General features: G+C 41.2%; 3 protein-coding genes and 1 long non-coding RNA gene across 4 annotated transcripts; 2 read left to right on the forward strand and 2 right to left on the reverse strand.

The window, feature by feature from the left end:
- Positions 1-17,066: 17,066 nt before the first annotated feature.
- trim44 (tripartite motif containing 44) lies at positions 17,067-30,992 on the forward strand. The gene is made up of 6 exons (XM_079859037.1): positions 17,067-17,553; positions 23,775-24,288; positions 25,010-25,087; positions 27,671-27,985; positions 29,488-29,507; positions 30,393-30,992. The coding sequence occupies exons 2-6, from the start codon at positions 23,827-23,829 to the stop codon at positions 30,472-30,474; spliced, it is 957 nt and encodes a 318-aa protein (XP_079715163.1). The 5' UTR covers positions 17,067-17,553; positions 23,775-23,826; the 3' UTR covers positions 30,475-30,992.
- A 6,265-nt stretch (positions 30,993-37,257) lies between these two features.
- Positions 37,258-79,250, forward strand: ldlrad3 (low density lipoprotein receptor class A domain containing 3). Its single transcript, XM_079859035.1, has 6 exons — positions 37,258-37,577; positions 53,165-53,311; positions 66,676-66,801; positions 67,265-67,399; positions 68,052-68,436; positions 74,895-79,250. Exons 1-6 carry the CDS (start codon positions 37,361-37,363, stop codon positions 75,046-75,048), a joined length of 1,164 nt encoding a protein of 387 aa, XP_079715161.1. The 5' UTR covers positions 37,258-37,360; the 3' UTR covers positions 75,049-79,250.
- Positions 79,251-93,317: 14,067 nt separating this feature from the next.
- LOC307151552 lies at positions 93,318-94,298 on the reverse strand. The gene is made up of 3 exons (XR_013819900.1): positions 94,230-94,298; positions 93,965-94,127; positions 93,318-93,380 (listed from the first exon to the last, which is right to left on the reverse strand). It is a non-coding gene; the product is annotated as an uncharacterized lncRNA (long non-coding RNA).
- An 18,358-nt stretch (positions 94,299-112,656) lies between these two features.
- Positions 112,657-135,172, reverse strand: LOC307151267 (scavenger receptor cysteine-rich domain-containing protein DMBT1-like; the record flags this gene model as incomplete). The annotated part of the gene is made up of 32 exons (XM_079859220.1): positions 112,657-113,340; positions 113,481-113,583; positions 114,662-114,824; positions 115,150-115,395; positions 116,194-116,354; positions 116,636-116,820; positions 116,928-117,047; positions 119,720-120,025; positions 120,172-120,219; positions 120,389-120,421; positions 121,727-122,032; positions 122,179-122,226; positions 122,396-122,428; positions 123,734-124,039; positions 124,186-124,233; positions 124,403-124,435; positions 125,743-126,048; positions 126,195-126,242; positions 126,412-126,444; positions 127,750-128,055; positions 128,202-128,249; positions 128,419-128,451; positions 129,759-130,064; positions 130,211-130,258; positions 130,428-130,460; positions 131,766-132,071; positions 132,218-132,265; positions 132,435-132,467; positions 133,775-134,080; positions 134,227-134,274; positions 134,444-134,476; positions 135,094-135,172. 32 exons carry the CDS (start codon positions 135,170-135,172, stop codon positions 113,324-113,326), a joined length of 4,170 nt encoding a protein of 1,389 aa, XP_079715346.1. The 3' UTR covers positions 112,657-113,323.
- Positions 135,173-144,179: the final 9,007 nt, after the last annotated feature.

The raw sequence follows: 144,179 nt of genomic DNA on the forward strand, positions 1-144,179 counted from the left end.
CTCCACAAACAGCAAGAGAAACAAACTGGGCTAACCCGCACCACGAAACATAACAAACTGCTCCAGCCAATAACCGACAGGAATGATTTAGGGGTGGAGTTTGGGGGGTTAGTGCGCAGATGAGGAGGAGGGAGGGTCAAGCTAGCCACCGTTTTGTTTGACAATATTTTAAACGTCAACAAGAAGTGACATCACCCAACATCACTTAGAGCACCTTTAAAGGAAAATGAACCGTTTGCAGTAATTGAATTTAAAGAAGCATCAGTATAGAAATCAGAACACCGAGAACCGCAAATAGAGGAAAAATGTTGATTAAAAGCTTGAGAAATGAGTGAAGGGTCAGAAATAATTTCATTATTAAATGTAATATTTGTAATCAATCTTTTTTTGGATTTATTCAAAAGATTGTTCAACTGATACCAAAACTGTTTAGGGTTATGAAAGTCCTGAGAAAAACGGTTTTTATAATAATTGGCTTTTGCTGTCACAGTTCTGTCACCCTTGTTCTGGGTTTTCTCTTGGTTAGTGACAGAGCTGTGACACTCCCGGTTTGTCATGTGTTTGTGTTAGTTTGGTCTGTTGTGAGCACATGGCTGTCATGTTATTCTTTGTGCCATGTGCTCTCCTGTCTATTGTCTAGCCCCTCCCATCTTATTATTCCGATTATTGGTTAATTTGTCCCACCTGTCCTTCTCGTTACCCTCCTTTGTTTGTTCCCCTATTTAGCCTCCCTGTGTTTGTAGTCCTGTGCTGGTTCGTTTGTCCAAGTTACTCGTTCCTGGAGTTTCCTGAGTTTTGTACCTAGTCTGCCTGTCACTATAAATTCCTCTGCATTTGTATCCTGGGGCCTGTACCATGAAGCCGGATTAGGTGGCTAGCCAGCTATGTTTCAGCTTAGTTTCCGCCAACCCTGGGTTTTAGGTACTATGAAAGTAGCTCGGCTTTAATCGGTGTTCGTTGCCATGGTATCTTACGCTGCACGGCTAACCTGCTCCGGGGGCAGGTTATGTTCTGGATTCAAGATCTCAGACTGAAGTTTGACCAATCAGCTGAGAGCAAAGAAACATATAGGTGACGTAACTTATTCCAAGTGTCTGTTGCAATGGCTTCACCTTTTCTTCCAAATCCGGTGGACATTTCAGCGCAAATTGTTTGACGAGCACTTCGTAGAGAAAGAGTTTATAGCCTGACAAAATCCCCTTGCCTTAACTGATAGTTACTTGTATGGAAGATACAGATTTTCCGCTGAAGGAAATTCTTATCTTTGCGAACTTCTTGAGCCGCACATAAAGAATTTAACACGTCGAATTCATGCACTTACTGTACCGCAAATTGTATTGCGTTGCGGTTTTTTTTTTTTTTTTTTTGCAAGTGGTAGTGCTACATTCTTGCACGGTGGGTGACGCACAGAAGCTAGGGGAAAACACGGTTTGTCAAACCATTCGCAAGGTGGTCCTCGCTCTGCAGGAGTGAAAAGTTTCATTAATAGTGCTCCCCGGACATTTATCGACCATGTCCATAAAAGAGGGCTTTTATAAAATTGCCAGTAAGATATATTGATAGGGTGACATCACATGAACACTTTTTTTAAGCAAATTTCACAAGTGTACTATACAATATAATACATGTTAAGAATTATTTTGAATCTTTTTTTTTTATTATTCTTCTGTTAATCTTATGATAGGATTCCCAAGTCATTGCAACATGTATGCAGTCTATTGCTCCAATCTCCACTGCTCTAGGGGAACATGAGGCAGATTATGTTAATAGGAAGTCCTATCACAGCCATAATGTTCAGGTAGAGATGATGTGAATATGTGAGATGATTATTTTCTGTGAGATGAATCTTTAAATTAATAGTAACATTAACAGATATAACAATGATTTAATAAACATTTCATCTGCAGACGACTTGTGGTCATGAACATATATGATCAAGTTTGGATGCCAAATGGCCTGGCTCCATGCAGTGCTTGTCTCAAATTTTCCGTTAGTATGTGTTGTGTCAGCACTTTGAGGAAAGCAAGTTAAATTTGGTACAGTAAAAAACACTGTTAATTTGAACTGAGATAGAAAAACCTACACAATAACCCCCTATCATGACCCTCAGACAGGGCCACAGCACCGCTTCAGTGTGGCCCTCAGTAAAACCAGAGTAAAGATAGAGATGACCTTTGGCATCCTAAAGGCACATTTCAACTGTGTTCGGCGCTTCAGAGTCACCAGAGCGGGCATCACAGATAGTGACTGCATGTGCCATTCTGCACAATATATTAGCCACCAGTAGAACGGAGCGAGAAACACTACAAAACTCCCCGATAAAACTGACCCGATCACACTTGACCACCCAGCTGGTGCAGATGTAGATGCAATCACCATACAATATTACACTTAATAAAAGCACATTGAAACTGCAGATATGTCTCATTGTTTATTGGTTTTGTGGGATGGGAGGGAGAAAGAGAGCAAGAGAATGTTGCATTAATAAATATTCATACTAAAGTGTTACTTGGTTAAATAAGTTATACTATATATATATATATATATATATATATATACAGTATATAACTATATACATACTGAGATCAGTTTTATCTAGCTGTTTGATTTTGTTTGGAGCCTCCTCAGCTCACAGTCAGCTCCTTTAGTGTGCAGTCTAGTTCAAGTCTCCTTTAGTGTGCAGTCTAGTTCAAGTCTCCTTTAGTGTGCAGTCTAGTTCGAGACTCCTTTAGTGGACAGTCTAGTTCAAGACTCCTTTAGTGTGCAGTCTAGTTCAAGACTCGTTTTGTACAGGGCCCTGACTGAGTCTGTTTCCACCTGAAACATAATTCCACCACAAACATGATCATTACAAGTTTTCTGGAGGCTCATCAAAATCACAAAAAGTTCCTTGACTTCCTACAAACACAGGACTGACTGTAATTTATGTCAAGGGTTTTAAATCCTTACACATTTCTTCTGAAGCCCATTGAGGTAGAGGCTTCAGTTTCTGGGGCAGTCCCTTTATGCCACACATTCAAATGTTTGCCACAATAAAAAGCCCAGTGCATTTACATCAGCAACTGTCTGAGAACACACAGACACAGTGTCTTCATCATTTCCTCCACCCTAATAAATAAAAATAGGCCAATGTAAAGCATAACTGTTGAAAAGCAGGTTATGTTTGGTAATTCTGTCTGCTGCATACTGACCTCTGTGTTGGAGACTGTGTGTATGTGTGCTGGCTTCAACAGGTACACTGTATTTCCCTCTACTGCAGAACATACAGTCAGCCATATTTACAACTTAAAAAAAGTAGTAATGTATTGCACACGTACCCAGTGTTACTTGCTTAGAGGAGCCAGCACCAAAGTCAGATTGTACAGCACCTGTAATCCCATCCATAATCGGCCGTCCCTTATTGCCTACTCAGAGCCAACTACTCTGCCAGTGTATTCTGGTTTTCTGAATTTAATTCTTTATTTCTGTTTTCTGCAAACAAGTGTTTGTGATAAAATGTTCACAAAAGTAATAAAAGGTTGTGGTAAATACTCACCACTTTGAATTATATTTTTATATTTGGTCTTTATCTGCTGCCAAGAACATTTGGAGTTGGGGTTGCATCTAAAAATCAATGAATATTAATTTTTCTTAGTACCGGTAGGCTACATGCACATTTTTATATATTATAAAAATAGGCTATAGGCTATATTACACGTATAGGCTACACATACATACATAATTTTACATAAATATAGAACGTATTTGTTTAACTTACACATTAACAATAAGCAATCTTTCTCCAACAGTCTTCTCTTGCTTTGGCCGCAGAAACCGTATTGTTTCGAGCTTGAAATACATATTTAAATTCATCGTAATTATGACGCGATTGGTTGTTCAGTGTCGACGTCACTCTTTTATGTGCACGCGCGTTACAATGGAGTAATCATAGCTTGAGGATCAAAGCCTGAGTTGACAGAGAAAGTTGATGAGCTGCATCATGGTACCAATAAAGCCTGATTGCATCGGTTTGGTTTTGTCAACTCAAAACTTATCCTGTAACCCCGAGTTTGTTCAACTACCTTCATGGTACAGGCCCCAGGTCTCACATTCATCCATTCCGTGACATTTGCATTCCTTGTTTCCAACTTACATAATTTCCTCAAATATCTATAGTTTTCCCAATCAGTGGGATCCCCTAGAGGACCGGTGTTTAGCCCATGCTTTATCCCTTTGCTTAAAAAGTTTAATAAGAATAGAACTGATCCAAGGTAAATGCCTGCCTTTGACTCTAACAGTTCTCATAGGGGCATGTTTATTTATTATATTTGTAACCTCAGAATGAAAAAAATTCAGGGCATCCTCAACAAAAGGAATTAACTGAAACCTATCCCCATTTATATCAATTAGATCTTGAATAAAATGATCAACGTTCAAATTTTTACACTGTCTCAGTCTTATGTAGCCTATTTAAGTGGAGAACTTGGAGTTTTAATTTTCCAGACACAATATATAATCGAGTGATCGCTTAAACAATCTGACAGTACACCTGATTTAGTTATCCTTTCAGGATTAGTAACAAGTATCCAATCCAACAAAGATGAAGAACGAGAATCAACTCTGGTAGGGTCATTAATTAACTGACTCAGATTTATACTACCAAATAGATTTCTATCATTAATAAAAAATAATCAATTCATTGTGTTTCTCAAGAGAATTAATAGTTGACAGAATACACATCATAGAATCAGACGGAGCAGAGGGTGGCCTATAAATATTACCAATAGTTAATTTTTTGTTAACATGAAAAGTAACTTTCACAAAAAGGCACTCAAAATTAACAGGATCAATGTTAGGAATAACACATTCAGAAACTAAGTTTACAGAAACATAGGTTGCCACCCCACCACCTCTAGAGGCTCTATCAGATCTATACAAAACATAATCGTCAATTTGAATCTCGTCATCGGAAATATTACTGTGTAACCAAGTTTCTGATAAAGTAATAATATTAGGTTATAAAGAAAGTCCCAGGCTCTAAAGAGATACATTTTTGAGACAAGACTCCTAATATTAATGTGAATAACCTTTAAACCTTTAACCGATTCAATTGCACCAATAAAAACAATAATTCAGCCAGTCAACTAATGAATTAAAGGAAAAAGGTAGGAGCAGAGAAAAGAATGCAACAAATTGAGCAAATACACAAACACTACACATATACACACATACACAAACACACCACATAAAAAAGAAAAAAAAGTATATTGAAAATCGAAAAAAATAAAGCAAACATGCCCGAGATTCAAACTGCAGCAAGAATATTATGAGAGAGGACCAAACATTTTTAAATTCGAATAAACAAAATATACATAATACATCATCACATCAAATTTAGTTCCATAGATTCACCTCTCTGTAGCGAATAATTAAACCAAATAAATAGTCTATTTTACAAAAAAAAAAAAAAAACAGAGCGGAGAGTATAGGCTACAATAATCATGGAGAGGGGACGGAGAGATCTCGAAAGAAAGTCTCTGCTTCTTCAGAGCAACAGAATATTTTAGGTTTTCCATGTACCATCACCCTCAACGTACAGGGATACAGCAAAGAGTATTTAATATCCGCAGCACGGAGTTTCTTCTTCACAGCATCAAACTGCCGACGCTTCTTGATCAGACCGGCACTGAAATCCGGATAAATGTGCACTCGAATACCTTTGTAAAAGAGTTATTTTTTCTCCCTGGCCAAACGTAAGATCTTTACTTTGTCCTGGAAATGCAGAAACTTGACCAGAATTGGGTTAATTGGTCTAAATGTTGGAGAGCGATGGGCCATCTCAATAACCGGTGCAGCAGAGAATTGATCTCTGCCGAGAAGAAGCGGAATCAGCTGATTCAAAAAGACGATCACATCACTGCCTTCACTCTTTTCGGGCACATTGATAAAACGAAGATTACATGACCGACTTCTGTTCTCAGCGTCATCAACTCTGTCCTTCAGGTAGGCATTCTCTTTTTCAAGAGTTTGCACGTGTTTCGACAGGTCTTCAAAGTTATCTTCGTTAGAGCTCACCCTGTGTTCGAGCTCCGAAATTTGTTCGCACAGTGAAGATAAAGATCCATGAATGCTAGTAAGGCTAGCTTGTATAGTCTCAGTTTTGGAATCAAGATGAGCAGTCATTTCAACTTTGATCAGCTGAATTGCGTCCCAAATTGTTTGTAGGGAAACCTCGGCCTGATCCATTGCTGAAAAAAGTTGCGATGGGAAAAATAAAAAATAAAGTAGCCGCAGACTTAAGGCCTAGTTAAAGATAAATGTAAAATGGTTGATGATGAGTTATACCAAGCCCTAAATTACAGAGCAGTCGAATCAAACAGCAGACGCTCAAGCTAACGCGGCCATCAAATTGTCATCTCTTGAATATGTTGTTAATTTCTTTATTTTATATCCAAACATTGGCTAACTGCTAACGGCTAACTGCTAACGGCTAACTGCTAACGGTTAACTGCTAACGGCTAACTGCTTTGTTTTCCTATTTTTCTTTTTGAATTTAACTCTCGTTTCATCCCTCAGGCCTAGGCCTATAAATAACAAAAAAAAAAAAAAAAAAAATTTTTTAAATGTATTATAATGAATTATTTAGGAAAATATATATTAAGATATTCAACCTTGTAGGTTCTTTTTTCCTGTGTAAAAAATCGTATTATGTATGCAAACCATAGATGCAAACCCATGCTATATATATATATATATATATATATATATACCTAGAATGGTTTTCCACTAGCGTTTGTATTGTCTGCACAAAGGGCAGCTGTGTGAAGATTCGGCTTTGGAGAAAACTGTTGATTTTATACTCGAAAAATGTAAGTATCATTACTATTAAAAATTAATATTACCCCAGAATGAATTGCATTGCTATCCCACCCCAAAACATACAATAATAACAACAACGATAAATGCTGACCAATACTTAATTATATTACTTTTTACTGAAAATTATATAATTCAATAAAACAAAATGTAATGTCATATGACATAGCTATGCATGAATACACTCTAGATGTGTATATAGATGACTACAGACGCTGAACCCCTCATCCTTCTGCCGTCTCAACACTGCGGTTCCCATTCTGCGGCTTTATTCTGATGAATCAGCGGACCGCCAGAGGTGAGCCGTTACTTCATGCTGGAGGTTGTTGCGGGATGAGTTGTGCTTCACAATCTGAGGCAATAAGGGCAGGTGGAGTGATGGAGGGACTCGTAAGGACAGGTGGAGTGATGGAGGGCAGGAGGAGTGATGGAGGGCAGGTGGAGTGATGGAGGGTCTCATCCATGGCACCATCTCCAGGATTCAGCTCTGGGCTCCTCATCCTCAGTGCTCACACCAGCCTGCTGACATTTCAGATCCTACAAAAATGCACAAACATAACACAAAAGCAGTAATTTTAACCGCACAATGTCATTTGATTTCAGTATTATTTAGAAGACAAAAACACTTTTTTTCTACAAATGCCGCCATCATCTTCCTTTTCAGGTCCTGCTCCACCACAAAAGATCTGCAGCAAATGCACAGAAATCAAGAATCAGAAAAGTGCTGTAATAGCTCTGTTTGAAATTACAATAGTTAAATAAACTACTGTCACAGTGTCTGGTTTGTGTTTCCCTGGATAACCACTAGAGGTCCTCTTCCCCCACGGTGTCATACTACATTTCCCATCATCCTGTTCTGTAACTCATTGATCATTGCACACAGCTGTTTCCCGTCACCTTGTTAGTTTCTGTCTATTTATACCCTGTCTGTTTCAGTGTTTGTTACGGAGTCCTTGTTTAATGTTGCTACACTTCAAAGGTCTGTTTTCTAGTCTGTTCTTGTTTTGTTTCTTGTTTGTTGGATTACTTATTTGGATTTGGACCCCTGACTGGATAACTACGATTTGGATTACTCTTAATTAATAAACATACTGCTATTGGATCTTCCTGTTTCCCGTGTGTGTTCCATGACAGAAGGACTCCGTCAAAATAGGATCCAGCGGTATGTTTCTCAATGTCTCTTCCCCAGCCACCGAGCGGGAGAGAAGACAGTTTTTTGAGGGGACCCGGTTAGTCAAGTTTTGCGGGACCCGTGGAGGCCGCAGTGGAGGAGGTGGTCGAGAGGAATCCCGACACCATTCTCCACTCTGGCCCCTCTTCGACCCTGGGCTGGTGATGTCCAGCCCAGAGCTCCATCCGCCACTGATTTCGCCCCGCCCAGAGCTCTGTTCGCCGCAGTTACCGTCCAGCCCAGAGCCTGCACATCGCCATCGGAGACGGGGGAGGAGGAAGACTTCCTGCCTCCTCAGTGAACCAGAGGCCATCCCGGTGGCCGTCCCCGTGCAGTCCGCTTTTGTCCTGGAGGCCGTGCCCATGCAGCCCGCTGTGGTTCCGGAGGTCTTCCCTGTACAGCCCACTGTCGTCCCGGAGGCCGTCTCCAAGCAGCTTGCTCTGCCTGCACCTCTCCAGCGCCTCGCCCTACCGGTTCCTCCGATGCAACCTACCGAGCCAGTGCTTCTTCACATCAAGTCTGCCGATCCAGAGACTGTTCAGGTCACGTCTGCTGTTCCAGAGACTGTTCACGTCACGTCTGCCGAGCCAGTGTCTTTGGACAAGATGGCCGCCACTGAGCCTGTGTCTCCGGACAAGATGGCCGCTGCCGAGCCGGAGTCTCCGGACAAGATGGCCTCCGCCGAGCCTGTGTCTCCAGACAAGATGGCCTCCGCCGAGCCTGTGTCTCCGGACAAGATGGCCACCGACGAGCCTGTGTCTGTTCCTGTTCCTGAGCCGGTGTCTTCCTGTTCCTGAGCCGGTGTCTGTTCCTGAGCAGGTGTCGTTTCCTGTTCCGTGGCCGCCCGAGGGGTCGTCTCTGCCCTGGCCGCCAGATGGACTGTCTGCTCCGCCCTGGCCGCCAGATGGACTGTCTGCTCCGCCCTGGCCGCCCAATGAACTGTCCGCTCCGCCCTGGCTGCCTGAGGGAAGGTCTCCGCCCTGGCCGCCAGATGGACTGTCTGCTCCGCCCTGGCCGCCCAATGAACTGTCCGCTCCGCCCTGGCTGCCTGAGGGAAGGTCTCCGCCCTGGCCGCCCGATGAACTGTCCGCTCCGCCCTGGTCGCCCGATGGACTATCTGCTTCGCCCTGGTCGCCGGCTAAACCGTCACCCCCTGTTTCCGTTCCCTTCCATGGACCTGGCCCCCCATCCCTCCCCCTGATCCTCCACCATTCCACCTCCCTCCTGGACTCTTGTGTTAGTTGTTTTTTGTACGTCTTGGAGCGTCTAGTAGCCGCTCCGTAGAGGGGGGGTTATGTCACAGTGTCTGGTTTGTGTTTCCCTGGATAACCACTAGAGGTCCTCTTCCACCACGGTGTCATACTACATTTCCCATCATCCTGTTCTGTAACTCATTGATCATTGCACACAGATGTTTCCCGTCACCTTGTTAGTTTGTCTATTTATACCCTGTCTGTTTCAGTGTTTGTTACGGAGTCCTTGTTTAATGTTGCTACACTTCAAAGGTCTGTTTTCTAGTCTGTTCTTGTTTTGTTTCTTGTTTGTTGGATTACTTATTTGGATTTGGACCCCTGACTGGATAACTACGATTTCGATTACCCTTAATTAATAAACATACTGCTATTGGATCTTTCTGTTTCCAGTGTTTGTTCCATGACAACTACAACTTAAGATTTAAATAGTTTTTGTTATTCAGTTCTGAAGTATACTCACTCATAGCCTTTGATGGCAGCATTCAGCTTCATGATCCACTCTCCACCGGATAACCACACACATGTTCATCTAACCCTGTAACATCCAGACCAGATTCACGTTACCAGATACATTTACATGTTAAGGTTGTTTTAACTTTTCATCCAACATAAATGTTCCTCAATTTATCAACAGTAATGGACAAATAAAAGAGATAACTTATGTTTAGTTGCTTTATAGATTTGTTCTACATAATAGCACACATCACTCAGATGTCTATTTCATGTTGTGATGTGCTCTTCTGCAATACTTACTGAATATTTTCCTGTCAGATGTAAATAGACATTTAAAATAAGTGTCTTTAAGATGTATATGGTTTATGTAAATCCACGTTAGAGACGTAACTTACGTGTATTACTGGAGCTCCCCTGTTAGCTAACGTTATACATAATAAAATGTGTTTTTACAGCAAAATCACAACTATACTATACTGTGTAACGTCTTTACACCTTCAACACTTCAACGGTTTACTCTACAGTAGTTCAACACATGCAATTTTAACACAAGGAACCGTGTTTACTCACATTTGAAAGCACCCGCGTCGCTGATCTCTGCGATGTTTGATTATGACGTATCCTCTCGCGTGGCCTCCTGGGGTAGAAGAGTATCCATCGGTTGAGCACTCGAAAATCTGGCCGGAAGCAGTAAGCCATCCGGGAACTTCTCGCCTACTCTTTCATGAATACTGATGTTTCGAACGTACTGCTTCCTTCACGTACTGTTTTCGCCTACTATATAGTAGGAAAGTAGGCATATTCAAACGCACTTAAGTCCGAATCTCGCGATAATTAGTACGTCATCCAGGTAATTCTCGCCTACTCTTTTGGATTCGTACATACTTTTTCGCTCGCCTACTCTTTTTCCCATACTAAATAGTAGGGAAGTATGCGGTTTCGAACGCAGCCTCAGTGATTCACGAGGCTTCATTTCCCAATCCCTACTACAAGGACCCCGGCTGCCATTCCAGGTTGCCTGTCCTTTAAATTCAGCCACCCTATCAGCAATCTGTAATGGGATTGGAAGTCGCTGCACAGGCCGATCGGTTTATGACATCAAAGTACTGGGAGCGCGAGTCAGAAGCATACAGAGCCGTCTGCCCTCTAATCGCTCTCAGGGTATTTTGATGTCATTCACTGATCGGTTTGTACAGCGCCGGTTCAAGTTGAACAAGCCTTTGGACTCTTTGTGTTTCGTCATCGTCTGCCTTCGTCACTCATCTTGCCCTCTGTCTCTTTGTGCTTCGATCTCATGCCACGTTATACTCTCTCATTGTAGCGATCACAAACCAGCCTGGATTATACAGATTGAACTGTTCAACTGAATTCTTCCTGTTCAAGTTCATCATCTAACTCTAGTTGGCCTCATCATCTGTGATTTGGATTTATTTATTATTTATTTATTTATTTTCATCTTCCAGGACCGTTGCGATTGTTTTCACTGTGGACTAAATAAACGATTTAATTGCACTCAGCGTTTGGGTTCTGTCTGTTACCGTGTGAGTGATTTTCTGTATTCAAAATTTATATAGCTGTGTGTTTAGTCACTTGGTCTTGAAATTATTGTCACTGCGTTATGTATGCTGTAGGCTGATCTGTCTTTAGAGATCTGTAACTATTAGACTTCTAAGTTCATTGGACTGTCCAAAATAATTCTGTATTTGGCTCCATTTTTGAATGCCTCATTTTGATAAATACTTATTTATTTTGAAGTTCTCACTAATATTTCATGTCTCTTTCTAGTTTGGATCATGGGGAACATTTCAGAATTCAGCAAGGACTGAGAAAATGTAGGACTTTTCTCTTTCACTTACACACACACACACACACACACACACACACACACACACACACACACACACACATGCACTGCTCTAAAACTATCAACTTCACACAACTTCTAATCTTCTTCTTGTGTTTCTTGTGTTCAGATGCCTGTGATCTTATACTGGATCCAAACACAGCACAAGTTAAACTCTCTCTGTGTGAGGAGAAGAGGAAGGTGACACACACCAAAGACCCAGAGTCATATCCCGATCATCCAGAGAGATTTGAGAACTATGAGCAGGTTCTGTGTGGGGAGAGTCTGACTGAACGCTGTTACTGGGAGGCTGAATGGAGCGGGAAGGGGGCTGGTATAGCTGTGGCATATAAAGGAATTAGCAGGAAAGGAGGGAATGACTGTTGGTTTGGATACAGTGACAAATCCTGGAGTCTGTACTGCACTGCAAATGGATTTACTGTCTGGCACAACAATATGAGCAATAACATTTCTTCCCCCTCACCGCCGTCTAACAGAGTAGGAGTGTATCTGGACTGGCCATCCGGCACTCTGTCCTTCTACAGCATCTCTGACACAAACACACTCACACACTTACACACATTCAACACCACATTCACTGAACCCCTCTATGCTGGATTTAGGGTTTATGATGCCTCCGTCTCTCTGTGTCAGATTTAACAACCTGCAGTTGGTCTGTGCGCTTTCATTTGACCAGGACTAAAAAGAAAAAGCGGCCCATCACACCATAACGCACTGGCTTATTATGCACAGAGCAATTTTTGCTCTGGTGGGTGAGGAGGGAGGCCCTGTACTCAATCCTGAGTGAGACAGGGAGCCAGTGGAGTGATTTAAGGATGGGGGTGATATGGTCATATCTGCGCACCCTAGCAGTGCTTTTCTGAATGTACTGCAGCTTCTGGAGGCTTTTGTGAGGGATCCTGATGAGGAGAACATTGCAGTAGTCCAGCTTGGAGAAGACAAAGGCGAGGGCAAGCTTTTCCACATCTGCAAGAGTGAGTATGGGACGGATGTTGGCGATGTTCCTGAGGTGTAAGAAGGAGGTCTTGGACAGATGTTTGATGTGAGCCTCAACGGTCAGACTAGAGTCCATTCTAACACCCAGGTTGGTGGCTGATGTTGAAAGTGGAATATCCTGTCCAGAGAAGGTAATGCTGGTAATGACAGATGTCCGGACCTGGTGTGGAGTGACAAGTAGGATGGCTTCAGTCTTGGAGCTTTTTAGCTGCAGACGTGTTGCTTCATCCACACCTTTATCTTCTCCGGGCAGGTGCTCAAAGTGGATGATGGCAGGGCAGCAAAGGGGGTTGATTTTACTCCTGAGGTAGAGTTAGAGTTTCATCTTTCTGATAATGTCCTCAACCTCTCGCTGTGAGATGTCAGAGAAAAAGCAGAGAGGGAAGTCCCAGGCTGTGGGTTGACAGTCTGGACAGGCAGGGTGGAGGAGCTGGATAGGAGGGAGCGGATGGTGTCTACTTTTTTTCCTGAAAAAATTAGAAAGTTGTTGCACCTCTCCTCTGTGGCTTCTGAATGACAGTTTGCGGTTTGAGGATGTGATTTATAGTAGAGAAAAGTTTCTTAAAGTTACCAGGGCTATTGTTGATAATACTGGAGTAGAACTGTGACCGTGCATCTCACAAGATGCACCTTTGGATGCTCTCTGTAGGCTTGCCTTTGAACAGTCAGTCCTAAGACCCAAAAATTGCCAAAATGTGCTACATTAGACCTATTATATGCATTTTATAATAAATCCAAAAGCAAAACATGCAAAAAGCACTATAAAAGGATGTGATAATGGCAAATGAGCTAATGAGTGGTCCTCTGCTGCCATCTACTGGCTATAGTGGCAATGTCATGCCATTTTCATGTTAAAGAGTTTGTTTTCCACCAGGTGACAGAAATCCTTGACTAAAGCATGGCACATTTCCTGTGTTATCTCCATGAATGAAAATGAGAAATGTAGATCTTCTTTAAAGTTAATTTCACTGCTCAAATGTAGTTTCCAAAAATATTTTAACCACATATTGCCAATCTAGACATTTAGAGTAATATAGGGTTTGTCTGTATTCTCAGTATAATTAATGAATATTAGCTGTTTTTTTAAAATGATTAGAAATTAATACAAAATTCAGGGACTGATTTGATGGGTTGTTTAGAACCTACTGTATTGTTAAGGCCTATCTTAGTATACAAACAATATATTAAATTAAGTTTTTTTTTTATCATGCCCGCATTAGACGCAAATAATGTAATCCTAGAATCGCCCCTGTCCCCTCCCTTCATCTCACAGGCCATCAGTAGCAAGTTTCCATCCAAAGTTGCAAATATAACTTGTGCACAAAATTTGAATATTGCATAAAACATTTTCAAATAAAGCATCGTTTTCATCCAGTGAGTCAAAGAGAATAAAATCGTCACTTCCTGATAAACTTGCGATAAATATCGCCACTATATATAATAGTTTTCGTATATTGTAAATTACTTGCATCTTAAAGCGCGCAGACGAAACACAATAAACGTGTTATCATGTAAGACAGTTCTTAGGTAATTATACTGAACCACTTTGTTGACAGACTTTGCTGAGGTGTTTCAGAACAAGCATTTGAGATGCGGTGCAACAAAATCAGTCCACTGGTTAGTCCAGTTGCACCGTCCCATAGCAATGTCACATGTCTTTTTTGATGTGCATCGTGGAATTTATTCAGTAAATGTGTTTCCATCATAGTTTGTACGCATGTTTTCTTATCGTATAAAAAATCAGACGAGTTTTTATGCACATTATTAGATTTTATGCGCATCTTGGCGTTTCCATCCAGCATTTTTTATGCGATATCCCAAAATGCACATAAAAATAAGAAATATTTGCTTAAATATACTGTATATATATTATATATAATTTGTATTATAAATAAATATAAATATTTTATATATAAATAACAATTTTTTCTTAAATATTTACATGCATGTGTGTGTATTTATATATACAGAATAATTATGCACAGTACACACACATATATTATGTGAACACAAACTTTTATTTTGGTGCGATTAATCGTGATTAATCATTTGACAGCCCTAGTATATATATATATATATATATATATATATATATATATATATATATATATATATACAGTGCTATGCATACGTTTAGACACCCATGCTAAAGTTGACTAAAAAGAGGAATAAAAAAATCATCTTTTGGAAATTTAACTTAATGCCTTAATTAAAAAAATTAGGAAAAATCCAACCTTTAAGGACACCAATTTTCTTTGTGAATGAATAATGTATCATAAATAAATACATGTTCTTCCTTAAAATACAGGGTGCATAAGTCAGGACACCCCTATGTTAAATTCCCATAGAGGCAGGAAGATCTTTATTTTTAAAGGCCAGTTACTTCATGGATCCAGGATAATATGCATCCTGATAAAGTTCCCTTGGCCTCTGGAATTAAAATAGCCGCACATCATCACATAGCCTTCACCATACCTAGAGATTGGCATGGAGTACTTTCCATAAGATCATCTCTCAATGCAAATCAAACTAGCTATTAGGCTAACTGAAATAAAACCATGCCAATCTCTAGGTATGGTGAAGGCTATGTGATGATGTGGGGCTATTTTAATTCCAGAGGCCAAGGGAACTTTATGAGGATGCATAGTATCCTGGATCCATGAAGTAACTGGCCTTTAAAAATAAAAATCTGCCTGCCTCTATGGGAATTTAACATAGGGGTGTCCAAACGTATGCACCCTGTATTTTAAAGGGGCTATATGGGATTTTCTGAAAAAATAAACTCGCGACTGACACCTGTGGCCAAAAACGGAACTGCTCTTCCTTTCTGCTCGCTCTCGTACGTGCACACTTCACAAGTCATCCGCTGCAAAGAAGTCAACATTATGTTTACAGAGGTAAGAACAGTCAAATACATATATTGTTTGAGAAACTAAGTTTGTTTGCTGACTAGCGGTGGTGGCAGAGTGATCCGAAACGTTTAACATGAACGGGCTTGACGTCACATCCGCAGACAGCACGCGAAAAATCCGACCCGACAGAAAATAGGAAAAATAGGATACAGGCTTATAGGTGCACCCACTGTGAGCTGACAAGGTGTCAGTATGCTCATCAGGAGATGTTTGAGTCATAAATGGTCAAATAAAAAGGCTATTGTTACGTTTATTTTGGGGAAAAAGTTGCATATAGCCCCTTTAAGGAAGAATATTTATTTATTTACGATACATTATTCATTCACAAAGAAAATTGGTGTCCTAAAAGGTTGGATTTTTCCTAATTTTTTAAAATTAAGGCATTAAGTTCAGTTTCCAAAAGATGATTTTTTATTCCTCTTTTTAGTCAACTTTAGCATGGGTGTCTAAACTTATGCATAGCACTATATATATATATATATATATATATATATATATACAGTACCAGTCAAAAGTTTGGAAACACTACTATTTTTAATGCTTTTGAAAGAAGTCTCTTATGCTCATCAAGCCTGCAGTTAAAAAAAAAAAAAAAACAAACAAAAAAAAACAGTAATATTATGAAATATTATTACAATTTAAAATAATGGTTCTCTTTTTTAATATACTTTAAAATGTAATTTATTTTTGTGATGCAAAGCTGAATATTCATCAGCAAGTGCTCCAGTCTTTGGTGTCTTATGATCCTTCAGAAATCATTCTAATATGATGATTTGATACTCAGTTATTATCAATGATGGAAACAGTTGTGCTGTTTAATATATTTTTTTGGAATACTTTTTTCAGGATTCATTGATGAGTAAAACGTTAACAGCATTTATTCATAAAAACAGCATTTATTCAAAATAAAAACATTTCTAACAATATAAATCGTTACCATCACCTTTTATCAATTTAGCGCATCCTTGTTGAATTAAAGTACTAATTTCTTTAAAAAAAAAATAGTTATTGTTTTGAACGGTAGTGTATATTGTTACAAAAGATTTCTATTCTAAATAAATACAGTTCTTTTTAACTTTTTATTCATCAAATAATCCTGAAAAAAGTATCTCAGGTTATAAAAAAATATTAAGCAGCACAACTGTTTCCAACATTGATCATAAATCAGCATATTAGAATGATTTCTGAAGGATCATAAGACACCAAAGACTGGAGTACTTGCTGATGAAAATTCAGCTTTGCATCACAAAAATAAATTACATTTTAAAGTATATTAAAAAAAGAGAACCATTATTTTAAATTGTAATAATATTTCATAATATTACTGTTTTTTTTGTTTGTTTTTGTTTTTAACTGCAGGCTTGATGAGCATAAGAGACTTCTTTCAAAAGCATTAAAAATAGTAGTGTTTCCAAACTTTTGACTGGTACTGTATATATATATATATATATATATATATATATATATAATTGACAATTTTGACTTCATGGTGCCTTGAAAGTAACGTTACAACATGAAGCACAAGTTGAAGCCACTGACGGCTCACACACAATGTTCTGCCTACTCCCAGCAGTCACACACACACACACAGAGAGAGAGAGAGAGAGAGAGAGAGAGAGAGAGAGAGAGAGAGAGAGAGAGAGAGAGAGAGAGCAACCATTTTGTAATTAAAACAACATTAATCCAACATTAAATCAACTACATAACAACAAATATTTAGAGAGACGAGTATCCTTCCGTGGTGTTTGTCCTCTTCTCCGTCTGCTGTTGCTGGTCTCTGTCTTTCAGCTTGTTTTGGAGAAACAGGAAGTAGTGAAAAAAACAAAAACAAAGCAAAACAAGGAAGTGCAGGCAGTGTGAGCAGCAGCAGAGGTCTGAGATCATCATGTGTTGGGTTACAGCTCTGTGAAAACAGGGCAGTCAGAAAGAATTTAAGTAAAATTAACAAAACAAAGGGGGAAAGAGAAAAAATCAGCATTAGCATCACAGCGGGTCATACGTCTGCAGCACAGAGACAAAGGAAACAGTGTCCACTTCAGAAAGACAGAGGTAAGACTGAGGATTCATGAAGAAAACACAAGACAATAGCTTTCCTTCTCATGCTGTGAGCTGGAGAGAAACCCGCTGAAGCTTCATGTTAGGAGCGGGAAGCTTTTGTGTAATCCTCTGTGTGAGGATCCGGAAGGCTGTTGAATGGCTCCTGAACTTCCTCATTGTGTGTTTCAGCAAGACTCTACTGTCCTCAGGTTGATATAGGGGAACAAGAAGTTGCTTTGGATAATAGCATCTGCTAAATGACTACAGCTAGGATCCTGAGACTTTATTACCTTGTCTAACAAAATACAAAGTGCTAACAGCTAGTGCGCTAAATAAAAGTAGTTTCTTTATAAAAAAAAAGTCTTGCTGACTACAAATGTTTGAGCAGGAGTGTATGCTACATGGCTAACCTGCGTTGTTGTTGTTTTTCTGAAGCCTGTCTGACAGGGTTAGTTCTGAGTTGACAAAACCAAACAGATCCAAGCAACTTACAATTTAACATTCTCTCAACATGTGCTATGAACTATCTCTGTTAACTCGAGGCTTGATCCTGAGGTTATGATTGCCTCAGAAACGTGTGCACATGAAGTGTGATGTTTACAGAGTGTGAATAAGAGATAGATTCACATCTCTGCAGAAGTCAGTGCAACTGAATTTAAAGAGTTTGTCATTTGTATCACTGAAAAAAAGGATTCGTTGAATTTACTAAATGTTTTTATGTAAGTGGTTCCACACAACTCATTTAAACAAATGCATTAAGTTGAACTAAAATTTAATAAGTTCAACTTAATGCATTTGTTTAAATGTAGCTAAAATCAATTGTGTGGAACCACTTACCATAATTTTTTTTAGTAAATTCAACTATCATTTTTTTCAGTGTATATATCCACAACGCAGATTTTGTAATTTTAAAGGCTTTTATGATAACATAATGTTACTTTATTATAACATGATATTGATAATATGTAAGCTTAATTTATATATTTTTATACAGTATATTAATTATAATTAATATAATGAATAATATACCATCATAATTAATTAAAAAGATTAGTAATTCATATTTTGATAATAAAAACGAATGACGATTTATTAAGGGTTTGTAGACAGATCTTAATTTGCTTTTGTTTTTTTGTCACACACCCAAAAGTACGTGCTAAGGTGACAAAAAAACTCCTTTTAATGATAATGGAGAAAACTAAGTAGATATGTTACAAAAGTGATTGAACTGTAAGGTTACAGTGTTAGGATTGTAATGAAAAGTGCAGAAAGCACTGAACTAAATCTGAAATACTGCCCACTAAAATCAGTCTGGTTCCTTTCAAGATTTTACAATGCAAAATATCTAATGACATAAAACCCAAACCGTTGACCGCTCCAGACACTACGGCCAGTCTTTTTTGAGTCACTGTTGTCATCAGCTAATTTTCATTTGCTTTCAGCTTTTCAGTTTTATCCCCTTTAAAGAGAAATGAAAGGTAAATGTTTGTTTTCCGAGACGGGACAATGACTGGATGGTCTTGTTTACAATAAACATATATTACTCTGTACTGTTCATAACTTTGTGAGCTCATGGAAACCTGCGAAAACCCCACTCATGAGTACAAGTGGAAAACCTCCATATCAAACAGATATTTTCATTTACCCCTAACTCTCTTTGCAGAACACAGTCCTTTCTCCCCGCATCTCCCCAACCATTCCCTCCTGCATAATCTGTTTTCTTCTTTGTCCTTTTCAGCACACAGACAATTTGGATTGCAAGCTTCTTGCAGACTATCATTTTTAATAACAATTCCAGTCTCACACATGCTTGATCTGGCTTTATTCCCGTATCAGTTCTCGCGTGTGTTTGGTTGTTAAAACGTAGGCCTAGTTCGCGGACCGGACAGAGTTGTCAGCGATTCTTCCTCTTGTAAAGTCATGTGGTGTGAAACCCCCCGTCACCAATCTATCGCTCAGTGTGAACACAACAGCGACTGAAAGTTACCCACTGAAAAGAACAGTGACCTGACGAGTTTGAAAATGGTGCAGTGTAAACTTGGCATTAATGGCAATCATTTAAATCAGGGGTCTTCAACCTTTTTCAGCCCAGGGACCCCTTAGCCAATAGTGAAATTTTTATCTAACCCCTCCAGATAAAAAACAAAAACAAATAAAAGATGTTATGTTTTAAGCCTGGCCTTACACTGACTAACATATTTGTCACATCTTTTAACCTATTTTGTAATCGGTTATTATGTTTATGTTTGATTAAATGTTTTTTTGTTCATTATAATTATTAGTATTGATGAGGTTTACATTTGGGTTTATTTAGTTTCAGGATGACACATAGGCCTACCTTAGTGAGAAGACTGGCCCTGATGGGTAGCACACAGCTTATCTATCATAGGGGAGATGGAGGTTGTCAGGCAGAGCATCATGTCATCCTCAGGCTGCAGTCTGGACCGGTATTTGCTCTTCGGGTAGGTAAGGGAGGAAAACCCACTTTCACAAAGATAGGTTGTTGCAAAAGGCAAAAGGCAAAAGGCTCAGCATTGCTTTTGCAGTGAGCTGAGGGAAGTATTTCTGGCAATAAATCCAGAACTGAATGAGAGGCCTGGACTCATACACATTCCTGTGTGAACTGTCTGTGGAAAGCTCTATCAGCTGATCTTCCTCAGAGGCTGTCCAGTTTGAGCTGTCATATGCCTTGTCTTTGAATGGAAACTGTATCCATGTCTTGTCCCTTCTCCAGGACTCAGCCTCAGAAAAGTACTTCTCAAATTGGCTTTCGAGTGCCTCCAAGTGTCCATTAATTGTGCATTTCACATCAGGCGAAAGCACTGCAGAATCAGCCAACTCCTCCACTGATGAAAGCATAGAAAAGTTGCCTTCCCTGATTCGCTCTCTCCATCTGGTTGTTTTCTTGATAAAGCTTTCCATCTTGTCATACAGCTGAATGGCATGTGTATTACGGCCCTGCATGGAACTGTTCAGTTTGTTCAACTCTGAGAAAATATCCACAAAATATGCCAGTTTAGTGAGCCAGACATTGTCATTAACCCTCTGGGGTCTGAGCTGTTTTCTGGGCCCTGGAGGTGTTCTGACATGCTATGACATTTGTGGTTATTTCTGTTACTTGTGACATTTTCATGGCTAAAGTCTGATTACACTGTATTCAGCACAAACTCTGCTACAATAATATATCAGCAGCATGTATGTAAAAGTTTGTAGTTTTGAGATAATGACATTTATGCGTGGTTTGTGAAAATACAAAAAAAAAAATTCTCACTGAAATAAGGTCATGAAACCCATACTGATTATTTCTTCACAAGACTTTTGAAAATTGTATGACGTAGCCTAGAATATTTGCTCTAAAACTATGTGAAAATCACCCTGACTGCTCATTCAGAGAAGACAATATATTGATTTAAAACTTTTACAACGTGTTTTGTGTGAGAAAGCTTTATGCGGAGGTCATTAATATGTATGGCTTTTCACACCTGAGAAAGACAAAGACCCTCCCCTAACGGCCCTATTAGGAGCTATCAGGCCCTGCCATTCTGAGCAACCTTGCACAAAGAATGAGGAGATTTAAAAAAGAATGGCTTTTAGATTGTTTGGATTTATTTACAACACAACATAATCCAAAGATACAAAACAAATGACAAAAAAGCACTTATTGAAAACAATGATCCAAAGACAGAGACCTTTCTGCCATTCCTAAAAACATTGTACATACCTTTCATTTCCAAGGTGTTTGATTTTCACTTTACCATGTTCATGTTCCAGAGACTCGTGTGAATATTGAAGTCAGCAGGACTCAGTGGCATCTGGGCCCTGAAAGAAAAAAAAAGTGAACATACAGTACTGATATTAAGAGAAAGGCCTGCATGATTTTTGGGAATAAATTTTAGATTTTTCTGGTTAAAATTGCTTTTTAACATTCACAGAATACACACACACACACACACACACACATACACAAATGTTTCCAACAATATATAATATAATGAACACCAGGTTTGTTGTGCCTTGTAGGCATAAGCTATGCGCAGTGCTGCATAAAATAATAACAATAACCTATAGCAGCCTATAAATCTTCCAAAAGATTTCAGTAACAACTAAGCTAGAGAAAAATATATTGATTATCATGTTACTTCAAATGTTTCCATTCGTTATGATGATATGAAATTAGATAATAGTAAAAACATGAAGCCGTTTGGTGCGTTTTGGCGATCGCGATCCAAAATATGATACATTCAAACGCGATCGCGCTCAAATATAAAACATTATGGTTACCATATACATATCTACGTTTGAGCAGATATCCACAAACAGAGTAACAGTAAATACGGGTCTAAATATTATAATATTCACCATATATCTAGTAACAGTTCAACTGCAATGTGAAATTTATGCAACAATAACAAACTAATATGTAAGAATTTCTTACCTTACATCTTTCTTGTCTTCAAATTGCGTTCTTCTGATGTAAATCCAATGTAAGCTCAGGCGCGTCTTTCAAACTCGACGAAAAGCAGAGACTTGTGAAGTGTTTTGGTGTTTTGTTTTTGAGGTAATGAGCACGTTCGCATTCCATGTGGAGATTTGCGTTTCAGTTTATAGACGTGCTCAAGAAAAAAAAAGTTCACAGCGACGGAGAGGCAGAACGCACACCCTGTTTATTTTCTTTATTTTACAAAAGCACAATGTTTTGATTTGATTGTAAGTGGACACATACAAAAGTAGAAATATCACAGATTCTTTTTTTATATTTCTTTTTTCTGTATGACCATAAATGACGGAGAAATTTAAGTTTATAGTGCTACAATGTGAAGAAAATCCAGCAAAATGCGCCGGCGCGTTTGCCGACCTCAGAGGGTTCAAATGTGCAGCCAGCTCCCGGCGGTTTTGACCAGCTAGAAACTCATGGATAGCTGTACGTAACTCAAACACACGTGCCAATACTGATCCACGAGAAATCCATCTGTCCTCGGCATGGTACAGGAGCGCATTGTGACCCTCTGCCGTAGCGTCGCAGAGCGCAGCAAAGAGGCACGTTTGCAAGGCACTCTTCTTAATCAAATTGACAGTCTTAACAACAGTGTCCTTAACGTCAGCAAAGTCAGCACTCATTTCTTTGGCAGCAAGAGACTCTCTGTGTAACATGCAGTGAATCCACGTAACTTTTGGGGCGACTTTTTTGATAAGCGCCATCAGTCCACTTTTCTGACCAGTCATAGTGCGCATAGTTTTTTTGGATTTTCTTCATTCCCAAACATGGTCTTGCACATATCAGTGGCTGCGAGCAATATCAAATCTTCCGCAATTTTATACGTTTTTTACATTTAGCGATGCGAAGTGCAACTTGATAGGGGGCTTTCAAAGCAAGCTCTCCTGAATTCCTCATCATTGTCTGTTGGCCTTGGAGAGACTGCAGACGAGCCTGGAAGTATTCCAGCGGTTTATCTTTCAGGTGGCCATGATTAGTCTCCAAGTGTCGTTGCAGCTTTGATGGCTTCATGCCTTCATTTGATAGTGTTGCTGCACAAATAACACACATCGGCAATTCAATTCCTTTGCTTTCCTTGAAGGTAAATCCAAACTTTAGGTAGGTTTCTGAATATTTTTGGGACTTCTCTCTCTTACGTTTACCCTCTCCCGCTGGAGCAGGTGGAGCCGGACACTCCCATCACCTGTGGCCTCGGACTTAGTAGTCGAGACTATTATTTTCTTTCCAGCTTTTTGTTTATTAGCGGCTAACATTAGTGTCTTCTTCTTGTAGGTCACCTGATGGAGTTTTTCGGTTCCTTGCCACTGTTGCCTTTGGCTTGCTTAGTTGGGGATATTTGGGGATATTTAATTTAATTAATCAATCAACAATACTATTGATCAGCATTACCAAACGTGGACGTTTTCCACTTGAAACAAACATTGATGTATATTTTAATTTAATACTGTGAAGCTGCTTTGATACAATCTGTATTGTGAAAAGCGCTATATAAATAAATTTGACTTGACTTGACTTGACTTTAATGGCGGTATCCTAATCGCCCCCTTGGTATGATGGTAATATTTTTTTTATTTTGCTTATTATTGCCTAATGCTTTAAGTATTATCAATATTTTTCTTCCCCACCAAAAAAAGCCATCAAAATTATTTTGATGACAATTTTAAATCAATTAATAATTTTGAGGGACCCCTGGTTGAAGATCCCTGATTTAAATGCAATTGTCCTTTGCCCATTTTAGGCTTCCACCCAGAAACTCCCTATCATCGTGTTAGCGTCTCCCACTGACGGTCATGGACGCCTCCGGAGGAATCAGGGGCTGTCTGAAGGAGGAGGACCTGCCGCAGATGGATGGCACATGTGATGCGTGTGAACCGGACGAGCCTCAGCCGGCGGTGTGGGTTTGCACTCGCTGTCGCTTCGCCTTCTGCAGCAGCCATGCGGACCAGCATTCCCTGAGCACGGGGCACCCGCTGCAGGCGTACTGCACCCCCGAGCCCGCGCCGGAGTGTGTGTGCCCGCCGGCCGACAGTGCAGCGCAGGGAGCCTCCGCACCGCATGAGCTTCAGAGCCACAGCGGAGCGGGGAAGAGAGAAACTGTGACCGTGGAGAGGCTGAAGTGTAAAGAACATGATCAGGAGGGTTCGCTCTACTGTAAGCAGGACCAGCGGGTCATCTGTGTGGTGTGTGCGGTGCAGGGCGATCACAGAGAACACGAGATCATCACGCTCAGAGAGGCCTACCTGTGGCAGAAGGTCAGTGAACACACACACACACACACACACACTATGGAGAACATTCCATAGGCGTAATGGTTTTTCTACTGTACAAATTGTATATTCTGTCCCCCTACACTAACCCTACACACACACACACACACACACACACACTTAACCCTACCCCTAAACCTACCCATTACAGAAAACTTTATGCATTTTTCCATTTTTTAATAAAACACTGTTTAGTATGTTTTTAAAGCCATTTGAAATACGAGGACTCAGGAAATGTCTTCATAAATCATGTTCACATTGTAGTACCAGTGTAATACCAGTGTAGTACCCATGTCATTATACAAATTTCTGTCGTCATAAATCACAAAAACAAACACACACACACTCACCACACACACTCATCACACACACTCAAGCACACACACACACACACACACACACACACACACACACACCACTTGTTATAATTCTGACATTTAGGACACATAGGGATAGATCACCAAATGTAAGTTCCAAAACTCTGGCTACGTTCAGACTGTCAGTCCAAATCTGACTTTTGTGCTTAAATTAATGTATTTATGCAAAACAAAATCAAAACAGAAGAAAATCCTCAAATTGAAGACTGGTTTGTTTATTGAAGAAGCCGAGCACAAGTGTGCAGGGAATGAGTCAGTGTTGAGAACAGACCAGCAGAGGGAGCAGTGGACAGCAGCGTCGACATGTTCATGGTGTGTTTGTGTTTCAGAGCCGAGAAGGCATCGACTTGCTGGAGCGCACGCAGGAAATATCAGACAGGATCAAGAACAAGTGGATAAGCCCAGACGTGAGTCACGCTCAGCACATCATTGCCTTAACCCTTTAACTGCCCCACCAAGAAAAAGGCATTTAAACAATTTTTGGTTTGCATTTCTTATCTACTTATGTCGCTAGTAACCACAATCAATGTCTTTTTTTTCAACACATCCCATAATTAAAAAAATATCGGCCTCTACCAAATGGTCGAGATGGCACTTAAAGGTAAAAGAAATTGTATACACATTTTTATATGAACTATGAAAATATGAACTATAATACTAATTTATTTAAAAACATAATCAAAATAAAATATGTTTATATATTGAATCTTCTTTATATATTGAAGTATACCATTAAATATTTCAGGTTTTTCACAGGAAATTATATGTTTTCTTGTTTTTTAACAATAAACAAAGATAACACACATAACTAAAAGTAACAAAACCAAAGACATTCTTTCTGCATTCAAAAAAATAAAAATAAAAATAGGAAAAGATAGTAATATAATGGCATTTTAGGCTTTTATGTTTCAAGAAACACGCCGTCAAGTGTGGTTGAGCAACAGGAATTTTGTTTTTCTTTGCCTATCATAATTTATGATCAAAACCTCTTCTAATCTTGACAAAACGCATATTGTCAGAAAGATCTGAGTCTCAAGGTTCCATATTTTGTGACAGAAGTGATATTTGGACAGAAATGTATTAATTTGTTACGGCAGAATGCATACAATTAAAATCAATGGAATGTATGTCGCCCGGTGGCTATTTTTGGTAATACGCCTGAACAAAATCTCATGGGAACTTACATTTTTGTGAGATCAACTTCAAATTTGGACCACAACTTGGTTAGATATATGGCTTTGATTTTATAGTAATTTTATAGTAAAAAATATTTTGTAAAATATGTATTTTATATAAAAGAAAAAAATATTAAGTACAGTATATTTGATTTACTGTAAATTTAAACTTCCATTTACTTTTTCATACTTTCATATTTTGAAGTGCTTTCACCTCAGCAATAATCTGCTGAGTGTTTTCTTTAAAACAAGACCAGACTTGGGTCTATCTTCTAAAGCATTCTTGAATTAGAACCAAGTTTTAATAGTGCATTTTAATGTCCATTCTCAAAAAGGGGGGTGACAGTTAACCATTTTGTGACAAATCAACCGTTTGGTTGAGCATGTTTTTGAAAAATTATTAAAAATATACTAAAGGTTTTTCATGGCACCAAGTAACATAATTTTGTAAAGTCTTTTTGTAAAGGCTCTTACAGTGTAATATGTCAAAAAGAAATATGCTTACCTTGCAAAATTTCACCAAAAACAGTTCACATGGCAGGAGTGATTTTTTTGTTTCTGAAATCCATGTTTCAGGAAGTGTTGTGACGAGTGCTGTTGATTGACACTGTGACATCTAGTGGATATTTTTGGCATAACATACCTCAACCAGATGGTAGAGAATCAGCTTGAGTTAAGTTAGGTACTCCTCTCAATAAAATATAGAGACACAAAATGTGCTCAACCATTTGGTCGAGCAGGCACTTCCACACATGCTGCACACAAGGTAATATTGAGCAAAAAAATATAGATGTGCCATGAAATACGACTTATGCATCTCTTTAGTCCAAATGAATTCCATCATTAAAAGAGCATTTCAGAGACTCTGACTGCCGTCGTGTGCAACCTCTAGGCGCCTAGTCTATGTTTGATGGACACCACGTCCAAAAGCCAGTGTTCTCCTCCTGCTCACAGGCACTGTATGTGAAATATAGATACAAGATAAGTGCTTATAATTACAATTATACAATTATAATTGCATTTAGTTGATAATAACTTAACCATGGTAAAACCCCAAAAATCAAGAAAAACTACATTGGACATGCAAATCATGAGGTCTTGCGCATCCAGTCATTTCGCTTCGGTTCTGAAACGCTCCTGGTGTGTGTTGGCACCGCCTGGAGGACAGATACGCCGCAGACGTGCGCAGTGCAAATAAGAGGTCAGTATGAATGGCGAAATAACATGTAGCCAATGTGCCAATAATAAAGTTGGGCTAATACGATCAAATCTGGATCAGGTAAAAACACTAGCTGCTGGATTTTCAACCAAACGATAGGACGGTTATAGTAATAGTCTTGAGGTCAATGTATGACCTAGCATTTCTGTATCAGGAACAGAAAGCATGTTTCATAACTGAAAAATATGGCAGGTGAATGCAATACAACCAACTGCAGCTACTGGAGGTAGAAGAAGGGAAAGCAAATGATATGGACAAGAGATATTTAGGAAAAGGCTTTACCTCTAAATCTCAGTACCTCGGCTGCTGTGTTTTAAACAAACTGCAATGTGTTTATGGAGACTACATCCAGCCAGAAGTAAATATAATTATCTAGTCTTGTGGTTATGAATGCATGAACAAGCTTGTCTGAATCTGGAACAGACAAGTTTCATAACTGAACAATATTCCTTGGGAGAAAGCATTATTTTTCAATCCTGTAGTTGTCTTTGCACTCCAAATAGTAATTAGACTTGTTACTACACCAAACTGAACACAGTTTACTCACATAAATCAATATACTGTGAAGCAAACCTCTCCTGCTTGGCTGCTCATAGATGGGTGTGGAAGAGCTGGAGCAGTTTGTGAACGATCAGTTTGACGAGCTGCACCGGCTGGTTCGGCTGGAGGAGTGGCGTGTCCTACACCTGGTGGATCTGAAGGAGGCTTTCCTCACAGCGCAGGCCGCCGAGAAGATCTCTGAGATCAGTGTCCACACGGAGAAGCTTCAGGAGGAAATGGACTCCATCACACAGCAGCTGAGCGACCTGGATCAGATGGAGCAGGACGGGGTCGCGCCGATGTCCCTCGCCCCGCTGTTGGCCAACGGACCGGCACCGGCACCTGAAGCTCTGCTGGAGCCCAGACCACTGGTCAGTCAAGCTTCTCACATCGCACATGATTTCAAAGACGCTTCACTGAAAGAAAAGAAACACAGTAATAATGCATGAAGAGGTTTGGGCTTGTTAACTAAGATAAGTACATTTATAATACTTTTACACATTTGGCATATGCTTTTATTCAAAGCAACTTACATTGCATTCAAGGTATGAGCTACAGGAACGCAAGAACAAATCACATTTCAGAATCGCAGCAGACATATTTAACACTCAGTGTATTGCAATGTTAAAGGACATTGATCAAACTGGGAAATCAATAATTTATTGTCTATAAGGTCCATCTCATATTGCTTGATGAGGTGGTCAAAGAGGTTTGCTTTGCTGTCTGACTGGTGGTTGTTTTAATCACTAAGTCCTTAAGATCGAGGACTAGGTGAAGGCATAGACGATTTCAGCTTTCTGTTTCTACCATCCATTCATTAGCCACGTTTCCACTACAGGAAATTTCCCCAGGAACTAGGCACTTTGGGCTGGTACTCGCTGTGTTTCGACCGCAGGAACCAGGGTCTAAATGAAGTTCTGGGTAAATATTTTCCCCTCAGAAAGTCCCTACTTGCGAGAACCAAAGTTCAGGAACTTTCAGGGGTGGGACTTGGGCACTGAACATGCTGATTGGTGGAGTTCATGCCGCATTTTGATTGGTTGACTCCACGCAGCATTTAATTTCAACCACCATTTTTAAAAATCTGTTGCGGTGCGTGCAGTCCTACATCACCGGACTAATTATCACAGTTCTTTAGACTGTGGTGGAAACACAGAAAGCAACAGGTCTTGGGGGAAAAAGTTCCTGGGACAAATTGTTCCTGGTAATCCCGGTGGAAACGCGGCTATCGACTGCTGTTGTTACTCACCTGTTCATCTACAGCTATCTGCAGTAAAGATCACAGCATTTGGGCTTCTACCATCCTTCTGCGCTTCCTGACAAATATTTAAGTCAGTGGCAGATTATCCTGCACAACTAGTTACACCTGAAACCTGGCATTGTGGGACTAAGAAATAATGTTGGCTCAAGTAGAGAGAGGGTAAACTTTGGTCCTGAAGATTCATTGGCCTGCAGAGTTTAATCAAACACATCTGCCTGTGTTTGTAAGTCAGTTTTAATAAAAGCATCTGCTGAATGGAGAAATGTAAGTATAGCAAGCAACCAACGGTAACAGTCTCTCCAGAAACCACTGGTTGAAATCAAGAAGCCCTTGGGAAAGCAAAGTTTTAGATAAGGGCTGACATGTTCTGTCACAGGATGGGCTTGACCTAAAGCTTCTGTATGGAGATATACTATATTATTACATACTTTGGAAACAGTCAACACGTCATCATGATTGCAGAACTGACACATATAAATATATATATTGATTATTGAAGCCAGGGAAAGGCAGCTCTACTAGTCTCACAGCCACTGACAGTCGGGATGTATGATATAGCAGAAGAACAGTGATTTCAAATGAATAACTTCTTTTCTTTGCTCTGTTTTTCAGATTCCTGATTTGAGACTAAGGTAAGGGGATTTGAAATGATCTGTTGTTTCAGTAACTGCCAGGTACTCTTATATATTACTATTTGAAATAATAAACTGGTCCTTGATGCTGATTGTAAATAGCCATTGTTTGTTGACAATATACCAATAGCTGAACATTATTGGGTTGCATACTAACTGATTGATGAAAGATATAGTGGATGTGGCCGGGGCCGGATGCAGGATTTTAGAAATACCGAGGTCCCAAATTTTAGTCTCTCAAATGATGTACTCAGAACTTCCCCTCCAGATCCTGGGGAACACCAGAGATACTTCCCATTCCAGAGAGGAGGATTTTGGCAGGGAGTCAGAACGGCTTGGCAACAGAGGAGACACAGGCAGTGTATAAGACTGCATACTGTTATCTCATCAGAGTGCACAGGATTGACAATCTGATAAGTCCCAGTTCTCCACATGAATCCATGACTTGTATACCGGCTTCTTGCGGGGATGTGGCACCCACACTCTCAGAAAATAAAGTACAATTTTTGTACCTTTAGGGGTACAATGGCTTGTCACTGGGGCTGTACCCTCAAGGGTATTGCACCTTAACCTTTAAAAGAAACGGTACATATATGTACCTTTTAATGCTTTTTGACCCTTAAAAAGGTACATGCCTTGAGGTCCAATAATAATCCCTATGGGGTACGTTAGTGTAGATTGTACCTTGGGGGACAGAAATGGACTCCTACTGTACCCCTATTTCTGATCAACATCTAGATTAAACTGTGCCCTGTGTCACTATTACTTCTCTATATTTAATTGGGATTTTGTGACCTCCAAGTTTTACATTTCTGTGCCGGTGTCTGTATTTTGTCAATGTTTGAATGTAAATGTATAATTCATGAGTCTTCCTTCCTCTTACAGAGCAGCCAATCAAAGGAGGGATGTGGAAGATCCTTCAGGAGATGAAGAGAGAGGAGATGCACATATTGGACATACACCCTAAAACTAATGGCCATTCCGTCGCCTTCTCTGGCTTTCTCCCGTCATACCAAACTTATCGGGATGAAAAACTATGACTATCGCTGAATGCAACTGTGCTGATCATATTTCTTTAGTTTTAACCGCTCATCTCAGAATTGTTTTGTCTTGAACCAATTTCTTTCTTTCTATCAAAGTTAATAAAACAAAATGGAAATGCTGGAAAGGCAGGAAGGAAGCGGAAACACTACATTCTACAAGACAGATTTGTATTTTGTCATTTGAATTTTTTTAAAGAAAAAAAAAAACTCTTTTGATAGAATGCTTTTAACCCTTTTTTTTAATAATTATTCAGATTTCACACTGGTTTGATAGTTTGATTCATGAAATACGGTCTCTGGCCTTCACATCATCACACTATACTTTGATTCTATTCGAGCTTAAACGTAGAGGATTATATATTTGGTCTAGCTGTTCATTGTTTGATGCATTGTTTCTAGTCCATTTGTTGGCTACCTTTTCTTTATCAGAATGAAATGTACATTTTCCTGGGTCACTGATTCCCAGTATACCAAATATATTACAACCCTGATCGTAACCTGCTGGAAACCCATTTCTTGTGTTTGGATATCAGTATGTTGGGTCTGGAATCGGCTTGTGTACATTTTCCTCACCAGTTTTAAATATATATTTTGCTTTTTTCAGTTCTCTTAGCATTTTTTTCTGAATTAGTAGATTTATCTTTGATAACTAAACAATGCTTTGCTTTGGGAAAACATGAGGTTATATATTTGATAATGGTCAGTTGGGGAAAGTTACTTTTATAAGTTATGAATTCCTGAATACTGCGTTACTTCCTAAAAGTTTTAGTTACTTTTTTCTTTTTCTTTTTTGTTGCTTTTTATGGAAAGTAATGCACTGTTACTTTTGCATTACATTTTCTCACCTTGGCTTGCTTGTTTTTTAATAAGAAAAAAAGTTGTATTTTTGGCAGCAAATGTAAAGGCCCGTTCACACCAAAGGGGAAATGAATAAGCCTCAGACTGAAGGAAACGCAAATTTACATTTACATTTATGCATTTGGCAGACGCTTTTATCCAAAGTGACTTACATTGCATTTCAAGGTACACATTTACATTCTTAGCAGTTCTTGCTTTCCCTGGGAATCGAAGTTTAACGCTCTTACTTTAGCAATAATATTAATAAAAACTTGTACTCAAATGTGATGTTTATCTAAAGTCATTTTTGCTTATTCGTATGGTTGATTTGGATCATCGAAGGTCAGAAGCAAAGACATTGGTTAATAAAGTGAAATTAAATACATAAAGTATTTAACACATCTCTGCACTTACGATTTGAAAAAGTAACTGAGATATTTTGTTGTAAATTAATTCAAAGTAATGTGTTACTTGAAAAGATGTAATTTGATTACGTAACGCCCATATGATCTTTGATATTAGGAGTAGAGTGACCTCTGTATCAATAAAATATCAATAAAATGTTTGGCTAACAAGTGATTTTAACTATTGCTCAATCATGGAGTCCATGAATGTGAGTTAAACTCGCAGGAAAAGCTGTGTGGAAAGATTCAGATCTCAGCATACACACATAATATGCTTTATTTCTGTCACTGTGTTGTAAAATAATAGGCTTTTATGATTTAACTTACTCTACCAACACTGATTCTGAACTCCTCTCATCATGTAAGCTGCTGATGATATTACTGATTTAAAAATCAAAGCTTCAATGCTTTTGAGGATTAAAATACCAAGTCATTTACTACCAGCTTGCTCCAGCGCAAAACCTCTTTTGGCGGTAAAAAAAAATACTGTCAGGATTTGTAAAGTGTAAAATTAGCATTGAAAAGGAATAATTAGCATTATTTTTACGCCTGATCTTATTGCAAATACTTTTGTAGGAGTTTCCCTGTCAGATGCAGTATTTATGGGAGGAGAGTATTTAAATACTTAATGCAAGGTGATTTACTAAGGTTTACGCTGGTCAATTTACTGGTGTGTACATATTTACCGCCCAAAAAAGCATGTCTTAAACCAGATGCTAATTTGCGCGGCTCTTGGTAGATTGCGTTGGTCATTATGGAAATGATCCGGCTGCGTCTGTGTTCTTTAAAGGAGAACTCGGCAACTCTAGCGAACTCTAGTCACTTCTTCGCTGATTTTTCCTTTTGTTGTCGCATGTTTTCCCCACGAGCTCCCCCTACAGCTGTGGGGGGGCGTATATTTCACAATACGGTCGTAAAAAAACTCACTTGCGGCGGCCTCCTCCCCCTCTCTACCGCTGCTCATGTGCGTTTGTTTTGATCGGAGCAAGCCAACTGTATCGTGTGGAGCTATGTCTACCGAGGTGGGTAATCTGGTAATACATCATACATGCGTGTGTGTTTTATGTCGAATTGCCGTAAAGCAATTCGTGTTTCGCGCTCGTTCTCGTTCTCGCTTCTCACGAGACTTCCAATTTCTATCTTACCGGGACGGTAGTCCCCAAGTTGCAAGGTTGGTTTTCCGCCTGGGAACGCTGGGGGGAGCGGGGAAAGTCACCAATATCACCAGAACAGGTTGTTTAACCATCCAAATGATTTCTAGACAGTTTTATTAAGTTAAAAAAGTTACCAAGTTCTCCTTTAATGTGTGTGTCGTCAGAAGATCACGTGCTGAACTTTACACTCCCATCAGCACTTTTATGTGATTGCGCTCTCATGCTAATTTGCCCTGTTTGTTAAAGGAGAACTCCGGTCAATTTTAACATTGAGCTCATTTTTTTGTAAATTTGGAGTGCTGTCAGTACAGAGAACAACGACAAAAATCGGTGTTGCCTACACCGTGTTATCCTCTTTTTAAAATTTGCACCCTGTTGACTTCAATGGGGCAAGTTTTAAACCTGCTTTTAGCCTCTTAACATCCTCGATGTGTCATTACAAGTGCACAGGTCATGTGAGTGATTCCTTCAGAGTGAACATGAGTGAATCTGACTGCAGTAGATGTGAAAGATATGAATAAAAATGAAGTTAATTCAGCCAGCGCTCATACCTGTATTTACATCCTGTTTTCGGTCAGAGTCCAAAGTAGTCGAGTGTCGAGTTCACGCGCATAGGTTTAGTTAACTATGATCATGCGCGTGAACTCGACAATCGACTACTGTGGACTCTGACCGAAAACAGGATGTAAATACAGGTATGAGCGCTGGCTGATTTATTATCATTTTTATTCATATCTTTCACATCTACTGCAGTCAGATTCACCCGTGTTCACTCTGAAGGAATCACTCACATTGGCTGGGCACTTGTAATGACACATCAAGGATGTTAAGAGGCTAAAAGCAGGTTTAAAACTTGTCCCATTGAAGTCAACAGGGTGCAAATTTTAAAAAGAGGATAACACGGTGTAGGCAACACAGATTTTTGTCGTTGTTCTCTGTATTGACAGCACTCCAAATTTACAAAAAAATGAGCTCAATGTTAAAATTGACCGGAGTTCTCCTTTAAGTCTGGTCTCAAGTCTGCCAGTGCCGGGCACTCAAAGCACTTTCTTTAAGTCCCCCTGCAGTCAATAATTTTACCTCTTTAAACTCAAAATCCAAATCAAAATAACATATTTAAACGTTTTTCCTGTGAAAAATGTTTCTTAATGCCTTAAAATAGCTTAAATGTTATACTGAACTCTTGCTTCATTCAGTACAGGTGGGACCAAAAATATACAAATTAGTCCCCGCCTCCACTCACTCACTCACAGCAGCTCGATTACCTGATCCACTCGATCAACCGTAGCAAACGCTGCACAATGGCAAGTGGAAATCCTGGAAATACTTTAATTCAGCCGTATATGTTTGAAGCAGAAACTGATTCAGAAGTAAATTATACAGGCTCATCTACAAGTCCATGTATCAGAATGGTAATGCGTTTTATGTATCGCTCTGTACCGTCGGACACATAACGATAATTAATATGATTAGTCTTTGGCTTGACTATGTTATCAAACAGCTAATAATGTGTTGCTAATGTTACACAATCTATATTCCCGTTCTCCATCTCAGAGTCAGACTAAAAATCAGCATTCAATATCACAGAAAATCAGTGAGAACTTTCAGTCCCCACTCGCGACAGGATTGGTCACATGTTTGTGACGGTAGGAAACAGGACGTCTCAAAAACGCATTTTTGATTCACTGCAGTTTTAAAGGAGAAAATACTCAGCAATGGTGTCGACTTATGAATCTACACATGGTTTGTCTGGAAAGGCTGCATAGACATTAAAACTTGATTTCTTTAAAAAATAAAAATAAAAGAACATATAAAATCCCTACCTGTGCAAAGCTCCAGAAGCCCTTCAGAAAATGAGAAGGGGAAGCAGGGGACATGCGAAAACATTGGAGGTACAGTGAGGAAAAGGACACCACACTTTCTGACATACAACCATAGGTTTTGCATGAAAACAGATTGTAGTGATTTGATGAGATGAGATAATTATGTAACTATCCCTATCAAATAAAAAAAATCAATGACAACAATTGTGCCTCATTTTGAATGAAAGTTTTAGATCTCAATTTTTGGTTTTATAGCAGTCCAATCTTCACGGAGGCGGGAGGAAAACCCTGGACAGGCTTCGATTCAGGGATGATCCAAACAATCAGATCCCGATCGCAACCACAGTGACAGGAGACACTTCACAGTGAGGTCTCGTTAGTCAACGTTACTTAACGCATTAGCTAACATGAATTAACAATGAGCTATATATTCTTCAAAGCATTTATTTATCTTGCAACGTTAGATGCTAAAAATCGAATTGATCTTTGTTTGTTCATGTTAACCTAAAAAACTTTGTATAGTTTATAATACAAGATTCTCGAGATTTCGAGGCCTATGATGAGCTTGAAAAAGTACTTTTTCAGAATATTAGAAAGGTTGAAACATTTTATATATAAAATTAAAAACAATAACATGTCATAGTGATTGATGCAACAATTCATAGGAAATCATGTTAATGCTAGCATAAAAAAAGTAATTTGTTTGTTATAGCGCAACCCTGTGGCCTATTTTTCTAAATTTATCTATCTAGCCTCATTTCAAGTATTTTTTTTTTAAATCATGTGACGTGCAGCTCTGCAGATGGATATTATTCAAGTCAAATCACATTTATTTCTATAGTCCATGCAATACAAACTGATCCAAAGCAGCTTCACAAGAAGCAGACAAGTGACATTATTCAGCTCATCAGGTCACAGTTGATTCAGATCAGTTCAATAACAGTGTGTTTGCATGCGTGCGTGTGTGTGTGTGTGTGTGTAATAAACTACTTCTATATTTGAATGTTTTAACTGTATGAATCTTACAGTGCAAGTGACAATTTAGAAATGTTTCAATTAATCATAACAATTTGTAAAAAAAATTTTAATAATGAAAAGCACACAAAAATATGACAAAGCCCTAAAACAGACAATTAACCGTCAGCCAAATTTCACAATCATGTCAGCCCTGTGTTCAGAAGACAATACCTGACCATGTCAGTGCAGTCAGATCAATAATCTTACTGTACATTAAGTGTCTTTAAAACCCCAACTAAACAAGCAACACAACCTCGCTCAGGAGACAGAATGGAGGAAAACCCCTGGGAGAATCCGGACTCAGTCGGATCAGTTCTCCTCTGGCCAACGGATGAACACTATTATGATTATTCAGGCAGCATTACAAGACTGTGGACTTTACATTTTTGAATAACCTCGGGATAATAATGAGACAGACTAATATTAGCATAGATGCCACTCCTCTTAACAAGGACATCGGATGTTATGGGAAGAGTTCCCGGTTCTGGTTGATTTAATTTATTTGGCCTAACAATCCTTTAACAGATTTGATATAATAGTGTGTTATGTGTGTGCCAGATTAAATATTAAATATAAATATTTTAATCTAGATTTAAACTGACAGAGTGTGTCTGCTTGATAATAAAATGTGATACATTTGTCATGTATGTTGGAAAAGCCTGGAAAGATTGATAAATTAATATAACTTGTGTTATTTGTCACGCACACTGACATACTATTGGTTTGTACCCTGGGTTGTCCCAATACAATGATAATTATGGATTTCCTAACCCTATCCGTAGAGGCACACCAAAAATATCTCCCCATATTTGATGTTTTGGAGTCTCTACTCATGATCCGATGATTTGAGTCATGTGTTCGATTAAAAAGAGTTTGAATCTTCCAAGAACATGGTTGGAAACACGGATATCTAGGTTAAAACAGTAGTCGACAGTATATTTCCATTAAACAAATGACATAACTTTATTTAAATACCGAGGTGCTTTTTTCTGGTGGCTGGAAAAAAAGTTTCATGCAATAAAAAAGACAAGAATGTTATACAGACAGCTATCATGTGAATAGGTGATCTAAAATAACCGCCCCACTTTATAGCCTATTAAGTGTCTTTAACTATGTAATTACATTTAAATTAATAATTTGCTACAATGCACTGGTTGTGTACATGCATGTTTTTGCATAGTACTTATATTTTAAAGATACCTGCATGAAATTATATCTGTAATTACATCTATAATGACACAGTTAACCCCTTAAACCCACACATACAGTAAACCTGTGCTAATATTACCTGTATCATCCTCAATATCAGTGTGTTTATAGTACAACATCAACACAATAAGTACATTTAACTTAATTATTTGTTTATGTAGGCTAAGTACCTAATATAAAGTGTGACCTTCTCTAGTACTTCGTTTATGGTCAAGTAATGTTATTTCAAAGAGAAAAGTCAGGAAAATACTGTAGATGTTTGCGAGTATGTGATGTCTGTAGATGTGAAGGAGTTTGTCCTTGTCGAGACCCCGCTCTCCTCGGCCATGTCTCCGTGTCTCCGCCTTTCTGCTGCTCCACTCCAGCATGTTTCTCCTCCTCCTCCTCCCTTCTTCCACAGTGATTCAGGACTGTCCCGACAACACGAGCACACACACGGACACACAGCACACACTGAAGGCTTTACGCGTTAGATCCAGCGAGCTGCTGCCCCGCTGCGGGCCGGTCCGTCGGGGAACGATGTGGGTTTGGTACTTTCTGCTCGGTTCGGGCTCGGGTTCGGGAACGGGCTCGGGATCAGTCGGTGAGTCGCGACGCCAGGCTTCATCCATTGTTTCTCTGATGTCCTCCTGTAGCGCCATTAGTCCAGCAGTTGCTGTAGTGTTTCAGCAGTGCTCAGGCATCGCAGCTGTTGCATTCTCTTACAAACGCACTTTATGTGGCAGCTTGTAACTTTTGAAGCATTAAGTAACGGGTTAGTGAAGCCGGCATCAATGTGCACGCGCTGCTCGCTCCCGGGGACTTGTTTTCCTTTTAAACGGTTCGTTATGTGAACCAGAGAGACTTTGTGATGTACGCAAGAGTTGATATGCGTAGAGTAATGAGCTCGTGCAGCTAAAACATTTATAATCAAAACAGTTTTAGTGTTTATTTGTTTGAAGCTCGTCAATAGGCTTTATGAATCTCTTCAGTGACAATCCTACCGTGTTCATCAACATCACACGGTCATGACGTTTCAGGAATAATGTTCAAAACAGCACTAATGAGATCGAGTGTGTCGAGCACATAATGGAGTGTGTGTCTCTGCTGAAGGTCACCTGAACACCATTGGCCAGATAAACAATAAGCTTTTCAAAGCTACTGACTGTTTAGACTAATCAAATAGACTAAAAGGAGTTGAAAAATGTTTTAGATTTTGATAACACAGCATTAGAGTTAAATATGTTGCAAACATCACCAGCTTCTTGTGCCTAAACTATCAAGCAACATGAATTATAATGGTTTTATTGGAGTGATAGTCGTTTAGTGGTCTGACAGATCCAGATCAGCTTTATGTTTGTATGTTTGTACGACTTTGTACTCTTTTCTTCTCAAAGTTGCTGTGTGTTCAGTTGGACAGCCGTATCATGAAAGAGATTTCTGAGATGAGCTTTCCAACCCGATCTCCTGGCACTGCGCATCTGTAGTTCCTGCTTTCATATGACAGTCTCTTTATATGCTAACATTACCTTTTACATGCATGATTTCTCAATTCACAACACATACACATTTTACATGTGTCTGATGTGCAGTATCCAGTTACATTTCATTAATCGATTAGCAGGAAGTGGCAGAACTTTTAAACCCCACTGAGACAACACAAATGAACCAAATGGATTTTAAATCAATAAAGTAAGAGGAATTATTATTATTATTTCATATTTATTTGTCAGGGACTGCATAAAAAACTATTATCTCACAAGAGAAGAGATGCTTTGCTACAGATTTACTTGCTAATTTCCTTCTGCAGTCCCTGGACAAGTAAATAATGCAAATAAAATTACAGAAATACATGAAAATACATGTACTCAGTGCCATATCTATGCATAGGCATGTGCTTATTACAATTACATTGAGGATTATATATATATATATATATATATATATATATAGGCCTGTCGCGATAATTAAATAACCGTCTGATCGCGATTATTTGATCTAACCGCGATTGTTTCAGACAACCGCGATTATTGCGCTCTTTTATAGACCTACGGCACAAGGGGGAGTCATGGACCAAAATAAATAGACAAGCACTAATTACGTTTTCTAGCAATATATTCAAAGTCATCTGAAGCCATTCCATAGCTTAATGTGAGGGACAGTAGTATATTTACATTGTTAAATTAAAGTTCACAAACTCGTCTGCAGCTGTCAATCATTCCGTTCAGCATTCAAACAGCGCGCGTCGTCCGGTTACGACAGGATACACGGTAAAACTTTCTCCAATGTGACATTGACGTTATAATGCTTGATCTGTAGATAAAGGGCTGTGGATTAGCATAAAATGACTTTATTTTGCTGGAGTTGCTGTTTCTAAATGACTCGCTCGCTACCGTGTGCCTACACAGCACAAGGACTATGAATTGGCATCAGACGCACAATAACTGGAGTTTAAAACTGTGAAGAAACAAATGATCAATAAACTGTTGGACTGATATACACTAGGATTTGTGCCCTCGACATTTCTTCGCTTTGTGCCGTGAACTTTTAAATGCGCACTGTGACTCCATGTTGCATTAAGCACATCATTCTGCACCCGCGATGCGCATACGCGCTTTGTTCCGCTCTGTTTTGAAGCGTATCATATTATCATGGTTTGTGCACATTTGTTTTTATTAACACTTAAATTACTGTGCAGATGTTTTCCAAAATTACTTTTTGCTGCTGATTTATACACTCACTAAGTTTAATAAACAAATTGTCATAGCTATTGAATATATTTATTTAATATTTAAAGGTGTTAACTGTAATCTTACACTGCAAAATGATAACTTACAAAGGATTAAATTCATCACAATTATTTAATGAATGAAGCACAAAGCCCTAAAACAGACAATTAATCAGCATAATCGCCAAAGCCCTAACACAGACAATTAATCGGCATAACCGCAATTATTTTTTAGACAATTAATCGTCAGCCAAATTTCATAATCGTGACAGGCCTACAGGCCCGGAGTGGGTAATCGGGAGAATCGGGAGAATTCCCGGTGGGCCGCTTCACTTTTGGGCCGGTCGAGGAATTATTTTTTTTTTTTTTTTTTTGTCACATTTCAATGTCACGTTAGTTACATGGGCTACACACGTTCCGCATTCTGACACCGCAGCGCGCAGCCTCTGCATGGGTTGTACCATGTGAGGGAGTTCTCCCTTCCCCTCCGATAGAGTTGGTTGGGTTAGTCAGTCTTTTCCAAAACGTTTTCTCAGGTAGGCTACCGCGGCACCACCGGCGCCTACCGAAAGCTGGGCCGGCCCTACCGTAACGGTACATGTCAGGGAGGATGGATGGGAGGAAGAGGCCAGGAGGTATGGAAGCTTTGTTTCCGCCACAGAATAAAACATTTTAAAAGATAAATGCGACTTTTTATCTCACAATTGCGAGTTTACATCTCGCAATTCTGACTTTATTTCTCAGAATTGCGATATATAAAGTCAAAATTGCGTGAAATAAAGTTGCAATTGTGTGTTATAAAGTCAGAATTGCGAGATATAAATTCAGAATTGTATGAAATAAAGTCGCAATTGCTTCTTATAAAGTCAGAATTGCAAGATATAAAGTCAGAACTGCGTGAAATATAGTAGCAATTGCTTATAAAATCAGAACTGCAAGATATATAGTCAGAATTGTGTGATATAAAGTCGCAATTGTGTGTTATAAAGTCAGAATTGCGAGATATAAAGTCAGAATTGTGTGAAATAAAGTCGCAATTGCTTCTTATAAAGTCAGAATTGCAAGATATAAAGTCAGAACTGCGTGAAATAAAGTAGCAATTGCTTATAAAATCAGAACTGCAAGATATAGAGTCAGAATTGTGATATAAAGTCGCGTTATAAAGTCAGAATTGCGAAATATAAAGTCAGAATTGTGTGAAATAAAGTCGCAATTGCTTCTTATAAAGTCTAAGTGAATTATTATTTAACCTTTACATTATTTGTTAACCCATGGTATTAATACAAACTACACAATAGTAAGAGCTGAACTGTTGCTTCATTTATCCAATTTAGAAAAAGTGCTAATTTGGAATTCCACCATGGAAAAAGTGGGCCGGTCTTGGGCCTGAAACTCCTGGGCTGAAAAGTGGCCCCACTCCGGCCCTGCAGGCCTATATATATATATATATAGTACTGTGCAAAAGTCGTAGGCATGTTTTTAAGGCAGTTATTTATATATTTTGCTATAGCGTGTCAGTCTAAATTTCAAATTACATTTCCAAACATTATTTTGCCATTAATTTATAATCCAGTGAGTTGTTTTGTATGCACAAGGACTCTGACAAACGCCTGTATGATCCACACAGAGATCTGATCTCACCATCATTGAGTCGGTCTGTGGTTACTTGAAGAAACAGAAAAAACTAAGACTAAACCCAGAAGAACTGCGGCAACGTCACCAAGACGCTTGAAGAAACCTTCCTTCAAAGCTACAGTACCGTGAAAAGTTTTACACACTTGCTTGATAATGCTTTCAAAAATAATGTCATAATTAGATTTTATTTATCAATTAACTTCTATTAGCTAAATCATATCAACACTTGGTGTGACCACCCTTTGTGTTTAAAACAGCCTTTAGCTACACTTGCACATAGTTTTTCAGGTAGCTTTGCAGGGAGGTTTCTTCAAGTGTCTTGGAAACATTGCCGCAGTTCTTCTGGATTTAGTCTCAGTTTTGAGATCACAGACAGACTCAAGAATGGTGAGATGAGATCTCTGTGTGGAGAATACCAACTTTTGTCATGTTGACTCCCTGGGTCATAGAAAAATCTCAGTGGATTATTACAGGCAAAATGAACGTTTCTAAATGTAAACTTACTTCTGACACACTACAGCAAAATATATAAATACCTGGCTTAAAATTTTTTTTTTTTTTTTGTGTGTGTGAAAATACTGACGTGCCTAAGACTTTTGCACAGTACTGTATATGTATCAATTATTATTATTATTATTTCAGTCTAATGCTAAAACTATCTAAATGAACGCAATTTTAAGTATTGGGCAGAAACCTTGTATTTCCATATTTCATAATTTTTTTCCCTAAATCATTCGTATTGTTAACCCTTTACATCTGTCTGTGGGTTTTGCAAATATTTAACCAACGAAACGTTTAAAAAGAGCTCCATTTGGTCATCCAATTAGCTATGTTTCCATCCACCTATTTTTATGCACACTTTGGGATATTGCATAAATAACTGCTGGATGGAAACGGCAAGATGCACATAAATTTAAAAAAAAATGTGCATAAAAAAAACACGCGCGCTTGTTTGAGTTGGAGAAACTACTACATCGCATAAACTACGATGGAAACACACTTGCTGAATAAATTCCTCGATGCACTTCAAAAAAGTCATGTGACTTTGGGACAGCATAACGGGATAATCTAATGCTATAATCCACACTCTTTAGAATGAGTTAATCTCTGCATCTTAAATAGTTAAACATTTTTAAATGAAGTAAAAACTCTTCTAATGAGTTCCACAGTACTACTTACCTTGTATGCACAGATGTTAGCCAATAGCAGTGGGCGTTTGCATTGAAGTGTGAAAGGAGACACAGCCTTTTAATCAGCACGTAAATCAGAGAGATAAAATCATGGTAGAAAATGGCATGCTCTAAAGTATGGTAGCTTTTACTGTAGAAATACTAGTAGCATTACAAGTGTGCACCTCAGGACACATGATCAAATGAAAACATGCAGTTCATGATCCCTTTAGGAAAGACAATTATTAATGATTATTATTGGACAGACTTAACAACTTTCCAATGGTAAGTTTTAAAAACCTTAGCTAATAAGTTAGTACATAGCTATTTACCACAGTGAAAGCTACTGGTTATGGGATAAACCTATGGGTTGTTTTAAATGTCATCAATGCAATCATTGTGATAATGTTGTGACAGGAAAAAACTTTTCTAGATGTAAAAACAAATAGGATCTATATGATTTATGAACTGTTAAACCACCCATGTTCTTTATAGATTGAAGTGCAAGGTTTTTTTATATTGGTAGAGCAAAAAAGATGATTTCTTGATTAATTGGCTAAACACAAATATGCCATGAGGGCTAAGAAAAAAGAGAACAAAAACTTAACCAAAGAGAGACTTTTTGGATTTATTAACTTAAGGCTAATAAATATCCAGGATTGATTGAGGACTTAGACTTTTAGGTGTTTTTGTTTTTGAGTATGAAAACGAGTTGTATTGGTGAATGTTTAATACCATAGGAAATGTTAGTCACATGACAGCTGTTAACTTATCGTGTGATTTAAAGCATATTATTTTCACCTGTGGTAAGTTTGTTGTGTTACCCTCTCCTGAGGAATGCCTGTGCTGAAATGCGTAGGATAATTCTTTCAAATTTTGTATGTAGTCATGAGACAAAGGCGCTTTAATGGAAAAGAGTCAAGTCAAGTCAAGTCAAGTTTATTTATATAGCGCTTTTCACAACATAGGTTGTATCAAAGCAGCTTCACAGTAATAAATTAAAACAATACATCAATGTTTGTTTCTAGTGGAACGTCCATGTTTGGTAATGCTGATCAATAGTATCGTTGATTGATTAGTTAAATTAAATATCCCCAAATATCCCCAGTGCCATGGTGAACCCAATGATGAACCCTCGACCATAGAGCACCTTTACTTCACATTTCCAATTTCAATAAATCTCTCTATCATGCACCGTCTTGTTGTTGACTCTGATGAGTTTATGCTCTGCTCCTGGGCTGCGTTCTCCGATAACGTTGTCTCTTAGCGCGCTACGAAGACTCAAAAGGTACACCTTAACTACAGGTATACCTTTCCTACGTGTGTTCTCCGAACTATACCTTAGGATGTTGCTTAAGGTAAACCTTCTTAAGTTCGACCTTAGCAGGCGCTGTCCATGGTGGAGGCGCTGAATACGTTGATATCGATGCCTCGATGATCGATTGTGCGCTCTTTCCTTCACAGCGGTATAGGTAAAGTATTGAGAAAACAATGTTCTTTATAAAGAAGCGTTTTAGAAATAGTACAAACTGCATTTATCGGGGCTCATTGAAATATGTACATGCAGAAATAAATATGAGTATGTGTTTATAATTTAGCAAGTGTGCAATCCCAAACCCTCACGGCCATAAGTGTGTTAATGTTCTCCACAACGTATGCTGATTATCCACCAGCCATGTAGTTGACATACACTAACTGGCTCCGCGGACAGCGCCGTCTTTGATTTAAAACAAGTACTCGCTGTCTCGCTGCCATAGCTATAAAGTTTGTGTAAACTCATCTTTCTTTATATAGACTCCTAAGCCTTTTCTGTCAAATGGTTCGCCAGCTGATGTGCCTTAGGATAGTAATTAAAAAAGCTAACAACCATTAGTGTATGGAAACTTTATTAATGAAAACACTTCCATACACTGGGTGTAGGCTATAACAACTTAAGTATTTTATGTGTCAAATTTTAAAGTAAAGTAAAAATGTAATTTTAATACTAAATCAGATTTTATATTAAATGTTCATATAAAATGTTCTATGTGTAATTAAACTGCGATGTAAAAAAGCTTTTTGCGTAGTGGTGGCCACTAGCGGTATGAACCGTCAGCAGCGATAAGGTATAGCTAAGAGCGCTCCAGACCAACCTTACGAACGTATGACTTACAGAAGGTATACTTAACTAAGAAGGTTTCGGAAACCACGTATTAACGATAAGGTACTTCTTAAGGTACAACTTAAGAACGACGTAGCGTTAAAGGGTAAGTTCGGTATTTTACACTTAAAGCCCTGTTTACAGATCGTTTCTGATGAAATAGAACGGTTATGATTAAAATTTGGACACATGCTGCTGTCCCGAGAATTTTAGGTTTATTTCGCTTCTCCCCCCCACCTACACAATGGCAGTCTATGTGCACTGGAACAATCCTTCCTAAAACGCATTAAACTTTCGTTTACAAAGAGATGAAACTCACCGAGTGGTCAGGGGTGTTCACTGATATGCTCACACAAAAATCGCTGCAAAATATGCTTTCCAACAGGTGTTTTACCATTCGTTGTAAAACTGTGGATCTATTTTTCCAAACGTCTCACACCCGAACATTCTTCCGTTGAGAGCTTGAATAATAGACACTCCAGCCCAGTTGGTGGCGATAATGCACCTTTGCCAATTGCAAGCAAACCGCTGGCATTTCATTGAATACACAGAAGAAGCAGAAGAAGAAGCGGCGGAGTAATACCGTACCGCACACAGCCCATCCAATTCAAGTCAATGGAGTTGGACAAAAACTACGATAAAACCTGTTGGAAAGCATCTTTTGCAGCGATTTTTGTGTGAGCATATCAGTGAACACCCCTGACCACTCGGTGAGTTTCACGTCTTTGTAAACGAAAGTTTAATGCATTTTAGGAAGGATTGTTCCAGTGCACATAGACTGCCATTGTGTAGGTGGGGGGGAGAAGCGAAATAAACCTAAAATTCTCGGGACAGCAGCATGTGTCCAAATTTTAATCTTAACCGTTCTATTTCATCAGAAACGATCTGTAAACAGGGCTTTAAGTGTAAAATACCGAACTTGTCCTTTAAGGTAGTTTCGGAGAACGCAGCCCTGTGCTTTAGGAGTATGCAGGTATTTACATGATGACATTGCAATATTATCTTATAGATATGTTATTTTATATAATAATTTAATGTGAATAATATATTACTTTATATAAATATTTTGTTATATTTATTATAATTTAGTTGTTTGCATATAAGCTTGTACAGCTTAGCATATCATTATTCCTTTTTATATTTTTAAACATACTAACAAATACAATATTTCACTTAAATTGCATTTCATATGAAGCTGCCAAATTACTGACCAATGAAGCCTGTGTCTAAAACACGGAAGCCTCTTCCACTTGTGAATCTGTAGTCCTGTTGTCGGTCTTGTCCATGATAGTGGGATGTTTGCAAACAGTGACCTTGCAGTGTTCGAGTGTCGTCGATGAAATGACCTGTCAAGGAGAGGTATGGCTCAGATGTTCTGCTGGACCATAAATCAGTTGTGGCAAAATGTGAAACCTTCCACGGTTAATTCGCCAGATTTTGGTGACATGAATCATACAATTTATGCAGAGCCGTTTGAAGTTCTGTCCACTCAGTGTTTCTTGGGTCTAAAGTATTCAAAAGATGCTTGAAACTCTCTCTCTCAACCTCTTGAACTGGAACCATGTCTTTTGCGATGTAATTGGTGACAGCTTTATGTCATAAGACACTTTTTTGCCTAAGTTTGCTGTGTTTTTGTGAGGTTACCCTGGATGTACAGGTGACTCCCGAAGTCATATTGTGCAATTCTCCGCAGTGATCGTAAGCTGCCTGATATGGAAGAGACTGAGTTAGCATTGCTTCTCACATCGCTGCATTACTGACATGGACTCGCTGAAGTTATACTCATGTGACTGACTCAAGAACAAGTCCAGATGAGATCTGCACTCCTAGGATATCAAGAGAAGATCAAGAATCCACGTCACAGCTGGCCATAATATACTTCTGATTTCGGCTCGCCTCATGCGATCATATTGGCAATGTGCGTTACTTATCTGTTGTCATTGGCAATTTGCTTGTTGCATCTTCGGAACACAAGATATTTTTTGATGAAATCTGAGAGCTGGCGAGAACTGAGAAGATGACGCTCACGATCATGTGATGGGAAAGTGTGAAAGGTAAGCCATTCATTTTGTGGCATTGGTAAGGCACTTTTACGCTTTCTCGTTGGTTTTCTCTACATCCAGGAAATGCTCACTTTAGAGCCATTTTAAACACTACATTGAGACCCATCTGTGTCATCATCTCAGTTCTCGCGCATGCGTCTCGTGAACTCACGTCAGAGGCACACACTGAAGAAAATGAATAGTTGAATAAAGTAGTTATTTTATTTAATTTTTCGCACAAAAAGTATTCTCGTCGCTTGATAAATTGAGCCACTGTAGTCACTTGAACTATTTTAACGATATTTTTACTAACTTTTCTGGACCGGCAGAATGAAATTGCCTAGAAGCCTATTAAGCAGTGAGCCAGCTCTCAGATTTCATAAAAAATATCTTAATTTGTGTTGCGAAGATGAACGAATGTCTTACGGGGGGGAACAACATGAGGGTGAGTAATTACTGACAGAATTTTCATTTTTGGGTGAACGAACCCTTTAACTTATCAGGTTGAGTCAGGTCACCTTTATTTATATAGCACATAAGGCACATATTCAAGCAGCTTCCAGTGATAGAAAGGAAATAACGTTCATGGTGCAAATGGAATAATTTCTGCTGTGTCGCAGCTTTAAAAAGACAGTAAATAGTCGCTATTCAGTTGAGTCAGTTCAGTGTTGATTCTGTTTGGGTATCAGACACGCTTGTTCCATCTAGTTGTTATTGGAAACATGCTTGTTCTAAAAGCTTTATTTGCTATTGGAAATAAGCTTGTTCTTAAGGCTATGTAGTTGTTATGGAAGGCAAATGTTATCAAATATACTTGTTACTTTAGGCCTCTAGTGGTATACTATTATATTTCATAATATACTAGTTCATACTAAAACCACTTTATTTGGGTACCAGCAATGCTTATCTTAAAGCTGTTGTTTAAAACTGTATGCTCTTTATGCTATCCGATTATGTTGCAACGTTCTGTGTTGAAGTTAGCAACATATTTGAGTGTTAAAGGTTATCTAGAGTACATGCTTGTGCTTAAATACACAGTAGGTACGTTTCACTGCAGAGGTATGTTATTCAACAGTAACAGCATCGTAGCTTGATGATCCCGTGAAGGAGTGTGGAATCATGGGAGTCGTCATCTTCACCTCCACAGCCAATGGAATCAGTACGACGGAAGCAGAAATCATGATCATTCATGATATCTGCAATACATTTATGTTGGTTCTGTTCTGTTTACCCTATCACTGCTCTCCCTGCTCTTATCTAAGCTAGGCTGCATGGATGCGCAGGGAGTTCCTGCCCAGAACAGAGCCATTCCGCCAATTCAATCCAATCCAAGTTCAAGAGAGCGAATCAGAGAGAGAGAGAGAATGCCTTGGCTTTTGCCACCATTCAAATTTAAACACTGCACCCTTTTTGGTACCATGGGATTACAACAACCCGAAATACTTAAATAGATCACTGAATAAGTAAATAATATTTTTGTATGACTGTGACGACCCATGTCTTTAGTGGGGTTTTCCCCAGTACTAGCTGGATTACATTGACGACACCTGCTGCTTACTTCCCTTTGGGCCTTTTTTTTTTGGTTTCTCACGATTCGGACATCCAGGAAATGCACACTTTTTAACCATTGTAAACACTACATCGAGACCCATCTGTGTCATCTTCTCAGTTCTCGCGCATGCGTCTCGTGAACTCACGTCAGAGGCACACACTGAAGAAAATGAATAGTTGAATAAAGTTCTTTTATTTTATTTTTCGCACAAAGAGTATTTGTCACAGTGTCTGGTTGTGTTTCCCTGGGTTGTCACTAGAGGTCCTCGTTCTCACGGTGTCTTTCACATTTGACTTCAATTCCCAGCATTCTGTCTGTCACTCATCAGTTCATTGCACTCAGCTGTTTCCCATCACCTTGTTAGATCTGTGTGTGTATATATACCCTGGCTGTTTCTGTGTTAGTTGTCGAGTCCTTGTTAGATGTCCTCACACTTCCTGCAGACTGATCTCATGAAATGGCGTATGTATGACACGCCAATTCGTATTTCCATTTTTGGCGTGTTATCAACACGCATAATCGCTTTTCAGCGTGTTTATCAACGCTGTTGACTTAACGTTACATTACTGTATATAAATATATATGACCTACCCCAACCGCGTCCCTAAACCTACCCATCACTCGGGTTAATACCATTTATGAGTGTTCCCCTACCATCCTAGGAAAAAAAATATTGCTCCCCAGATGTAGATATACATTTTCCTCCGTTTCGCTCGGACATTTAACGGCGTACACATACACGCGGAATCACTCGGACGTTTAACGGCGTACACATACACGCGCGTGGACATACACGCGGAAAGCTCAAAATGCGTATAAATAACACGCCACTTGACTTGAAAGTGGCGTGTATGTTTACGCAAAGTCATGATGTCATGTTGCTTCCTGGTTGGTTTCTTGCCTGTTCCGGTATTTTGTTATTCTTGTTGGATTGCTCACATGATATTTGACCCTTGCCTGGACTGGAGTACGCTTTACGGATTACCCCAAATAAATATATCTAACTGCACTTGGATCTGTTGTCTCTCCATTGTGTGTGTCGTGACAGAAGGACTCGACCACTAATAGATCCAGCAGTACGGGTACGATCCGGTCGGTATGTGGATCCCGCGTAGCGAGATTTTTCCTCCGGGAGAGGATGAAGGATCCTCGATTTCTTTGTTTGCATATTTTTCAATGTGTGCTAGAAGGAATGAGGAGACCATAGCCGCCAGGCTCGTACAGGAGACGGTAACTTCCCCAAAGATGGTAAGTTCGATGCCACCGACACGCCATCATGGACGGAGGAGGAGGAGGAGACACAGGCCGTCTGCCCAGCCAGAGACTGTTCACGTTCCATCTGCCCAGCCAGAGACGGTTCACGTCCAGTCTGCCCAGTCAGAGACTGCTCACGTCACGTCTGCCGAGCCAGAGACTGTTCACGTCCCGTCTGCCCAGCCAGAGACTGTTCACGTCCCGTCTGCCCAGCCAGAGACTGTTCACGTCCCGTCTGCCCAGTCAGAGACTGTTCAGGTCACATCTGCCCAGCCAGAGATGGTTCAAGCCACGTCTGCCCAGTCGGAGACAGATCGGGAGATGCCCATTCTCATGGCCGGGGGGGCACTGATCGGCTATTTAGGGCGTTTAGCTCGGATCCTGGAGACGCCCTTCAAACCTTCAGTGTCGTCTGTTCCAGAGCCGGAGCCAGTGTCGTCTGTTCCAGAGCCGGAGCCAGTGTCGTCTGTTCCAGAGCCGGAGCCAGTGTCTGTTCCTGAGCCGGTGGTGTCTGTTCCTGAGCCGGAGCCGGAGCCAGTGTCTGTTCCTGAGCCGGAGCCAGTGTCTGTGTCTGTTCCAGTTCCTGAGCCGGAGCCAGTGTCTGTTCCTGAGCCGGAGCCAGTGTCTGTTCCTGAGCCGGAGCCAGTGTCTGTTTCTGAGCCAGAGCCAGTGTCTGTTGCTGAGTCGGAGCCAGTGTCTGTTCCTGAGTCTGTGCCTGTGCTTGTGTCTGTTTCTGTTTCTGTTTCTGAGCCGGTGGTGTCTGTTCCTGAGCCGGAGCCGGAGACGTCTGTTCCTGAGCCCTCAGTGACCGCGACACTGGCCATTATGGCCACAGCCATGTGGTGTGTGTGGGCTACGCACACACTTGGACCGGTGGTGTCTGTTCCTGGGCCGGTGGTGTCTGTTCCTGAGCCGGTGATGCCAGTTCCCAAGCTGGTGGTGCCAGTTCCAGTGCCCGAGCCGGTGGTGCCAGTTCCAGTGCCTGAGCCGGTGGTGCCTGTTCCTGAGCCTGAGCCGGTGGTGTCTGTTTCTGAGCCGGTGGTGTCTGTTCCTGTTCCTGAGCCGGTGGTGTCTGCTCCTGTTCCTGAGCCGGTGGTGCCAGTTCCAGTGCCTGAGCCGGTGGTGCCAGTTCCAGTGCCTGAGCCGGTGGTGTCTGTTCCAGTGCCTGAGCCGGTGGTGTCTGTTCCAGTGCCTGAGCCGGTGGTGTCTGTTCCAGTGCCTGAGCCGGTGTCTGTTCCAGTGCCGTGGCCGCCCGAGGGGTCGTCTCCGCCGTGGCCGCCCGAGGGGTCGTCTCCACCCTGGCCGCCCGATGGACTGTCGTCTCCGCCGTGGCCGCCCGAGGGAGAGTCTCCGCCCTGGCCGCCCGAGGGAGAGTCTCCGCCCTGGCCGCCCGAGGGAGAGTCTCCGCCCTGGCCGCCCGAGGGAGAGTCTCCGCCCTGGCCGCCCGAGGGAGAGTCTCCGCCGTGGCCGCCCGAGGGACTGTCTGCGCCGCCCTGGCCGCCCGATGGACTGTCGTCGCCGCCCTGGCCGCCAGACGGACTGTCGTCTCCGCCCTGGCCGCCAGATGAACTGTCGTCTCCATCCTGGCCGCCAGTTAAGCCATCACCCCCTGTCCTTGTTCCTCGCCATGGACCTGGCCCACCATCCCTCCCCCTGATCCTCCACTGTTCCACCTCCCTCCTGAACTCTTGTGTTGTGTTGTAGTTACGTTATGGAGCGTCTGGTAGCCGCTCCGTAGGGAGGGGGTACTGTCACAGTGTCTGGTTGTGTTTCCCTGGGTTGTCACTAGAGGTCCTCGTTCTCACGGTGTCTTTCACATTTGACTTCAATTCCCAGCATTCTGTCTGTCACTCATCAGTTCATTGCACTCAGCTGTTTCCCATCACCTTGTTAGATCTGTGTGTATATATATACCCTGGCTGTTTCTGTGTTAGTTGTCGAGTCCTTGTTAGATGTCCTCACACTTCCTGGTTGGTTTCTTGCCTGTTCCGGTATTTTGTTATTCTTGTTGGATTGCTCACATGATATTTGACCCTTGACTGGACTGGAGTACGCTTTACGGATTACCCCAAATAAATATATCTAACTGCACTTGGATCTGTTGTCTCTCCATTGTGTGTGTCGTGACAGTATTCTAGTCGCTTGATAAACTTGAGCCACTGTAGTCACTTGGACTATTTTAACAATGTTTTTACTAACTTTTCTGGACCGGCAGAATGAAATTGCCTAGAAGCCTATGAAGCAGTGAGACGGCTCTCAGATTTCATCAAAAATATCTTATATTAATTTGAGTTCTGAAGATGAACGAAAGTCTTACGGGGTTGGAACAACATGAGGGAGAGTAATTACTGACAGAACCCTTTAATTTATCCGGTTGAGTCAGGTCGCCTTTATTTATATAGCACATAAGGCACATATTCAAGTGATAGAAAGGAAATAACGTTCATGGTGCACATGGAATCTTTTCTGCTGTGTCGCAGCTCTAAAAAGACAGTAAATAGTCGCTATTCAGTTGAGTCAGTTAAGTGTTGATCCTGTTTGGGCATCAGACACGCTTGTTCCATCTAGTTGTTATTGGAAACATGCTTGTTCTAAAAGCTTTATTTGCTATTGGAAATAAGCTTGTTCTTAAGGCTATCTAGTTGTTATGGAAGGCAAATGTTATCAAATATACTTTAGGCCTCTAGTGGTATACTATTATATTTCATGATATACTAGTTCATACTAAAACCACTTTATTTGGGTACCAGCAATGCTTATCTTAAAGCTGTTGTTTAAAACTGTATGCTCTTTATGCTATCCGATTATGTTGCAACGTTCTGTGTTGAAGTTAGCAACATATTTGAGTGTTAAAGGTTATCTAGAGTACATGCTTGTGCTTAAATACACAGTAGGTACGTTTCACTGCAGAGGTATGTTATTCAACAGTAACAGCATCGTAGCTTGATGATCCCGTGAAGGAGTGTGGAATCATGGGAGTCGTCATCTTCACCTCCACAGCCAATGGAAACAGTACGACGGAAGCAGAAATCATGATCATTCATGATATCTGCAATACATTTATGTTGGTTCTGTTCTGTTTACCCTATCACTGCTCTCCCTGCTCTTATCTAAGCTAGGCTGCATGGATGCGCACTGCGCAGGGTGTTCTTGCCCAGAACAGAACCATTCCGCCAATCCAATCCAAGTTCAAGAGAGCGAATCAGAGAGAGAGAGAGAGAGAGAATGCCTTGGCTTTTGCCACCATTCAAATTTAAACACTGCACCCTTTTTGGTACCATGGGATTACAACAACCCGAAATACTTAAATAGATCACTGAATAAGTAAATAATATTTGTGTATGACTGTGACGACCCATGTCTTTAGTGGGGTTTTCCCCTGTGCTAGCTGGATTACATCGACGACACCTGCTGCTTACTTCCCTTTGGGCCTTTAAAAGAAGCAAGACGGATGGCAGAGGGGGCGGCCTATTTGATAAGTTTACTTTTGGGATTCGTTTGGTTGTTTCATTTTGCACACACCAATATGCTACAGCACATTACATTCCCATGCATTCATTTAGCATTACACAACTGATGCCTGTGTCTGGAATCTTGTTTCTAGAATTGGTTTCACCAGTCATATAATCTTCAATATAAAGATTGTAAATACAATCGTCTCTTTTTTTCAGATTGCCAGCTTCTTCCTGGAAATAACTTTACGACAGAGTGCAACATTCCAGGAAACTTTATGTGTGGGGATGGCAAATGTATTCCTGGAGGTTGGCAGTGTGACGGCTTTCCAGACTGCGTCGACAAGAGTGACGAGAAGGGTTGCCGTAAGTCTCACTTTCACTGCACACGGAGCTGGACAATTATGAATGTTTATTCCTGCCTTGGCTCACAAAATCATTGCTTATGCACCAATTAGCTCAAAGGGAGTTATGTATAATTAATTGTGATACATATTGGTATTAGCTGTAAGAATTAACTGATGTAGCGGAGTTAATATTACATTCAAATAGTCTGCTTGTCCACAGAATGTTCAGTGTAATCGTATATAAAGATTTTTCTTTTTCCTGGCCATGGTAATTAACTTTTCTTATTATACAGCGCTCGGAAATGCTTGATTCTGATTGGTCATATGCAACATTATGAAGTCAGTTATTCCCCAATAGTCATCAATAGCAATGCTGTATAATGACCAATCATCCGGATTTTTGAGGCCGGTGCTTCATTTATGTCTCGTATCACACCGCAGATGCGCTCTCTCTCGTTTCATTCAAACGCAGTTGCTGCCATCTGTCGCCTGGATTTTAAATTAATTTGGAGGACTTGGAGTAAAATGAAATGAGGATTTTGATAAATAGTAGGTCTCTGGTAATATTGTTGTAGTGTTTGTATTGTTGCCAGAATGATTGTTTTGTACACAATGGGAATTAATTAATACAACATGTTCAAGATTGAACTAAAATGAAAAAAGGAATTAATAAAAAAAAATTCATGGACACACAATCTTTATTCTGCATGTAGTGCAGGTGTTACGATTAGTGGTCGACCGATATATCGCCGAGGCCGATATATCGGCCGATATTTGGAATTTTTTAGATATCGGCATCGGCCGATAAATCTTTCCGTATGGCCGATATATTTCAAAACAGTTTGTGACTGTGCATTAGCGCTTTTTTCCACTGACGCGAACAGAGCAAGCGTGAATGAACTGAATACACTCGCTCTGCTCCGCCCAGCACCGTAAAACAAGCCACTCAGAAGTGAAGCAGACATCTGACAGACACAGTAAATGACCATTCGCATTCGCTTTCTAACCTGACGCTACATTGTGTTACACACAAAAACACTCCGGCGTGCAGCAGAGTCTATTCAAACAGTACCGTGATATGTCAGATCCGCAGCCCAGCGGTAGCTCCAGTGGGGGTCACAGATGTGATGTAAACGAATTCAAACAAAACTGAAAACATTTTACCTCACAAACAGTCAAAAATCCTGTGACTGGCTGTTCCTCAGATACGCGCGTTGTTCTCGGGTTACATTTAAACTAGACGCTGTTTTCCAACGGACTCGCGTGCACGGAAAAGCTGGGTCGCGTCACTCGCGTGCATTACAGATCAGTTGGTCGCGTGAGGTGGATGAGAGGAGAACACTATGTAATAATATTACATTTGAAAATAAATCCTTGAAAATGTTATTCACTATCAACTGTATTTATTTATCCATGATTGGCGTAATATCGTGTGTAGTATACATTTTCATATGTTCATGTATGTCATGCAAATACATGTGACGGCTTGCAACGTTTTAAAGAAACAAACAAGCAAAACTAAACACATAAATCATTATTATTTAAATATACTTGAAGTAAAACAACCTTAAAAAAAGGTTGAACTATTTAAACTATTTTAAAGTAAATAGTGTAAATAAACTATGTGAGATTTATATTTAACTATGTTGTACATAAAATGTATGTAATCTCACATACTATTTTGTCATTAATTTATGAATATTGTTTAGATTGGTTCATTAATGATAAATGTTATTTGTAACCTGCAGTAAGCAGCAGTAATTATTTATGTGACTGAAAAAATGACTGTAAATATTAAAGCAGACAAGAAGGGGTGGTGTGGCGCAGTGGATAAGACACATGCCTTTGGTGTGAGAGACCAGGGTTCGAATCCACTGTGAGACACCAATGTGTCCCTGAGCAAGACACTTAACCCTAGTTGCTCCAGAGGCGTGCGACCTCTGACATAATTAGCAATTGTAAGTCGCTTTGGATAAAAGCGTCAGCTAAATGAATAAATGTAAAATGTAAATGTAAGAAGTTGCACTAAAACTTTATTTATTGAAGTGTTACCTTACCTTTTTGTTTACATTTTAATTTCTTAGTAAATATTTTTTATTGCAAAAAGAATTTTGCATAAATAGTATGTACAATAAATGTTCATTTAGTTTCACCAATATTCTTTATGTCTCTCATTTACTGTATTCACATGTATTGTATCGGCCTCATATCGGCCAATCGGCCAGATTGCTTTCTCAATATCGGCATCGGCATCGGCCATTAAAAATCCCATATCGGTCGACCACTAGTTACGATCACTACATTTCCCATCATCCTCCCTGGCCCTCACCTGCATGTCCTTCCTCCTATTGAATCTCCTTCGTCGTGCGCTTGATCTCAACCATCTCAGCCGTGACAGAATACAAGACCAATATCAGTTTATTTTTTGCGGTGTTTTCTTTCTTTTGTTTTTCTCCATGGACATTCCTGCTGTTGCCCTGCTATGCCTGGAGCAGAAGGACCGCTTGCTGGAGTCTTACACCAGGGAATTCTTGGAACTGACATGCCTAACGCACTATCCGGACTGGGCACGCCTCCCAGGGAGCTGTCCTCTTGAAGATTTCGCCGCATTCACCATCGGCCTCGCAGAGCCTACCAACACCCCTCCACCAAATCCAGAGTCTTGTCCTGCCGAGAGCACCCTTCCATAGTCTCGCCCCGTCGAGAGCACCCTTCCATAGTCTCGCCCCGTCGAGACCACCCTTCCAGAGTCTTTCCCAGTCGAGACCACCGTTCCTGAGTTTCTTCACGTCATGCCTGCCGAGCCTGAGCCTGAGCCTGTTCACGTCATGCCTGCCCAGCCAGAGACTTTTCACGCCAGTTCAGCCGTGCCTGTGTCTTCGGACAAGGTGGCTGCTGCACCTGAGACAGTTCCGGATGATACAGCACTCATGATAGTCGCCACAGCTATTTTGTGTGTTTGGGCAGATGGCCGCCGCCACGCCTGAGGCCTCGTCTCCGGCCAAGATGGCTGTCGCCATGCCTGAGCCCTTGTCTCCGGCCAAGATGACTGCCGCCACGCCTGAGCCCTTGTCTTCGGCCAAGATGGCTGACGCCATGTCTGAGCCCTCATCTCCGGCCAAGATGTCCGCCGCCTCGCCTCCCGAGCCCTCGGCCAAGATGGCCGCCGCCTCCGCCAGGGTCGTCTCCGCCATGGGCACCTGAAGGGTCGTCTGTGCCATGGCCGCCTGAAGGGTCGTCTCCACCAAGGCCGCCTGAAGTTCCGGCTCTGCCCTGGTCCCCCGAGCTGCCGGCTCTGCCCTGGCCGCCTGCACAGCCTGCTCCGCCCTGGTCTCCCGAGCACCCCGGTTGCACCATCTACGGCGCGAGGACGTGCCTACTGGGAGGGGGGGGGGTACTGTTATGATCACTACATAGGTTCATAGGTACCTTCTCCAGAAAGCTTCTAGCCTATTTAGAAATTATTTTATTTTATCTCATTTAGGTTTAGAATATATAGAGCCCAATTTTATTGTCAATGCCAATAGTCTAAAGAAGGTCTACTGGTCTAAAGAAGTCTCCTCTTAGAACGTGAGGAGACTACCCCAGTCCCAAGCCCAGGAAGGACAGGACTTCTCATTGGTCCATGTGCAGTTTCTGCGCTTCATCCATCTTGAAACTTATTCCTAAGGTTTAAATATAACAATTCTCTGGCCCAGAGGCAGAAGGCATACACATTTCCAAGAAGTTTACACTAAACCTTCACGTCAAGGTTCCTTCGTCTGCGTGTTCCAGATTGTTAACCCCCTGAGGTCGGCTATCGCGCCGGCGCGATAGGCTCGTTTTTTTTCGTATGAGTGCAAAAAAAAAAAAAAAAAAAAAATTTTTTTTATCTTATATGCTTGTGTTATACATCAATCGATCCTGTTTAGTGTGTATTTTTTTTGTGTATGCTCATAATAAAAACAAAGTGTTGTGCTTTTCGCCAAATAAAGAAAAATAAACATGATGCGAGTTCTGCCTACTCTCCGTCAGTGAAGTCAATTCTGAAACGCGTCCGAAAATGAACTGTAACTCAGCGAATACTCAGTCAAACAGGCATACAGTCACACATGCATGAAGCTTGAATTATCTTCTTTCAAATGAAGTAATTTTTATAAAAAACAAATATTCACAGTTTATATAATATGTATGTAAAGAGAGAGATGTCAGTCGTTCTCATCTCAGCTAATTAAGTTTTAATGTGACTCCGCCTACGGAGACCGCGCTATTCAAACGCAAATGTGAGGCGATCCATACAAACCTGTGAAACGCCCACATTCGCTGGATAAGGCCGGTGAAACACTGGATGCGTGGCGTAAGCGTCTCAGCTGCGTGGCGTGTCCGTTTTTATTTCGGCTCCCATCCATGTTAACAGTTTAGAGTTTGCATACTGCCTGTGTGAGACGCGCGTCTCAGGCGCGGCACGAGCCGCGTGGAAAACGCGTGCATTCTAGAAATAGAACCGACGCCTATTTTTCACGCGACACGCAAGCGTCTTGGAAGCGTTTCCATGCAAAATTGAATAGGAAAATCTATTTATTTGTCATTTTGACACGAAAACATATTAATAAATGTCCTTTTGATGTTTAAAAGTGTCTAGGTTTTGACATAAATGCAAATATAAATGTAATTTTACAAAATATGATCGATTTTCAAATACTGCTGTATTGAATGAACAGCTTTTAGCAAACTCTATTGCTATACTGAGATGAGGAATATATATTGTATGTGTTTTGTCAAAAATAAAGTCATCAACTAACTAATGAATCCTTTACTTTGAAATACGTATGATAAAATGTATACTTTAGTTTTGAAAGACGTTGACTAGTTTTGAAAAGATTATAAAGTATGTATGTGCATGCATATATATATGTGTGTGTGTATATATGAAGAGTTCAGATGCAAAAGCCTCTAAATGCCATCTGAAATTTTCTCCTAGAATGATCATTTTTATGAAGCTTGTATATTTAAGTTAGCTATAGGTGACACGTCACCTGAATGAATGGCTCATTAAGTATGCAGGGACGTAGTCTCACCAGGTGTGAACTACTACATATGCATGATGCTGTTGGAGCGTTTACGCCCCATCCGCATATTGGCTTTCCAAACTAAAAGTGTTTCACAAAACTAAAATCAATGTATCGTTTTTTTGTGGATGATTAGGCAGGATGATTTTCATATCATTTTGAAGAAAAAACACTAGGCGATGTAATCCATTAGTCAAAAGTCTTATTGCCACATATTTAGTATGTGTTTTGTGGCCTTATTTCAGAAACTTTAGTTTTTAGTTTTTTCAATAACCACGCATAAACATTATTCTCTCAAAAATGCAGACATGTACATTCTTGTTGCTCACATATTATGGTAGCCCTGTTTGTGCTAAATAGTGTGTAATTTTTTTTGGCCATTAATATGTTTATAAGCAACTGAAAAAAGCACAAATGTCAGGGCATGTCAGAACATCTCAAGGACCCCAAAAACACCCCAGACCCCAGAGGGTTAAGGACCTTTTGCGCCTACTTCAGCACCTCATCTGCGTGTTTCAGATTTTAGGACCATTTTGCTGCTCTAGGAGATCAGCATCCCACAGAATTTTGTTTTCAAGGCTGTTGAAATGGATTCCAGCTCCTTTCTCCATAGCATTGTCACCCAGCACAACCAGTGGAAGACGTCATCGCCATCGGACTGCTCACCACGTGGAGCGTAAATACCACTGCCAAAATACCACTGCCAAACTGCCTGTGATTTTATAATTCATGTTAGATGTTATAAAGCTGATGCCAGTTCATTAAAATACAAAATCTTTCATTTATTTGTTTGCATAATAAGGTTGTTCACCTTTTTAGTTTCAGAGAAGCAAAAGTTCATCTTTCCATAAGATAACATACTTTTGTTTATTTTTGCCAAACCTCTTTCCAGATACCTTGGTATTGTTGTATATTATCAGTATATGTTTTTCTAATTTATGTTAGATGTTATAAAGCTGATGCCAGTTAATCAAAATACAAAATCTTTCATTTTTGTTTGCATAATAAGGTTGTTCATCTTGTTAGTTTCAGAGAAGCAACAGTTTGTCTTTCCATAAGATAACATACTCTTGTTTATCTTTTTCTTAATATAATTCATTTATTACACTTGTGTCTCCTTCAGGGCTGGACTGGGACAAAAAATCGGCCTGGGCATTTTGGCCCAGATCGGCCCACTTTATGATCATAAACACCACCCATCTTTGCACACCCTTAATTATATGCATACCAACTCCTATTCATTAAAACCACTAATGCCATGTAATGAGTGAGTAGGAACGAGTGAGAGTTAACAGATGAAATAAGTAAAAATTTGACATTTATTTTTTTTCATCATTAAATAAAATTTTATTTTTTCATTACATTCCCCCCCCCCCCCCCCCCCGTGAGAAAATTTTGTGCATTTTAATGTTAAATTCATCAATCTGGTGCACTTTGAGAGTTCAAAATGAAAAGCTCCAACCCATATTCAGTGCAAATTAAACAAAGAAAAATTCAAACCTCTTTTAGTTACAGTGTCTATTCACATTACACCTACTACATAATAATAGTTATAGGATTAATCCAATGACAGTAATAGCCATATTTTGTAAAACAAATGCACTAAAAAATAAAGGAAACTTTCATAATTAGTTTTGTACCAATTTCTACACTTGAAAGAGATAAGCACATGATCTTTTATTTTGACGTAAACTGCATCAAGCTTTTATTTTGGCAGAAAACATGGTTTACAAACGCCTCTCATTAAATTTCTAGTGAATTGCGGTAATCGTCAACTATGCAGATGTGGAAATAATCTGTAACTGGGTTATGGGTTCCTACACTCATGACATAGCCTAAGTGTTTTGAAAGTAACGTTAGGCTAGTTCTGCTTACCGCAGGCTCTACACTCTCTCATCTCTCTCCTGATCCTCCGTCCTCACTATCACTGTCGCTGGAGCTGATGAAGGTCAGAAAACATATATTTTGACACATAAAGCGTCTGTTTTAAGGGCCTGGTTCTATTTGTTCACGCTATTTATCTGCACATTCCTTGCGTTTCTTCTCCATCTATTTTGACAGATACACACTGACACTGCTGCACGCTCGCTCACTCGTTTGAAGTTGTGATTGGGCCAGCCCAGTGTCAATCAAGGAAAGAGCCAATGGGCCGCTGATCTACGTGTTTCATGGGCTGGTCTGTCAGAAAAAAAAAACTAACACTGACTTTTTTTGACCAATGCATTACACCGGCACAAACCAGCGCCGCCAATTAAGCAAAGCAAAACAAAACGAATGGGCCGCCGATGTACAAATTTTATGGGCTGTTAAAAAATAAAAATAATAATAATAAAAATTATGTATTTATGAGATGTATCGGCCCAAAAAGCACGTCGGCCCACCGGGAAAATGCCCGGTATGCCCAATGGCCAGTCCAGCCGTGGTCTCCTTTGATAGTACAGGAAGAGGCTTCTCACAGGATCTCACAAATCCTTCTGATTATTCAGCTGACACAAATTCACTCCATTTTACATGATTTTATTTATTCAACTGTTCTCTTCTTTACTGTTAACGTGAAATTAAAGGGAGGAATGAGTCATCAGACACTCTCACATTCAATCTGAGCGGCGTATGACCAGAACTCACTACATTAATTTGGTGTCACGTGTAAGAATCGCTACAGCTGGGAAGAACATCTTGGACACCTCAAAAAGATGTTAAATAGGATAAAGACTGCTGACCTCACCATCTGCACTTGCAAGTGTGCCCTGGCCAAAACAGAGACCTGGACCTATGGTTTGTACTAGGGCTTGCGGTTGTCTGGCCTCAATTTGGGAAGAACTCTGAGAGGCCCTTAAATGTTACGTGCAATATGTATCGACTACATTCACAGGGGTTCTCAACTCTGGCCCTTGACATCCACTTTCTTGCAGAGTTTAGCCTCAACCTTGAACAAACTCACCTGCCTGTATCTTACTAGTAATCCTGAAGACTTTGGATCAGCTTGTTCAGTGCTAGCTTTCAATTCATGATGTATGAATGAAGGAAGCATTTATATAGCACTAGAAAACAACAACAACACTGTTCAATTACTTCTGAGTTTGCAGCACTACTGTAGACAGTCCCTTCTGATGAGAGTTTTGAGTGCATTACTACTTCTCACCGCTACTTCCTGATGGTTTAAAGGACAATTACTCTGAGTCGCCCCCCTGACGTTTCGAAGAACAGTACAACGACGAGCGCATCAAGAATAACAGCTTCGTCCATTTGGGGAGGTGTGCGTGCAGTCATGCGAAAGTATAAACAAGGCTTCAGATCTATTCCACTTTACTACTAGTTACAGCATGATATAAACATGAATGATCATCAGAAGGTATGTTGAAAAATATAGTATGACTTACTGAAATCTGTATCATGTAATTGCTCAGTCAGTGTTTCAACCACGGAAAGACATCAGTAAAACAGCTTGTTTGTAATCAAACTCGGTTTCAGACCAGGCAATCGAACCAAGTGTAAAAGCACCTTAAAAGAGCATTCCAGGACTTTGAGTAAGGAACTTTGGATCTGCTCTAGTCATGGCTCCTTTAAAAGTGCATTGAAAAATGGTTACCTACATGGACATGGTTTCATTTCTTGTAACAAATATAAAGCTACAATATGACATGCATTTTTCATATTGACATTTATTCTATAAATAATAGTGTTTGGATGCTAGCTTAATTTGCAAATAGTGTAGTATTGTAATATATTCAACATATACTTACGCAAAGCATGGTAAAACACAAAATTGTGAATTAAAGATAGACTCATTCAGGAAAAAAGCTTGCATCTCCAAAATTCTGCACAGGTGTGTAAATAGTCCCAAAAAAAAAAAAACATTGGTCCTTGGAAGTTCACGTTGGAAAAGAGGACATTTAAAACAATCGATAGCACATGGACACAAAGTGGTTGCTGTCCCCTTCCTTGTATGACCTCACAACATGGAGAGGATGGTAAGCATCAATGGAGTCAATGACAGTAGTGGGAATGACACAGCATGCATAATAGTGTCTTTTAAAACCTACTGTGTCCCATTTCCTAACAGTGAACTTGATGACAGACTCAAAAACCACAATCTTCTGAATTGTTCCGAACTGAGGTTCACCATCTAGAGAATGAGACACAATATTCTGTCCCTTTCACCCAAGAGGGTATGTACACTTCAGTCAATGATGGAGTATGCTCAAATCTGTGGCAGACTTGATCAAATCCCTCAATGGAAGCAAGTGGATTAGTGCAACCAGGACCAAGTTTTTTGTGATGTGTAAATATGTGTTCAGACAGAAGACTGTAACACAGCAACATTTGATGCCTGAAGGCCATTGTTTTGCAATGGTTTCTGAAGTGGCATGTGACGTGGGCAAGCCTTTTTAAAAAACCATGCTTGGCCTCAAAGCGCATGGACCAGTAGTACACCAGAGGGCGCAGTCTCCTTATGGAACCTGGATAATGCAGCATGAAATTATGTTTTGGCTTAAGACGTCTATCAGGGAAGAGTTCTAGGAAAAGGCTGTGGTGCTCATCAATGTCATCAATCTCGGATGTCTGACAAATAATACTGCATCTTCTGTTAAGGCTGGAGAAAAAATATATTCCATACAGGTCAACAAAAGCAGCAAGAGCTCCCAGTATTTGTTTCCCTCAGGAATGAGATCTCCTATCATCAAAGTTAGTAGCCTTAACAGGCACCACATTTGTGCTGCTTTCTGCTTCATCGAACTGTCAGGTACTTTTAGTTCTTGAGGTCGGATTGTGGATGGCTTGTTGGCACAGTCACAGAAGCCATAATTGTAACTTGTGATTCTGTAATTAACCTGGTCTAAGGTTAATACCTTCTGTTAGATGAGAGAGCCTAATACCAATTTAATTTCATATGCACCTTCTCCTTCAAGGATATCATGCATGGCAACTGGTGCTACATTTTCTGTCACATGGAAGTATTTCAGGTTGTTTAAAAGTATCTCTCTTTTTAGGCCAGCTTCTGTTGGATTACTTTGCACCAGATCTGAAAGATGGCCATCCTTATTCCTAATCATCTGCCTTATACACTGCCAAAAGAAAGTGAGAGTCCAGACTTGGAAGGCAATCTGGAGGAAGGCATTTAAAGGGATAGTTCACTTTGAAATTAAATTTTGGTATGTTTTAGCTTACCTGAAGGGCATCCAAGATGTAGGTGTCTTTTTTTCCGCAGTAGTTTCAATTTTGATATTTTTAGGTCAAACCGTTCTTGTCTGTTAGTCATATAATGCAGGTATATGGATACTGACTCAAAGAGCTTGCACAAAGTCCAAAATAAAACAGTTCACCATCGTCCAAATTAAACAATTCCCCATCGTAAGTACACATTGATGGCCTAAGACACGAAACGAGCGGTTTGTGTGAGAAAACGAACAGTATTTATATAGTTTTTAGCTCTTATAACACAGCCGCGTCCAAATGATCTGAGGGCTCGGCGGGTATAGATATATACACTAGATGTCGCCTTGGTTACTGCAGTTCATTGGAACGAAACCGTAGCCAAGCGACATCTAGTGTATATATCTATACCCACCCTTGGGCAGGTATAGATATATACACTAGATGTCGCCTTCGCTACTGCAGTTCATTGGAACGGAACCGTAGCCAAGGCGACATCTAGTATATCTATACCCGCCGAGCCCTCAGATCATTTGGACGCGGCTGTGTTATAAGAGCTAAAAACTATATAAATACTGTTCGTTTTCTCACACAAACCGCTCGTTTCGTGTCTTAGGCCATCAATGTGTACTTACGATGGGGAATTGTTTAATTTGGACGATGGGGAACTGTTTTATTTTGGACTTTGTGCAAGCTCTTTGAGTCAGTATCCATATACCTGCATTATATGACTAACAGACAAGAACGGTTTGACCTAAAAATATCAAAATTGAAACTACTGCGGAAAAAAAGACACCTACATCTTGGATGCCCTTCAGGTAAGCTAAAACATACCAAAATTGAATTTCAAAGTGAACTATCCCTTTAACAGTGAAATAGATGAATCCCAGCTTGTGGATTGAGGTCTTGGAGCCTAGTGGATTAACCATTTCACAGTCACCATTATACAACAGAAGAGGAACAGAGGGCTGAGTGGGAAAAACAGAACTTGTTTTCAACACAGTGGTGTCATCCAGACTGTTTGAGTCACTAAGCTTCTTTTTCCACTCCATTATCTTCTCCATCGTTCCTGGACTCTCAAGAATGAGTTTCAGAAGTGGACGTAAAGGAATCCTTTACACCTGCCACCTGTTTTACAGTCCCTGTCTGTGAGTCCCTTTGTTGGGTGTATGAGACACCAGGGAGAGGGTGCTCCACTGGCTGAACTAGGTACCCAGCTTGAACAAAGTATTTCATCTGCTTGTGTTCAGTATCCAGGCATTGAAAAGGTTTAGCTGCATTTGCAAATTGCTGATTCAGCTGTTGGCCTTCAGGAGTAAGAATCCTTTGTAAGAAAGACATGGTCTGTCTTTGTAAAGCACCAACAATATCATAGACCAGACTAGATATTTGCTGAACTACAAAGTTGACAGTAGATAGGGTCATAGATGATTTTGTGCTCAACTTTGATAGAAACAAGGCCACTCTGTCTGTGATAGTGTTCTGCTCTAACTCATCCCATTCCATGTCATCAGCAGCATTATCTTCCTCCTCTAAAGGCTGACTGTGAGAAGTCAGAGGTCTGCTTTCAGACCTAAATGTCAATGTCTCAGGCATGTGTGTTGACTGGCTGGATTCTTCTGTCTCAGCCTCTACATGGTGCTGGAGCAGATGTTGCTTAAATTATCTGCTGTAATTAAATTTCCTAGGACACCCAGCTTGGCCACACTCAAAATAACTTGATGAACTATGTACATTATGCATTCTCCTTAGGTGAGAAAACAAAAAACGAACATTGGCCCCAACAGTCTTTTTGCACTTAAAGCAGATATATCCAATCTTAAATGTGTATTTCTTCACTCACAACAAGCAGCTCTCTCAGGTGCTTTTTAAATTTCAGATGTAGGCCTGTCTTTGGTATCATTGGTTCAAGGGATTTTTTATCAAGCAGCAGGATGGTTTCTTTATTAATTTGTTCATCTGTAAAGAGAAAAAGAGACAAGAAGAGAAAAATGTAAGAAAACTGGCCTACCCAGAGGCACAATGGGTTATAATGAAGTACATTTTCATTTTACCTAAATAAAGTTTACATTTAAAGCTTGGTATCAGGACATCCAAGTTCCATTCTTTCAGCTTCTCCTGTACAAAATTATCCATTATTTTTAGCTGTTATTCTGCACCCTGTCAGTGGGAAAATGGGCAAAGTGACAGAGGCTGTTTTAAGTAGGCATCTTGTTTTTTAAAGCATTTAAAATTATACAACAGGGTCTGTATATCAAACCGATGCAAATATGAGAAATTATAATACACTTAACTTTTGAGCACATACTTAATCAATGACTGACAAAAAGACAATTTTGCACTAGAGATACACCAATAATAATTTTTTGGCCAATACAGATTTGCTCACTTATTTGAACTTTTGACATTAAAACACATCACTCATATTAAAGGTCAAAAACGCATACATTAAAGGGTTAGTTCATCCAAAAATGAAAATTATGTCATTAATTACACACAAACCTGTAAGACCTTCATTCATCTTCGAAACACAAATGTTACAAATGTCTTCGGACACAAAATATATTTTTGATGAACACCCAGAGCTTTCTGACCCTTAAGAGACTGCAATGCAACGACCACGTTCAAGGCCCAGAAAGGTAGTAAAGACATTGTTAAAATAGTCATGTGACTACAGTGGTTCAACCTTAGTTTTATGAAGCGAAAAGAATACTTTCTGTGCACAAAGAAAACAAAAATAACGACTTTATTCAACAATTTCTTCTCTTCCGTGTCAGTCTTCTACGCGTCCACGAGAGTCCCCCGATGCTTGCGTGTGGTGCTGCTGATGTAGAACCCGGATGGCACTGCACATTGTTTGCAAGCAGAGGAATGCACTCACACGGTGTTGTCGTGAATGAGTGTCAAAGACTGACACGGAAGAGAAGAACTTGTTGAATAAAGTCATTATTTTTGTTTTCTTTGTGCACAAAAAGTATTCTCGAAGCTTCATAAGATAGGCAGATAGTATTGTATCTATTGTTTGTGACACAAGTTCTGTCTGTTGGACTTGTCAAGCTTATTTATTTCATGTATTAGAAGAAATCTTAATGCAATGGTGTGTCACTCAAATGACTGCTCAGCCAAATACAGAGGCCCACATTTTTCCCCCTCTTTATTTCTCTCTCTCGCCTCCTCACAGTGAAGATGAAGTCAAAGTGTGCACCCACATTCTTTGCTTGTGCAAATGGGGTCCACTGCATTATTGGCCGCTTCCAGTGTAATGGCTTCAGGGACTGTCCTGATGGCAGCGATGAAGACAACTGCAGTGAGTATCTAATGCTCAGTCAAGCACAGAAACATCAACCATGGTAAAGGAACGAAACCACTTTATATTAGGTCTGTATATTACCTCATTTAAGAGCTGTAATTGATTTTTTTTTTTTTTTTAATGATGTATTATTGTGGAATAATTTGATTTTATGTGGGTTGCACCCCCTACTGGGTTTAACAGGTTAATCTTCAGTTAATACTGACTTTATTGAAAGGATATTCAATTAAATTTGGGTGAGGTTAGTAGGTTTACTTCACCTGCTTATTAAACAACTGTTTGGCAATACATTTACTTAAAAAATAAATTCAAATGAGGTATTCAAAGTAAAATTAAATATAAAAGAAAATTCAATTAAATATAAAATTAAATATTTATTTTATTTGTTATACTAGAAGAAAGAGAGCATGTACAAATCTATGAAATAATCTGTAAGGTAATCTGTAAATCTCTCCCCCAGCTGCTAACCCTCTGGTGTGTTCATCCGCACGCTTCCACTGTCGCAATGGCCGGTGTGTAGATCGCAGTTTTCTCTGCAATGGACAGGATAACTGTCAAGATAACAGTGATGAAGAGAACTGCCTTACAACAGCAGGTACAGACACGCACTACACTAACACATCTGCACACTGAAGGCAGGTTTTGAATGAACTTTAAGATGATTTCATCAAAAGGCTTATGCTTAAATGTTTCAAATTAGCTTTGTAGCTAAAAAGTACCTGAATACTCTCTCTATTTAATGAGTTTGGCTGTGTCCATAATTCCAGACAGTGAAAAATCTTCATAAGCATAGATGTTCCTGACTATAACCAAAGGTCATAGGCTCAATTCCCAGAGAATACATGAACTGCTACAATGCATACTTCAATGTTTTAAGTTGATTTGAATGCAAGTGTCTGCCAAATGCATGTACATAGATATGTGTAATAATAGTCACGTGTTCACTGAATGAATAATTTAATATTTACAGTAATTAGAGAAAGTTTAAACTGTGCAAATATAGACTTTTTATAGCCACTCTATACTTTTTTTTGAAGAAATGTACACAAAATATATAAAAAACAACAACAACTGATTAACACGGTAATCTGTTATATCAGGGTGTATATCTTGGGAATTTACCCAAGCGTATTTCTTTATGGTATGATTGTGTATGTTTGATTGTATTTATGTTTCAGTTTATTTACTTGGCTATTTATGTAAAATAATCTTTGAAATAATCTAAAATCATTCCCCATTCCTCCCAGAATACCCAGGACAGGACGTTGTGACTCTGGACTATCGACTACACTATTACCCCAGTATCACATACGCAGTGATTGGCAGTGCCGTCATCTTTGTGCTGGTAGTGGCACTGCTGGCCCTCGTCCTGCACCATCAGAGAAAGCGAAGTGTCCTGCTGCCACACGGGGTCTACAGAGGTGCCTGCCACCAACCACTCCTGCTGTCCCGGCTTGTCATAGTGGACAGAGGACACGTCCGTCCTGGAGGACATGAACTTTCACCCCAGTGTCCGTCCCCGTCAGAGACGTTCAGCTCAGTCCACAGTCTCCAGCTGCTCTCTCCTTCACAATATCCCAGAACTGCCATAGACTGTCCTCCAACATACTCGCAGGCTGTGCTGGATGTTGGGTATGCTTATCAATACTACAAATTAAATGATATGTCAAACTTTTCTAATTAAATATCAAGCTTTTACCACATTCAACAGTTATCCACTAGTGGCTGACCGATAGGGATTTTTTTATTCTTACAGAGCAAGATGGCCAATGACCAACTGTAGCTGTATGAGCTATATGAGAAAGTTTTATAGCATTTTCCTTCCTATAACTAATAACAGAATTGTCAAAAACAGAATAAAACAACATCAGCTGATGCCGATAATTAAAAAATACCAAATACCAGCATTGGCAACATTGTATATCAAAGCCTTTCTAAAAGTTAAAATAGTTTTGGATTGATGGATAGATAGATGGATATAATGATAGACAGATAGATAGATAGATAGATAGATAGATAGATACTCCACCACTCCTGCGTGGATTACTCTGCCAGACCCCATGCTCTCTCGGAAGGAAGAAGCGATTCAGAAAGACTTTAATGGCTTTGTTCCCAAATACTGATCCTCGCTGGATTTTGGGAGATCTTGACGTGGATTGTCGTTGGTGCGTGCTTCGACCATTTTGGGATCCTGCATATAAGTGGCTGAAACCTATGATTGACGCGGATAAGGAGCCTCCGGTCATCATTCATCGGCCACCCCGTCTTAGAAGAGGTGGTGTGGACGCTACTCTCCATCGGTCTTTTGACTGTGAATCTCCGTTGTTGAAAGACTCAACTCCAGTGATGATAGCCTTGGTGAATGCTAGATCACTAGCTAACAAGTCCTTTATTTTGAATTACTTTTTAACTTTCAAGGACTTGGATGTGTTGTGTGTGACTGAGACCTGGATCGGTGTTGGTGAGTCGAGTGTTTTTGCAGAAGTTTTACCACTGAACTGTACCTATTTCAACTCTCCACGGCTTACGGGACTAGTAGTTGGAGTAGCAACTATTTTTAAAAACATTTAAACTGTCGGCGTTTGCCATCTTACTCCTATTCCAGCTTTGAACTCAGTTTTTTTAAACTAAGTCCGAGTTATCCGGTGTTGTGCGCTGTTGTTTATCGCCCATTCAAATATAACAAGGACTTTATCGATGAGTTTGCTGATTTTTTGGCCGGAATCATGACGAAATATGATCAGGTCTTAATTGTGGGGGATCTTAAAGTCCCCGTGAACCGGAAGTTGCAAACTACTTTTCTCCAGTGTTGTGACGTATTTCCCAGTGAAACGGAATATTGAACAGAGGGAAGGGTTTTACTCTAGCGCTCCTCCTCTCCATCTCTGCTCATAGCAGACTGACTGTTTGAGGGAGTGGTTCAGCGTTTCCCAACCCAAGCCGTCAAACTGATGTCATCAGAGAAGGAACACCATTTCAGACCGGAAGTAACTTTTCAGATTTGATTAAAGGGGGGGTACAATGGTGTTTCATGTATTCATTGTTGTTTACAGTGTTAAAGAGATGGATTCTCATGCTTAACATGGCCAAAGATTTAAAAAAATATTTTGGACGAATAACGGAGATTTTCTGTGCCGAAAATCTTACTTCCGGGTTGGTACAAGTTTCGGCTGGGTTTTTTTCGACCGTGGATCTAATGACGTAGACCAGAGTGGAACTCCTTATATGAGCATTTCTCCCGGAAAAGCTCGCCCGCGCACACGTCGACCAGAGGAGAGCGAGACCGTGCACATCAACGCGCTTCAACAGGAAATCATCGGCAGCGCTGCATAGTGTCTCCAAAGTGTGTTTTTGGATGTGAGGGAAAGCTTACCATGTTCAGCTTCCCAAAGAACCCAGCGTTAGGAACAGTGGATGCAGATTGTTTTTCCGGGGCAAAAACGAGTTGTGTTTGTTCCCTGCATTTCGACGATGAATGTTTTATAAACAAAGCCCAGATCGACGGATTCTCTCTATGGCTCTGGCTTCGCCCACACGGCCCGCCTCCAGACGCTCGGTTTTTTCCGGAAAGACTCAGTACAGCCTATCTTTCTTTTATAAATATAATAAAACTAAAGACTTTTTGGAGATATGAAGGATGCAATACTACTCTATAGGTACTCAAGATTAACAGGAGATTGAGTGAAATGAGCATTTCACCCCCCCTTTAAAGATTACCACGGCAAACAATTTTTTTCTGTGTATTAACTTGCACATATTAATTGTTCACCACAAAACTAGTAATATGCACTAACAAAGTAAATAGGATCCATTTTGATTTCATGTCGACTTTAATATCCATGTGTGCTGTCCTGCCAAGCCTTTGGCTAAAGCTTTTTTAAATCTTTTGGAGTCTTTTAACGTAACTCAGTTTGTCACAAGTCCCACACATATATGTGGACACACACTAGATTTGGTTTCATCATATGGCTTGCCTATTGGTAATATTGAAGTCTGTGATGCCACTTTCTCTGATGATTTGCTTTTTTTATTTGAGATATGTATTTCTTGTGATTTTAAAGTGACTGTTCCAAACCGTCGCTGTCGGACGATTAATCCTTCAACTGCTCAATTATTTTCTGAGGCTTTTAATGGCATTGAGGATGATTATTCAATGTCGTCATATGGCCTTAACACCGACGACTTAACCTCATTCTTATTTTTAACCTGTGAAAGTATTTTGGATACAGTGGCCCCTTTTAGGATGGTTCAAGAAAAAAATAGAGTTCAACCGTGGCTGAATGCTACTACTCGAGCTATGAGACTTGAATGCAGAAGGAAAAAGTATCTCTCTAATGTTATCTGTAATAACTCTCATAAGCCAGCTGTGCTGTTCTGTACTATTAATGCTATTTTGAACAATCACCAAGCTTCTTGTTTAGAGCCTTCTGCCGAAATGTGTGAACATTTTTACACTTTTTTTTATTGACAAGATTGACGCTGTTAGAGCAGATATCTTTCCCATCGACTTTTTTATCCATTTTCACTGTGTGCTCTGCTTTTTTTAATCAGTTGAGGTTTTTAATGACTTGTTACTTACTACTGACTCAAGGACTGTGCGATTTAAATTTTACTAGACCTTTCGGCTGCATTTGATACTTTAGACCAGTGATCTCAAACTCAATTCCTGGAGGGCCACAGCTCTGCACAGTTTAGCTCCAACCAGCTCCAACTCACACCTGCAAGGAAGTTTCTAGTAATCCTGAAGACCTTGATTAGCTGGATCAGGTGTGTTTGATTAGGGTTGGAGTAAAACTGTGCAGAGCTGTGGCCCTCCAGGAATTGAGTTTGAGATCACTGCTTTAGACCATAAGATCTTGATTACACACTTAGAATTCGGTTTGAAATCGATGTGGTTACTTGGCTAGTTTCCCCAGTTTCCTGGTTCTGGTCACCTCGCCAGGGTGGCCACCTTCCTCCTTTTTCATCCGGGCTTAGGACTGTCCTTGGCGGAGTTGCATTATGAGGAAAGTCTTTGAGGGCAAACAGGGCATTCAATTGGATGAAGACCACTTCTTAACGGACCTCATGTTTGCTAATGATAGCTCCGTCCTCGCGAAGAAAGATGCTTAGGCCACGGATATCCTCTACAACATTGCCCACATTGCTCAGTCGTATGGTCTTGAGATCAACGCCGAAAAGACCAAAGTACTCTCAACGGATGGTTCCCAAGCACTCGTCCACCTTGCCGGATTAAGATTGAACAAGTGCAACAATTCAAATACCTTGGTTCGTTGGTTCAGGAGAAGAAAGTGGCATCTTCCCTCAAATGGTGTTTGTGGAAGAAAAACAACATCTCCACAAAGATCAAGATCCGCCTCTTTCGTACGTTGATCCTACCAATTCTTCACTATGGATCTGAAACATGGACCTGCCTCAAGATGGATTTGATCAAACTTGAAGTTTTCCAAATGCGATGCCTACGCCAGATCCTGGGAATTTCGATTCGCGATCGCATCACCAATGACGCAATCCGAGCCAGGTGCCAACAACAACCAGCCATCGAAGAGTAGATACAACAACAACGGCTGAGATGGATGCAAATCGAATACCACACCAACTCCTCTGGAGGAAACGACCAAGCCAGTGGAGAATCCAGTGCACTGCACCCAAGAAAACATGGATCAAGCAAATCAAAGAAGATCTGAAGAACCAGCGGCTTGACCTACAACAGGCAAGAGTAGTCGCTACAGGCCAGAAAACATGGAGACAAGTGATCAAACGAGTTCGGAATCCTGCGGCACCCACAGCAGCATACTGGTTTGCGAGGTCGTCCTCCCCCAGATGTCTGCTAGGGATCAAAGAGAAGAGAACACACTTGGAAACAATGTGTTGGTATTAAGGGTACTGCGTTGGCATGGTTTAGATCCTATTTGTCTGAAAGAACTTTCTCAGTTCGTTTTGGAGACTTAACCTCCTCAACAGCTTCTTTCACGTGTGGGGTAGAGGTCTTCACAGTGAACCCGAGACCCGTCGACCCGGGACCCGACCCGGGACCCGTACGGGTTCGGGTCTATATTTTAAATGATCAGCCGGGTCCGGGTCGGGTCCGAATTTATTACTTCGGGTCCCGGGTCTGTTTAACATTGTGTGTAATACCCGTGCGATCGGAGTCATTAGATCAGACGCGGAGAAAACCCGGTCGTGATTAGACACTGCTTGTGTTTTTTTGTAACTTGCAACTTGTAAAATTAGGACACTCAAAATAAATTGCGTTAAAAAGCATATTTTAGGTTGATCCAGCTAGCGTGCATGTGCAGTCTCAAGCGCGTGTCATGTTTCTATGGCAACCAGTTACCAGAGCTTCAGTGAGGGACCGCCAAACCACGCTTTAGATTTTACAATATAAATTAACCGTCTTGTTTAATCTTAAAGTTTTAGTGGTCAGATTCAGACTCGATGCAGAGCAGAGAGCACGGAGATGATAGCAAATAAATAACGTCAGCGGCCATGGCACTGAACGAGCAATCGTTATTATAACATTAGTTCAAAAGGGCAAACAGTCAAAGTTATTCACGTTATGCGAGTTAACTCGAGTCAGAATGTAAGTTACATGTGCAAAGTTGCATTTGTCATCCGTCACCGTGACATCAAGTGGACTTTTGAAGCTGAAATAATGAGTGGATTAAGCTTGGACTTGGAATAACGAGAGGAATAACATGAATAACTTTCTTGTCGGAGGATTAATGCATGATCACAGCCAGTCAGGTAACGTTAACGTTACAAGGAAGGGAGAGGAGACTACTACGCTACCACGGCTCCTTAAATTAGGTAAGACAAAAAGTTGTATTTTTCGCAACAGGTTTATTGACTTGTAATAGCAGTTTAAGGTGGAATATGTGACAATCGGGTCCAGTCGAGTCTGTGTCTTCCCGGCGGTTTCGGGTCCAGCTTTCAAATAATAGACGGGTCCAGGTCGGGTCCGGTTAGGCATTTCTCGGATCTGCACGGGTCCGGGTCCAGCTTTTGAAATAATAGACGGGTCCGGGTCGGTTCGGTTTAGTACATTACGGGTCTCTTTCGGGTTCGGGCACGAATTTTTGGACCCGTGAAGACCTCTAGTGTGGGGTCCCTCAGGGCTAAATTTTAGAGCCTATTTTGTTATCTCTGTATATGCTCTCCTTAGGACATATTTTTAGGAAATTTGGCATTTCTTTTCATTGTTATGCAGACGATACGCAAATTTATCTGCCTTTGAAACTAAAAGATACTTGCACTTTAGTGCCACTATTGCAGTGTCTTGAGGAAATTAAGGCCTGTATGGCACTAAATTGCCTTAGCTTTAATGAAAATAAAACAGAAGTTATGCTGTTTACGCCGGGAGGCACTTATGAATCATTACATTTGGACATTTAATCCACTTGTGAAGCCCTATGCAAAAAATGTAGGTGTTATTATGGATTGTGATTTTAAATTGGAAAAACAGATTAACTTGGTAGTTAAATCTAGCTTTTTCTAATTGAGACAACGCTCCAAGGTAAAATCTTTCCTGTCCTTTAAAGACTTGTTCATATTTTCATTTCAACTCATCTGGATTATTGTAATGGCCTCTATAGGTATTAGTCAGGCCTCTCTCTCTCCTCTCTCTGTTTTTAAATCTCTTAATGGTTTTGCACCTAAATATCTTTCTGACCTGATCAAGCTGTATGCACCTGATCAAGCTGTATGCACCACTAAGATCACTTTGGTCTGCTGACCATTTGCTTTTAGTTGTCCCACAGGTAAAGTTGAAGAGCAGGGGTGACAGAGCATTTGCAGTGGCAGCACCGAAGCTCTGGAATAATTTGCCCCTCTACATTAGACAGGCTCAAACACTTGCTGGTTTTAAATCTAGCCTAAAAAATGGCATTTGAGATATGTGAGTTGCTTTTTTATTGTGTCTTATTGTTTTATTCTGCGCTGTTGACTGTTTGTATCATGATATGTGATATGCGTGTACAGCACTTGCTGTTTTTAAAAAGTGCCTTATAAATCGACTTTAACTTTGACAATAATTATACATCTCATGTTATGAAGCTCAACACTCTCTCTGTCTGTACTTCTCTCTCCAGCCGACCGTCATGGTTTGACCTCCCACCTCCTCCTTACCCTCCAGAGACTGAGAGAGAACCACCAGTCTATGAATCACCAGACTCAGCCAGTGCGGTACCATCTCAAACCTGGACCAGCAACACCAGCACTGAGTCTCAGCAGCCAGCACTGTAAACCCAGAGGACGGGGACCAATCGTGCATCATACATCTGTGCCGAGTGTTCAGAAAGACCAGCGGTGATGATGGCGATGTTTGCAGGATTCACAAAGCACTTGTAGGGCATGTTAGTGGCACCATCTGGTGGCCAATGAACTGCATTACTCATATCATAACCAATGACATTGGCAGTCAAAAAAAGCTCTATAAAGATGGTACACATCCAGCTTTTTACTACTGCTGCAATTTGACCAGAGTAATGCAACAAGACTTTCACTCATTCCTGTGAGATTTACATAAAGTGTGGGGACAGTTGATATACTATTTAATTATTGCCCGTGTACAATAGTTCAGTGTTTGCATTCCCTGTGAGTTTGATGTAAATTGAGGAATGCAGAAGTACTTTTTGTGAAAAGGGCCTCTGTGCCTCGTCTTTCTTTATATTAATGAACATGTAAATTTTATGCTCTAATTGTGCTTTATGCTCTTAACATACAGCACTGGGAACAGTTGTTATATGTAATGACTGCTCTCTTCTATCTCTGATCCAGACAGATTTACAGTGAACCTGCAGTTCTTTCTAAACACCCTGATTATGATATCTTAATAAAAAAATAAGTTGTTAACATATGGCTGACATATGGCACAACACCAGGATAACAGAATTACATGATTAACTGATTAACCTTTTTCTGTGGCTGCAGTCAAGTGTAATGAACCATCCAAAACAATGCATAATTGAGTTAGATTTCCCTTCTTTGAATGTGACTGGTGGCAGTGTTTCTCCTGCCAATCACAGAGGCTGCATCACATACACATGAAATCGCATACTTCCCTATTATATATAGTAGGCAGAAAAATAGTTTGTGACTAAATAAGGATTTCTTAATTCACAGTGTCATGATCGGCTCAAAGCCGTGGCAAATGAAAGGACACAGTCTGGTTGGTATGATCTTTACAAAAGATTTATTAAATAAAAATATAGAACAAAACAAAAATGATCAATCACATGATCAATCTAAGTGACAGACAGAACCAAATTTTAATAAATACCAAGATCAAAATAAAGAAACAGACCAGAATCAAGAACAAACTAACCAGGAGCACGCTCACACCACCCCAAAAAACCCTAAGCTTTATAGAGGGAAGAACAGGTGGACATCGTTCACTTGATGAGGTCTCCCAGCCACACCCACTGGCAGGCCGTAGCAGGAAGAGCCTGAGCCTTTAAAGGGGTGGTATAATGCCCTTTTCACAAGATGTAAAATAAGTATTTGATGGTCCCAGAGTGTGTATGTGAAATTTGAGCTCAAAATACCCCACAGATATTTTATATAGCATGTTAAAATCGTCACTTTTTGAGGGTGAGCAAAAGCGCACCGTTTTTGTGTCTGTCCCTTAAAATGTAAATGAGCTGCTGCTCCCGGCACAGTGGGCGGAGCTACAACAGTTTGTGTCCTTTTACCAGACTTGCACTGAAAATTTCAATGTTTATGTTCAAACCAGAGTCAGACAATAATGGAGAGACATGTAGAAGCAACAGGACATTTCTGAATGGTTAGTTGATGAATGTATGTAGCTGATGTTTAGTTATCTTCTTGTCATTGATTAGCATATTCTGTCATGATAATCTATAAATCGTGTTCCGGGGGGAGGGGTTTATGTAAATTTTAGGGTTGGTGATGTCACTAACCTGGGAGGAATGTCATGTAGTCTCTACCAGCCGTTTGCTGTAGTCCTTAAAAAACTATTTCTTTAAAAGCAAATATCTTCCTTTGCTTTGAACTTTGAGCTTCGTAACTTTACAGATGTTGTTTATGCTCAAACAGCAACATTTTTACAACATTTTAGCAACACTAACTGAAGTAAAAAAGTGAAATCATGTGAAATCAAAATCAAATCAAAAAAGTTAAATCCCTTTAATATGTCAAATATCTAACAGGTACCCCTGTAAAAATAAGCACACCTCATTAACATCTGGTTAGGGTTATATAACGAGTGAAGAAAAACTAAAGAGTTGTGATCAGTAAAAACCACTAGAGGTCCCTCAGACGAACCCACATACACTTCAAAGTATTGCAAAGCCCAAATCAGAGCAAGCGCTTCCTTTTCAATCACAGAGTAATTAAGTTGGTAAGAATTCAACTTTTTAGAAAAGAATCCAACCGGATGATCATTTCCATGTGTTACAGAACGGCACCAGCACCCACATTGCTGGCATCCACTTGCAACCGAAACGCTTGGTCAAATTTCTGAGCTTTCAAAAAGAAGCATTTTCACTTTTTCGAATGCTTGCTGACAACAAGTGCAACAAAAGACTATTTTTGCAATAAATTTGTCAGGGGGGGCACCACTGTAGAAAAATTCCACCATTCCAAGAAATCGCAGAAGTTCTTTCTTAGTAGTAGGCATAGGGAGGTTATCAGTCGCTTCTACTTTTGCACGGACAGGGCGCACTTGGCCTTGCCCAACCACTTTCCCCAAGTAAACTACTGTGGCCTTTTAACAAATTAACAGTCAAATTTGCCTTCACCAATGGATCAAATAGTGCTCTCATTTGAACTATGTGATCATCCCAAGTTTGACTAAACACACTGATATCATCTAAGTAACAGCACATCCCCTCAAACCAGAAATAACTCGATTCATTAAACGCTGGAAAGTTGCGGGAGCATTACGCAATCCGAAACTCATAACCTTGAACAAAAATAATCTTGATGGTAAAATGAAAGCAGAAATTTCATGAGCTCTTTCAGTTAAAGGCACTTGCCAGTAACTTTTTAGTTGATCAAACTTGCTAACAAATTTAGCGTTTCCCACCTTGGGAGGAAGTTTGATCCAAAGTCCCAGCTAGCTAAGGTGCCTGAGCACCAGATCCTTGTGTTCGCATAACTGATCTCTCGAGTGGGCCAGGACAAGCCAGTCGTTAGTGCTGGTATAGTTAATACTGGGGCTCCGATGCTCCAACGCAATTTTCAAAGCAATATTGTATCACACACTGTCTGATGCTTGTATCGAAATGACAATACCATGTAATTGATGACGTTTGAAGCTTCGAACATCATGCAGTATCGGAAGGTCGGAACTGCGGGTTTGAAAAAATCACTTCGAGGGCTGTCAGTAAGAGATCAAGACACTCAAACGGTTGTATTTTGAGAGAGAGCCCATTATTCACCTTTGCACTGTTGCATAAGCCTCATCCCTCAAACATCCCACTAAAATATGTATTTCAGACTTACCTTTGCACAGTTGCAAAAGCACATCCCATATCCTTTGTGTTTGACTTTACATTGAGTTGGTTTTGTGTGTGTGTGTGTGTGTATGTGTACACTTATTTGGGATTTAGTAAAGTAGTTTTTGTCAACTGTAACCTCAACAGAAAGAAAGAAACAACTCGACAGAAACCGAATGCATGCCACACATCTATTGCATTTAATCATGTTTTATAGCTGGGGTCTGAGAGACCTGAACAGAACATTCGGGTTAAACAGTTATTAAAGTGCCCCTATTATGGTTTTCAGTATTCCCTTTCATGCCGTGTGTAATATTAGCTGTTTGTGAATGTAAATGTTCTGCAAAGTTGTAAAGTTGAAAGTTCCTTTCATCTTGGCCAGGTTCAGCCAGAGATGGTGTTCCTGGACCACAAGCGTGGACATCGTCTGCCTAGTAGTGTGCGCAGTGACTTTCGCCACCCGGAGGGCGAGGCCTGTCGCTGTACGCAGCTCCTGCATCAACCCTGGGTCAGAACTACCCTTGAGCAGCTCTTGGAGTGACTTGGCCTGGTAGACTTGCTGGAGGGCCATGGTGTGCAGGGTGGAGACGGCCAGTCTAGCGGCGCTGTAAGCCTTGGCAGCAAGAGCGGCCAAGAACTTATAGGCCCTTGATGGGAGACATGGGTGACCCAGCCAGGTGGCAGTATTTTGCAGGTGTAAGATTGAAAATAATCAAAGATATTTGAAAATGAACAAAGACATTTGCTTTTACTGTTTGAACCTCGCTCTTTCTTACCCCAAGGACCATTTGTAATTCCTAAAGGCAGAGGTGCTGATAGTGATCAAGGCCTGGCCATAATGTGTGTAAGGGAAATCCACCCTTACAGATGGAGCCGAAATGCGGGATCCCTTGCAGTGAGTTTTCTGAAATCTACGTCGATCTGTCGTCAAAATGATGACTTGTTTTCAGAGTTGATTCTTTGAATGGATTAAAGCTGACCTTCTGACCACGAACTGGATAAGTCTGTTTTCATTGTTTAATTGTATGATAGGAAAAGTCTCCATTTAAATGAATTGAATAAAACAGAAATTAGAAGGTTTTAAATAGCTTCAATAGTACCATTACTGCACAATCCAAGAACTGTTTAAGATCTCCTCAGGGATAGAAGGGAAAATTTCTGATAACAGTGATGGAGTGAATAGAGCAAAACAAAGTTATGCCTATCTTGAACAGCAAATACTTACCAAAAACGGTAACACTTTAGAATACTGTATCTTACTTACTGCATAACTAATAATTAATTATTGAAGAACTAATAGGTAATTATTCATTAACTACTTCTTCACTACTGTTAACTACTAAGGAAGATGTGTTAACTAATCAGTATGTAATATATTTTTATGATTGTGTTAAGTAACAGTTAGTTAATCAATAAATAATGAATTCTGTCATAACTCTTGAACTATTATTAATTATCTATTAATTAATGTGCAAGAAAAATAACTAAGAAGTAACTACTAATGAACAGTCATACACAGTGGTTACTACAATAAACCGTTTTATTTTAGCAGTGGAGTGGTGGATGAAGTACACAAATCAAGTACTTGAGTAAAAGTACAGATAACCCAGATACTACAGATACTAATTATCTACTAATTAAGGTTCAAGAAAAATAACTAAGAAGTAACTACTAATGAACAGTCATACAAAACTAACCTCAGATTAGTTTTTATATTTTATATACAGTACTGTGTGTGTCTGTTTTCCTCAGCATAGAATGCCATTGAGTAAATTCATGTTTGAGGCAATGACTGAGGGAAACTGAAAATATAGGGAACTTATTAGTAATTCATAAATAATTATCAAATAATTCTGCAGGAATTACTTAGAACCTGGAACAGTATTCTAAAGTGAGAATATAGGGAAATTAATTGATAATTAACAAATAATTATTAGATAATTCTTCAGGAATTACTTGGAACCTGGAACAGTATTCTAAAGTGAGAATATAGGGAACTCATTAGTAATTAATAAATAATTATCAAATAATTATCCAGGAATTAGGCTACTTATAACCTGAAACAGTATTCTAAAGTGAACATATAAGGAAATTAATTGATAATTAACAATTAATTATTAGATAATTCTTCAGGAATTACTTGGAACCTGGAACAGTATTCTAAAGTGAGAATATAGGGAACTCATTAGTAATTAATAAATAATTATCAAATAATTATCCAGGAATTAGGCTACTTATAACCTGAAACAGTATTCTAAAGTGAACATATAAGGAAATGAATTGGTAATTAACAAATAATTATTAGATAATTCTTCAGGAATTACTTGGAACCTGGAACAGTATTCTAAAGTGAGAATATAGGGAACTCATTAGTAATTAATAAAGAATTACCACATACTTCTGACTCAAATCAAACTTACTGTAAAAAACACATTATTAACGGTATTATCTAAACCTTTGTAAAATAGATAAGTTATCATACATTATGATACATTTTGCTAATTAAATAAAAAGTTTGCTTATTTGCAGATCAATATATAGCCTAGTAAATGTCTGCACTTATCTTTCTTATTAGTGCTGAAGAATGACTAAAACTGGCTAGTAAATAAAATAAAAAACATTGATCAGTGTGTTTTACTTTTCAAGTAATTACCTTTGTACATTTACTAAGGTAATTTTGAAAATGAATAGGCCAATAGTTTATCATTTTACTGGAGTAATATTTTATTGGGTTATCTGTACTTTTACTCAAGTACTTGATTTGTGTACTTCATCCACCACTCCACTGCTAAAATAAAATGGTTTATTGTAGTAACCACTGTGTATGACTGTTCATTAGTAGTTACTTCTTAGTTATTTTTCTTGCACATTAATTAATAGATAATTAATAATAGTTCTTCAAGAGTTATGACATAATTCATTAGTTATTGATTAACTAACTGAAACTTAACACAATCATACAATTCTATTACATACTAATTAGTTAACACATCTTCCTTAGTAGTTAACAGTAGTGACTTAAGTGTTAATACATAATTATCTATTAGTTCCTCAATAATTCCTTATTAGTTATGCAGTAAGTAAGATACAGTATTCTAAAGTGTTACCCCAAAAACTCAATTCAGATTATATAATGCTCGCATATTGGCACACACATTTCATGGTAGACATGAAAATAAATCAAAACGTGGTGAAATAATTGAGGCTTTAAACTACATGAGTTAAAAATGGCTACCATGAGTTAACAACATTTCTATCTTCACTTATGAATGCTAAATGTGAAAAAGTGCATTCTAAAAATGCAGAGGCACAAATGTGTGAGGCAAAGATTCAAGATCTTCAAACATAGCTAGATAAATTACTAGCGGAGCAGTTAGCCCTGACTGAAAGGGTAAACATCACAAGGGGATCATTGCAGATCTCAAGGCTAAGCTAAATGTTAAAAAGCCCATGTGTCCAGAAACGCTTAAGAGCGATGGGACTAAAAAACATGTTCACTTCTTAGAGGAGGTGACTTAGGCCTTGTCCACACAGACACGGGTATTTTTATAACCGTGACTTTTTTTACGCGGTTCGGCTGTTCGTCCACACGGAAACGCAGTATCAGGTCACTGAAACCGAACATTTTTGAAAACCCCTGCCAGGGTGAGGATTTTCAGAAACGCCGGTTGCAGTGTTGTCGTGTAGTAGACAGTAAAACCGGGGTTTTTGCTTCTGATTCAGGCTTCTGATTGGCCAACGTGGCTTTACGATCGCCGCCTGCTGGCGTGGCATGCTCTTGACAGCGCTTGATAGCGTGTTTTTTTCATGTAGGCGGAGATTTCTTTTAAACCGAGCATGTGTGGATGGGATTTTTTTAAAACGCAGGAGGAAAAACTCCGGTTATAAAAATACCCGTGTCCGTGTGGACTAGGCCTTACTTTAATGAATCTGAAACGTTTAGTTCAGAAAATGCATGTGCAACTGTCCACGAAAGTGTGCCTATTTCAGTTCTTAAGGTGATGTAGCACTGTAATAGCTCAGAGTCATGTACCAGAACGCATGGTGTACAAGCATAAGAGAGAACGTAGCAATCAACCCTATGGCAAATAAAGCAGATTTTGCAGTTGCTGTAAATTTTCCAGAAAATAGGCCATAAAGAGGAAAAATGCTGGTCACTGGGTAGGGGCAGACCTCCACCTTCTATTCAGAAAAATAGGAAACCACATGCTAAGGGAAAAGATCAGCGATCTGCACATACAGGTAAAACTCTTGGTGAGTTAAGTAGGGGTCTAGGGGTCACTAGTAGCACTCCATGTTTAGAATAAAAAGGGGAAGTAGCAGAAGAAGAATTATATGAGAGAGGGAAGGAGTTGGGAGGAACGCACAGAGTTTGAAATGAACAAACATCAAAATCAATCAACAGGATTTTTACGTTGAGAGAGAGAGATGACTAGATCTCGACTAAAAAGAATGTGGCTGATCCAGAGACAAAGGAATGCATAGAGCATTCAGAGGAAAGAGAATGAGATGGGATGGAGGTAGGTGGGGAAAATGTAGAGGAGAGGAGAGCATTCACAATGGTAGGGACAAGGAAAAGGAAAAATAAAAATAAAGAAGGGACAGCAAGTAGTTCATGGGAAAGTAGTGAAGAAGATATAGTATAAGATGATATAAAGGAGAAGGGATGAGTTTAAGAGTAATAGTTAGGTTTAAAGAGGGTCATGGAATGATAGGGGTGAGTCCCATAGCTTTGACGATTGAGTTAAAAAGGTTTATAGGTGAGATAAAAAAAGTGCAAAGGTATTGCAGGATGGAGCATTGTTGATGATATGTGTTAACCCTCTGGGGTCTGAGGGGTTTTCTGGGCCCTGGAGGTGTTCTGACATGCTCTGACATTTTTTTTTTTTTCATTTATTTATAAACATGTTAATTGCAAAGGTGTAAATTCACTCTATAAAGCACAAACAGGGCTACCATCATATCTGATCAACATGCTTGTAAATCTTTGTATTTTTAAGAGAATAATGTTTATGCGTGGTTATTGAAAAAAATAAAAATGAAAGTTGCTGAAATAAGACCACAAAAAAACATACTAAATATGTGTCCACAAGACTTTTGACTAATGTATGTTGTCGCTTTGAGTTCTGGCTTCAAAATGATGTGAAAATCATCCTGCCTAATCATTCTCATAAAACAATACATTGATTTAAACCTTGTAAAACAGTTTTTTTGTCAGAAGAGGTTTATGCATGGGAGGGGTAATGGCCCATCAATATGAATGAGATTCAGACCAGGGGTGTGACATACACTCCCCCAGTGGCTAATGGGCCATCAAGTGCCTGAACAAAGAAGAGGAGATTCAAAGGTTTTGTTTTTCAATCTGTTTTATTGTAATTCCTCTATGTGGAGGAACTAAATGTTGCAATAGATATTTGCAAGCACTCTTCGTTGATGATAATGAGGCAGCATAAACACTAGTCAAAATATAATCTAAACATACATAATATTTTCTAAATTAATTTCAAAATTCTAACTTTCATACAGGCCTATGATCTAAGATCATGCGCAATCGTGAGACAAGTGGAGTGGGCAGACAAGATTTTGACCATTTCATTAGATTTATTTTTTGTATAAAGCCTTTCTTTAAAGTGAATTTCGTTTTGTATTAATTGTATCTTAATTTTAATCATTGTTTCATCAACAAATTGTATGTATTTAATACATAAGAATTAAAAATAGCAGGCAATAGAGCTCCGTGTCGGCATGTGAACTGGAGCTCGCCTCATAAATGAACCCAAACTCATAAGCTTTGCCTAAAATACCAGAGAAATATATAGAAAGCTCGAAATGTGTTATTTTAAACAAAACTATTAAAAACGAAAGAAAACAGACTGCATGAAGCCTCTCTCCTACTTTATATACATACATATACATTTAAATATAAATTACTCTGAATGACAAGTATGGAAATGGTCCAACCAGTAAAATATGTAGCCTACGTTTATATAAAATAGCTTGTCAACTTATGCAAGTAAATTTAAAAAGAATTACTCATCACAAATTATTATTCACGGCTGGATCAAGTCGCTCTTCAAAATACAAACGTTCGTTGTCAGAGTCCCGCTCTTCTTCTGAGGAAAATTTGAACTCTTCATCATATCCAGGACTAGCTGAAGGGCTTCTTCACCAGTGAATCGTGTCATCTTCCAACGGCGCAGGAAAGTGAATGAATGAAACTTGCTGGTTTTAAGGCATTTCAGGGGGCGTTTACCTTATTTTGCATAGATCACCTCAGCACATTATCTTATGAATAGCGCGCTCTGCGAGTGGGTGTGAACTCATTACAGTTAATTAGATGAGACGGGAGAAACTGTACTTCTCTTTAGTTTCATACAGATTACATTGCAGGAGAATATTTGTTTTGAATGTAAATTGTTTTATTTAAAAGTAGAAATTTAAAGCTTTCTTTAGACACATGTTTCATGGTTGTGTGATAAGTATTAGCTGAGTTTCAGTTCATTTTCCAGACTTGTTTCAGAAAGATTTTTGCGGAGACAGAGTGAGCTGAAAGCGCACCCTGTTTATTTTATTTATTTAAAAATAAAAACAAGGTTATGATGTTAATGTGAGTGTACACAAAAAAAAGAAGACCCTCTATAGTTTATAATCATGTATTTATTTTATTTATATGACCATAAATGACGGATTTTTTTAAGTTTATGTTGCTGCTATGTGAAAAAAATCCAGCAAAACGCGCGGGCGCGTTTGCCGACCTCAGAGGGTTAATGAGGAGCAAAGGGGAAAAATAATCAGAGTCAAAAAGGTGTGTAAACAAGAGGTAGTGAGTTACAAGCCAGTAGGTGAAAAGACGTGGGTAAGTGGAGTAATTTCTGGAGTTCCGTTAGAGGTATCAGTGGAAGAGTTAAAGAAAAATATTGAGGGAGGGAAAGTAGAAGTCAGACGATTGAAAACAAACAAAGATGGAAGTAGAGTGGATAGTTTATCAGTGGTGTTACAGTTTGAAGAGGAAATGTTATCAGAGAGGGTTAGAATTGGATAAATAAGTTTCCCAGTAAGAGCTTATGTGAAGGCGCCATTGAGATGCTATAATTGCCAAAGATATGGACATATTGCAAAAGTGTGCAAGGCAAAAAAGAGATGTGCGAGATGTGGAGGCGAACATGACTATGGGAGATGTGAGGAAGGTGCGGTGGTAAAGTGCTGCAACTGTGGGTGCACAATGCTGCGTATGGGGGCTGCACAGTAAGGAAGAAAGCTGTAGAAGTGCAGAATGAGAAGAAGAAAAATAATATGACATGCTGAAGCAGTGAAACTAGTGGAACGAAAGAGCAAGGAGAAGCTAGAAGATGACAATAAAGAGGGGCAGAATGTAAGTAAGCCGAGAGATCAAATAAGGGTGGAAGAAGGGACGGTCAGGCAAGATGTGTTAGTGGTGAGCAAGAAGAATTTTGTGTTGATTATTGCAGAAGTTATTAATTGTACAGCTCAAACGGATAAAAGAACAGAGAAGATTCAAATAATTGTAAAGGCAGCGGAAAGATTTCTAGGTGCAAAAGGACTCACATGGGAGAAAGTTAGAGATGGTCTAACTTTGGAGTCTCAGCAAAGTCAGGAAACATGGGTTGGTCAACAATCTGGATATTAATACTGCAGTGGAATGCAAGGAGCCTGTTGGCTAATGGTTTGGAGTTCAAAGGATATGTTAACCAAATGAAAGAGAAACCGGATGTGATTTCTATACAGGAATCTTGGGTTAAACTTGAACTTGATTTTGTACTGAAAGGATATTCTGCAGTGAGAAGGGATAGAGAAGAAGGTAATGGAGGAGGATGTGTGACTTTTATTAGAGTAGGTATTCCATATAGGAAAGTAGGAATAGGGAAAACAAGTGAGTATGTAGTGGTTGAAGTATGGGATCAAGGGAAGAAGTATGTGATAATAAATTTGTATAACCCATGCAAGAGATTAGGATTGAATGAATTGGAAAAAATTGAAGGACAAGATGATGAAAGAGTTATCTGGTGTGGAGATTTTAATGCACATAATACACTGTGGGGTGGGAAAGTAGTGGATATAAATGGGCAGGTATTAGAAGAGTTAATAGATGTGAGCAAATTAGTTTGTCTGTATTAGATTTAAGATTGGTATCAGGAGTGTTAGGAGGAATAACGGAATGGGAGATTTTGAAGAATTGCACAATGGGTAGAGATCATTACCCACTAATAATCACTGTTATGGGGAGTGGAAGAAGAGAAGGGAAAAATTAGGGAGCTACAGGGAGATGGATATATGAAAAGGCTAACTGGGCAGAATTTATGAGAGAAAGTGAGGAGGAATTGAGTATGGTGGACAGAACAGAAGGAAATAGTATTGATGCTTTAAATGATAGGATCATTGCAATAATTAAAGGGGCAGCAGAGAAATGTATCCCAAAGGGTAAAGGAATTAGGAAGTCGAAAATGGTTCCTTGGTGGAATTAAGATTACAATGAAGCCATAAGAAATAAAAGGAAAGCATTTAGGAAATTGAAGAGAACTCACAATTTTCAAAATTTAGTTAAATATAAAGTGACTCAAGCAGTGGTAAGGAGAGTGGTAAGAAAGACAAAAAGGGAGTTTTGGAGATCATTCTGTAATGAAATAGGGCAAAGTACTCCAGTAGAAGAGATATGGAATATGATTAAGAAAATGAGAGGAATAAGTAAGGAATTTGATTTACCAGTGCTTAAAATGGGAGAGGAGTTAGCAGTAACAGATGAAGAGAAGACAATAATGTTTGAGATGAGTTTATTAAGGTTAACTCTTCCAGAAACTTGTGTGAAGAGAGGAAGAGAATAAGAGAAGAAGAGAATAAGAGAAGAGATGTTAAAAAGAAATCCGACAGTGAAAGACAGAAGGGAAGTTTTGGACAGTGTATTAGATGTTCCATTTGAAATGGCTGAATTGAAGAGAGCATTAAAAAGAGTGAAAGAATCTGCAACTGGGCAAGATGGAGTAAGTTATAGTATGATAAAAAAGTGAAAGTGAAAAGGCATTGAGTGTAATATTAGAGTTTGTAAACAGGATATGGATGGAAGGAGTGTTACCTAAGAGCTGGAAAGAGGCAATAGTTATTCCCATAAGGAAGCCAGGGAAGGATCATAGTATTCCAACAAATTATAGACCAATAGCACTTACTTCCCATGTATGTAAAATAATGGAAAAAAATATTACAGACAGGTTAATGTATTATTTGGAAAAAGAGAAGTTATCTCTAAATCAGAGTGGATTTAGGGGGGGACGAGGAACGATGGACCCAGTAGTTTGCTTGGAGTCTGATATTAGAAAGGCGTTGATAAATAAAGAGATTGTGATAGTGTTTTTTGACATTAAAACAGGCTTATGATATGGTATGGAGAGAAGGGTTTCTACTGAAACTGGAAAGTATGGGGGTAGGAGGGAGAATGTATAATTGGATCAAAGAATTTCTGATGGTCGAGACTTGTACATCCAATTTCTCAATAGTATAGCTCAATAAGGAACTACACATTTACACAAACATTTTATTTGTTTACTTTTTGTTCAAAAATTGTTGAAGTGAAACAGAACACTTCTCAATAGCTGTCATTTGAAAACAGTTGTGAAAAAGAAAAAGTTTACAGACCTTTCTAAATGGTATTGGTCAAGGCACATGAATGTATGTCATTATAGATCAGGTCTCATTTGTAGTGATTTAAGTATTGCAAATCAACAGTAATGCAAATCTCCAAATACCTATTATTGTATTAACCACAGAAACAGGATAAAGTGCAACATTTTCTAAAGTGCTGTTATTAAACAAAAATAAACTGCTGTAAACAATGAGCTGTGTTGATAGATCTGTCTGACTACCTTGCTATAAACTCTGAAGAATCCTCCTCCATATCTAACAGCATCACTCATAATTCTTTTAAACTCCTGGTATGTGCTCATGTGTTTAACAGGAAATGTTACTGTACAAGTGCAGGCACTAACAACTGGATAACATACATTTCCAAGTGATTTCCAAGTCGTTCCGTGCAATCATGATCAAAATGACATGCAATTTTAAACAGTCTCTTTTCATCTGGAAGGATAGGAATGTGGGACTGCCCGGTCATCCACTGGAGCACCTTTTGGACAGAGAGTGGTTGTGCGTCACGCAGAACTGTATCTCCTTCCTCATCAGCAATGGACGTTGCTAGTAGGTCATTCGACTAGAAAAGTACAAAGTACTACAAAACGAATTACCTGTCAGTTCAAGCTCTTGCAGGAAGTCTTGAAGGAAGTTAGTCACCTTCCTCTCAATTCTTTCTTTCGATGTTCCCTTTTCACTGTATAGTGGCTGACAGTTCATCATGATGAAGTCTGCATCAGGCTATAACAATAAAAATTGGTGATTACCTTTCTAAAAATAAAGAAAATAGTACTGGAATTGAAACAATAAAATATTTTAAATACTTTTGTTATCTTTCCCGGAACAAACAGGGATTTGCATAATTCAGAGTTTTTACTCAATTGATCCACCAGGCCATACAATTGCATGACACTCTAAAGCTGCTGCAGAAATGGAATCAGTCTTGTTATAGAGTGTAAGACAATAGCCCTTTAAAAAAAAGACAAACTGTTTTAAAAACACAAACAAATGACAACAAATAAATATATATATATATATAAATCCTCACCGAATGATGCTTTCTTTACGTTCATGATTGATCTTGTAAGGGTGGATTCCTGCTGTGGTTCAAGCTGCAAGACTGCCGAATGACTAAAGAAGCGTTATTAGCAAGATGGTAGAAAACTGCACATTTCTTGTCTATTCCACCCACTGCTACTTATACCAACGACGGAAATAAGCACAGTTACAATAGCTTAATATTTGTGGGAGAGCATTGCTATAGAGCAGGGGTCGGCAATTAACTTTGGCCGCGGGCCAATTTTTCTTTTAGCCAGTAGATGGCGGGCCAGCTACACGGAGTAGCCCTATGGGTACAAATTAAATACTCTTATAAGAGTATTTAATTTGTACCCATAGGGCTACTCCGTGTAGCTGGCCCGCCATTATAATTAATTATAATTAATAATTAATAGTTATAACTATTAATTATTAATTATTATACTCTTAACGTCTACATTGCATATCAATGAAATCATTTTAAACAGATCAAGTACTATTGTGTTAACATATTACAGCTATTTTAATAAAGGTGTGAATAGCAATGCCTAATTTGCTTACAGTCCGACTTTTGAACTTTATTCCTTTTTTATTATTATTATTTATTCGGGACACACACATACACACCTATGGTTTAAGGAGGTCTGCGCGGGACTGTTTTTTTTTCTCTTCTTTTCGTCCCGCTCCCACAAGGTTCAATTCAGCAATTAAAATACACTCTGTGTTCACCCGCATTATTTCCCGACCTGACGAGTCCGCAAAATTTAGATCTAGTTTCCAGAATCTCACATTCAAATGTCTCTAACGGAAATTTGAGAGATTAAGTAGCAGCCTATAACAATTATAAATGCTTTGTGTTCGTGTCAACATAAAATATTATTTTAACATTGTAGGCTACTGTCAGCAGAGAAAAAAATGTCACAGAAAAAAATAATGAAATATAAATAGGCTAACATAAATTAAATAGGACAAAGCCTATCACTCAAATTGTTAAGCAACATAAACGAAAACCATATTGCCCTACTGACAAATGAAGCATGCTATTTTCTGCCAAATATTTCAAACATTCTTGCAAAAAAATAATGTTGTTTATTATTTATTAACAATGGTTTCAGTACCAAACAGCTCCTCAGAGCTAGGAGCCTACAGGTGGTCAGAATGAAGTGCGGATACGCTGTCAAAAGATGTCGGGAGTGGGCTATTGTCAGTCAGACCGCCCGCTCCGTCCAAAGTAGTCTATAGGTAGGCTACAGAGTTCCGACCGCTACCGTCTTTATATTTTAAAATAGAATCCCGCGCCGCATGATTCATGCGCGTTTTACACAGTATGCGGCGGTGAAATCGCCGCGCGGCTACGGCTTTTCTCAAGTAGCCTAGTGGAAGAGTTTTGTGCAGCATTTAGTGCAAATATTTTTTATCAGGTATGCTAATACATATTATTTATCAGTGTGTTATAGGCTACCCGAGTAAATAATAAGTAACGAATGATACACGGGGCCTATTTGTAAACCGTTATTGTAAAATAAAAATAAGCTGGGAAAAAAAAAAAAAACGGACTTCCAAAATAATCCGGCGGGCCAGAAAATATTGCTGGCGGGCCAGTTTTGGCCCGCGGGCCGCCTATTGCCGACCCCTGCTATAGAGAGTGACGATATTGTATTGCAATAGGCAGGGCCGGATTACCCAATGGGCATTATGGGCACGTGCCCAGGGGCCCATGCGCACTTGGGGCCCAAGAAAAAAAAAAAAAAAAAAAAATTCTAAAGAGAATTTTTTTTTTTTTTTTTTTTTACGGAGCGTATTGTATAGTTGCGCAACTTGCGCTAAGTGTCTGTCTTTCTAGCAAAAAGACTCACGTTAATGCATTATATCTAGAGTCAGTGGCGTAGACTGTAGGGCGTTGGTATTTGAGATTTTTGACGCGTTGGACCCGGGTTCGAATCTGCCTTTGGCCGAACTTGATCTTCTTCTTTCTCACTTTTGATATGATATGGTTATTATTTATATGCAGCACACAACTATGCAGTTTTTTCAACCTCATAATGTTTATTTTAGGTTTCAGACATTTCAATACATATAAGCAAGCACCGAGTAAAACAATACATTTGGATTAAGCGTGAAAGGTTTAATATAGGCATGGCCGTAGCCAGCTATGACGTCACCGAGGTCCGGACTTTGGTCATTTTTTTATATTCAAAAATAAAATTTCAAGCTCTCTGAATGATTAATTAGCCGTTTAAACCGCGTCATATGTGTGTTTGCAATTCATGTCGCTGAGAGAAGGAACAGTGAACGGGGCTTGAGAGCGCGTTGTGAGTAAGGGCGCGGGTGCAGCCTCCGTGTTGCCAGATTCACCTATTATACGTCTTTTTGGACTCGTTTTTCCCATTTATTGTGACACTTTAGGACGTTAATAAAGTGGGAAGTTGAATGTTAGGGCTAGTGATATATTAATTTTCTTTTCCAAAACACAAGCTTTGAACTTATTTCTCATTATTATTATTTTTTTGTTTTTTTAAATGTTTTTCGTGGCATTAATAAAAAAGAAGAAGCTTAGACAAACTGTAATTGCTGACAGGAAGATACCAAATTCGGTAAGACAAACGCAGTGATCATGATTATCTGTAAGAAATGTACAACACTATCAAAAACAATAGCATAATACAGATCTGTATCATTATTCTAACGTTATTTGTAACTTGTTACGAAATAAAAAGTCTCTCACCTAAAAAAAAACGTACTTTCCTGTCCCGTCAGTCTCGTTGCGTGTCCTCTTCAATTACACGCGCAGCGCGGCAGAGTGCTTTATGTCACTTTATTATAAATAAAGCGCAAAAGAAACTACAAGCATGATGCAACAACATCGTAGTTGATGTCAATTTGTAAGTCATGAAATTACCAAAAAGTGGCAATAAATTCCGCAACTTACTTCATGTTTGGAATTATTTACATGCAGGTTTATGTTCATTCAATTTTCATTCTATTCATCAGGATCAGTGGTCATGTTCATTAACAGCTCATGTTAGTATTGTGTATTTACCATGGTTACTGTTGTTTCCTTAACCCAAAAATGCCACTTTATTTTCACTGTGTTTTTGCACTATATTTCTAAATGACTGTGGTCTACTCTAACTTATTTGTATTTACAAAAACTATTTTGGAACTGCTATTTAATAGCCTTATACTTTATTCATCTTCAGTAGGCCTATGTGTCATATTCTTATATACAGTATATATATACAGTATATATATATATATATATATATATATATATATATATATATATATATATATATATATATATATATATATTTATTTATATATATATATATATATATATATATATATATATATATATATATATATATATATCACTAATTGTTTGGCATACTAAAACACCAGTGATAATTTAATGTAGACTGAAACTCTATATCATAACTAAAAAATAAGTTTGAGCCCCCTTTAATGTCCAGGTACAAGTCAATGTTTTTTCTTTTTGCACAGTTCATGGGTTGAAGCCCGTTGAAGCTCTTAATTTTGAGCTCTCAAAGAGCACCAGATTGATGCATTTAACCTTAAAATGTACAAAATTTTCTTACGGGGGAGCATGCCCCCAAACCCCACTAGAGGGACAGAGGTCCACCCATCATAGTTTTACAAAATCCTATGGGAAAGAACGATCATTTATGAACTTTACTCCAGCATAGTACAACAAAGTTCCTTTTAAGTCAGTAAACTAAAACTGTTAATGCAAAATTAAAATATCCTTGGACAAACTATACATTTGGCCTGCCTAAGGGGGGGCCTACAAGACATTGTGCCCGGGGGCCTCTGAATTCTTAATCCGGCCCTGGCAATAGGTAGCACTTCAAAGTCAATACCAAATTAAAACTAGTTAGCACATTAGTTGTAATTGAAAAGGTTTAATGACAAAATATGGTTATGGTTACACTTAAAATAGTTACAAAATAGATGTATGAGATGATGATAACTTATATTATTAATTGTACCCAGCATATATGAAAAATGTTACCTGAGAGAGAGAGAGAGGAGGAGGTAAAGAGCGAGAGCCCCAAGAAAGGGACCCAGAGAAGAAGAGAGCCAGAGCATCAAAAGAGACAGAGCAACAGTTTCAATCTTCTTTTATCCTTTCCCTGACCATGTGACGAAAACCCAAATGTGAGACATTCAAGCTGACCAATCAGATAATTACACGCCCCCCACTGTACTAAAGGTGTGACAATTCATGGACCCCCAAAGTACAAACATTTTGGCCTACAGGCCTTGATCACTTTGGGAACTCCAAATGGTCATTGTGGTAGGAAGAGGGGGTAGAAAAACAGTCAAGACTATTTTTAATCCTACAATCTGTCTAGCGTACCCACAACTAACAATTTCATCAGCCAACATCATTAGAGATTCTGTATCTGCAGCATCTTCAACCTGCAAAGTTCAAGAGTGGAAGAGAGATGGTTAAGAATCATAAATATGATATTAACCTGATGTCATGATTCTGCCTTCTAGTCTTTGATTTTCCCTGGTCTTGAGGCAGGATCATGACAGACCCATGTTTTATGTTCACACACATGGCCTTTTGCTGGGCCATGTGCTTGTGTTGTCTCGTTCCTCGCCCCGCCCCCTTGTTATCCTCGTTTAGTCATCATTGCTTTACCCTTGTCACCTGTTTCCCTCATTAGTTTCTCCCTATTTAATCCCCTTGTGTTTGCTGTCCTGTGTCGGTTCATTGTCATTCATTGTGTGAAACAATCTGTAAATAACCTGTTGAAAGTGTTGTCTAGAAAGAAGAGTTTGGTCCTGTCTTAGCTGTTAGTTTATTGTCTAGTTTTTTGTCTTAGTCTAGTCTTGTCAGTCTAAAATAATCTATCCTGTCTTGTTTTGCCCCCTAGTGGGTTTTGTTTTCTGTTTTTGTCATTAATAAACCTTGTGTGAAGTATTTACTGTCTGCGATTGGGTTCATCTCCGCATCACCATAACACCTGACACACACTCAACAAATGATTACTTACCCTACAGATGGGAAGAGAAGATTCCAGATCCATTACATCCTCTTTGCTCAGACAACTGAAGTTAACTTCTCCTGCACAGAGAAAGTTGTAGCACCACTCCCTCAGGAATGCAGGAGCAGGGCCCCCTTGTGCAAGACTGACAGCAAATATTTCTCCAACTATTCTGTTTTTAAAAGGACAACCAAAAGGACCAATTATAAAACTACAAAAGCCTGTTTATCTTTACAATGTGTTAACATAATAAATTAACTCTGATAAAGGCCACCTGAAATTCTCATCATCAAGGTCAGTTAAAGAGTATTTGGGATTTTTCCCCTGGCTCCCAGCTCCCTCAAAGAACTGGGTTTCAATCCCTGAAATCATGTCTTAAGCAAAGAGCAATTATTTTTTGTTAATTGCTTTTTGTTATATCAGATTAAAAATCTAGAAAATAAGTAAAAATAACTCACCAGTCAGATATTCCTTTCTGAGAAGCCCCAGTATCAATGCCTGATGCTCCTATAAAGACTACCTTGAGCAGACTGACAGGGGATGCCATTTTCTTTCTCTTCCATTGAATAATGCCTCTCTCTGGAAGGTATTCTCTGTCGACACACAACTTAAACTCTGTTGTTGTGTCAACTTTCTCTTTAAGGAAAGTCAGAACCTCTTCAAGGCTGTGAAGGACATAATATTAGATCAATTACACATTTCTAAATGTAAATCAACTGATGTGTATCTGGAGTTATTAAAGATATGGTTACTTATGTAAAATTAGTGTATGATGCATTTTGATTAGCAGCCTAACTTTTTTTTCAATGAAAGAAAAGACATGGCAATTTACAAAACCTCTTACCTTTTTGGTGTACATGCAGGTGTGTGCACTGGAAAACCTTCAAGTTGCTGCAGAAGTCACTGTACACAAACTACATAAAACCAAATGCAAGAATACATTGGTAAATAAATTCAAGCATGCATACAGACATGTTATATAATGTTATATAAAACACTGCAATGCAAATCACCTCTCTCCACAGACACTTGCATGGAGTGTAACATCCTCTTTCAGGAATTCTCTGTAGCAAATTGGACAAGACATCTGAATGGTTTCCCATAAAAAAGCAGTGTATTACAAACAATGACAGACTTGAGAGCACTGGCCCAAATTGAAAAACTTTACTTTTAATACTATTGGGCCTGGTTTAACAGACAGGGCTTAGATTAAGCCAGGATTAGGCCTTAGTTCATAGGACATTTAAAGGGACAGTTCGCCCAAAAATGAAAATACTGGAATAACTCACTCTCAAGTTGTTCCAAACATGAATGAGTTTCTTTCTTCTGTTGAACACAAAAGATGATATGTTTTAAAAATGTCTTTAAGCAAACCATTAATTGACTTCCATAGTATTTTTCCACCATACTTTGGAAGTCAACAGGTCCTTGGGTGGTTGCCCATATTCTTCAAAATATCATCTTTTGTGTTCAGCAGAAGAAAGAGATTCATAAAAGTTTGAAACAACATGAGGGTGAGTAAATTACTGTACATAAGTTTCATTTTTGGGTGAACTATCCATTTAAGTAGCTTTTATAAACATGCCTTAGATAAAAAAAAAGAAATACTGATGTGTATCTTAAGAAAAAAACAATGGCACTGACATATTTTTAGATATATCAGTGCAAGTTGCTTTCAATTAAAACAGCTCAAACATTCAATTCGGTCTGGGACTAGCTTAAGCCTTGTCTGTGAAACTGGAGGTCAATGTGTTGGGTTTACCTTACTCTCGTCCTCAACTACCCATACATCTTCGGATGTCTGCAGGTTTAAAGACAATACTTACACTAAAAATCTATTGCCACTAACACAACATAAAAAAAGAGGTCCTCATCGGAGGACAATTTTTCAATGCAGGTTTTTATGTGCACTGCCAACATTTGCTGTGGCATCACCTCACTACATTGATAGCATGTCGTCTTAGGCATTTTTGAAAAGTGAGGCGAGTCAGGAGCCAGAGGAGAGGTGTCTAATGACTCCTGGAGTATTTCTTTCCCTCCAGAGGAGACAGACCTTAATGTTTTTGCAGAGTATCCCTCTGCCTCTGGAGGAATGATCACCAGCTTTCTTCTACCACTACCACCTTTTTTGAAAAAACTAAACAAAAAACAGAATTACATATTGGCCAGGAGGATACCATGTTAGACCAGCTAAAACACACCTGTTGCCTTGTGTAAAAGCCACCCTCCAGAAAGGCCCTCCATATTTGGATATGTTTGAGTTAGTATTCTTGAGATCTTGAATAATGGCAAAAAGCAAAGCAAACAGCATAAAAGAGGTCATGGATATAGAACTGGATTAATGGTTGCTATAATTTATGAGGCATTACATTTAATGTCCCACAATGTCTGAAATCATTTTAGTAAACTACCCCTGCATGGTCACTGTCTTCAGAAATGGAAACGGTCTGTCTTCCCATCCCTGCTTGCAGGAGTTCAAGCTCCTCATTTGGCAATGGTGTAATTGTAGTGTGTTTTGGTAGCAGGTAAAAATGAAGTGAAATCACCTTACTTAATTTACTCTGCTTAGGGACAGGTAATGCTCTCTTTTTGCCCGGCCTAAAATATCCCGGAAAAGACCTGAGGATTTATAAAGTGCAAATATGAGTTGATTAGTCAATGTTGCTAGAAGACATGAACATAATGTCCCTTACAGTCTTCTTACATTCTGATCGATCCAATATCAAATTGGAATAGCATAACCATGTTTCTAAACATTAAAACATTGTTTACTAAATGTTATGAAATATTCCTTACTTTTCAAGTATAGCTTAAGCTTCAGTGGGACTTCTAAAGTCTCTAATCTCTGCAGAAACTAAAAACAATATTGACTGAGCTCATAATGTTTCCTTCAGAACAAAGTGTGAGCATGAACCTAGCCATCTCCTCCTGCACTGTCACACTTGGGCCTGGTGTCTGCACGGTCACACTTGGGCCTGGTGTCTGCACTGTCACACTTGGCCTGATGTCTGTGCTGTCACACTTGGGCCGGGTCTCTCCACTGTCACACTTGGGCCTGGTGTCTGCAATGTCACACTTGGGCCTGGTGTCTGCAATGTCACACTTGGGCCTGGTGTCTGCACTGTCACACTTGGGCCTGGTGTCTGCAATGTCACACTTGGGCCTGGTGTCTGCACTGTCACACTTGGGCCTGGTGTCTGCGCTGTCACACTTGGGCCTGGTCTCTCCACTGTCACACTTGGGCCTGGTCTCTCCACTGTCACACTTGGGCCTGGTGTCTGCGCTGTCACACTTGGGCCTGGTCTCTCCACTGTCACACTTGGGCCTGGTGTCTGCGCTGTCACACTTGGGCCTGGTGTCTGCGCTGTCACACTTGGGCCTTGGTGTCTGCACTGTCACACTTGGGCCTGGTGTCTGCACGGTCACACTTGGGCCTTGGTGTCTGCACTGTCACACTTGGGCCTGATGTCTGCACTGTCACACTTGGGCCTTGGTGTCTGCACTGTCACACTTGGGCCTGATGTCTGCACTGTCACACTTGGGCCTTGGTGTCTGCACTGTCACACTTGGGCCTAGTCTCTGCGCTGTCACACTTGGGCCTGGTGTCTGCACTGTCACACTTGGGCCTTGGGCCTGGTGTCTGCACTGTCACACTTGGGCCTAGTCTCTGCGCTGTCACACTTGGGCCTGGTGTCTGCACTGTCACACTTGGGCCTTGGGCCTGGTGTCTGCACTGTCACACTTGGGCCTAGTCTCTGCGCTGTCACACTTGGGCCTGGTGTCTGCACTGTCACACTTGGGCCTTGGGCCTGGTGTCTGCACTGTCACACTTGGGCCTGGTGTCTGCGCTGTCACACTTGGGCCTGGTGTCTGCACTGTCACACTTGGGCCTTGGGCCTTGGGCCTGGGTGTCTGCACTGTCACACTTGGGCCTGGTGTCTGCACTGTCACACTTGGGCCTGGTGTCTGCACTGTCACACTTGGGCCTTGGTGTCTGCACTGTCACACTTGGGCCTGATGTCTGCACTGTTACACTTGGGCCTTGGGCCTGGTGTCTGAGCTGTCACACTTGGACCTTGGTGTCTGCACTGTCACACTTGGGCCTGGTGTCTGCACTGTCACACTTGGGCCTGGTGTCTGCACTGTCACACTTGGGCCTGGTGTCTGCACTGTCACACTTGGGCCTTGGGCCTGGTGTCTGCACTATCACACTTGGGCCTGGTGTCTGCACTGTCACACTTGGGCCTGGTGTCTGCACTGTCACACTTGGGCCTTGGTGTCTGCACTGTCACACTTGGGCCTGGTGTCTGCACTGTCACACTTGGGCCCGGTCTCTGCTCTGTCACACTTGGGCCTTGGGCCTGGTGTCTGCGCTGTCACACTTGGGCCTTGGGCCTGGTGTCTGCACTGTCACACTTGGGCCTGGTGTCTGCACTGTCACACTTGGGCCTGGTGTCTGCACTGTCACACTTGGGCCTTGATGTCTGCACTGTCACACTTGGGCCTGGTGTCTGCACTGTCACACTTGGGCCTGGTCTCTGCTCTGTCACACTTGGGCCTTGGGCCTGGTGTCTGCACTGTCACACTTGGGCCTGGTGTCTGCACTGTCACACTTGGGCCTGATGTCTGCACTGTCACACTTGGGCCTGGTGTCTGCGCTGTCACACTTGGGCCTGGTGTCTGCACTGTCACACTTGGGCCTGGTGTCTGCGCTGTCACACTTGGGCCTGGTGTCTGCACTGTCACACTTGGGCCTTGGTGTCTGCACTGTCACACTTGGGCCTGGTGTCTGCGCCGTCACACTTGGGCCTGGTGTCTGCACTGTCACACTTGGGCCTTGGGCCTGGTGTCTGCACTGTCACACTTGGGCCTGGTGTCTGCACTGTCACACTTGGGCCTGGTGTTTGCACTGTCACACTTGGGCCTGGTGTCTGCACTGTCACACTTGGGCCTGGTGTCTGCACTGTCACACTTGGGCCTGATGTCTGCACTGTCACACTTGGGCCTTGGTGTCTGCACTGTCACACTTGGGCCTGGTGTCTGCACTGTCACACTTGGGCCTTGGGCCTGGTGTCTGCACTGTCACACTTGGGCCTGGTGTCTGCACTGTCACACTTGGGCCTTGGTGTCTGCACTGTCACACTTGGGCCTGATGTCTGCACTGTCACACTTGGGCCTTGGGCCTGGTGTCTGCGCTCACACTTGGGCCTGGTGTCTGCACTGTCACACTTGGGCCTTGGGCCTGGTGTCTGCACTGTCACACTTGGGCCTGGTGTCTGCACTGTCACACTTGGGCCTGGTGTCTGCACTGTCACACTTGGGCCTTGGTGTCTGCACTGTCACACTTGGGCCTGATGTCTGCACTGTCACACTTGGGCCTTGGGCCTGGTGTCTGCACTGTCACACTTGGGCCTTGGTGTTTGCACTGTCACACTTGGGCCTGGTGTCTGCACTGTCACACTTGGGCCTGGTCTCTGTGCTGTCACACTTGGGCCTGGTGTCTGCACTGTCACACTTGGGCCTTGGGCCTGGTGTCTGCACTGTCACACTTGGGCCTGGTGTCTGCACTGTCACACTTGGGCCTTGGGCCTGGTGTCTGCACTGTCACACTTGGGCCTTGGTGTTTGCACTGTCACACTTGGGCCTGGTGTCTGCACTGTCACACTTGGGCCTGGTGTCTGCACTGTCACACTTGGGCCTTGGGCCTGGTGTCTGCACTATCACACTTGGGCCTGGTGTCTGCACTGTCACACTTGGGCCTGGTGTCTGCACTGTCACACTTGGGCCTTGGTGTCTGCACTGTCACACTTGGGCCTGGTGTCTGCACTGTCACACTTGGGCCCGGTCTCTGCTCTGTCACACTTGGGCCTTGGGCCTGGTGTCTGCGCTGTCACACTTGGGCCTTGGGCCTGGTGTCTGCACTGTCACACTTGGGCCTGGTGTCTGCACTGTCACACTTGGGCCTGGTGTCTGCACTGTCACACTTGGGCCTTGATGTCTGCACTGTCACACTTGGGCCTGGTGTCTGCACTGTCACACTTGGGCCTGGTCTCTGCTCTGTCACACTTGGGCCTTGGGCCTGGTGTCTGCACTGTCACACTTGGGCCTGGTGTCTGCACTGTCACACTTGGGCCTGGTGTCTGCGCTGTCACACTTGGGCCTGGTGTCTGCACTGTCACACTTGGGCCTGGTGTCTGCGCTGTCACACTTGGGCCTGGTGTCTGCACTGTCACACTTGGGCCTTGGTGTCTGCACTGTCACACTTGGGCCTGGTGTCTGCGCCGTCACACTTGGGCCTGGTGTCTGCACTGTCACACTTGGGCCTTGGGCCTGGTGTCTGCACTGTCACACTTGGGCCTGGTGTCTGCACTGTCACACTTGGGCCTGGTGTTTGCACTGTCACACTTGGGCCTGGTGTCTGCACTGTCACACTTGGGCCTGGTGTCTGCACTGTCACACTTGGGCCTGATGTCTGCACTGTCACACTTGGGCCTTGGTGTCTGCACTGTCACACTTGGGCCTGGTGTCTGCACTGTCACACTTGGGCCTTGGGCCTGGTGTCTGCACTGTCACACTTGGGCCTGGTGTCTGCACTGTCACACTTGGGCCTTGGTGTCTGCACTGTCACACTTGGGCCTGATGTCTGCACTGTCACACTTGGGCCTTGGGCCTGGTGTCTGCGCTCACACTTGGGCCTGGTGTCTGCACTGTCACACTTGGGCCTTGGGCCTGGTGTCTGCACTGTCACACTTGGGCCTGGTGTCTGCACTGTCACACTTGGGCCTGGTGTCTGCACTGTCACACTTGGGCCTTGGTGTCTGCACTGTCACACTTGGGCCTGATGTCTGCACTGTCACACTTGGGCCTTGGGCCTGGTGTCTGCACTGTCACACTTGGGCCTTGGTGTTTGCACTGTCACACTTGGGCCTGGTGTCTGCACTGTCACACTTGGGCCTGGTCTCTGTGCTGTCACACTTGGGCCTGGTGTCTGCACTGTCACACTTGGGCCTTGGGCCTGGTGTCTGCACTGTCACACTTGGGCCTGGTGTCTGCACTGTCACACTTGGGCCTTGGGCCTGGTGTCTGCACTGTCACACTTGGGCCTGGTGTCTGCACTGTCACACTTGGTGTCTGCACTGTCACACTTGGGCCTGGTGTCTGCGCTGTCACACTTGGGCCTGGTCTCTGCGCTGTCACACTTGGGCCTGGTGTCTGCACTGTCACACTTGGGCCTGGTGTCTGCGCTGTCACACTTGGGCCTGGTGTCTGCGCTGTCACACTTGGGCCTGGTGTCTGCGCTGTCACACTTGGGCCTTGGTGTCTGCACTGTCACACTTGGGCCTGGTGTCTGCACCGTCACACTTGGGCCTGGTGTCTGCACTGTCACACTTGGGCCTGGTGTCTGCACTGTCACACTTGGGCCTGATGTCTGCACTGTCACACTTGGGCCTTGGTGTCTGCACTGTCACACTTGGGCCTGGTGTCTGCGCTGTCAGACTTGGGCCTGGTGTCTGCACTGTCACACTTGGGCCTTGGGCCTGGTGTCTGCACTGTCACACTTGGGCCTGGTGTCTGCACTGTCACACTTGGGCCTGGTGTTTGCACTGTCACACTTGGGCCTGGTGTCTGCACTGTCACACTTGGGCCTGGTGTCTGCACTGTCACACTTGGGCCTGATGTCTGCACTGTCACACTTGGGCCTTGGTGTCTGCACTGTCACACTTGGGCCTGGTGTCTGCACTGTCACACTTGGGCCTTGGGCCTGGTGTCTGCACTGTCACACTTGGGCCTGGTGTCTGCACTGTCACACTTGGGCCTTGGTGTCTGCACTGTCACACTTGGGCCTGATGTCTGCACTGTCACACTTGGGCCTTGGGCCTGGTGTCTGCGCTCACACTTGGGCCTGGTGTCTGCACTGTCACACTTGGGCCTTGGGCCTGGTGTCTGCACTGTCACACTTGGGCCTGGTGTCTGCACTGTCACACTTGGGCCTGGTGTCTGCACTGTCACACTTGGGCCTTGGTGTCTGCACTGTCACACTTGGGCCTGATGTCTGCACTGTCACACTTGGGCCTTGGGCCTGGTGTCTGCACTGTCACACTTGGGCCTTGGTGTTTGCACTGTCACACTTGGGCCTGGTGTGTGCACTGTCACACTTGGGCCTGGTCTCTGCGCTGTCACACTTGGGCCTGGTGTCTGCACTGTCACACTTGGGCCTTGGGCCTGGTGTCTGCACTGTCACACTTGGGCCTGGTGTCTGCACTGTCACACTTGGGCCTTGGGCCTGGTGTCTGCACTGTCACACTTGGGCCTGGTGTCTGCACTGTCACACTTGGGCCTTGGTGTCTGCACTGTCACACTTGGGCCTGATGTCTGCACTGTCACACTTGGGCCTTGGGCCTGTTGTCTGCACTGTCACACTTGGGCCTTGGTGTTTGCACTGTCACACTTGGGCCTGGTGTCTGCACTGTCACACTTGGGCCTGGTCTCTGCGCTGTCACACTTGGGCCTGGTGTCTGCACTGTCACACTTGGGCCTTGGGCCTGGTGTCTGCACTGTCACACTTGGGCCTGGTGTCTGCACTGTCACACTTGGGCCTTGGGCCTGGTGTCTGCACTGTCACACTTGGGCCTTGGTGTTTGCACTGTCACACTTGGGCCTGGTGTCTGCACTGTCACACTTGGGCCTGGTCTCTGCGCTGTCACACTTGGGCCTGGTGTCTGCACTGTCACACTTGGGCCTTGGGCCTGGTGTCTGCACTGTCACACTTGGGCCTGGTGTCTTCACTGTCACACTTGGGCCTGGTGTCTGCGCTGTCACACTTGGGCCTGGTCTCTGCGCTGTCACACTTGGGCCTGGTGTCTGCACTGTCACACTTGGGCCTGGTGTCTGCGCTGTCACACTTGGGCCTGGTGTCTGCGCTGTCACACTTGGGCCTAGTATCTGCGCTGTCACACTTGGGCCTTGGTGTCTGCACTGTCACACTTGGGCCTGGTGTCTGCACCGTCACACTTGGGCCTGGTGTCTGCACTGTCACACTTGGGCCTGGTGTCTGCACTGTCACACTTGGGCCTGGTGTCTGCACTGTCACACTTGGGCCTGATGTCTGCACTGTCACACTTGGGCCTTGGTGTCTGCACTGTCACACTTGGGCCTGGTGTCTGCGCTGTCACACTTGGGCCTGGTGTCTGCACTGTCACACTTGGGCCTTGGGCCTGGTGTCTGCACTGTCACACTTGGGCCTGGTGTCTGCACTGTCACACTTGGGCCTGGTGTCTGCGCTGTCACACTTGGGCCTTGGTGTCTGCACTGTCACACTTGGGCCTGGTGTCTGCACCGTCACACTTGGGCCTGGTGTCTGCACTGTCACACTTGGGCCTGGTGTCTGCACTGTCACACTTGGGCCTGGTGTCTGCACTGTCACACTTGGGCCTGATGTCTGCACTGTCACACTTGGGCTTTGGTGTCTGCACTGTCACACTTGGGCCTGGTGTCTGCGCTGTCACACTTGGGCCTGGTGTCTGCACTGTCACACTTGGGCCTGGTGTCTGCACTGTCACACTTGGGCCTTGGGCCTGGGGTCTGCACTGTCACACTTGGGCCTGGTGTCTGCACTGTCACACTTGGGCCTGGTCTCTGCGCTGTCACACTTGGGCCTGGTGTCTGCGCTGTCACACTTGGGCCTGGTGTCTGCACTGTCACACTTGGGCCTGGTGTCTGCACTGTCACACTTGGGCCTGGTGTCTGCGCTGTCACACTTGGGCCTTGGTGTCTGCACTGTCACACTTGGGCCTGGTGTCTGCACTGTCACACTTGGGCCTGGTGTCTGCACTGTCACACTTGGGCCTGGTGTCTGCGCTGTCACACTTGGGCCTTGGTGTCTGCACTGTCACACTTGGGCCTGGTGTCTGCACTGTCACACTTGGGCCTGGTGTCTGCACTGTCACACTTGGGCCTGGTGTCTGCGCTGTCACACTTGGGCCTTGGTGTCTGCACTGTCACACTTGGGCCTGGTGTCTGCACCGTCACACTTGGGCCTGGTGTCTGCACTGTCACACTTGGGCCTGGTCTGGTAAGTGTTCGACAAATGCGGCGGCGCGTTCATTTGAATGAAGAGCGCTTCTCGCTCGTGTGAGCGAACACACATTGGAACGTTTGGGCATTTCACAACGAGTAAAGTCATGGCCGAATGGTAGAACTTACGTTTTGATCATTTAGATGATACTGGTTCAAATCCCGAACCAACTAGGACTACTGAAATTTTTATATTAGCCTATTAATGCATTGTATAGCCTATTATTGATGCAGAGAGATTTGTCTAGTTCTAAAACTATGTTACACCATAGTTTTTTGCTTATATTTATAAAATAAAATTACCACGCATTTCCATTTTACACTAAGGAACAAATATTATACAATGACTTTACTTCTGTAGCCTATAATAATTACAATCGTAATTTCAAAAGCAGTTCTGTTAAAATATATATATATATAATTTAGCAGATTAAAGACGAGCTTCTCTTCATTTTCTGGTGCGATCAGCTGACAGACTTCCTTCATCAGATGTGTCGTCTTTGCAGCGGCTCAACTGGAATGTAGCAAATTTATGTTACTGTACAATTGATAATTAAACAAGATGCTTGACTTTAATAAACAGATACATATTTAAGCATCAAGAACGGTAAAACATAAACACTGTCGGCTACACTGAGATTCGATCTCAGATCGCTTGAAGCTCCGAGAGGCTCATGTTGTTGCGTTGACCACAGAGATATCGTCTGAATACTGTTAAAGTAATGTCTTATGCTCTAACAAAGCCTCATTGATGTGGCCTAATATTTTTCTATTGCAATGTTTTATGTTGATTTTTTTTCATTATACAATTTATTCAATTTAATTTCAGTAATTTCAGTATTATGATTATGAATTCGTTCAATGTTTCATTTGAATTGATTTGCTACAAGCTTTCAATTGCTCTCAATAAGCCGCGGTGCGGCGGCAGATTACGCAATAGAGAATAAACTGACACTTTGCAAAGTCTGTGATTGTAGTGCCTCTTAGCGGTAAGAGGCTGCAAATACACACCCGCAATTTACCGTCGCAGGAACGGTATTATTAAAGTCCCTGTAAAGGCAATTCTAAAAAAAAATTCTGAAGACATTATAAATGTTAGAAATGTATTGCTAAAACATATTACAAAGACTGTGAACTGTGAAGTACTGAATTGTGGAGATAGACCGTTAAAACAGTTTTTCACCGTTGCTGTGTTCCGGATTTTTTGGGCGGGGCTAAAACGGGGGCTCGATGACACACTGGAGCCCCTTAGCTCCTGGACACGCCCCTACTTGATGACGCACTGGAGCCCCTGAGCTCCTGGACACGCCCCTACTTGATGACGCACTGGAGCCCCTGAGCTCCTGGACACACCCCTACTTGATGACGCACTGGAGCCCCTGAGGCTGCCCCCTCCCCGATCATTTCGCCGCTCAATCGCGAGTTACTGTCAGTATTATTTACTACAGCATACAGTTTCCTAGCTAGCTATGCCTTCGTCACGGAAATGCGTATTACCTGGATGCGATCACTTACAAAACAGATCGGTGTCCTTATTTAAATTTCCAAACAACGATCATATCAACAAGAGGTGGATTGATTTTGTGAAGAGCCACCTTGATGGAGAGCTGAGGATCACCACCAACACCCGCCTCTATAGTGATCATTTTACACAGGATAGTTTTATAAACTTTTGTCGGAGACAACTGGGATTCACTGATAATCCGCTGTTACTGGTGAATGGGGCCGAGCCTACTATCTCCCGCCTCGGCGTTCATCCTCCCGTCGCGCCGACAACTGGTGCCACCATCGGCAGTGCGTGTCCGCTGCCCGTGAGTCAACTTTTGGGCGTGGTTTCAGCGCAGCCATCGGACACGCCCCCAGCATTTGAGAGCAGAGATGACTGCTAATTTTTTCAAGATTTTGATCGCTTATTTTATTTACTTGGCTGCTTTTTTTATCATTCAAATTTGGCTGGGTGGCTAATAACACATTATTCTGTGGTGTGACAAACTACAGGGACTTTAAGTATTATTCTGGTTGAGTACCATCTGTAGTTACTAGAGAGTTAATGATGCGTTACTCATTTGTTCCTGTGTAGTTATTCATTAATGATGGAACAGTATTCACATTCCCACATTGTTCATTTCTTTGGTGATTTCAATGTTATGTGAGTTTGCTTGTTGTGTATTTCTGGAACCATGTGAGTAAATAGTGTAAATAGTTGTAAAATATACTGTGGAAAAATGACTTCTGTTGTCATTTGTTTATTTGTGTCTTTATTTCAGACTTAGTTGTACACTATTGTAACCGAAAAATCATCACTTTTTGTATTATTGTATTTTAGCTACTCTTGTTGATGCCCTTGTGTGATGTATTTGGGTCACATGCAGTAACAACAGGAGCAGCTTGAGGGCGCTATTGCCTGGAGGTAACCGGACATGTCCCAATGTGAAGGCTGCATCCTCCGAAGGCCGTATTTGAAGGCCGATTGCGTCACAGCGGCGCGACGAAGGACGTCCCAATTCAGTTCTGCATCCTCCGAAGGCCATATTCGAAGGCCGGTTGCGTCATCGCGCCGCGACGAAGGCTACCCTGATTCATAAGCGACGCCAAATGCACCCTTCATTTCCCCGTGAAAGGAAGGATACATAAATGGACACTTAGCGGCCTATCCTACCCTATTCTACCCCATAAGTCATTGCGCGCCGTTGACGACAGCATTTATTTATTTATTTTTAAAGGCGGCCGAGACTAGAGATCGGTGTTGGACGGCAAATTCACATTTAAATGTAAGTATTATGTTTTCATTTACTCAAATAGCTAACGAAACCAGAGTTAAAGTTTATTATAAACTTCATCTTAACTCCTTCGTCATCATTGCGTGGCTTTATTTGCCAGGTAGTTTGAGGCAAAACTTGTGCTAATATTAGTTTAACGACCTATTTGTAATATTTGCACTAGTCTATCTCACTTGTGTATTATAAGAAATATCACTCACCCTATAAAGCCCACAACAATAAGAAAAGAAGTTGATAAGGGAATGGGGTTTCACTTTTATGTGTTTTTGTAGTGCTGTCATGAAAGCTATGTGGTTTTAACCAAATTTGAGTAGGCTATATAGAAATATGATATCTTAAGTATTTTGTATGCATGTCTTGATGTGTCATATTTTGCAGTGTTAACAATGCACTTAAGATTGCACCCCTGTGTGTTAAGCTTTTTTAGAGCAATTCAGGAGAAAAAAATACAAAATAAGAAAGTTAATACACACGTCTTTGCTGAAATGTATTGTGCTGTTGTTGTTAACAAGCCATGGTTCATTTACTTTGCCCTTAGGATTGCAAGTGTCCTGGGACAGGTGAGGGTGTGAGTGGGAAACCCACTGCTGAAACCCTGGTTTGTCCCATAGAGGTTTGTCCTCAGGGCCGAGGAGAGGAGGGAGAGGATGGACAGGCTGTTTTCTCTTCTTGAGAGAATGATTGAAAAATATATATTTTTCTACATATTCTTGTTTAACTTTTTTCACTCTTATTTTTTAAAAGGAAAGAAAAAATCTGTACATTATTTTTTTATGCAACTTTAAATATGTAAATAAAAGATAATGAATTGTTCTGGACATTGTTTATTTTTTTGACAGTCATAATTTTTACATGAAACAAATTCTTCTATACCTTTTTTTTTTTTTTTTTTTAAATAAAATTGGTAAATGAAAATCATTTGTTCCACGGGCTACATTAAAGTACTTTTTCCAACTATTAACAACATACATTAAACATATCAAAATCAACAAACATTTACAGTAGCCTACATAAAATAAGAAAAAAATGATGTAGACTTGTATTGAGCTGAGCAGGGAGATCCTGGAGCTGCTGGACTGGGATGGGCTGCCCCTGGTAAGGCCTCTCTGCTGGTGGGACATCATCTGGGATGATCTCCAGAGTGTTTGAGTGCATATTTACACTATCCACTAAGTTGTCTACCAACAGGTTTGCAGGGCTGACTCAATCGACGGCTCCCATGTCACTGAGGTTTTTTTTCTTTTTCAAAAAGAGTAATTTCTGAAAAAAGTACTTTTAATAACAAGTTTTTAGTATCAAGAGTAAAACTAGAGGTGTGTATTCTGCAGGGGAAAAAACTCCTTGTCAGGGTTTTTATTATAGTTTTGTATTTATATTATGCTACTACTGCATTTTACTTCTGAATATTTTCAAGGTTGTTACATTATATACTTTTGTGTAGTTTAATGTAAAATCATATGTGAGGGAAAACAAAATGTAGGTCTATTGTCACAATATTAACAAATTGTTGCTAACTACAGCTGCGTCCCATATCAAAGGGCGCATCTGAAGCGCTCGGACCGGTCTAGCCTACGGACGATTGTTCTTGTCGCCTGGCAACAGTGACAGCTGCCGATGACGAGCGCGAGAAATACTGGACTTTTTTTTATATTCAATTGGGTTTTATATTCAAACCGGGCTAAACTGAAAATACATGATCCGGCAGCGCTGAAACATCATCAACATGTCCTCCAGTAAAATATAAAACATAAAAATGACAATAGCCAATTCTGGCTCCATAGCTGTTTACTCAATTAGGCTGTATCAAATTAATTAGGATGGCAGCTTGTGACACTGTCACACATGACACATGTTTTAACCACTCTATGTATTATAATGATTTTATGTATATTAGAGTTTTAATAGGTTTACATGTTGTCTTAGTCATTTTAGTCCATTTTATTCCTCTTATCTGTTTTATGTGTGTATGTCTTTAAATGATTATGGGGCTGCCTGTCATGTGAGCAATCACATGACAGGAAACAGGAAATAGCCAGCATAAAGGAAGCAGCATGGCAAACAAACAGGTGCTGCGTTCCAGTCCAAAATTGTCATGCCCTTCACTCGCTAACTTCCCTTCGTCTCGTTCACTCGGATGTACGTCATTACGAGTGCCCACTACTGGCGGAAACTGCAATGGTCTGAACTGGAACATCCTAAGCCCTTGATCTCTTGGAATCAGCTGTGGAGTTGATTTATTATTTACATTTTGTTCCCTTTAAGAATTTGTTTAATGCAGCATCCAAATGTTTATAGGTGTGTTTGGGTTGTTTTAAATTAAAAAAAAATATAATTAATATATCATAGAGTTGTCTGTTGTGGTGGTGATTAGATGAGATATGTGGGGACGTCACAATCGTACTGCATTGTGGGACATATAGGTGCCTGAAGTGTACATATGAAGTAGACTCGCTCCCTCTGTCAAAATCGAGGGAACGAGGGTCTGTCCATATAAACTTCCCTTGTCCACTTCACGAAGTGGAACGCACTTCAAAATGGCGGCAGGGATTTCCCCGAGGGGAAGTGCTTAGGGAAGTTCGCAAGTGCGTGTCTAAAAGTGGACTGGAACGCAGCAAGGGTCTCTGTCAAGAGGACCAAAGCTGGATCGAGGAGTTGCTTTTAAGGACTTACCATTCCAGCAAACCACATCACTTTCATTGGATTATCACTACAGTTGGATTGTATATACACTGGTGGACACTTACACATTGGGACTTACTGCACGCAAGGACTCTTAAAGGGATAGTTCACCCAAAAATGAAAATTCTGTCAGTAATTACTCACCCTCATGTTGTTCCAACCGCGTAAGACCTTCGTTCATCTTCAGAACACAAATTAAGATATTTTTGATTAAATCTGAGAGCTGTCTCACTCCTCCATAGGCTGCTAGGTGACCGAAACTTGCTGGCCCAGAAAATGTATTAAAGACATCGTTAATATAGTCCAAGTGACTCCAGTGGCTCAATCTTAAGTTTATCAAGCGACGAGAATACTTTTTGTGCGCAAAAACAAACAAAAATAACGACTTTATTCCACTTTTCATTTCCTTCTCTCTGGGCCTCGGGTCTTTGCACGTAGTGTTTAAGCGTAGTGCGTCTGTGTTGTAGGGGTGTGTCCAGGAGCTCAGGGGCTCCAGTGCGTCATCAAGTAGGGGCGTGTCCAGGAGCTAAGGGGCTCCAGTGTGTCATGGAGGAGTGAGACAGTGCTCAGATTTCATCAAAAATATCTTAATTTGTGTTCTGAAGATGAACGAAGGTCTTACGCGGTTGGAACAACATGAGGGTGAGTAATTACTGACAGAATTTTCATTTTTGGGTGAACTATCCCTTTAAGGACTGTTTTATGGTATGGAACCAATGGACTATGCTTTTAACAGCCTAAGGCTTCTATGTTGTATTGTGTTGTTAATAAGTTCCTGGTAGAAATTGTAAATACACTTCATTTATTCACTTTATTTCTGTTGTCGTCTCATCTTTTAAAACACTTCAAAACCTCTCAGTTTAATCTGACCCCAATTTTATTCTTGTAACGCTACTGATTAGGCCGATTGTTACAAGCTGTCCTATCGCACCGTTGCTTGGCGCCAGGAATGGTGATCAGAAACACCTGGTTGCGCAATTAGCCTTTCGCCGAGCCCCGCCCCCCTTAGTTACTGTTGCTACGTTCGACAAACAAATGGTCAAACACGACCAGTGCGACAGATTGCCATGATGGGAAGAGGTATACCCGTGCGTGTCAGTGACCTTTTTTGGAGCAATACCTCCGCGATATCCTCCAGATCGAGGCAAAAGAGGTTACAGTATGCAGTGGAGGGATATATTCAAAATATAAAAATATGCAATGAAGGAGACACGAATACTATCGAGGCTAATGCTTACCGGCCTCAAGCGAAATCTGAGAAACCCCTTGACAATCGCAAAAAAATCTCTAATACCCACGCAATCGCCATAAACACACTTGCAGACGGCATCTTGGAAGTTTGTGATCAACCAACATCCATAGGCATCGTAGACCTCTTCTTCTGTCTTGATTTTCTCAGATTTGTTGCAGACAATCGCAGTTATCTGAGCTGTTAGCTATATTTTGCTCATTTTTATTAGCAAATTTGATTTTAATTTTTTTGTTCCAATTCAGCCCTGCTAACGTTATGTGCTTTGTTCTTGGGGAAGGGAAAAACTAACGTTAGGGTTGCCAAATGTCCCGTATTTTGGGCATAAATAATTTGTCATAATTAATAATGCATAATTTATATCTCTCTTGTCCTGTTTTTTTTTACTGCAAAGCTGATCTAACCACTGACTGATACAGCAGCAGTGCTGATCACGACACCTGTTATCATCCTATCAATAATAATAATATATAATATATCATTATTTAGGGACAAATCATTGTTTGATTTACCGCTCTGAGCGGGACTTTCAGTGTCAGCATTTTGATTTCGGCAAATCAGTTTAGGCGAATGCAAACAACGTGATTATTGATTCCAACATCCACCCACGCAGGAAAACGTGCAACCTACCTGAGGGAATAATACGCTAATACGCTGATTTACTGCTCAATAAATATTTCTGATTGTTATCAATGTAGAAAAGGTTTTTTTTTTTCTTCTTTCTTTCAGGATTCTTTGATGAATAGAAATTTTCAGAGTTTTCTGAAATAGAAAGCTTTTCTAACGTTATAAATGTCTATACTGTCACTTTTGATCAATTGAATGCATCCTTGCCTATTACTTTTCTTAATTTCTTAAAAAATCTTACTGACCCCAAATTACTTTTACCAGTTCTTTGTGGCAAGCTTTATGCCTGCGGTCGTGCGCTTGAGTGCGGCTATATTACGTAAACGCTCATTATCCTGTAGGCTATATAGCCTATTTAAGTAATTCAATTAATATAAAGGGGCGATTTGTCCACTAATGGCTTAAATGAATAACTATAGTCGACTAGAAAATGTTTTTTGTCGGAGGCAGCCCTTATTCCACATATTTACAAACGTCGTGGGCGGAGAATGTTTGTCAGACCTGCTCACATAGTAACGGTTGCTATGATGTGTGATTGGACAATGGCCGTTTTGGGGGAGGGGCCGGCGAAAGGTCAATTAGGAAATCCTACGAAGGCTACATGGTGCGTCCTTCGACGCATAGGCTGCATCCTTGAAGTCTTCAGTCCTTCGAAGGATGCAGCCTTCACATTGGGACACAGCTATTATCTCAGCTACCATAGTGTAAGTCAGTTCGTTTGGTAGAGGGAAATCTAATGGTTGAACTCATGCTACCTTCTTGCTCCTCTAAAGTCCTTTGTTGAGAACTCTTTGAGTTTCTGCTCAACTGTGAGTATGGATTGATTTATATATTTGACGTTGTGTTTGTTTCATAAGATCATTGATGTTAGCTATTTGCTTTCTTTCTAGAAAGGACATTTAACTTCCACATGTTCTTTTGTGAGCACTGATTGGATACAAGAGGCAGTGAATTCAAGTGCAGTCCAGGCTGGCAACGAGGCTACAACACATGGCCAGTAACGTGGCACGGAGGACAACGATTAACTGAATGCTATTGACTGTGATCATTTCTCACATTGTGGATTATAGGATTACAACCATTGCATCGCACTCAAATAGTCTTGTGGATTTGTAACTCATTTCATCTTCATCATCACTTCAACTTATCAAAGACAGGACATTCAAACGATAAGTTTACTTCATCTCATTGACTCATTATTGAAGAGACAAAGACCTTTGACATTGCTTTGCAGTTTGTCTGTTTGGCACATGTATTAAGCACTGATGGGGAAAATAAAATAGGATTAAATGATCATTAGTTTTGTGAAGAGATTTATTTATCAGTACATGTCAAAAATCTGTTGAACCACCTCAGAGTAACATCTTTAAAAGAAAGGAGGTGTTACACTATAACCCTATATAGTACTATATAGCATGGGGACAAAAGCATACACCGTAAACAGAGAGACAATGGACACAGTTTTTTTTTTATAGACAAAGACATCCTAACTACATAGAATATTGTCAAACAGTAGACATTGTTTCTGTTCTTCCTAATGATTCTACCCCACACTTTAATGTGAAAAGAAAACTTATTCCTTATTCAGTACCCTTTGAACCAGAAAACTCCCATAACGATGCACTTCTACTTAATATAAAGAGTTCTACTTAATAATGAGAAATCTACATGTTGGTTAGGGAAAAAGATATTACTCCATCGTACAATCAGGAGTGACGTATTTAAGATGATCTTGAGAGTGTGATTTGCAAAGGTGTTGAGAAACCCAGCTTGTAGCAATGTGGCATCAGTGTCACATTAATTTAGAAAGAGATTAAATGTGTGTAAAACAATGAACATTCTTTGTAAAAATATTCCACTCTGTGAAATATTCTAGAAAAAGTTCAGGACACTTAGCAGAGAAACAAATAGCATAATCAAAGAACCACACAGAATTGGAGCTGTGGATATGTTCCGTTGTTATGGGGTCCAAATATCTGTGAACAAGAAATATAATATAGTGATATGTAATAGATTCAAATCTGACATATAGCAGATTTTTTAAATATGCATAACCAATACATCACTCAACTGAATTAAATGAGGCTTTTTAATAAATAAATGTAATTAAAAAAACCTTTGCTTCTTTCAGACGACATCAGGGGACCCATGGAAATGAAAGCACTGTCATGGAATTCCACAGACCTTCTCTCTCTCCTGTGGCCTCCAGAGTCACAGTGCTAAAAGAGAAAAAGAAATCCAGGATAATCAGGCTGTGTATTATTCAGACCAGCATTTTATTCTATACTTTATTAAAGCAGAGGACAGTAAAAACATATAGCTAAGCAAACATGTGTTTTGGTTAGGACATAGTGCAACAAAAAAATGTCATGATACTAAAATATGAAATGTTTTAATCAAATTTAAACACTTTCAACATTTATTGATACCTTTATTAATTGTTATGTTTTGTTGGATGTTGGTTTGTGGGTGATCATTGCCCAGTTAAGTGTCAATTTATGAGGATGAAGTTTAGCAGGCAATAACATAAGCATTCAGGGATTTACTTCTCAGCTAAAATGAGGCCATCAAGTGGAGTATGTTTGGACACAAGCTAGTCAGTGCTTGTATTATTTGTAAAGGCTCAGGGACTATGGGGTGGATACAAGTATCATGGTACAGTTCTACAGATTAATCTATAATATGTTATGGCTTCACAATGTGTCCATTAAACGTAGGTCACAACTTCAAAATGTGGTTGAAATAATTGGCATTTAGCCCCATCTGTCTCTAAAGAAGCAGAGCCTTATTTCGCCTTACTAATTATAGTTGATCCAAGCCATATATAAGGAGTATGAGCTGATGCCCTCAGGCAAGACAACCTGTAAGTTGAATAGGTATAAATTCTCTCTAATTCCATTGTCAATTACATGACTGAACAATAAGTAATGATTGCTTTGTGTGAGTGAGGGTAGATTTGTGTTGGGTATTGGGTAATAATTTAGGTGTAGGTATTGTGTATTAATATAGTGTAATGACTGATGTATGCCATTTGGAAATGTTATGTTTTGTGTTGTATGGATAAAGTGTAAATGTATGTTGGACTGTTGTGCGTTGACCTGCTCGATTCTCGATAGCCCAAGACAAATTTCTCAAAAAAGGATCAAACTAAGGAAACTATTTAGAAGGCCTGTGGTGTGTTTATACATGTATTTTCTTAAAGGGGAGTTATACAATCAAGAAAAATAATTATACTCTAATCATGTTGGAAAGAATATATCAGAACAAAATTCGTTTTGAGAGGTTTTGTAAACTCACAGTTGAGCAGTGATTTCCTCTCCGAAGGCAAAGGTGAACAGTACAGTGCAGGTAAACCTTAGATGAGTTTGCAGTGAAGACAAACATCCTGAAGGAGAAACGGCTGGATGTGGAGACTCCATTCTGCAGAAGCTCAACTGTGTCGTCACTTGGATTGGGACACCTGAGAATATCAGCAGTGACAATCAAGTCAATTTCTTATTCTTTAATAATAATAATAATATGTAAAGAAGAAAGGAACCTGAAACAGTGAATAAAATAATAATGTCAACAAAAACACAATACACATTATTTGTTGTGTTACATTTTTCAAGTGTCCAACAAAAGCGTGCAGACTAAAATTCAGTAGCTGATTGGCATCAAATTTATGGTGGCATTAAAGAAAATGCTTTCAGAAAATTTGTACCCCAAAAGTGATAATGATGTCCTGTAAATCTCTTCTGTCTTTTAAGACTTTGCGCTGATTAAAACACAAGAAAAAGTCTTACTCTCCACTGATGAGGTCCCAGCGGACAGAGTGATCAGGATTGTTCTCAGGTGTCGCCCAACATGTGTCAATCACTGTGGCAAACTGACGGCCGTCAACCCCCTCAACACGAACTTCCACAAACATCTGCTGGTTCATCTCCACATTCACACTTCCATTAAAGGGCTGGGAAAACTCAACATTCTGATATGGAACCATCCTGACCTGATATCTCCCTTGACCTGCAGGAAGCTTCTTGTGGACAATGCTGTTGAGAAAACAGTGGGGTAGATGTGTGGAAAAAGGATGGATACTGATACATTGATTCATACTGTATCAATTCAATGACTCTGTTTTAGGAGTATACAGTAGCATACACGCTCTCAGTATACTTATACATTAGCTGCGTTTACATGGACCCTAATAATCCGATTGTAATCGGACTACTAGCGCAGTCGGAATAAAATAGTCACATGAATTCATTTCAAAGGGGCGGTTTAAACCTTTTCCAATTTGATCTAGAGGACATGTATACACTTGTTCGGATTAAAACCAAAACTAGAAAGTACTGCGCGTGTGCAGTGACAAAGAAATTGAATATTGACATATGAGTGAGGAACGAGTTGTTGTTATTGTGGAGTGAAGTGCCATAAATTACTGTTGTGTCATTCTATTACATTCTTTCCACTCATCGTTTGTGAAGTGGAGAACGACAACATCCCATCAGTCCTTGTTTCAGACTCTCATCCACAGACGACTTGTTTTTAGCTCGGGAAGGGGCATTTTTACTGCTTGATAAATATAAGCAGCTCGACACAACGGTTCATGTGCACTTTATTTGGCGTTCATGTAAACACTACGTTCAGATTCATCAATCGGATGATTTTATTCTGATTGAAACAAAAAGTGTCCATGTAAACGTATGTGTATTAATTTAATGACTCTATTTTAGAGATATACAGTTGTATACATGCTCTCGGTTTACAGAAAATGACCATATATAAAACCTGGTTTTTTTTTCTGTAAATAAAGCAGCACAAACGGAGTCCGAACAATAAAGTCCTACCTCTCCAGTGGATTGATTTCCATATTCATAGAAAGTGTTTGGCTTTGGGGGTATATACAGCAGAAATTCAGCTTCAGACTTCTCTTCCTGCTGATGAGAACATTGGTCGAGCCCAGAGCTCCGAAAATAAAGTTCTCATAAATAAAGTGGGTGCCATTGGCCTATGGACCAGAGACATAATATTTTAACATTTTAGTTTGAATGTAATTCAATATATTATCTACAAGAATTTTAAAGACATTTTTAAGAGCAGCTTGGATTTAACTACAGTATTAAGCTAAAAAAAAAAAAAGAAGTCTGATTTAAACAATTAGTTTGATTTAAAAAAGGCTTAGTTGTACTTTTTCCTTAGTTGTACTTCAATGCCTTTCAGTCCGTAACACATCGAGATGTAAGAGCTGTGTGTGTTTAAATAGCATATAGTATTTATAATGACTCCTACCACAAGATTTGTACCACAGATGTGGTCATTGTTGTCAAAATAGAACTCCACTCTGCCATTCTGGAGTGTTCCTTTGCAGCTGGGGTCATTGAGGTGTAAGCTGTCAGCAGGAAAACCAGCCTCAAAGAGCTGGCAGCGAGACAAAGACATGGAACCAGAGCTGCTTTCACAAACCTCAGAGAAATCTGACAGGGGAAAAAAAGAGTAAGTACAGCACAGTAGCTTTAATAAAGCAAATGTGATTAATTACTTAAAACTTAGATTTGAATTGTTGTTGAGGAATGAGTCCAACCAAAAGAGTCTGGGTCAGGTCTTTGACGGCTCTCGTTACAGAAACAGCCGTAAACACCATTTTTCTTTCCACACCATTCATCTTCAGTGCAGCTGAGCTCAGAACAGGGGTCACTCACAGCTAAGAGGAGAACCAAAGAATGAATGAGGCAGCTGGAGCATTTATTTGCTTACAGAAACAAATTCAATTATGTTACCAGGGTCGTTTTAGCCCTCTAATCTTCTTTGTTATTTACAGAAAATTGATGATGAATTAATATTTCATTTCACTTCGATCTATTTTTTACTCATTCATTTTGTATTCTCTCACTTTACTTTGAGTTATACACTATATATAGCCTTCAAACCACTTCCTAAGTTTACTACAGGGGGTGACCACACAAATGTCCTCAACAATACTATGTGCATGCCACTGGATATCTTGACCCCATAATTTAAGCATAAATGGAATATTAGGGACTGTTCGTTTTTTATTTAAGGGGCCACCGGAGGAGTTTTGAGATCTGTAGTCAAAAAATACATGACCCTCCCTTCGCCAGCAATACATTTTTCTATGACCCTCCAAAATGATTGTGAAAAAAGGCATGACCCTCCCCGATAATTTATTGATTAGCCTACTTGTACTGGTTTGCGCTTGGCAAAGATGTTCAGATAGCCATTGTTTTTTTTACAACCATAAACTCTTGCTTTCTCATCTTACTAGGGCTGTAACGATAGACCAAACCTACGATTCGGTTCGTATCACGATTTTTGATTTTAGATTAGAAAAAAATCATGTTTTCAGTGCTGATGTGGTGTGACGCGTTCAACATGTGGGTGGCGCTGCCAATAAAGCATCTAAAAGCTGTCACAAAGAACCGGCAAAAGTAATGAATGAATATGTCAAATATAGCAAGGAGACATTTTAATTGTTTATTAATAAACAAGTGTTTTCTGTGTCGACTGCAAAGATGAAGTTGACGATGCGTCGATCGTGATTTTCGCGGTGAACGCGCCAGAGAGAAATGCACATTTCATACGGATTACATAAGAGAGCAGTCTGTTTTCTTTCGTTTTGAATTGTTCTGTTTAAAATTAGACATTTCAAGCTTTCTATATATTTCTCAGGTCTGTGAGGCAAGTAGCATAGGCTACCTTACGCTGAGTTTCGGTTAATTTATGAGACTAGAGTCCAGTTCACTCGCCGGCGCCTCCGTGTCATGATTATCTATTTTCTACTATATTTACTTATTAAATCCAGGCAATTGGTTGATGAAACATTGATTATAATTAAGATACAATTAATAAAAAACGAAATTCACTTTAAAGACAGGCTTTGTGCTTTCTGTTTGAGGTCTCTGTGATTTTTTTAAAGTCGCTTTCAGAGCAGTCATGTCCGTAATGGAGAACTGTCATGCCCTTAACATTGTTTTTTTTTTTTGTTTTTTTTTTTTTTACATAAATAAAAACGAAAACGGAAACGATTTCGCGAAAACGAAAAATAAAATAAAACTAATATTTTATGTTTTGTGGAGGCCGATCTTTCTTCATCCGGTGGGTATATATCTTTTGGTTTGCGCGGTGTAATTTATAGAATTACTAAAAAATATTTTGCCACCTAAAAGTTATTTTTTGGAAAAAGATTTTTTTGTGTCACGTCACATGTGTAGGCTATTTCCCTCATATTAAATATAAAACGCATGTGAAGACTGATATTTTTCTAATGTCTTGACTCCTTTATTAAGGGAGTATGGATATATTAACAGACGTTTCAATATATTGGTATTAAATGCATTTTCTGAGAATTTATATTTCAAGTTTTGACTGCAAATGTCACGTCCATAATGCTGGAATTGCCCAATTTTAACGAATTTATCCTCAACTAGTTTTTTGGTCTAGGTCTACGTATTTTATTATGTTAACTTAAATAATTCTAATAGTAATTTAAAGATGTGGTAGCCCTACATCTTACACATCACACTCCACTGTTATGGTGGCAATTTCAGTATATTTACTCTCTAACATTATTGTGGAAACAAAATAAGGATGGAAACTAAAATATGGTAGTATCGCGCTACAGTGCACATTCTATCAGCTGCAGTTCTGGCGCCTCAGCCCCAATAGCCTACTGTAAAACTCGACGTACATTCACATGTTAATGCAGCGGTAGAGTTACACTCACAGGACACTGTGCACTTATTCGCAATCACAAAAGTTCATTATTTGCTCGTGCTTTAAAGCTTTGCCGGGTAAACATTTCATTGGCGTTCTGTTCTGACATGATGCACTTTTTCTGAGCGCGTACTGAAGTGCTCGAGCACTGTCAAACAGCGCCAAACTGGATTTTTGTTGGGTCAAACCCATCTGATATAGATGGGGGGCTGATACCGCGAGAGCAACATGGAGCTACATGTAAAAGATATGCAGCAAACAAGCCACTTTGAAATGTTGCTGTTTTCATGAATATAAAAGTTGGGTGACCCTCCCCCTAGACTAAAAAAAGTTGGATGACCCTCCCCTCAACAAAGAATAAAAAGACATGACCCTCCCCTATTTTCCTCCGGTGGTCCTTTCCATAAATACCGAACTGTCCCTAATTGGAAAAAGTTGTTGTGTTATTGCAAACATAAAATAATGAAATACTATAATGATACATTGGTTCTTAAAATAGATTATGTTATTTAGAATATGAAACATGGTTGCTTTGCTAATGAGAAAAATATCAAAACAAATCAAATTTATTTTTCACATACACAACAATATACTGCATAACATCCCTAGTATACATCAGTTGTATAAATGTGTTTGACTCACCTTGGCAGATGACTCCAGCATCTTCATTGTGCCCACAGTTATGTGATCCCCATGCATTTGATGTACAGTTTGTCAGTGTAGATTCATTCCCACGGCACTGGACATCATCCAACCATATTTGTCCAGAACCTTGTCCAAAATAAGCATTAATCTTTGCCTCTATAACACTCCCACAGCCCAGTTCTCTACACACCACTGCTGCGTCTGTAGAATCCCACAGATCATCACACACTGTTCCCCATATTCCATTGTGGAGAACCTCCACTCTTCCAGAACAGACGTTAGGTCCATTCACCAACTTTACAGCTATTAATCACAAAACAATATAAAGAGAGAAAACAGGTCATTAGGTTTTTCGTTTGTTAATTTTTGTCTGCTAGTTTTGTATTTTTGATGAGATAACAAACAAAGTAGTAATATTAGTGGAGTTTCATCCTCCTCAGCATCATTACCTTTGCGTCCTGGCTGTGAGGCAGTCGTGTTCAATGTCGCTGTTGAAGCTGAAGAAATTAACGCACACATAAACAACAATGTTATGTTTAGATGAAGATGTTGACATATCAGATTGATTGCAGTGCTTTATGTTTTTCAGTTCAAACTCATTTTTTAGGCTCTTTTACAAGTTGTGTGAAAAGCAGATTTGGTTTTAATTCAAAGGTGTATAATTACCTGTCTGTGGTGCTGCACTAGTTTGTGCCTGGCCTATTACAGAAAAAGAGAGAGGAACAAAGTCTATTACAGTTCCAGAACGGATTTCTTCATTTGCATGGTCTTTCCCACACTGAGAGTGACATTCAAACAAATGGTAAACAAAAAAATAGGTTTTTATTCCCTAAACCATTCGCCTTCAACATGCTAAGAAAGTCGACTGCATAGATTGCAAGCATGAAGTGAGTGGAACAAAACTCAATGTCTGACATTTAAACCAGCCCAATTCATTTAGCCCATGCCACCAACTGGGCAAAAGTTACAAAGTTCTAAATGAAGCTTAAATGTACACATTAGCTTCGTCCCAATTCAGATGCTGCATCCTTCGAAGGCCGATTGTGTCACCGTTGCGCCACAAAGGCTCCTTCAAAGGCTGCCTCCAAATGCGTCATTCGTTCCCTGTGAAGTGAAGGATACAACAGATGGATCCTGGTGGAGTACTGGTACTGGTGGAGCTGGATGATGATTTGTGTGGTGAAGCCCTTCCTCCAGTATTTGAATTCAGTTTGGAGAGAAGGATTTACTGATCACTTCCTGTGCTCAGGCCCTTCCTCCTCCACTGGTTCTGTCCGGCATCCAAGTCCATTCATTTCCACTGGGTCTGCCCAGACCCAAGTCTTCCTCTTCTTCCCCGTCCCTGCCGGTCCAGTCTGGTTCCAACTCATCTTCGTCACAGATGGTACTGTCCATCCTCAAGCCTCCTTCATCGCCGCTGGTCCTTACCAGCTCAAAGCTTTTGTTGCCACTAATGATACGCCCACCTAGCCTCCCTCTCCCACCTCCTCTACCCAAGCCAGTCAGTCCTTCGGCCCCACCTTTTCTGGCTCTCTTCAGTCCCTCAGCTCCACTATTTACTCTACCCTTCTTAAACCAGCCTTGAGCTTCAGATTCGCCAGCTCAGCTCAGGGGTGTCAATTCCAGTGCTCCACATCAGGCCTCCAGGCCTGTAGCTCCACCTCGGCCTGTCGAGCAGTCGACTCCACCTTGGATCCTCCCTCCCTCCACTCCACCCAGGAACGTCCACCTTGGTCTGACATCGCTCTGTCTGTACCACGGACATCCAAACCTTACGCTGCTACCTGCCCTGACACTTCCCCTAAAGAGCTTGCCTCCTCATTAGTCTTCAGGCATTAGGAGCCGTTTTCCGGACGGGTGAGTTATGTCATGTTTAGTCTGTTCTTGTTTCATTTTCAAGGACTTTTAGCATGCGTATCTTTTGTTTCCTGCCTCCTCATCATTAGTTGTCATGGCTATTCATTGTTTCATTAATTAGAGCATGAATAAATGTGTTTGACTCACCTTGGCAGATGACTCCAGCATCTTCATAGTGCCCACAGTTATGTGATCCCCATGCATTTGATGTACAGTTTGTCAGTGTAGATTCATTCCCACGGCACTGGACATCATCCAACCATATTTGTCCAGAACCTTGTCCAAAATAAGCATTACTCTTTGCCTCTATAACACTCCCACAGCCCAGTTCTCTACACACCACTGCTGCGTCTGTAGAATCCCACAGATCATCACACACTGTTCCCCATATTCCATTGTGGAGAACCTCCACTCTTCCAGAACAGACGTTAGGTCCATTCACCAACTTTACAGCTATTAATCACAAAACAATATAAAGAGAGAAAACAGGTCATTAGGTTTTTCGTTTGTTCATTTTTGTCTGCTAGTTTTGTATTTTTGATGAGATAACAAACAAAGTGGTAATATTAGTGGAGTTTCATCCTCCTCAGCATCATTACCTTTGCGTCCTGGCTGTGAGGCAGTCGTGTTCAATGTCGCTGTTGAAGCTGAAGAAATTAACGCACACATAAACAACAATGTTATGTTTAGATGAAGATGTTGACATATCAGATTGATTGCAGTGCTTTATGTTTTTCAGTTCAAACTCATTTTTTAGGCTCTTTTACAAGTTGTGTGAAAAGCAGATTTGATTTTAATTCAAAGGTGTATAATTACCTGTCTGTGGTGCTGCACTAGTTTGTGCCTGGCCTATTACAGAAAAAGAGAGAGGAACAAAGTCTATTACAGTTCCAGAACGGATTTCTTCATTTGCATGGTCTTTCCCACACTGAGAGTGAAATTCAAACAAATGGTAAACAAAAAAATAGGTTTTTATTCCCTAAACCATTCGCCTTCAACATGCTAAGAAAGTCGACTGCATAGATTGCAAGCATGAAGTGAGTGGAACAAAACTCAATGTCTGACATTTAAACCAGCCCAATTCATTTAGCCCATGCCACCAACTGGGCAAAAGTTACAAAGTTCTAAATGAAGCTTAAATGTACACATTAGCTTCATCCCAATTCAGATGCTGCATCCTTCGAAGGCCGATTGTGTCACCGTTGCGCCACAAAGGCTCCTTCAAAGGCTGCCTCCAAATGCGTCATTCGTTCCCTGTGAAGTGAAGGATACAACAGATGGATCCTGGTGGAGTACTGGTACTGGTGGAGCTGGATGATGATTTGTGTGGTGAAGCCCTTCCTCCAGTATTTGAATTCAGTTTGGAGAGAAGGATTTACTGATCACTTCCTGTGCTCAGGCCCTTCCTCCTCCACTGGTTCTGTCCGGCATCCAAGTCCATTCATTTCCACTGGGTCTGCCCAGACCCAAGTCTTCCTCTTCTTCCCCGTCCCTGCCGGTCCAGTCTGGTTCCAACTCATCTTCGTCACAGATGGTACTGTCCATCCTCAAGCCTCCTTCATCGCCGCTGGTCCTTACCAGCTCAAAGCTTTTGTTGCCACTAATGATACGCCCACCTAGCCTCCCTCTCCCACCTCCTCTACCCAAGCCAGTCAGTCCTTCGGCCCGATCTTTTCTGGCTCTCTTCAGTCCCTCAGCTCCACTATTTACTCTACCCTTCTTAAACCAGCCTTGAGCTTCAGATTCGCCAGCTCAGCTCAGGGGTGTCAATTCCAGTGCTCCACATCAGGCCTCCAGGCCTGTAGCTCCACCTCGGCCTGTCGAGCAGTCGACTCCACCTTGGATCCTCCCTCCCTCCACTCCACCCAGGAACGTCCACCTTGGTCTGACATCGCTCTGTCTGTACCACGGACATCCAAACCTTACGCTGCTACCTGCCCTGACACTTCCCCTAAAGAGCTTGCCTCCTCATTAGTCTTCAGGCATTAGGAGCCGTTTTCCGGACGGGTGAGTTATGTCATGTTTAGTCTGTTCTTGTTTCATTTTCAAGGACTTTTAGCATGCGTATCTTTTGTTTCCTGCCTCCTCATCATTAGTTGTCATGGCTATTCATTGTTTCATTAATTAGAGCATGAATAAATGTGTTTGACTCACCTTGGCAGATGACTCCAGCATCTTCATAGTGCCCACAGTTATGTGATCCCCATGCATTTGATGTACAGTTTGTCAGTGTAGATTCATTCCCACGGCACTGGACATCATCCAACCATATTTGTCCAGAACCTTGTCCAAAATAAGCATTACTCTTTGCCTCTATAACACTCCCACAGCCCAGTTCTCTACACACCACTGCTGCGTCTGTAGAATCCCACAGATCATCACACACTGTTCCCCATATTCCATTGTGGAGAACCTCCACTCTTCCAGAACAGACGTTAGGTCCATTCACCAACTTTACAGCTATTAATCACAAAACAATATAAAGAGAGAAAACAGGTCATTAGGTTTTTCGTTTGTTCATTTTTGTCTGCTAGTTTTGTATTTTTGATGAGATAACAAACAAAGTGGTAATATTAGTGGAGTTTCATCCTCCTCAGCATCATTACCTTTGCGTCCTGGCTGTGAGGCAGTCGTGTTCAATGTCGCTGTTGAAGCTGAAGAAATTAACGCACACATAAACAACAATGTTATGTTTAGATGAAGATGTTGACATATCAGATTGATTGCAGTGCTTTATGTTTTTCAGTTCAAACTCATTTTTTAGGCTCTTTTACAAGTTGTGTGAAAAGCAGATTTGGTTTTAATTCAAAGGTGTATAATTACCTGTCTGTGGTGCTGCACTAGTTTGTGCCTGGCCTATTACAGAAAAAGAGAGAGGAACAAAGTCTATTACAGTTCCAGAACGGATTTCTTCATTTGCATGGTCTTTCCCACACTGAGAGTGAAATTCAAACAAATGGTAAACAAAAAAATAGGTTTTTATTCCCTAAACCATTCGCCTTCAACATGCTAAGAAAGTCGACTGCATAGATTGCAAGCATGAAGTGAGTGGAACAAAACTCAATGTCTGACATTTAAACCAGCCCAATTCATTTAGCCCATGCCACCAACTGGGCAAAAGTTACAAAGTTCTAAATGAAGCTTAAATGTACACATTAGCTTCGTACCAATTCAGATGCTGCATCCTTCGAAGGCCGATTGTGTCACCGTTGCGCCACAAAGGCTCCTTCAAAGGCTGCCTCCAAATGCGTCATTCGTTCCCTGTGAAGTGAAGGATACAACAGATGGATCCTGGTGGAGTACTTGTACTGGTGGAGCTGGATGATGATTTGTGTGGTGAAGCCCTTCCTCCAGTATTTGAATTCAGTTTGGAGAGAAGGATTTACTGATCACTTCCTGTGCTCAGGCCCTTCCTCCTCCACTGGTTCTGTCCGGCATCCAAGTCCATTCATTTCCACTGGGTCTGCCCAGACCCAAGTCTTCCTCTTCTTCCCCGTCCCTGCCGGTCCAGTCTGGTTCCAACTCATCTTCGTCACAGATGGTACTGTCCATCCTCAAGCCTCCTTCATCGCCGCTGGTCCTTACCAGCTCAAAGCTTTTGTTGCCACTAATGATACGCCCACCTAGCCTCCCTCTCCCACCTCCTCTACCCAAGCCAGTCAGTCCTTCGGCCCCACCTTTTCTGGCTCTCTTCAGTCCCTCAGCTCCACTATTTACTCTACCCTTCTTAAACCAGCCTTGAGCTTCAGATTCGCCAGCTCAGCTCAGGGGTGTCAATTCCAGTGCTCCACATCAGGCCTCCAGGCCTGTAGCTCCACCTCGGCCTGTCGAGCAGTCGACTCCACCTTGGATCCTCCCTCCCTCCACTCCACCCAGGAACGTCCACCTTGGTCTGACATCGCTCTGTCTGTACCACGGACATCCAAACCTTACGCTGCTACCTGCCCTGACACTTCCCCTAAAGAGCTTGCCTCCTCATTATTCTTCAGGCATCAGGAGCCGTTTTCCGGACGGGGGTGAGTTATGTCATGTTTAGTCTGTTCTTGTTTCATTTTCAAGGACTTTTAGCATGTGTATCTTTTGTTTCCTGCCTCCTCATCATTAGTTGTCATGGCTATTCATTGTTTCATTAATTAGAGCATGAATAAATGTGTTTGACTCACCTTGGCAGATGACTCCAGCATCTTCATTGTGCCCACAGTTATGTGATCCCCATGCATTTGATGTACAGTTTGTCAGTGTAGATTCATTCCCACGGCACTGGACATCATCCAACCATATTTGTCCAGAACCTTGTCCAAAATAAGCATTACTCTTTGCCTCTATAACACTCCCACAGCCCAGTTCTCTACACACCACTGCTGCGTCTGTAGAATCCCACAGATCATCACACACTGTTCCCCATATTCCATTGTGGAGAACCTCCACTCTTCCAGAACAGACGTTAGGTCCATTCACCAACTTTACAGCTATTAATCACAAAACAATATAAAGAGAGAAAACAGGTCATTAGGTTTTTCGTTTGTTCATTTTTGTCTGCTAGTTTTGTATTTTTGATGAGATAACAAACAAAGTAGTAATATTAGTGGAGTTTCATCCTCCTCAGCATCATTACCTTTGCGTCCTGGCTGTGAGGCAGTCGTGTTCAATGTCGCTGTTGAAGCTGAAGAAATTAACGCACACATAAACAACAATGTTATGTTTAGATGAAGATGTTGACATATCAGATTGATTGCAGTGCTTTATGTTTTTCAGTTCAAACTCATTTTTTAGGCTCTTTTACAAGTTGTGTGAAAAGCAGATTTGGTTTTAATTCAAAGGTGTATAATTACCTGTCTGTGGTGCTGCACTAGTTTGTGCCTGGCCTATTACAGAAAAAGAGAGAGGAACAAAGTCTATTACAGTTCCAGAACGGATTTCTTCATTTGCATGGTCTTTCCCACACTGAGAGTGAAATTCAAACAAATGGTAAACAAAAAAATAGGTTTTTATTCCCTAAACCATTCGCCTTCAACATGCTAAGAAAGTCGACTGCATAGATTGCAAGCATGAAGTGAGTGGAACAAAACTCAATGTCTGACATTTAAACCAGCCCAATTCATTTAGCCCATGCCACCAACTGGGCAAAAGTTACAAAGTTCTAAATGAAGCTTAAATGTACACATTAGCTTCGTCCCAATTCAGATGCTGCATCCTTCGAAGGCCGATTGTGTCACCGTTGCGCCACAAAGGCTCCTTCAAAGGCTGCCTCCAAATGCGTCATTCGTTCCCTGTGAAGTGAAGGATACAACAGATGGATCCTGGTGGAGTACTGGTACTGGTGGAGCTGGATGATGATTTGTGTGGTGAAGCCCTTCCTCCAGTATTTGAATTCAGTTTGGAGAGAAGGATTTACTGATCACTTCCTGTGCTCAGGCCCTTCCTCCTCCACTGGTTCTGTCCGGCATCCAAGTCCATTCATTTCCACTGGGTCTGCCCAGACCCAAGTCTTCCTCTTCTTCCCCGTCCCTGCCGGTCCAGTCTGGTTCCAACTCATCTTCGTCACAGATGGTACTGTCCATCCTCAAGCCTCCTTCATCGCCGCTGGTCCTTACCAGCTCAAAGCTTTTGTTGCCACTAATGATACGCCCACCTAGCCTCCCTCTCCCACCTCCTCTACCCAAGCCAGTCAGTCCTTCGGCCCCACCTTTTCTGGCTCTCTTCAGTCCCTCAGCTCCACTATTTACTCTACCCTTCTTAAACCAGCCTTGAGCTTCAGATTCGCCAGCTCAGCTCAGGGGTGTCAATTCCAGTGCTCCACATCAGGCCTCCAGGCCTGTAGCTCCACCTCGGCCTGTCGAGCAGTCGACTCCACCTTGGATCCTCCCTCCCTCCGCTCCACCCAGGAACGTCCACCTTGGTCTGACATCGCTCTGTCTGTACCACGGACATCCAAACCTTACGCTGCTACCTGCCCTGACACTTCCCCTAAAGAGCTTGCCTCCTCATTAGTCTTCAGGCATTAGGAGCCGTTTTCCGGACGGGTGAGTTATGTCATGTTTAGTCTGTTCTTGTTTCATTTTCAAGGACTTTTAGCATGCGTATCTTTTGTTTCCTGCCTCCTCATCATTAGTTGTCATGGCTATTCATTGTTTCATTAATTAGAGCATGAATAAATGTGTTTGACTCACCTTGGCAGATGACTCCAGCATCTTCATAGTGCCCACAGTTATGTGATCCCCATGCATTTGATGTACAGTTTGTCAGTGTAGATTCATTCCCACGGCACTGGACATCATCCAACCATATTTGTCCAGAACCTTGTCCAAAATAAGCATTACTCTTTGCCTCTATAACACTCCCACAGCCCAGTTCTCTACACACCACTGCTGCGTCTGTAGAATCCCACAGATCATCACACACTGTTCCCCATATTCCATTGTGGAGAACCTCCACTCTTCCAGAACAGACGTTAGGTCCATTCACCAACTTTACAGCTATTAATCACAAAACAATATAAAGAGAGAAAACAGGTCATTAGGTTTTTCGTTTGTTCATTTTTGTCTGCTAGTTTTGTATTTTTGATGAGATAACAAACAAAGTGGTAATATTAGTGGAGTTTCATCCTCCTCAGCATCATTACCTTTGCGTCCTGGCTGTGAGGCAGTCGTGTTCAATGTCGCTGTTGAAGCTGAAGAAATTAACGCACACATAAACAACAATGTTATGTTTAGATGAAGATGTTGACATATCAGATTGATTGCAGTGCTTTATGTTTTTCAGTTCAAACTCATTTTTTAGGCTCTTTTACAAGTTGTGTGAAAAGCAGATTTGGTTTTAATTCAAAGGTGTATAATTACCTGTCTGTGGTGCTGCACTAGTTTGTGCCTGGCCTATTACAGAAAAAGAGAGAGGAACAAAGTCTATTACAGTTCCAGAACGGATTTCTTCATTTGCATGGTCTTTCCCACACTGAGAGTGAAATTCAAACAAATGGTAAACAAAAAAATAGGTTTTTATTCCCTAAACCATTCGCCTTCAACATGCTAAGAAAGTCGACTGCATAGATTGCAAGCATGAAGTGAGTGGAACAAAACTCAATGTCTGACATTTAAACCAGCCCAATTCATTTAGCCCATGCCACCAACTGGGCAAAAGTTACAAAGTTCTAAATGAAGCTTAAATGTACACATTAGCTTCGTACCAATTCAGATGCTGCATCCTTCGAAGGCCGATTGTGTCACCGTTGCGCCACAAAGGCTCCTTCAAAGGCTGCCTCCAAATGCGTCATTCGTTCCCTGTGAAGTGAAGGATACAACAGATGGATCCTGGTGGAGTACTGGTACTGGTGGAGCTGGATGATGATTTGTGTGGTGAAGCCCTTCCTCCAGAATTTAAATTCAGTTTGGAGAGAAGGATTTACTGATCACTTCCTGTGCTCAGGCCCTTCCTCCTCCACTGGTTCTGTCCGGCATCCAAGTCCATTCATTTCCACTGGGTCTGCCCAGACCCAAGTCTTCCTCTTCTTCCCCGTCCCTGCCGGTCCAGTCTGGTTCCAACTCATCTTCGTCACAGATGGTACTGTCCATCCTCAAGCCTCCTTCATCGCCGCTGGTCCTTACCAGCTCAAAGCTTTTGTTGCCACTAATGATACGCCCACCTAGCCTCCCTCTCCCACCTCCTCTACCCAAGCCAGTCAGTCCTTCGGCCCCACCTTTTCTGGCTCTCTTCAGTCCCTCAGCTCCACTATTTACTCTACCCTTCTTAAACCAGCCTTGAGCTTCAGATTCGCCAGCTCAGCTCAGGGGTGTCAATTCCAGTGCTCCACATCAGGCCTCCAGGCCTGTAGCTCCACCTCGGCCTGTCGAGCAGTCGACTCCACCTTGGATCCTCCCTCCCTCCGCTCCACCCAGGAACGTCCACCTTGGTCTGACATCGCTCTGTCTGTACCACGGACATCCAAACCTTACGCTGCTACCTGCCCTGACACTTCCCCTAAAGAGCTTGCCTCCTCATTATTCTTCAGGCATCAGGAGCCGTTTTCCGGACGGGGGTGAGTTATGTCATGTTTAGTCTGTTCTTGTTTCATTTTCAAGGACTTTTAGCATGTGTATCTTTTGTTTCCTGCCTCCTCATCATTAGTTGTCATGGCTATTCATTGTTTCATTAATTAGAGCATGAATAAATGTGTTTGACTCACCTTGGCAGATGACTCCAGCATCTTCATTGTGCCCACAGTTATGTGATCCCCATGCATTTGATGTACAGTTTGTCAGTGTAGATTCATTCCCACGGCACTGGACATCATCCAACCATATTTGTCCAGAACCTTGTCCAAAATAAGCATTACTCTTTGCCTCTATAACACTCCCACAGCCCAGTTCTCTACACACCACTGCTGCGTCTGTAGAATCCCACAGATCATCACACACTGTTCCCCATATTCCATTGTGGAGAACCTCCACTCTTCCAGAACAGACGTTAGGTCCATTCACCAACTTTACAGCTATTAATCACAAAACAATATAAAGAGAGAAAACAGGTCATTAGGTTTTTCGTTTGTTCATTTTTGTCTGCTAGTTTTGTATTTTTGATGAGATAACAAACAAAGTGGTAATATTAGTGGAGTTTCATCCTCCTCAGCATCATTACCTTTGCGTCCTGGCTGTGAGGCAGTCGTGTTCAATGTCGCTGTTGAAGCTGAAGAAATTAACGCACACATAAACAACAATGTTATGTTTAGATGAAGATGTTGACATATCAGATTGATTGCAGTGCTTTATGTTTTTCAGTTCAAACTCATTTTTTAGGCTCTTTTACAAGTTGTGTGAAAAGCAGATTTGGTTTTAATTCAAAGGTGTATAATTACCTGTCTGTGGTGCTGCACTAGTTTGTGCCTGGCCTATTACAGAAAAAGAGAGAGGAACAAAGTCTATTACAGTTCCAGAACGGATTTCTTCATTTGCATGGTCTTTCCCACACTGAGAGTGACATTCAAACAAATGGTAAACAAAAAAATAGGTTTTTATTCCCTAAACCATTCGCCTTCAACATGCTAAGAAAGTCGACTGCATAGATTGCAAGCATGAAGTGAGTGGAACAAAACTCAATGTCTGACATTTAAACCAGCCCAATTCATTTAGCCCATGCCACCAACTGGGCAAAAGTTACAAAGTTCTAAATGAAGCTTAAATGTACACATTAGCTTCGTCCCAATTCAGATGCTGCATCCTTCGAAGGCCGATTGTGTCACCGTTGCGCCACAAAGGCTCCTTCAAAGGCTGCCTCCAAATGCGTCATTCGTTCCCTGTGAAGTGAAGGATACAACAGATGGATCCTGGTGGAGTACTGGTACTGGTGGAGCTGGATGATGATTTGTGTGGTGAAGCCCTTCCTCCAGTATTTGAATTCAGTTTGGAGAGAAGGATTTACTGATCACTTCCTGTGCTAAGGCCCTTCCTCCTCCACTGGTTCTGTCCGGCATCCAAGTCCATTCATTTCCACTGGGTCTGCCCAGACCCAAGTCTTCCTCTTCTTCCCCGTCCCTGCCGGTCCAGTCTGGTTCCAACTCATCTTCGTCACAGATGGTACTGTCCATCCTCAAGCCTCCTTCATCGCCGCTGGTCCTTACCAGCTCAAAGCTTTTGTTGCCACTAATGATACGCCCACCTAGCCTCCCTCTCCCACCTCCTCTACCCAAGCCAGTCAGTCCTTCGGCCCCACCTTTTCTGGCTCTCTTCAGTCCCTCAGCTCCACTATTTACTCTACCCTTCTTAAACCAGCCTTGAGCTTCAGATTCGCCAGCTCAGCTCAGGGGTGTCAATTCCAGTGCTCCACATCAGGCCTCCAGGCCTGTAGCTCCACCTCGGCCTGTCGAGCAGTCGACTCCACCTTGGATCCTCCCTCCCTCCGCTCCACCCAGGAACGTCCACCTTGGTCTGACATCGCTCTGTCTGCACCACGGACATCCAAACCTTACGCTGCTGCCTGCCCTGACACTTCCCCTAAAGAGCTTGCCTCCTCATTAGTCTTCAGGCATCAGGAGCCGTTTTCCGGACGGGTGAGTTATGTCATGTTTAGTCTGTTCTTGTTTCATTTTCAAGGACTTTTAGCATGTGTATCTTTTGTTTCCTGCCTCCTCATCATTAGTTGTCATGGCTATTCATTGTTTCATTAATTAGAGCATGAATAAATGTGTTTGACTCACCTTGGCAGATGACTCCAGCATCTTCATAGTGCCCACAGTTATGTGATCCCCATGCATTTGATGTACAGTTTGTCAGTGTAGATTCATTCCCACGGCACTGGACATCATCCAACCATATTTGTCCAGAACCTTGTCCAAAATAAGCATTAATCTTTGCCTCTATAACACTCCCACAGCCCAGTTCTCTACACACCACTGCTGCGTCTGTAGAATCCCACAGATCATCACACACTGTTCCCCATATTCCATTGTGGAGAACCTCCACTCTTCCAGAACAGACGTTAGGTCCATTCACCAACTTTACAGCTATTAATCACAAAACAATATAAAGAGAGAAAACAGGTCATTAGGTTTTTCGTTTGTTCATTTTTGTCTGCTAGTTTTGTATTTTTGATGAGATAACAAACAAAGTAGTAATATTAGTGGAGTTTCATCCTCCTCAGCATCATTACCTTTGCGTCCTGGCTGTGAGGCAGTCGTGTTCAATGTCGCTGTTGAAGCTGAAGAAATTAACGCACACATAAACAACAATGTTATGTTTAGATGAAGATGTTGACATATCAGATTGATTGCAGTGCTTTATGTTTTTCAGTTCAAACTCATTTTTTAGGCTCTTTTACAAGTTGTGTGAAAAGCAGATTTGGTTTTAATTCAAAGGTGTATAATTACCTGTCTGTGGTGCTGCACTAGTTTGTGCCTGGCCTATTACAGAAAAAGAGAGAGGAACAAAGTCTATTACAGTTCCAGAACGGATTTCTTCATTTGCATGGTCTTTCCCACACTGAGAGTGAAATTCAAACAAATGGTAAACAAAAAAATAGGTTTTTATTCCCTAAACCATTCGCCTTCAACATGCTAAGAAAGTCGACTGCATAGATTGCAAGCATGAAGTGAGTGGAACAAAACTCAATGTCTGACATTTAAACCAGCCCAATTCATTTAGCCCATGCCACCAACTGGGCAAAAGTTACAAAGTTCTAAATGAAGCTTAAATGTACACATTAGCTTCGTCCCAATTCAGATGCTGCATCCTTCGAAGGCCGATTGTGTCACCGTTGCGCCACAAAGGCTCCTTCAAAGGCTGCCTCCAAATGCGTCATTCGTTCCCTGTGAAGTGAAGGATACAACAGATGGATCCTGGTGGAGTACTGGTACTGGTGGAGCTGGATGATGATTTGTGTGGTGAAGCCCTTCCTCCAGTATTTGAATTCAGTTTGGAGAGAAGGATTTACTGATCACTTCCTGTGCTCAGGCCCTTCCTCCTCCACTGGTTCTGTCCGGCATCCAAGTCCATTCATTTCCACTGGGTCTGCCCAGACCCAAGTCTTCCTCTTCTTCTCCGTCCCTGCCGGTCCAGTCTGGTTCCAACTCATCTTCGTCACAGATGGTACTGTCCATCCTCAAGCCTCCTTCATCGCCGCTGGTCCTTACCAGCTCAAAGCTTTTGTTGCCACTAATGATACGCCCACCTAGCCTCCCTCTCCCACCTCCTCTACCCAAGCCAGTCAGTCCTTCGGCCCCACCTTTTCTGGCTCTCTTCAGTCCCTCAGCTCCACTATTTACTCTACCCTTCTTAAACCAGCCTTGAGCTTCAGATTCGCCAGCTCAGCTAAGGGGTGTCAATTCCAGTGCTCCACATCAGGCCTCCAGGCCTGTAGCTCCACCTCGGCCTGTCGAGCAGTCGACTCCACCTTGGATCCTCCCTCCCTCCGCTCCACCCAGGAACGTCCACCTTGGTCTGACATCGCTCTGTCTGCACCACGGACATCCAAACCTTACGCTGCTACCTGCCCTGACACTTCCCCTAAAGAGCTTGCCTCCTCATTATTCTTCAGGCATCAGGAGCCGTTTTCCGGACGGGGGTGAGTTATGTCATGTTTAGTCTGTTCTTGTTTCATTTTCAAGGACTTTTAGCATGTGTATCTTTTGTTTCCTGCCTCCTCATCATTAGTTGTCATGGCTATTCATTGTTTCATTAATTAGAGCATGAATAAATGTGTTTGACTCACCTTGGCAGATGACTCCAGCATCTTCATTGTGCCCACAGTTATGTGATCCCCATGCATTTGATGTACAGTTTGTCAGTGTAGATTCATTCCCACGGCACTGGACATCATCCAACCATATTTGTCCAGAACCTTGTCCAAAATAAGCATTACTCTTTGCCTCTATAACACTCCCACAGCCCAGTTCTCTACACACCACTGCTGCGTCTGTAGAATCCCACAGATCATCACACACTGTTCCCCATATTCCATTGTGGAGAACCTCCACTCTTCCAGAACAGACGTTAGGTCCATTCACCAACTTTACAGCTATTAATCACAAAACAATATAAAGAGAGAAAACAGGTCATTAGGTTTTTCGTTTGTTCATTTTTGTCTGCTAGTTTTGTATTTTTGATGAGATAACAAACAAAGTGGTAATATTAGTGGAGTTTCATCCTCCTCAGCATCATTACCTTTGCGTCCTGGCTGTGAGGCAGTCGTGTTCAATGTCGCTGTTGAAGCTGAAGAAATTAACGCACACATAAACAACAATGTTATGTTTAGATGAAGATGTTGACATATCAGATTGATTGCAGTGCTTTATGTTTTTCAGTTCAAACTCATTTTTTAGGCTCTTTTACAAGTTGTGTGAAAAGCAGATTTGGTTTTAATTCAAAGGTGTATAATTACCTGTCTGTGGTGCTGCACTAGTTTGTGCCTGGCCTATTACAGAAAAAGAGAGAGGAACAAAGTCTATAACAGTTCCAGAACGGATTTCTTCATTTGCATGGTCTTTCCCACACTGAGAGTGAAATTCAAACAAATGGTAAACAAAAAAATAGGTTTTTATTCCCTAAACCATTCGCCTTCAACATGCTAAGAAAGTTGACTGCATAGATTGCAAGCATGAAGTGAGTGGAACAAAACTCAATGTCTGACATTTAAACCAGCCCAATTCATTTAGCCCATGCCACCAACTGGGCAAAAGTTACAAAGTTCTAAATGAAGCTTAAATGTACACATTAGCTTCGTCCCAATTCAGATGCTGCATCCTTCGAAGGCCGATTGTGTCACCGTTGCGCCACAAAGGCTCCTTCAAAGGCTTCCTCCAAATGCGTCATTCGTTCCCTGTGAAGTGAAGGATACAACAGATGGATCCTGGTGGAGTACTGGTACTGGTGGAGCTGGATGATGATTTGTGTGGTGAAGCCCTTCCTCCAGTATTTGAATTCAGTTTGGAGAGAAGGATTTACTGATCACTTCCTGTGCTCAGGCCCTTCCTCCTCCACTGGTTCTGTCCGGCATCCAAGTCCATTCATTTCCACTGGGTCTGCCCAGACCCAAGTCTTCCTCTTCTTCCCCGTCCCTGCCGGTCCAGTCTGGTTCCAACTCATCTTCGTCACAGATGGTACTGTCCATCCTCAAGCCTCCTTCATCGCCGCTGGTCCTTACCAGCTCAAAGCTTTTGTTGCCACTAATGATACGCCCACCTAGCCTCCCTCTCCCACCTCCTCTACCCAAGCCAGTCAGTCCTTCGGCCCCACCTTTTCTGGCTCTCTTCAGTCCCTCAGCTCCACTATTTACTCTACCCTTCTTAAACCAGCCTTGAGCTTCAGATTCGCCAGCTCAGCTCAGGGGTGTCAATTCCAGTGCTCCACATCAGGCCTCCAGGCCTGTAGCTCCACCTCGGCCTGTCGAGCAGTCGACTCCACCTTGGATCCTCCCTCCCTCCGCTCCACCCAGGAACGTCCACCTTGGTCTGACATCGCTCTGTCTGCACCACGGACATCCAAACCTTACGCTGCTACCTGCCCTGACACTTCCCCTAAAGAGCTTGCCTCCTCATTAGTCTTCAGGCATCAGGAGCCGTTTTCCGGACGGGTGAGTTATGTCATGTTTAGTCTGTTCTTGTTTCATTTTCAAGGACTTTTAGCATGTGTATCTTTTGTTTCCTGCCTCCTCATCATTAGTTGTCATGGCTATTCATTGTTTCATTAATTAGAGCATGAATAAATGTGTTTGACTCACCTTGGCAGATGACTCCAGCATCTTCATAGTGCCCACAGTTATGTGATCCCCATGCATTTGATGTACAGTTTGTCAGTGTAGATTCATTCCCACGGCACTGGACCTCATCCAACCATATTTGTCCAGAACCTTGTCCAAAATAAGCATTACTCTTTGCCTCTATAACACTCCCACAGCCCAGTTCTCTACACACCACTGCTGCGTCTGTAGAATCCCACAGATCATCACACACTGTTCCCCATATTCCATTGTGGAGAACCTCCACTCTTCCAGAACAGACGTTAGGTCCATTCACCAACTTTACAGCTATTAATCACAAAACAATATAAAGAGAGAAAACAGGTCATTAGGTTTTTCGTTTGTTCATTTTTGTCTGCTAGTTTTGTATTTTTGATGAGATAACAAACAAAGTGGTAATATTAGTGGAGTTTCATCCTCCTCAGCATCATTACCTTTGCGTCCTGGCTGTGAGGCAGTCGTGTTCAATGTCGCTGTTGAAGCTGAAGAAATTAACGCACACATAAACAACAATGTTATGTTTAGATGAAGATGTTGACATATCAGATTGATTGCAGTGCTTTATGTTTTTCAGTTCAAACTCATTTTTTAGGCTCTTTTACAAGTTGTGTGAAAAGCAGATTTGGTTTTAATTCAAAGGTGTATAATTACCTGTCTGTGGTGCTGCACTAGTTTGTGCCTGGCCTATTACAGAAAAAGAGAGAGGAACAAAGTCTATTACAGTTCCAGAACGGATTTCTTCATTTGCATGGTCTTTCCCACACTGAGAGTGAAATTCAAACAAATGGTAAACAAAAAAATAGGTTTTTATTCCCTAAACCATTCGCCTTCAACATGCTAAGAAAGTCGACTGCATAGATTGCAAGCATGAAGTGAGTGGAACAAAACTCAATGTCTGACATTTAAACCAGCCCAATTCATTTAGCCCATGCCACCAACTGGGCAAAAGTTACAAAGTTCTAAATGAAGCTTAAATGTACACATTAGCTTCGTCCCAATTCAGATGCTGCATCCTTCGAAGGCCGATTGTGTCACCGTTGCGCCACAAAGGCTCCTTCAAAGGCTGCCTCCAAATGCGTCATTCGTTCCCTGTGAAGTGAAGGATACAACAGATGGATCCTGGTGGAGTACTGGTACTGGTGGAGCTGGATGATGATTTGTGTGGTGAAGCCCTTCCTCCAGTATTTGAATTCAGTTTGGAGAGAAGGATTTACTGATCACTTCCTGTGCTCAGGCCCTTCCTCCTCCACTGGTTCTGTCCGGCATCCAAGTCCATTCATTTCCACTGGGTCTGCCCAGACCCAAGTCTTCCTCTTCTTCTCCGTCCCTGCCGGTCCAGTCTGGTTCCAACTCATCTTCGTCACAGATGGTACTGTCCATCCTCAAGCCTCCTTCATCGCCGCTGGTCCTTACCAGCTCAAAGCTTTTGTTGCCACTAATGATACGCCCACCTAGCCTCCCTCTCCCACCTCCTCTACCCAAGCCAGTCAGTCCTTCGGCCCCACCTTTTCTGGCTCTCTTCAGTCCCTCAGCTCCACTATTTACTCTACCCTTCTTAAACCAGCCTTGAGCTTCAGATTCGCCAGCTCAGCTAAGGGGTGTCAATTCCAGTGCTCCACATCAGGCCTCCAGGCCTGTAGCTCCACCTCGGCCTGTCGAGCAGTCGACTCCACCTTGGATCCTCCCTCCCTCCGCTCCACCCAGGAACGTCCACCTTGGTCTGACATCGCTCTGTCTGCACCACGGACATCCAAACCTTACGCTGCTACCTGCCCTGACACTTCCCCTAAAGAGCTTGCCTCCTCATTAGTCTTCAGGCATCAGGAGCCGTTTTCCGGACGGGGGTGAGTTATGTCATGTTTAGTCTGTTCTTGTTTCATTTTCAAGGACTTTTAGCATGTGTATCTTTTGTTTCCTGCCTCCTCATCATTAGTTGTCATGGCTATTCATTGTTTCATTAATTAGAGCATGAATAAATGTGTTTGACTCACCTTGGCAGATGACTCCAGCATCTTCATTGTGCCCACAGTTATGTGATCCCCATGCATTTGATGTACAGTTTGTCAGTGTAGATTCATTCCCACGGCACTGGACATCATCCAACCATATTTGTCCAGAACCTTGTCCAAAATAAGCATTACTCTTTGCCTCTATAACACTCCCACAGCCCAGTTCTCTACACACCACTGCTGCGTCTGTAGAATCCCACAGATCATCACACACTGTTCCCCATATTCCATTGTGGAGAACCTCCACTCTTCCAGAACAGACGTTAGGTCCATTCACCAACTTTACAGCTATTAATCACAAAACAATATAAAGAGAGAAAACAGGTCATTAGGTTTTTCGTTTGTTCATTTTTGTCTGCTAGTTTTGTATTTTTGATGAGATAACAAACAAAGTGGTAATATTAGTGGAGTTTCATCCTCCTCAGCATCATTACCTTTGCGTCCTGGCTGTGAGGCAGTCGTGTTCAATGTCGCTGTTGAAGCTGAAGAAATTAACGCACACATAAACAACAATGTTATGTTTAGATGAAGATGTTGACATATCAGATTGATTGCAGTGCTTTATGTTTTTCAGTTCAAACTCATTTTTTAGGCTCTTTTACAAGTTGTGTGAAAAGCAGATTTGGTTTTAATTCAAAGGTGTATAATTACCTGTCTGTGGTGCTGCACTAGTTTGTGCCTGGCCTATTACAGAAAAAGAGAGAGGAACAAAGTCTATAACAGTTCCAGAACGGATTTCTTCATTTGCATGGTCTTTCCCACACTGAGAGTGAAATTCAAACAAATGGTAAACAAAAAAATAGGTTTTTATTCCCTAAACCATTCGCCTTCAACATGCTAAGAAAGTTGACTGCATAGATTGCAAGCATGAAGTGAGTGGAACAAAACTCAATGTCTGACATTTAAACCAGCCCAATTCATTTAGCCCATGCCACCAACTGGGCAAAAGTTACAAAGTTCTAAATGAAGCTTAAATGTACACATTAGCTTCGTCCCAATTCAGATGCTGCATCCTTCGAAGGCCGATTGTGTCACCGTTGCGCCACAAAGGCTCCTTCAAAGGCTTCCTCCAAATGCGTCATTCGTTCCCTGTGAAGTGAAGGATACAACAGATGGATCCTGGTGGAGTACTGGTACTGGTGGAGCTGGATGATGATTTGTGTGGTGAAGCCCTTCCTCCAGTATTTGAATTCAGTTTGGAGAGAAGGATTTACTGATCACTTCCTGTGCTCAGGCCCTTCCTCCTCCACTGGTTCTGTCCGGCATCCAAGTCCATTCATTTCCACTGGGTCTGCCCAGACCCAAGTCTTCCTCTTCTTCCCCGTCCCTGCCGGTCCAGTCTGGTTCCAACTCATCTTCGTCACAGATGGTACTGTCCATCCTCAAGCCTCCTTCATCGCCGCTGGTCCTTACCAGCTCAAAGCTTTTGTTGCCACTAATGATACGCCCACCTAGCCTCCCTCTCCCACCTCCTCTACCCAAGCCAGTCAGTCCTTCGGCCCCACCTTTTCTGGCTCTCTTCAGTCCCTCAGCTCCACTATTTACTCTACCCTTCTTAAACCAGCCTTGAGCTTCAGATTCGCCAGCTCAGCTCAGGGGTGTCAATTCCAGTGCTCCACATCAGGCCTCCAGGCCTGTAGCTCCACCTCGGCCTGTCGAGCAGTCGACTCCACCTTGGATCCTCCCTCCCTCCGCTCCACCCAGGAACGTCCACCTTGGTCTGACATCGCTCTGTCTGCACCACGGACATCCAAACCTTACGCTGCTACCTGCCCTGACACTTCCCCTAAAGAGCTTGCCTCCTCATTAGTCTTCAGGCATCAGGAGCCGTTTTCCGGACAGGTGAGTTATGTCATGTTTAGTCTGTTCTTATTTCATTTTCAAGGACTTTTAGCATGTGTATCTTTTGTTTCCTGCCTCCTCATCATTAGTTGTCATGGCTATTCATTGTTTCATTAATTAGAGCATGAATAAATGTGTTTGACTCACCTTGGCAGATGACTCCAGCATCTTCATTGTGCCCACAGTTATGTGATCCCCATGCATTTGATGTACAGTTTGTCAGTGTAGATTCATTCCCACGGCACTGGACATCATCCAACCATATTTGTCCAGAACCTTGTCCAAAATAAGCATTACTCTTTGCCTCTATAACACTCCCACAGCCCAGTTCTCTACACACCACTGCTGCGTCTGTAGAATCCCACAGATCATCACACACTGTTCCCCATATTCCATTGTGGAGAACCTCCACTCTTCCAGAACAGACGTTAGGTCCATTCACCAACTTTACAGCTATTAATCACAAAACAATATAAAGAGAGAAAACAGGTCATTAGGTTTTTCGTTTGTTCATTTTTGTCTGCTAGTTTTGTATTTTTGATGAGATAACAAACAAAGTGGTAATATTAGTGGAGTTTCATCCTCCTCAGCATCATTACCTTTGCGTCCTGGCTGTGAGGCAGTCGTGTTCAATGTCGCTGTTGAAGCTGAAGAAATTAACGCACACATAAACAACAATGTTATGTTTAGATGAAGATGTTGACATATCAGATTGATTGCAGTGCTTTATGTTTTTCAGTTCAAACTCATTTTTTAGGCTCTTTTACAAGTTGTGTGAAAAGCAGATTTGGTTTTAATTCAAAGGTGTATAATTACCTGTCTGTGGTGCTGCACTAGTTTGTGCCTGGCCTATTGCAGAAAAAGAGAGAGGAACAAAGTCTATTACAGTTCCAGAACGGATTTCTTCATTTGCATGGTCTTTCCCACACTGAGAGTGAAATTCAAACAAATGGTAAACAAAAAAATAGGTTTTTATTCCCTAAACCATTCGCCTTCAACATGCTAAGAAAGTCGACTGCATAGATTGCAAGCATGAAGTGAGTGGAACAAAACTCAATGACTGACATTTAAACCAGGCCAATTCATTTAGCCCATGCCACCAACTGGGCAAAAGTTACAAAGTTCTAAATGAAGCTTAAATGTACACATTAGCTTCGTCCCAATTCAGATGCTGCATCCTTCGAAGGCCGATTGTGTCACCGTTGCGCCACAAAGGCTCCTTCAAAGGCTTCCTCCAAATGCGTCATTCGTTCCCTGTGAAGTGAAGGATACAACAGATGGATCCTGGTGGAGTACTGGTACTGGTGGAGCTGGATGATGATTTGTGTGGTGAAGCCCTTCCTCCAGTATTTGAATTCAGTTTGGAGAGAAGGATTTACTGATCACTTCCTGTGCTCAGGCCCTTCCTCCTCCACTGGTTCTGTCCGGCATCCAAGTCCATTCATTTCCACTGGGTCTGCCCAGACCCAAGTCTTCCTCTTCTTCTCCGTCCCTGTCGGTCCAGTCTGGTTCCAACTCATCTTCGTCACAGATGGTACTGTCCATCCTCAAGCCTCCTTCATCGCCGCTGGTCCTTACCAGCTCAAAGCTTTTGTTGCCACTAATGATACGCCCACCTAGCCTCCCTCTCCCACCTCCTCTACCCAAGCCAGTCAGTCCTTCGGCCCCACCTTTTCTGGCTCTCTTCAGTCCCTCAGCTCCACTATTTACTCTACCCTTCTTAAACCAGCCTTGAGCTTCAGATTCGCCAGCTCAGCTCAGGGGTGTCAATTCCAGTGCTCCACATCAGGCCTCCAGGCCTGTAGCTCCACCTCGGCCTGTCGAGCAGTCGACTCCACCTTGGATCCTCCCTCCCTCCGCTCCACCCAGGAACGTCCACCTTGGTCTGACATCGCTCTGTCTGCACCACGGACATCCAAACCTTACGCTGCTACCTGCCCTGACACTTCCCCTAAAGAGCTTGCCTCCTCATTAGTCTTCAGGCATCAGGAGCCGTTTTCCGGACGGGGGTGAGTTATGTCATGTTTAGTCTGTTCTTGTTTCATTTTCAAGGACTTTTAGCATGTGTATCTTTTGTTTCCTGCCTCCTCATCATTAGTTGTCATGGCTATTCATTGTTTCATTAATTAGAGCATGAATAAATGTGTTTGACTCACCTTGGCAGATGACTCCAGCATCTTCATTGTGCCCACAGTTATGTGATCCCCATGCATTTGATGTACAGTTTGTCAGTGTAGATTCATTCCCACGGCACTGGACATCATCCAACCATATTTGTCCAGAACCTTGTCCAAAATAAGCATTACTCTTTGCCTCTATAACACTCCCACAGCCCAGTTCTCTACACACCACTGCTGCGTCTGTAGAATCCCACAGATCATCACACACTGTTCCCCATATTCCATTGTGGAGAACCTCCACTCTTCCAGAACAGACGTTAGGTCCATTCACCAACTTTACAGCTATTAATCACAAAACAATATAAAGAGAGAAAACAGGTCATTAGGTTTTTCGTTTGTTCATTTTTGTCTGCTAGTTTTGTATTTTTGATGAGATAACAAACAAAGTGGTAATATTAGTGGAGTTTCATCCTCCTCAGCATCATTACCTTTGCGTCCTGGCTGTGAGGCAGTCGTGTTCAATGTCGCTGTTGAAGCTGAAGAAATTAACGCACACATAAACAACAATGTTATGTTTAGATGAAGATGTTGACATATCAGATTGATTGCAGTGCTTTATGTTTTTCAGTTCAAACTCATTTTTTAGGCTCTTTTACAAGTTGTGTGAAAAGCAGATTTGGTTTTAATTCAAAGGTGTATAATTACCTGTCTGTGGTGCTGCACTAGTTTGTGCCTGGCCTATTGCAGAAAAAGAGAGAGGAACAAAGTCTATTACAGTTCCAGAACGGATTTCTTCATTTGCATGGTCTTTCCCACACTGAGAGTGAAATTCAAACAAATGGTAAACAAAAAAATAGGTTTTTATTCCCTAAACCATTCGCCTTCAACATGCTAAGAAAGTCGACTGCATAGATTGCAAGCATGAAGTGAGTGGAACAAAACTCAATGACTGACATTTAAACCAGGCCAATTCATTTAGCCCATGCCACCAACTGGGCAAAAGTTACAAAGTTCTAAATGAAGCTTAAATGTACACATTAGCTTCGTCCCAATTCAGATGCTGCATCCTTCGAAGGCCGATTGTGTCACCGTTGCGCCACAAAGGCTCCTTCAAAGGCTTCCTCCAAATGCGTCATTCGTTCCCTGTGAAGTGAAGGATACAACAGATGGATCCTGGTGGAGTACTGGTACTGGTGGAGCTGGATGATGATTTGTGTGGTGAAGACCTTCCTCCAGTATTTGAATTCAGTTTGGAGAGAAGGATTTACTGATCACTTCCTGTGCTCAGGCCCTTCCTCCTCCACTGGTTCTGTCCGGCATCCAAGTCCATTCATTTCCACTGGGTCTGCCCAGACCCAAGTCTTCCTCTTCTTCTCCGTCCCTGCCGGTCCAGTCTGGTTCCAACTCATCTTCGTCACAGATGGTACTGTCCATCCTCAAGCCTCCTTCATCGCCGCTGGTCCTTACCAGCTCAAAGCTTTTGTTGCCACTAATGATACGCCCACCTAGCCTCCCTCTCCCACCTCCTCTACCCAAGCCAGTCAGTCCTTCGGCCCCACCTTTTCTGGCTCTCTTCAGTCCCTCAGCTCCACTATTTACTCTACCCTTCTTAAACCAGCCTTGAGCTTCAGATTCGCCAGCTCAGCTAAGGGGTGTCAATTCCAGTGCTCCACATCAGGCCTCCAGGCCTGTAGCTCCACCTCGGCCTGTCGAGCAGTCGACTCCACCTTGGATCCTCCCTCCCTCCGCTCCACCCAGGAACGTCCACCTTGGTCTGACATCGCTCTGTCTGCACCACGGACATCCAAACCTTACGCTGCTACCTGCCCTGACACTTCCCCTAAAGAGCTTGCCTCCTCATTAGTCTTCAGGCATCAGGAGCCGTTTTCCGGACGGGGGTGAGTTATGTCATGTTTAGTCTGTTCTTGTTTCATTTTCAAGGACTTTTAGCATGTGTATCTTTTGTTTCCTGCCTCCTCATCATTAGTTGTCATGGCTATTCATTGTTTCATTAATTAGAGCATGAATAAATGTGTTTGACTCACCTTGGCAGATGACTCCAGCATCTTCATTGTGCCCACAGTTATGTGATCCCCATGCATTTGATGTACAGTTTGTCAGTGTAGATTCATTCCCACGGCACTGGACATCATCCAACCATATTTGTCCAGAACCTTGTCCAAAATAAGCATTACTCTTTGCCTCTATAACACTCCCACAGCCCAGTTCTCTACACACCACTGCTGCGTCTGTAGAATCCCACAGATCATCACACACTGTTCCCCATATTCCATTGTGGAGAACCTCCACTCTTCCAGAACAGACGTTAGGTCCATTCACCAACTTTACAGCTATTAATCACAAAACAATATAAAGAGAGAAAACAGGTCATTAGGTTTTTCGTTTGTT

The sequence above is a fragment of the Squalius cephalus genome, assembly GCF_949319135.1.
Source record: "Squalius cephalus genome assembly, chromosome: 23".
Taxonomy (NCBI): Eukaryota; Metazoa; Chordata; class Actinopteri; order Cypriniformes; family Leuciscidae; genus Squalius; species Squalius cephalus.

Bases quoted from the DNA above. Each gene is read 5' to 3' on its own strand.
- trim44 (XM_079859037.1), top strand. From the start codon at position 23,827: ATGGACGCCTCCGGAGGAATCAGGGGCTGTCTGAAGGAGGAGGACCTG. The intron at 25,088-27,670 runs GTGAGTCACGCT...GGCTGCTCATAG, and splicing joins ACAAGTGGATAAGCCCAGAC to ATGGGTGTGGAAGAGCTGGA. The intron at 27,986-29,487 runs GTCAGTCAAGCT...TCTGTTTTTCAG, and splicing joins TGCTGGAGCCCAGACCACTG to ATTCCTGATTTGAGACTAAG.
- ldlrad3 (XM_079859035.1), top strand. From the start codon at position 37,361: ATGTTTCTCCTCCTCCTCCTCCCTTCTTCCACAGTGATTCAGGACTGT. The intron at 66,802-67,264 runs GTGAGTATCTAA...TCTCTCCCCCAG, and splicing joins CAGCGATGAAGACAACTGCA to CTGCTAACCCTCTGGTGTGT. The intron at 67,400-68,051 runs GTACAGACACGC...CATTCCTCCCAG, and splicing joins GAACTGCCTTACAACAGCAG to AATACCCAGGACAGGACGTT.